At 44.3% G+C, this 144,179-nt stretch overlaps 1 protein-coding gene across 4 annotated transcripts; it reads right to left on the reverse strand.

Moving 5' to 3' along the window:
• Positions 1–35,856: 35,856 nt before the first annotated feature.
• Positions 35,857–116,292, reverse strand: SLC4A1 (solute carrier family 4 member 1 (Diego blood group)). 4 transcript variants are annotated; one of them, XM_077460050.1, is made up of 22 exons: positions 116,148–116,292; positions 106,043–106,122; positions 105,134–105,206; positions 100,529–100,580; positions 98,803–98,897; positions 81,360–81,439; positions 65,135–65,315; positions 63,931–64,066; positions 63,387–63,474; positions 59,721–59,787; positions 58,404–58,588; positions 57,685–57,883; positions 56,621–56,824; positions 53,761–53,909; positions 52,348–52,542; positions 51,476–51,643; positions 50,144–50,233; positions 49,203–49,378; positions 46,691–46,932; positions 42,239–42,408; positions 41,274–41,447; positions 35,857–39,223 (listed from the first exon to the last, which is right to left on the reverse strand). In XM_077460050.1, exons 2-22 carry the CDS (start codon positions 106,052–106,054, stop codon positions 39,143–39,145), a joined length of 2,817 nt encoding a protein of 938 aa, XP_077316176.1. In that variant the 5' UTR covers positions 106,055–106,122; positions 116,148–116,292; the 3' UTR covers positions 35,857–39,142. The 4 variants fall into 4 exon arrangements, with proteins under 4 accessions (XP_077316176.1, XP_077316177.1, XP_077316178.1 ...); XM_077460051.1 differs by lacking the exons at positions 98,803–98,897; positions 100,529–100,580; XM_077460052.1 differs by lacking the exons at positions 98,803–98,897; positions 106,043–106,122; positions 116,148–116,292.
• Positions 116,293–144,179: the final 27,887 nt, after the last annotated feature.

Raw genomic sequence — 144,179 nt, forward strand, 5'->3', positions numbered from 1 at the left:
CTGGTTAAAGCTTGTAGGAGGGGTTTATATTCTGCTCTGACTGTCCTATGATGCTGCAGGACCCCTGATCCTCTTTCTGGAGACTGGGGTTTGGTTCTGTGCTGATCACATGCATTCTCCCAAGAAAAAGAGAAAAAACTCTCTAGCAATACACACCAAACTGAGCATGTGCAGCTTGTCCCCTAATGCTCTGTTCTATCAGGAGATAGAGTGAGAACTGAGGAAGAAGGGCAGAATTAGAGAAGACATGATCAAAAAGTATTTTTACACATACAGAGGATTAACCCCTTAGGTTCCACAGTGAGCATAATAAGCATTCTTTGCTACATATACTAACTGATTTTACTGTTGTGGGTTTAGTAACACTTTAGTAGGGGAGGACCTAAATACCCTCTCAGCAGCCAGCATCAGATGGAAACTGATTACAGGTCTCTGCTGGCTAATGGGAGATGCCCGATGGCTCTTGCAATTACATTTCTCACCCCAGGGAACCACAGTGCCATCAACGGTGATCCAGGTTCTGACAATCCCAGATAGTCAGGGAGTGAAGAGTAAAGGGGTTAGTAGTTGCCTTGTGGTGTCGCAGGTGAAGCCACAGTGAATTGCTAACAGAATGTGGGTCATAGTTCACTGCCTCCAACACAGACACAGACAGGCATCTCTCAGGTACCATGATACTTAAAGCGATAGTAAAGCCTGCTTTGTGATATTTACCTACAGCAAAGCCTAAGGCTTACCTGTAGGTAAAATGAATATATCCTAAAAGTGCACCATTAAGGACATAATAACCCTGGGTGCAGCTGGTGACATTACCAGCACTTGCGCTCTGAAGGTCCGGCATACCATGCCAGACCTCCAGAGCTTTGTGCTGGAAGTGCTCCCACACGCATGGGAGTGATGTCATCACAGCACCGGCTACTCACACCACAGAAGCCCACAAACCTGGAAGAAAGACCGGGGGGAAGATGTTAGCCATCTCAGCGGTGACAGCGTGCTGTGGAGAACTTCTAAGGTAAGTCATTTCATAATGTGCTAGTATGAGATGTGCCCATTTGCAGCCTCACTGTGCCCCATTTGCAGCCTCATTGTGTCCATCTGCAGCCTCACTGTGCCCATTTGCAGCCTCATTGTGCCCATTTGCAGCCTCACTGTGCCCATCTGCAGCCTCACTATGCCCATTTGCAGCCTCACTGTGCCCATTTGCAGCCTCACTGTGCCCATTTGCATCCTCATTGTGCCCATCTGCAGCTGTACCTGTGATAACTAAAACAGTGGGTGTCTCCCGCTGTGTCATCCCCATCTGCATCTGTACCTGTGATAACTAAAACAGCTGGTGTCTCATGCAGTCTGTGCGGCCATTCATTGTAAAAAAAGCTCCTCCTTGTCAAAAAATGTGCTGAAAAATTTGCCTTATACTTGAGTATATATGGTACTTTTGTTGTGTCTTTACTCACTTTTTACATTTTTTTTGGTGAATGGGTAGGGGTACTATGTGCCCCATACTCATTCACATGGGGGGGGGGGGGCAAGACCTGGGTTCTGGCTTCCACATTCCGAATAAAGTCCCCCCTGCCCACAGACCCCCCACAACCGAGGGCCAGGGTTGTAGGAAAGAGGCCCCCCCTTGCCCCCAAAGCCCCCCCCATGTTGAGGGCATGTGGCTTGGTATGGTTTAGGAGGATGGGGGCACTCGCTCGTCCCCTCCCTTTCCTGACTTGCAGGGCTGCATGCTTAGAAAAGGGTCTGGTATGGATATTTTTTTTAAATCTGGGTATGGGGTTTCCCTCAAAATCCTTACAAGACCCAAAGGGTGCCTGTGTCCTCCATCTGCAGCTAAATGCTAGAGCCCCATGCACCACCCAATGTGCTAATTTCTATAAATGTTTAAAGGGCTTTTCGGTTTTATATGCAGCCTTTGAGAGCTCATCAACACTACACAGTACATTTAAATGTAAATGACCTGACCTGTGTTTGAAGACCTGGAACATAAAGCCTACATAATAAGGTGACCAGATTTTTCAAATTAAATCTGGGACATTTCTTTTTTTTTTTATTGTCAAATAGTTAACTATATTATAAGCATATTTTCCTCAAATGACATATGCAGTGCATGTGCTATGTGTTTATGTGTTTTTATTATACCAGCCCAACCACATAATGTCATTTTCTTGATCATACATCACGGGACACAGGAGCTCATTACATAGTGGGTTATATAGGCACCTCTGGTGATTGGACACTGGTTAACCCCAATTAAGGAGAATTCCTCCCCTATATAACCTATCCCATATGGGAGGCACCTCAGTTTTTTCACCAGTGTCTATGGTGGTTGGTCATGTAAAACATGTGCTATGAAGAAAGCTCTGTGCAGGTCCCTGCGGGGGCCTAAGGGCTACAACAAACCAGATCCATATCTCGGGCCGATATTTGACTCCCAAGATGGTATGGTACCCGGGCCTCGTCATCCGAAGAAACAAGGTTTGGCCTGTAAGTCCTCTCCTATTGGAAGACTGGGCTCTGGGAAAACCAGACTTGGTGTACTGTTTACATAGTGGCACAAAAGTTTCTGGCAGAGTCTTTTACAAGGTCCAGGTAGGAGGTTCTTCTGAGAAAGAACCCCAAATAAACCTGAAGGTTGGCACACTCTGCCCGCCGTGATGGGCGAAGGCTGGAATCTGTCTGTTTCAGCAATTCCTGCGGCGAGGACAGGTAAGGGAAGTTAATCCTATATATAATTATATTATGGATTTCTTCATTTGAGTAGTAGTATGTCTTACCTGGTTTCCACCACTAGAGGGAATAAGAGCAGCCTGATGCATACTTACATGCCTTTCAGTGCACACGCTCAGTGAAGCCTGGTTCTCCAGAGGTCTCACGTCTCCATTGCAGTCCCTGCCACAATAAGGTAATACAGGGGTCCCACGTAGTCTGGGGGTCCCACGCAGCTCGGATGGAGATTCCTTTCCCCCCTGGATTCCGGCGGTCCTCATGCACGCGCGCCGAGTGCGCTCCCGGGCTAATGGAGGAGGGGGGAGTGTGGTTGTGAGCCGTGCACGTTGGTGTGCACAGCGCTGTACTGCGCAGGCGCCAGGCGGCAGTTTTTAAAAGCCCAGAGCGTCAGGGGGCTGTAAGTGGAGACACAGGAGCTGTGGGCAGTAAGCATCCCAGGGGATTGGATCCAGGCAAACCTAAGACACCTACTCAGCATCAGGTTGTGCAGTTTAAGCATATATATTTATTGTGAGACTTTAAGCACAACAGTGATTTCACTTTATACTAGTACCTCTGCTTTGTAGCTTAGGACTATGTCTCCTTGTAAGAGGGTCTCAGGGGGAGGTAACAAGGGCACTGGTAAATCACCACCTAGGTCCAGGGGTTCTAAAAATGCCTGTAAGGTACCATCCCCCCCTGCAAGACTGGAGCCAGCCTCACAGGATGAGTCAGTGCCCCTGTCAGGTTTTGCAGCCTCTCCTAATGTCTCAGTCCCGGTATACATCACTGAAGACTCCCTTAGGGCTACATTGGAGGGTTTTGAAGGGAGAATCATGAATTTAATTTCTGCTTCCCTGAAAGATAGCAGGAAAAGGTGTAGATCCCCTCCCTCTGCTGAGATTCCTCTTTCAGATGATTCTTCTGACAATGAGGAGAGATCCCTATCTTGGGACAGGGATCTTGAGCAGTCGGAGGAATCAAAGGAAGAGGAGAGAGTCCCTCCTCCCAGGCACTCAGAAAACAGGTGCAGTATTATACTGAATTGGTGCGTACCACATTCAGAATGCCTGCTGCTGAAGTTGCTACGTCCTCTGTTTCTTCCCTGGGAGTCAGGAAAGTCCCACAGACTGCTTTTTCCTTTCCAATTCATCCCTTAATGGATAAATTGATGTATGAGGATTGGGGACATCCCGATAAAATGTTTGCTCCTCCTAAAAGGTTTTCTATGCATTATCCTCTGGAGGAAAGTTTCACCAAGAAATGGGGGGTCCCATCTGTCGATGCGGCTGTTTCTTGTGTGAATAAAAACCTGACCTGTCCGTTGGATAATGCTCAGGTATTTAAAGATCCAACTGATAAGAGGTTGGAAACATTATTAAAAGCCTCCTTTTCCATGACTGCCGCTGTAGTGCAACCTACAGTCGCAGCCGTGGGGTTGTGTCAGTTCCTCAAGGAACAGTTTAAGCAGATGCTTGGCCTCCTTCCCAGTGAGGAAGTGGTGAATTATGCAGAAATACCTCAAATTCTGTGTTTCATGATTGATGCCATTTTGGATTCTGTCCAAAAAGCATCTCGTTTGTCTCTCCTGTTGGTACACATGCGAAGGGCCCTATGGCTAAAGAATTGGGCAGCTGAGCTATCATGCAAGAAGCATTTGATTGGGTTCCCGTTCAAAGGGGAACGTCTGTTTGGAGAAGAATTAGACAAATTCGTCCAAAAAATTTCAGGGGGTAAATCTACTCTCCTTCCAGTCAAAAAGAGCAAGCGTCCTTCATTCAGGCGTGCTCTCTCTCCCGGAGCATCAAGCTCTAAGCAGTGGCGATGGCCTTCTCAACCCTCCTCTACAGGAAAGGCTCAGGGCCGGGCCCAGGGGCAGAAAAAGACTTGGGGGCGAAAGCCTGGCAAGCAGAGCCCAAAAGCTTCCTTGTGAAGGGGCGCCCCCGCTCGGCCGAGTGGGGGGAATGCTTCAGCAGTTTGCAGAAGCCTGGCGGGAAGAGATCCGGGACAAGTGGGTGATCTCTTCGGTATCTCTGGGCTACAAGCAAGAGTTTCAGGAGATTCCACTTTCTCGCTTTCTAAGGTCAAGGATCCCCAGGGATCCAGTAAAGCAAAAACCGCTATTTCTGGCCTTAGATCACTTACTATCCCAGGGGCTGATAGTAGAAGTGGACCCAAAGGAACAGGGTTCAGGGTTTTACTCGAATGTCTTCACCGTTCCGAAGCCAAATGGAAGTGTCAGACCTATCCTGAATCTGAAGGATCTGAACCCGTTTTTACGCATCCGGTCCTTCCGAATGCAGTCAATTCGCACTGTGGTCTCCTCCCTGCAAGGGAGAGAGTTTATGGCATCAATAGACATCAAGGATGCATATCTCCATGTGCCAATTTTTCCCGCAAACCGAAAGTATCTAAGGTTCGTGGTAGAGCAATTTGTGGCCTTGCCGTTCGGGCTCGCTACGGCCCCTCGAGTCTTCACAAAGATTCTGGACCCTCTCTTGGCAAACCTAAGAGCTCAGGGTATAACCGTCATGGCTTATCTAGACGACTTGCTTCTCATGGAGAAAACAGTAGCGTTCCTGAACCACAGTGATTCTGGGCAGGAGATCTTCCCCCATTCGGTTGTGCATGAGACTGTTATGGAAAATGGTCGCCTCCTTCAAGGCCATTCCATTCGCCCAGTTCCACTCATGGCCTCTGCAAAGATGCATCCTTGCGGCTTGGAACATGAATCCCCAATCCTTGGATCTTCCTATGCGTCTATCCCCAGGGACATGCAAGAGTCTCGTCTGGTGGTTACAAACCGAGAATTTGCTGAAAGGCAAAACCTTTCTTCCTCTTCCATGGAAGGTTATTATGACAGATGCCAGCCTGACAGGCTGGGGAGCAGTGTTAGAGGAGACGTGCTCGCAGGGGAAATGGTCTGCGATCGAGAAGCTATTGCCCATAAATGTCTTGGAGATCCGGGCAGTTTATATGGCTCTCATAAAGTGGTCTTCCAGACTACGGGGTCTCCCTGTTCTGGTTCAGTCCGACAATGCCACAGCAGTGGCCTATATCAATCACCAGGGCGGTACCAGGAGTCTGGTTGCGCAAAAAGAGGTGAATCGCATACTTGCCTGGGCAGAAAAGCATGTTCCATGCCTTTCTGCAGTCTTCATTCCAGGAGTGGAAAATTGGCAGGCGGATTTTCTGAGCCGCCAGCAGTTGTGCCCAGGAGAATGGGCTCTGCACCCCGACGTGTTTTTGGACATATGTCACAGGTGGGGTACTCCAGACGTAGATCTGTTTGCGTCCAGGTTCAACAGAAAAAATGGAATTACGTACCGGTAATGTCCTTTTCCAGGAGTCTTCCAGGACAGCCACCTTAGAGAGACACTGGCTCCTCCCCTCTTAGGAAACACCGCCTTCATTTTCAAGATTTAAGCCTCCTCCTCCCTTTATTCCTCAGTTCTTCCAGAGTACCTCCGGCCAACTGGGGAGACACAAGAACACATCAAACAAACAAACTTTTAGTCTTACTTGACGGTCTCATGTGATGAGTTCCCGATGGTCTGCAAAAAACTTGGGTGGGAACCGGTGCTGTCCTGAAAGACTCCTGGAAAAGGACATTACCGGTACGTAATTCCATTTTTCCCCAATCGTCTTTCAGGACAGCCACCTTAGAGAGGATAAGCGAGTACATTACCTTAGGGTGGGACCACTGCCTGCAGTACTTTACGGCCAAAGGCTTGGTCTTTGGCTGACAGAAGATCCAGTCTATAATGTTTCACAAACGTAGAAACACTGGACCACGTTGCAGCACTACAGATCTGTTCAGGAGATGCCCCAGCCCACTCTGCCTGAGAAGTTGCCACTGCCCCGGCTGAGTGTGCTCTAACCCCAACTGGGGGATCTAACCCCCCTGTCACGTAAGCCTGTCCAATGGCTAACCTTAACCATCTAGCTATCGTACGTTTAGAGGCTTTGGAACCCTTCCTAGTCCCAGAAAACAACACAAAAAGTGAATCAGATTTCCTGAATTGACTTTGTGCAATCCAAATAATGAAGAACACATCTTTTAACATCTAATCTGTGAAACATGTGTTCCTGTTCTCTTACTGGATTCGAACAGAAAGTAGGTAGCACAATCTCCTGTATTCTATGGAAACTAGAGGCTACCTTAGGTAAAAAAGGCCGGATCTATCTTAAAAACCAAATGATCCGGAAAAAACCTGAAAAAAAGGTGCCCTAATAGAAAGGGCTTCGAGTTCACTTACTCTCCTTGCTGTAGTGATTGCCACCAAAAATACCGTTTTGAGAGTGATCAATTTTAACGAGCAAGGTTCTAACGGCTCAAAAGGTTCCCCTGTGAGAACCTGTAAAACTAAAGCAAGATCCCGACTGGGAAGGGGGCGACCAAAGGCTTGGTCTTCGCCTACTTAAGGCTCTGAAGAACCTTACTATCCCAAGGTCTGACATTAGATGTCTATCCAGAAATACGCTTGAAACGGATACCTGACTCTCCAATGTTTCAGGGCTAACCCATTATCTGCCCCTGACTGCAGGACCTCTAGAACGGCCCCCGAGCTGCGCTCATTGAAGGAGTTCTCTGAGCCCCAGCTATTGAACCGCCTCTATACCTTCAGGAAAATGGTCTGAGCTTCCATTTACCTGCAATTCAAAAGAGTGGCTACTAAACAGTCTGAGACCCCTTTGCCCTTCGGTAATTCCTCATTAGCCAAGCTGCAAGGTTCCACCTGGGGACAGCAGATTGGACCCTGGGAAAGGAGACACTCCTAGACCGGGAAAAAACCCAGGGGAGTTCCACCGACAGGCCCTTCAGAATGGAGAACCACGGCCTCCTGGGCCAATGAGGTGCGATTAGAAAGAGATGGTAATTGTCATGGTTATGCATTAGAGTTGTTCTCCTTACCTGTCTGCATGTGTTCATTTCTAGAGACCAGCCGAGCTTCACCTGACTGCTTTTATTTCCTTCCTCTGGAATGGCTCCACCCTAGCCCCTATCAGACTACACTATATTAACCTTTGCACTGCTAGCCTATCCTGCTGATCAACCTTTGTGTATTAGCTTCCTGTTTCCTGTCGTGTGCTCTGCTTCTGATTTCCGTTATCGACCTTGGCGTGTTCTGACCATCCCTGCTTGCCTGTGACCTTGACCTATTGGCGTGTACCCGACTATTCTGTTCTGCTTGTGGCCCCGACCTTGGCTTTGTCCCTCACCATCCCTATCCTCCTGTTACCTACTGTGGGTGTGAGCTGGGGGACCCTGGGGGTCGCGACCTGGAGCCAGTTGCAGCCAAGACCATCTTCACCACTCGAAGCTCTGGTGAACACCAGCTGGCTCTTAGACTCCGCGCCCCGGGGAATCTTACGCTCTTACCCCAGTGGGATCTGTCCCCCGTCTGCAGCCGTCAGCCGTAGGGTCCACAGCCTTGCGGTGCATCCCCAACCCTACGGTGTGCACCTGTCACCTGGGCTCTAGGTGACCTGACAGTTTGATCAGCCATGGACCCGGCTGACGTGCCGCTCCCTGCAGTCGATCCATTGCAGGGCATAGTGCAGAGACTCGAGACCCAGGAATCTAATCAGACTCAGGTGATGCGATTCCTCCAGGATCTGGCTTCTCGCTTCGAGCAGCTACAGAATTCCTTGGGAACCCCGAACCCGCAGCCTCAAGTACAGTCTGCGACTGCACCTATCGCACCAGTCGCATCCACGCATTCATTAGTACTGCCTGCTCCGTTCCGTTTCTCTGGGGACTCCAAGGCCTGCAGGGGCTTCCTCAGCCAATGCACCATTCATTTTGAGCTCCAGCCTCAAAACTTTCTATCCGATCGGGCAAAGGTAGCCTATATCATTTCCCTCCTCTCCGGTGAAGCTTTAGCCTGGGCTGCCCCCCTGTGGGAGAAAAATGATCCAGTGGTTTCCAGCCTGTCCGACTTCTTGAAGCTCTTTCGTAACATCTTTGAGGAGCCAGCTCGGGTTTCTTCTGCGGCTAGTGCCCTTTTACGCCTTCGCCAAGAATCTGGTTCAGTGGGCCAATATGCACTTCAGTTCCGTATCCTTACAGCGGAATTGAGCTGGAACAATGAGGCCCTGGTCGCAACCTTTTTACATGGCCTCTCAGACCGAGTGAAGGACGAATTAGCAGGAAGAGCTATCCCCGCCGGTCTAGACGAAGTCATTTCCTTATGTAATCAAATTGACATTCGCTTCCAGGAGAGGTCCTTAGAAAAAAGATGCCAGCACCCCCCAGGTTCTAGTCAGCCTGAGCTTTTTCCCCGTCACCCTGTGGAGCATCCTCCGTCTGCTGAGGAGCCCATGCAGCTGGGCCGGACCAGACTAACCCCCGAAGAACGTGCTAGACGCAGAACTCTGGGCTTGTGTCTTTATTGTGGGGGAAAGGGTCATTTTCGTGACTCCTGCTCGCTCCGTCCGGGAAACGCTCGGGTCTAATACATTTGGAAGGTGGAGTATTGGACCCAGAAACATCACCTTCTCGTCTCCTTCTTCCGGTGTTCCTCCATGTAGGCACTTCTCCCCAATCAGTCCTAGCATATCTGGACTCCGGGGCTGCCGGCAATTTTATGGACTGGAGAACTGCCTCTTCTATGAAGCTTACCCTTTTTCCCCTCGCTACTCCACTAGTTGTCTCGGCAATTGATGGCACTGTGCTCCCAGGGGGTCCTATCCGTTTCCAGACGCTACCTATTAGGATGTCGGTAGGGATACTCCACCAGGAGTGGATCTCCTTCCTCATCCTACCCAAGGCCTCTACCCCCATTGTATTGGGTCTTCCTTGGCTGCAGCTCCACTCGCCACATGTGGACTGGGTATCTGGGCAGATCCTGGCCTGGGGTCCTTCGTGTTTCTCGTCTTGTCTTTCCAAGGTGACCCCCAAGAGGAAACTTCCCATTGCTACCACATCTGTCTCGTCCGATCTTCCTGCGGCTTATAGCGATTTCCGGGATGTGTTCTGTAAGAAGTCTGCTGAGGTACTTCCTCCTCACAGATCTTTTGACTGTGCTATTGACCTTGTCCCTGGAGCAACCCTGCCCAGGGGTCGTACCTACCCTTTATCCATTCCAGAGACCCAAGCCATGTCTGAGTATGTCGCTGAGAATTTGGAGAGAGGTTTCATCCGGAAATCCTCATCGCCTGCAGGAGCAGGGTTCTTTTTCGTTGCCAAAAAGGATGGCACCCTCAGGCCCTGCATTGACTATAGAGGTTTAAACGCTGTGACTATTAAAAACCGTTACCCCTTACCTCTAATATCTGAGCTATTTGACAGGTTGAAGGGGGCTTCCATTTTCACTAAATTGGATCTCAGAGGTGCATACAATCTCATTCGAATACGAGAAGGTGACGAATGGAAGACCGCATTTAACACTAGGGATGGGCATTACGAGTACTTGGTTATGCCTTTTGGTTTGTGTAATGCTCCAGCTGTGTTCCAGAACTTTGTCAACGAAATATTCAGGGATCTACTGTACCAGTTTGTTGTCATCTATCTGGATGACATTCTCATCTTTTCCCAAAATCTGCCTGCTCACAGAAACCATGTACGCACCGTACTTCAGCGCCTTAGAGAGAACAATCTCTATGCCAAGATGGAGAAATGTTCCTTTGAATGTTCCGAGGTCCTGTTTCTGGGATGTTTTGTTTCTAGTGAGGGTCTTCGCATGGATCCCGGAAAGGTCTCTGCCATTACCAACTGGCCCCTTCCTGCTAGCCTCAAGGCCACACAGCGCTTCCTTGGCTTCACAAATTATTATAGGCAGTTCATAAGGAATTACTCTTCCATTGCTGCGCCTATTATCGCTTTGACCAAGAAGGGTGCTAATGCCAAAGACTGGTCTTCCGAGGCTGTCTCTGCGTTTCACGATCTGAAACAGGCCTTTGTCTCTGGACCCCTCTTGAGGAGACCAAATCCTGAAGACCCATTTTTTATTGAAGTAGACGCTTCTTCGATGGGGGTGGGAGCTGTGCTTCTTCAGGACTTTGAGAAGAAACGTCAACCATGTGCGTTCTTCTCCAAAAAATTTTCTCAGGCAGAGAGAAATTATGCCATTGGTGATCGGGAACTTCTCGCAATTAAATTGGCGTTGGAGGAGTGGCGTCATCTCTTGGAAGGTTCCCCTCACTCCATAACGATCTTTACTGATCATAAGAATCTACAGTACCTACAGAATGCTAAACGTCTGAACCCCAGACAGGCCAGGTGGAGTCTCTTCTTTTCTCGTTTTAAATTCACGATTACGTACAAACCTGGTTCCTGCAACGGTCGAGCTGATGCGCTCTCTAGGTCATTTGACACCTTGGACGAGGAGTCCAACCCTGATCCTGAGCCGATCATTCCTACCTCTTGCATTGTTGCCTATTCTACCACCCTGGAATCAAAGATTCCTCCTGGTAAGACCTTTGTTCCCACGGAGCTAAGAACCAAGATCCTTCGTTGGGGACATGATTCCAAGATGGCAGGTCATGCTGGGTTCCTCCGATCCTTCCTGCTTATCAGTCGTCACTACTGGTGGCCTAATCTCCGCTCGGATGTTAAAGACTATGTTAAGGCTTGTCACGTCTGTGCTCAGTCTAAATCTTCCACTCAAGCCCCTGCTGGTCTTCTCATGCCCTTGCCCATTCCTAAGGAGCCCTGGTCTCATATCGCCATGGATTTTATTACTGATCTTCCACTATCGGAGAATAATACGGCCATTTGGGTAGTAATCGATCGGTTCTCCAAGATGGCTCATTTTGTTCCTCTTCCTGGTCTCCCTTCTGCCCCTGCCTTGGTTCCCATTTTTGTACGAGAGATTTTCCGCCTTCATGGTGTTCCTTCGCATGTCGTCTCGGACAGGGGTGTGCAATTTACTTCTCGTTTTTGGGGAGCCTTTTGCAAATCCCTCGACATTACCTTGGATTTTACCTCTTCTTATCATCCCCAATCCAATGGTCAGACTGAGAGAGTTAATCAGGAGTTAGAGGTCTTTCTCCGTACCTTGGTCTCTGCCCATCATGATGATTGGGCATCACTATTACCGTGGGCTGAGTTCTCCCACAATAATCATGTTAACGTCAGTTCTCAGAAAACACCCTTCCTCACTGTTTATGGAAGACATCCTCAGCTTCCCCTTCCTATGATTTGTTCTTCTGACATTCCAGCTTTGGCTACTGTTCAGGAATCATTCAATTCCATGTGGGCTGACGTTCATGATTCCCTCCAGAAAGCTGCCAACAAATTCAAGAGTTTTGCTGACCGTCGCAGGCGTAAGCCACCCTCTTTTCAGCCAGGAGACAAAGTCTGGCTCTCCACCAGGAACATCAAACTCCGGGTTCCTTCCCTCAAATTTGCCCCAAGATTCATTGGTCCATACACCATAATTTCTAAACTGAATCCGGTTTGTTTCAAGCTCCAGATTCCCAAAAGCCTTAAAATCTCTAACTCCTTCCATGTTGCCCTTCTAAAGCCGTTAGTCCTCAATAAGTTCTCTCGTCCTTCCCCTACCATAGCACCGGTCTCTGAGGATGATCAGGAGTACGAGGTTAGCCAAATTTTGGATTCCCGACTCTGTAGAGGCATTCTCCAGTACCTCGTGCACTGGAAAGGTTTTGGTCCTGAGGAGAGGTCGTGGATTTCGGCTTCCGAGGTCTTTGCACCTCGTCTGTTGAGGAAGTTTCATTTGAAGTTCCCCTCTAAACCTGGTCCCAGGCGGGGGAGGGGGAGGCCTCGTAAGAGGGGGGGTACTGTCATGGTTATGCATTAGAGTTGTTCTCCTTACCTGTCTGCATGTGTTCATTTCTAGAGACCAGCCGAGCTTCACCTGACTGCTTTTATTTCCTTCCTCTGGAATGGCTCCACCCTAGCCCCTATCAGACTACACTATATTAACCTTTGCACTGCTAGCCTATCCTGCTGATCAACCTTTGTGTATTAGCTTCCTGTTTCCTGTCGTGTGCTCTGCTTCTGATTTCCGTTATCGACCTTGGCGTGTTCTGACCATCCCTGCTTGCCTGTGACCTTGACCTATTGGCGTGTACCCGACTATTCTGTTCTGCTTGTGGCCCCGACCTTGGCTTTGTCCCTCACCATCCCTATCCTCCTGTTACCTACTGTGGGTGTGAGCTGGGGGACCCTGGGGGTCGCGACCTGGAGCCAGTTGCAGCCAAGACCATCTTCACCACTCGAAGCTCTGGTGAACACCAGCTGGCTCTTAGACTCCGCGCCCTGGGGAATCTTACGCTCTTACCCCAGTGGGATCTGTCCCCCGTCTGCAGCCGTCAGCCGTAGGGTCCACAGCCTTGCGGTGCATCCCCAACCCTACGGTGTGCACCTGTCACCTGGGCTCTAGGTGACCTGACAGTAATCTCCACCTGGAACTTCCTTAACCCTGCAGGAATCAGGACGGGAATCAGGACGGGAAGGGGGAAAGCATAGCACCTAGAGAAACCCTAAGTCTGTGCTTAGTGCGTCTGCTCCCGACATCCCATCTCCCCTGCTCATAGAACGGGAGATGGCTTCTTTCGCGTTTTCCCTTGGGGAAAAAGAAGTCTATCGAAGGAATCCCCCTCCTTTCCACCGGATCACTGGAAGGACAGGAATTTAACATTTGGCCCATCTGAGGGTGGCTTTCGCTAAGGCCCCTAAGGCTCTGCTCCAGAAGCCCCCGTCTTATTGACGTAAGCCACTGCCAAGGGATTGCCTCCATGACTCCTACCTAATGTCCCCAGAGCACTCTCTGAGGGGTCCTGAGAACCAGATCTACTGCTCTCAACTCCCTCCAATTTTGAGGGTCTCTTTGACTCCTTCCTCCTTGGATATTGGCCAAATCCCCTCTAGGCCTTGTGACAAACATGTTCCCCTTTCCCACCAAAGGGACTTTAAAATACGGGCTGTGTAGTATTATCTCAATGCTCTAAGTCGGCTATTCACTGCCACCTTGCCAGCACAGGACTGTCAGCTGTGACCTTTGCCATTCAGTGATCAGTCGTGAGCCACCGTGCTAAAGCTAGCAACGGACACCCTCGTGATTTGGCACAGGGTGGACTAGAACTCATAGACATACGCAACCCAACAGCAGCCTGCGCCTTTGGGAGACGGCGCGCATTGTCACACGCCACCGCTCCTGGCTTCTTTACCTGAGTTAGAACCGAAACCAAAGAGTCCTAAGACCCCCTACTGTGGTCCCAAGCCTTCAAGATGAATAGTTTGCAGAGGACGGTAACGTAACCCCGTCCACTGAACAGCTAGGAGCGTGGATGTCAGTAAGCTCAACCTGACCTTTCTCACTGAGTTCTGACGGTTGCTCTGGAGAAACCACAGTGCTTTGTTTACCTTCCGGATTTTCTCCAAGGAGGGAAGCCCCCCTTTTTTTTTTTTTTTTTGAGCCCAGCACCTACCCCAGGAAGGTGACCCCTTGGGAAGGAGTTTAAGTTGAGTTTCCCTAGGTTCAGAGGCCAACCCAAGCTCACTAATAGGTCCTTTGTAAGCTGTGGATCCCCGTTCAACTGCGCCAGAGAAAGGACAAACAGGAGAAGATCGTCAAGATACATGATCACAGAGACTACCCTGAGACGCAGGAAGGATAGAACCTCTACCATCGCCTTGGTGAAGATACGAGGGAGAAGGGGATAGCCCAAAGGGGAGTGCTTTGAACTGAAGGTGTAGCACCCCTACAGAGGTTATCACTGCCAGCCTGAGGAAACGCTGGTGGCTCTCTGCGATGGAAATATGCAGGTATGCATCCTTACTATCGATGCCCTGAAACAGTTTTGGTGGAAGAGGTGCCCTCACCCCGTGACTAAAACCAACCAAAAACTTCTGTAGGTGACCAAGACACCCAGACGATTCAGGATCAGGATGAGCCTGAACTTTTCCGAAGGCTTGCAAACCACAAATGAGAGAATAGAAGCCTTGCCTGTTTAACCTGCTGGGACCTTTATTACCACTTCCTATTCCTCTAACTCCTGAAGAGGAAAGAAGGGCACATTTTGTCAGCTCAGTGACAAGGAGTCTCAAAGGGGGAAGCTCTGAAAACTCCACACGGTAACCTCTTCCGATGATCCCCAACACAAACTGGTTGGAGGTGATCATCTCCCACTGGGGGAGGAAGGACCCTTTTTAACTGCTCCCCCTATTTTTTCTTAAGGGGAAAGGCCTCTTTCTTATAAGCCGTGCGATAGCACTGCTTCAAGACCTGGCCCAAACAGCAGGTCTCCTCTAAAGAAGAATTCCACAGAGCTTTGATCTGGACGCCCTGTCCCTCTGCCATGTCTACAGCCTTAAGGCCCTCCAGGCTGAGTTGGTCAGAGCCGAGGACCTTGCATACAATCGAATGGATTGAGCCGAAGCATCCGCAGTGTATGCCAACTCCTTGAGCAGCACGGGAAAAGGAGGATAGAAAAGACTCCTCTGCCGTCATTGCTTCATCTGGATAAGCCAATACTTTGTACTACGAGCCACCACTGTGGCTGCTATGGCAGGCTTAGAGATTTCCTTATGGTAACACCCAGGGCACTTTCAAACCATAGGGTCTGAAAGTACCCCCATGTCCCCAAGGACAGGTCAGTATGCCTGGACATCTGAGAAAAGGCCGCATCTAACCTGGGGGATTTTATTCCAGATGAGAGCCTCCTCTTCCGCCCAAGGAAACCTTTGCTTTAATGCACCAGAAAAGAAAGGTTTTCTTTCGGGATCCTGCCATCCCTGATGGCATTGATCAAGACGTCATGACCCGGGAACACCCGCTTCCCCTAGGCCCTAGTACATCTGATCATGGGGGGACAGTGCCTCCTAAGTGATTGAACAGCTCTCAAGAGCCTATCCACCTCATCCAGGGGAAGTTTATACCGTGAGGTTCTTTTGGGTTCCCCATCCAAGTCCTCACCTCAGTTTCCCCTTGGGAGACTGAGACGGCTCTGTCAACTTCTTCCTCAACTTCCCTCTGGAACCCTCTGGATTCTCCCTAAACTGTGGGAGGAACAACCATTGGGTTAGGTGGAACACTCTGCTGTGCTGGTGAAAAGAGCGCTCTGGAGCTGAGGCCATTGGAACACAGAAGCCGCCAGATCTGCACCCTGTTCAGCTGCCTGCTCTCTAATGGCACCCAAACAGAGCTACGGACTGAGCTATCCAGGCCTTTAATACACTCCTTACAAAGTGCCTTGAACCAGGAATTCCCCAAAGAGGCTCTACATGAAGGACACTTCCTCCAAGAACCAAGGGGGGACCTGCTTAAGTCTTTCTGAGATACCGAAGTAAAAGAGAGAGAGCAGCATAAACTTAAAAAAAAAAAAGAAAAGAAACACCAGCACTACTTAAGAGGACCACCGGGAGTGCCCCCTCCTAGGATCAATCTCCACCTGGATCCCAGACGCACTGCCCTTCCCCCCCGACCACCTAGGGGGAAAACACACCAGTGGAGCTACTGGTTATAAGGTAAGGGAACCCCTCTCCAGGGCTATTACCTTTGGGTGGCTGGTGCCGTTAATTCCAGGAGCACTTGAAGCCACTGCTTCGGACATTCTCCTGTTGAGGAAGAGTGGTACGAACGTGCCTCCGACAGCTACCTGTGCAACTGTAGAAAGAGAGGCCGCACCAGCCGAACGCTAGGTTCCCCTCCACGTGCCGCATCCGGAACCGGAAGACGCGGATCCAACGAAGAGGTCCGCCCCCACCGGAATTGACGTCGCCCGCCAACCGGTCCGGCCTCTAGCTCCCAGCCGACTGAATACACAGGGGGACCTTGGACGTCCTCGTTGCAGCGCCCCACTGGGCGAAACGAAGGGATGAACCTCCCCAAAAACCTCCTGCTTTCCCCAAGCGAAGATTGGAGTGCGTATAGAGAAAAAGGTCAGTCAAAAGTTCAGCTTCCCCAGCCGACCGGACTGCCTGTTCCGTTAAAACACCCGCGGGTGAACGAACGGACGACCCTGTAAAACTTCCTGCTTTCCCCAAGCGAAGTTTAGGGTGTATAGACAGTACGAACACTTCAGCTCCCCGCTGATCAGACTGTCAAAGGGCGACCGATAGACGGTCGGATAGCCGAGTGGGGCCGGAGCTCCGCTCGGATAGCTTCAGTCTCACCAACCGAATTCAGCTAAGGTTCCTTAGCAGTGTCTCCCCACCGGAGGAAACACCATAACTGAGGAATAAAGGGAGGAGGAGGCTTAAATCTTGAAAATGAAGGCGGTGTTTCCTAAGAGGGGAGGAGCCAGTGTCTCTCTAAGGTGGCTGTCCTGAAAGACGATTGGGGAAACTGGACAAATTCGTGTCAAGAACAAGAGATACACTTGCTCAGGGGTCAGATGCTCTGACAGTTCCCTGGGATCAGTACAATCTGATTTATGCCTTCCCCCCATGCCCGCTTCTGTCGCGGTTCCTGGGAAGAGTCAAGAGGGAGACAAAATCGGTGTTTTTGGTTGCCCCGGTGTAGTGTCATATTTTGCTCCCCATCATAGAATGCTCCGGAAGTGACGTTGCAGCCAGAAATTTTGCACTGCGCATGCGCGATGCGTTCCAAATGTTTGCACCATGCGTTCCAGGGGATTTCTGACAATGTAGTTCAGTGAAACCGTCAGATAATGTCACGGGAGTGAGGGGAGGTAAACGTGACATTAACTTTAGACAGAGCAGAGAGCGGCGGAGAGAGAGTGGGTAACTGTGGCTCAGGGAGGGGATTACCTCCCCTCACTTCTCTGACATTATCTGACGGTTTCACTGGTCTGCATTGTTGCAAATCATTTAGAACGCATGGCGCAAGTGTTTGGAACGCATCGCGCATGTGCAGTGCTAAATTTCTGGCCGCAACGTCACTTCCGGAGCATTCTATGATGGGGAGCAAAATATGACACTACACCGGCTTGGCCCAGGCGACCGTGGTACGCAGAGATCATGAAGTTGGCAGTAGGCAGGCCATGGATCCTCCCTCTCCGGCCAGATCTGCTCTCACAGGGTCCAATTTACCATCCTGCTTTACACAGTCTGAATTTGACGGTTTGGCTGCTGAGACCCACATTCTGAGAGACCGTGGGCTTTCGGGGGCCAGTCCTTTCTACTCTGGTTAATGCCAGAAAGCCGGCCTCCAGGCTTATTTACTGCAAAATCTGGAGCGCATATGTTTCCTGGTGTGAACTCAGAGAATGGCATCCTAGAAAGTATGTCATTAGCAGGATCTTGGCCTTCCTCCAGTCAGGCCTAGAAATTAATTTGGCCGTAAGCACTATCAAGGTGCAGATTTCGGCCTTGTCAGTGTTTTTTCAGAAGCCACTTGCATCGCATTCCCTGGTGCGGGCTTTCATCCAGGGGGCTATGCGGATAAGGCCGCCAGTCAAACCTCCGGTATGCCCATGGGATCTGAATTTGGTTCTCTCGGCTTTGCAGGGGCAACCTTTTGAACCTTTGCATCTGGCTTCATTAGTTCTTTTGACCAAAAAATTGGTTTTCTTGGTAGCCATTTCCATGGCTAGAAGAGTGTCAGAACTAGCAGCTCTCTCCAGCAAAGAGCCGTATCTAATTGTTCATAAGGACCAGGTAGTAAATGCGTCTCAACAGGTCCTTTCTACTTAAGGTGGTTTCGGGATTCCATTTGAATCAAGATGTAATCCTACCATCCTTTTTTCCGGACCCACAGTCCGCAGAAGAAGAATCTTTGCACACTTTGGATGTGGTTAGGGCAATCAGTATCTATCTTCAAGCAACTGCTCAGATAAGGAAAACTGACTGCTTATTTATTTTGCCGGAAGGCCCTAGGAAGGGCCAGGTGGCATCAAAATCCACTCTCTCAAGGTGGATTAGACAGACTATTTCTCAGGCCTATAGTGTTAAATGGAAAATCCCTCCTTTTCCAGTGAAAGCGCACTCTACTAGGGCTGTAAGTGCTTCTTGGGCAGTGCATCACCAGGCCTCCCTGGTTCAGATCTGTAAGGCTGCAACTTGGTCATCAGTCCACACATTCACCAGATTCTATCAGGTGGATGTCAGAGGGCAAGAGGATATCGCCTTTGGGCGCAGTGTACTGCAGGCTGCAGTTTAGGTCCTCCGGCCCATGGCGGTCTATAATTATGATCTGTGTCTCCCTCCCCTCAATCTGAGCATTGCTTTGGGACATCCCACTATGTAATGAGCTCCTGTGTCCCGTGATGTATGATCAAGAAAATAGGATTTTTATATACAGCTTACCTGTAAAATCCTTTTCTTGAGAGTACATCACGGGATACAGAGCTCCCGCCCCTCTTGGGTTTTACGTGGTTTCCTATTGCTTTGCTACAAAACTGAGGTGCCTCCCATATGGGAGAGGTTATATAGGGGAGGAATTCTCCTTAATTGGGGTTAACCAGTGTCCAATCACCAGAGGTGCCTATATAACCCACTATGTAATGAGCTTCGGTGTCCCGTGATGTACTCTTAAGAAAAGGATTTTACAGGTAAGCTGTATATAAAAATCCTATTATTTTCTTGTTCATAAAAGGGATAACCATGCATTTTAAAGCACATTTGAAGAGTATATTATACTCATCAGTGCCCATCAGCTCAGCTTCACCAGTGCCCATCAATGCAGCCTATTCAGTGCCCAGCAGCTCTGCCTATTCAATGCATAGCAGCTCTGTCTATTCAGTGCCCATCAGTTCTGCCTTTTCAGTATCCAGCAGCTCTGCCTATTCAGTGCCCAGCAGCTCTGCCTGTTCAGTGTCCAGCTTGTTCAGTGCCCAGCAGCTCTGCCTGTTCATGTTCAGCCTGTTTAGTGCCCAATGGCCCAGCCTGTTCAATGCCCAATAGCTCAGCCTGTTCAGTGCCCAATAGCCCAGCCTGTTAAGTTCCCAACAGCCCAGCCTGTTCAGTTCCCAACAGACCAGCCTATTCAGTGCCCAGCCGTCCAGCCTGTTCAGTGCCCAGCAGACCAGCCTGTTCAGTGCCCAGCCTGTTCAGTGCCCAGCAGCCCAGCCTGTTCAGTGCCCAGCCTATTCAGTACCCAGAAGCTCTGCCTATTTGGTGCCCAGCCTGTTCTGGGCCCAGCAGCTCTGCCTATTTGGTGCCCAGCCTGATGAGTGCCAGCTTGTTCAGTGCCCAGCCAGTTCAGTGCCCAGCAGCTCTGCCTTACCTGTGATCAGCGAGGAGAGGAGCCGGATTTAAACAGAGTGGCATTCTCCTGTTTACCCCACGCCACCGCTGTCCTCAGACAAAGTCCCCCCTCTTGTGATAGACGTCACCAGTGTGCTACCTATCATAGAAGCTGGTCCAAGAGGCAGGTCTTCATCTGACAGCTGGGTAAGTGGGAGATCCCCGCTCTGTATTATCCGGCGGCGCTCGCCCTCCCCCCGAGACAGTCCTATGGTAGTGCGGACCTGGGCACCAGCTCCAACTTGCGGTGTACTGGCCCAGGGTTGACCCTGCAATCCGGGGACAAAACTGGGGACAGACCTCCACCAGGGACAGTCTGCTCAAATTGGGGACTGTCCCTGGAAACTGGGGATGTCTGGTCACCCTACTACATAAGTCCTTAGAGACATAGGGCATAAGGAAAGTACACACTTTATTCAGTGCCTGGTGCCAAGATGAAACTTCCTTTGACAATTCAGAAGGAACCTGAAGCATGCAAGAATGTATTACATTTGCACGCTGGCCTTTGTCTGTACATTCATGGTTGTACTTGATTTTTGCATACTAGGGGCAGATAGAACAGGACAGAAATGGAAGTTACCAGTAGCAGTGATTTAGGCTTACTTAAGGTGTGAAAAAACCTAGGAATCTGATTGGTTGCTATGGGTAACTGTGCACTTTAAGGCCCCTTTAAGGCGGGCGCCTCCGTTTGGCTCTGCTGATCCGGCGGATGACAGGTCCATCTCCGCTCGCTGTGTAGAGCGGAGACGGACAGAGTCCCACTCTTCTCTATGGGGAAATCGTGTGGAAACGGACCGCCAGATAGATGGAAAATGGGACCACCAGCCATCTGGATCAGTAGAGAAGGATCGGATAGCAGCGGATGTCAGTGGTGTCCAGTCCATAAGGGAGAGTGCAAAGTCCGATCAGGTCCACCTGAAAAACTGACAGACGGACCTGATCAGACAGCCTGTGTGAGAAGGTCCTTATACACTCCAGTTTCACAATGCCGTGTAACATTGCAGTTGGCGTCTGACTGCAGGCTGCATCTGGCATTGTGTTTGTGCACTGCCATCTAGAGGACAAGCACAGAAATTCATTACTAGTTCATACAGAGCTATTAATCACTTCAGCTCCAGATGGTTTCACCTCCTTCCTGACCAGGCCGCTTTTTGCGATAAGGCACTGCGTTGTTTTAACTGACATATGCGTGGTCGTGTGATGCTGTACCCAAATAAAATTGTCCTTTTTTCCCCCCACAAATAGAGCTTTCTTTTGGTGGTATTTGATTATCTCTGTGGTTTTTATTCTTTGCGCTATAAATCAAAAAGACCAACAATTTTGAAAAAAAAACAATATTTTTTACTTTCTGCTATAAAACACATTGAATACATAAAAAAAAAAAAATCTAATTTCTTCATCAGTTTAGGCCAATTTGTATTCTGCTACATATTTTTGGTAAAAAAAAATCCCAAAAAGCGTATATTGATTGGTTTGCGCAAACGTTATAGCGTCTACAAACTATAGGATAGATTTAGGAACTTTTGATTTTAAAATAGTTTTTACTAGTAGTGGCGGCAATCAGTGATTTTTTAGCAGGACTGCAACATTGTCTATCACTGCACGGGGATCACAGGGAGGAATTAGACGGAAAGCCGGCCGAATCTCACAGAGAGAGGATCTCCTACTATGACACAGCTTGGATCTGAAACACTGGCTGCTGTCAAACAAAGTCCCGCCTTCTGGACCGACTCATGATAGATGTCACACTACTTCAATTTCCCGGCATTGGACCAGTGTGCTGCCTATCATAGGAGCCATTCCAGAAGGCAGGACTTTGACAGTGGCCAGTGTTCCAAGCTGTGTCACATAAGGAGTTCGCCTATCTGTGTGATTGTCAGGGCTGGACTCAGCCCTTCCTTTTCAAAGCTCTGTGCTCAGCCGACCGTTAATTGCCAAAGACTCTTACTTCCACAGTGACTCACCTGGTCTTCATTTCCTGCTCGTCAGCAAGAGCTGCTGGTTATATGTAGCGGTTGGTTACCACTAGTTACTATCATCTACCAAATCACCCTGCTGCCAGACGTCCATCAATCACCTCTGAGGCAATGAGCAGTCATTTGCGTAGTTTTCTTGCGTTTATTGGGGGGGTACAACTTGGGGTAAAGGAAGATATGAGACACCCATAACACTTATTGAATTGTCATCACATTTGTAGAACATTGATTAGCATCTTTAGCCCTGAAAATTATGCACTTCTAATGCCGCGTACAAACAGTCGGAATTTCGGCCAGCAAAAGACCGATGAGAGCTTTTCGTCGGAAAATGCAACTGTGTGTATGCTCCATCGGAATTTTGCTGGCTGAATTTCCGCCAGCAAAAGATTGAGAGCAGGTTCTCCATTTTTCTGACGGAAAAAGTTTCCATCAGAAATTCCGATCGTGTGTATGCAATTCCGACTCACATATTGCTCAGATTCAACTGCGAGATGGAAGCTATTGACTACTGGCTATTGAACTTCCTTTTCCTAGTGCCATCGTACGTGTTGTACGTCACCGCATTCTTGACGGTCGGAATTTGGTGTGACATTATGTATGCAAGACAGCTTGAGCGAAATTCCGCCGGGAAAACCATCAGAGCTTTTTCCGACCAAAATTCAGATCGTGTGTACAGGGCATAACATTCACAGTCTATTTCCCTGCATATCTCCAATGCAGACTATTGCTCTGTTCTCCTGCATGTCTTCACTGCAGACTATTATTCCTCTTCCTCCTCTGCACTGACTCCTGCAGAGTATCACTACCTCAAACTCCACTTGCACAAATCCTTTACTGCAAAACTGTAATGCTGCGTACACACGATCGGACATTCCGACATCAAAATCCTGGGATTTTTTTCAGACGGATGTTGGCTCAAGTTTGTCTTGCATACACACGGTTGTACAAATGTTGTCGGAAATTCCGATCATCAAGAACGCACAGACGTACAACCCGTACAACAGCATTATAAAGAGGAAGTTCACTAGCCAGTGCGCCACCCTTTGGGCTCCTTCTGCTAATCTCGTGTTATTAGAAGTTTGGTGAGAGATGATTTGCGATTTTCAGCCTTGTGCTTTTCAGTTCATTATTACTGCTCTTCAGTTTGTGCTTGTGGGTTTGTATCTGTTCTTCAGTGCGTGTAGTCATTTCGCAACTGGTTTTCAGTGCGTATTTTTATATTACTTATTTGATTTTCAGTGCGTTCTTGTCCACTCGTTTCTGATTTTCAGTGCGTTCTGTTAGTTCGTTCTGATCAGCCGACCGTTTTGAAGCCATGTTGCGGGTACGTACTCATCGTACAGTTTGTGCTGTGAAGGGGCTTGGTGTTGGGGTTCTTACTTTGACCCAAGTTCAGTCCATGAACAGAAAGAGGAGGAGGTCATGGACGAAGAATTGGTTGCTCCAGCGTGACCAGTTCTCTCATATCCCTTTGTTGCGGGAGATGATTTCAGGAATTATCTCTGGATGATGGACCCCATTTTTCACCGTCTGTTGGCTTTGCTGTCCCCTTATATTACTAAGCGGACACCTGTATACGGCAAGCCATCACTTCAGAGCAGAGGCTCGTTGAGACCTTGCAGTACTTGATGAGGAGAAGTCTGCAGGACATCAAGTTCTCAACCGGCATCTCCCCCCCCCAGGCTCTGTGAATCATTATTCCAGAGACCTGTTCTGCTATCATTCAGGTCCTGCAGAAGGACTATATTAGGGTAAGTTTTATCCTTTAACATCACATTATATGTATTTAAATAAATGTATTTTTAAAATACATTTTTATTTAAAAATTAAAAATATTTGCTTTGATTTACTGTTTGTGTTTCTTTTAGCTGTCTCCTAGGTTCTCCAATTGGCTTTTTTTTTTGCCATTTTCTTCAATGGTTCCAACGTAATTTCTTTGATACATGAGGTGACAATCTCTTCCTCAGCTAACTATTATTTATGTTGTGGTTCTGCTACACACACACCTTCTTTTTGTTATTAATGTATGTAATGCATTAATGATAATAATATTAATCTTTTTCAGCACCCTGAATTCATTTTTTGGAGTGACGATAACGGCCTGATTGATGCAAATTATAAAGCACTGTGGGTGTTATTTACTAAAGGAAATCCACTTTGCACTAAAAGTGCACATGACAGTGCACATGAAAGTGCACTTGTAGTGCAAAGTGGATTTTCCTTTAGTAAATAACCCCCATTGTCACTGTAAACACCAATGTAAGCAAAAAAACTGCTATTGAGCATTGAAAGAAGAAGCCACACATTGTTGAGTAGATTTTTTTTTTACTCTGTTTTACTCTGTACACATTCACATGTGCGTTCAGAAAGGGGTTTTTGAACAAACCAACATATTTTTTGGATTTTTTTTTTGGCACAGTAAAAATATCCTTTTTTTATGGTAAAAACAGACATGTTTTTCAAAACATAAAACAATACATAACTCAGGAAGTTCAACTTTGATAAATTGAAGGCAATATCAGACATTAGTATGTCCAAACTGTGTTGATATTGCCTTCATCAGATGGGGTGATGTCACCCCTGTGAAAGCCAAATTTTGAAGATGCACAAATTGGGAGTCAAAATGGGGATTTCCCTCCTGATCCCATGCCTAAGGTCAACATGTTCTAGCTCCCATCATGGGGGATCCATAGACATGTTTCGGGGTACAACCCCTTCCTCTCAGCTACTTTAGTTGCGAGGAAGGGGTTGCACCCACAAAACACGTACCTTGATATCCCTGGATGCCAGATAGCACATGTTGACACACTGTGTGCATCTTGAAAATTTAGCTTCCAACATTTTTTAGAAAAGTTATAATAAAAATCTAAAAATTATAAAATTTTGGTGTGTTTAATATTCTGACTAAAACATCAATTATGTTTTTGAGTCTTTTTCAACATCATTAATGTCTTCCTTGATCTTCTGTAAATCCCGATTGCACACCATGATCTCTCCGATGAGGACATGTGCACTTGCACTTGTGAAATGAGATTCTTATTCCACAACATCAACATCACCTAAAAGAAAAAAACACACCTATTCTTCTGTACTGATCCTGCTCCCTCAATTTGAGGTCTGACCATCGTTTCCTCAGTTGATCTTTTGTTCACTGTACCCCAAAATTCTTCTGCAGACTTTTCACAACTTTAGTCATGATCTTGGCCTTTTTGAAATTTGGGCTTGGGTAAGGTCCATGCTTCCTATCATAGTCGGCCCTTTTGAAGATGTCCACCATCCCCACCATCTCACCCAAGGACATATCAGAGGCCTTAAATCTCCTCCGGAATCGGGACGTTCGTGGCTCTGGGCTTTGGTCATTGCTGCTCTCTGCTGCATGCACCTGTTGTCTATCCCCCATGTGCTCTCCCACTGCGCCGAAAGACAAGCGGGGAATATACTATAAAGAAGGTCAGGGGCAGGTGGAGTTTCAAGCATGTGCACTGTATATAAAGCGTAACACGCGTGCATCATATGTACGATCTGTGAGCAGAGGACGGAGTAGCGGAAGCGCCGATCAGTCTAACGAAGGTACAATTTGAACTTGGGGCATCAGTGGCCTATACTACTTAGAGATTGGGGCCTATATTGGGACAAGATTATGCAAGTTTAGCCTTACATTAGGGCTTGTCTTGTGTTATGTCTTGCAGAGAAAATGGATTGATTCAACGATCATGATTTCCTCCCCCAATTCATTGATTTGTATAGAGAGCTACCCTGTCTCTGGCAGACAAAACATTCCTTTTATACAAATCAACTAAAGAGGAAGGCAGCGCTGGATAAATTGCTGGAATTTGTGAAGCCGCAGATCCCCACAGCAGACATCAACTATCTGAAGTGCAAAATTGGTGGCATGAGGAGCACATATAATAGGAAGCGCAAGAAGGTCCAGGATTCCCAGAGATCAGGAGCAGCAGCAGATGACATTTATGTCCCCAGGCTGTGGTACTATGATAGACTGCAATTTCTGTCAGACCAGACTGAAATCAGGCCATCACTTTTATCCCTTCCTTCCATTTTTCCTTCCACCCCAGCTGAGGCTTCGGACATTTAACCTGGACCTTCCACCCAGGCAGAAGATGTGGAGGAGCCCAGCTTGATTCAGGTATAGCATTGTTCAACATATTTCTCAAAATTGTGTGTGATTGATGAACAATAAACTAAAACTATGTCCCTTTTTCATACACAGGAAATCCTCAGGCAGGAGGAGGCTATGGAAAGTCGCAGCCAGGAGGTGGCAGGGGAAAGTGGCAGCCAGGAGGTGGCGGGAGTAAGTGGCAGCCAGGAGGTGGCGGGGGTAAGTGGTAGCCAGGAGGTGGCCAGGCCCAGTAGCCTGCCGAATCCCAGGTCCCTCCCCTCCACCTTCAACAAAAAAAGTCCAGGAAGGGGAGGAGCGTGGAGGAGTCAGCACTTGGGTTAATTTGGCAGGCTTCTGTGGCCCCCAGAACCCCCACCAGTCTTCTGGAGGTTCTCAGAACCCCCACCAGTCTTCTGGAGGCCTATGCCTGTATGGCTGCCAACAAAATGCAGGAAACGGAGGTGAGCCAACGCCTCTTTTGTGAGGAACTGATATATATGGCCCTAAATAAGGGGTTGAGGGGCAAAATCAGAAGCAAAACCCACCTGTATGAGTTGGACTATCCTCCTCCTCCTCCTACACACACCAGAGCCACAGCCTCCAAGCAAGCGTGGAAGGAAGACAAGAGAGTGATGGCCTGGGTTCGGTCTGGTCTGGCAAAAGACGCAGGCTGTTGACCACAGCCTGGGGACATATATGTCATCTGCTGCTGTTACTGATCTTTCGGAGTCCTGGACCGGATTGTGCTCCCTATTAAATGGACTCCTCAGGCTCCCAATTTTGCCTGTGTGCCCTGGGGTACAAAGGCTTCACTAATTTCACCAGTTCATCCAGCGTTGCCTTCCTATTTATTTTGTTAGAACCCCTAATAAATGTATATATATATTTTTTTTAAATCATTGGCTATGTGTTATAATTAAAAAAAGACAGTTTGTGTGTGAGTAGGCAGTGTGGCAGCAGGCAGGTAAAGTCACCTGGTTGTATCCAGGATGGGAAATATGTGTGCCCTAGATTCAGGCTTTATGCAGACTTGTACAACTAGAGGGGAAGAGTTAATGAGCCCAGCTGAAGTAAGTGGGCTCATTAAGACCTCTACAAAAAACCCCAGCATGCTTAGGGAGATGCTCCATCCTGGAACCAGTTTTGTGTTGTATAGACTGGGGAGTGTGACACCTGTTCTGTGCGGTGAGTTAACGCCTGTGTGGCAAACCTCTACAACAGAGACAGGGACTGGTGCAGCACAAGGCTGCACTCAGTTGTTAGACAGGGAATCTAAGTGTGTAATTAGAGGTCAAGCTGAGCAGGATTTATTTTCATGTTTTATTTTTGTTTGGCTGTTATATGTTTCACTGCATGTAGCATAAATAAACCGCATCTTTTGTTTTTTGCACCTACAACGCTGTCTGCTGTGCCTGATTTTGTGTTGTGAACCCATCCAGGGGGTCACACACACCCGCTGCCGAGCTAACCCCTCACAGCAGGTACATTTCAAAAATACAATGTGAAATTAACAAGAGACACCAAGACCAACCAATCTCTTTGAGGTTAAAAAATACAACATAATAATGGTGTTGTGGTAACTTGACACACTAAACGAAAAAAAAGATTATGGAGATCACTAGAAAAAAACAAAAAACAGGAGATCTTGATTTCCAAAAAAAGGAGATTACTATAAACAAAAATTGAAAACATTATTCTGGAGATCTGGCGAAAAAACAAAAATTTTTATTCATGAGATCACAAGAAATCAGTTTGTCAGAACTGTGTGAATATCAGCTGCAAAAAACTTCATTATTCTAGCATTATAAAGATGAAGAGAATGCGCTGCATTGAAAGATTAAAAAATGTGCAGCATGATGAATGTGCTATATCCACTAAGAATGCTAGTTTTACCAGGCCAAGCACTTCCGTCTCGTACTTGATTCAGAGCATGCGCGGAATTTTGTGCGTCGGAATTGTGTACACACGCTCGGAATTTACGACAACGGATTTTGTTGTCGGAGAAATTCTGACAAAAAATGTCAGATGGAGCCTACGATTGGAATTTCTGACAAGCTCACATCGAACATTTGTTGTCGGAAAATCTGATTGTGTGTACGCAGCATTAGACTCCTGTATCATCAATTCCAGTAGAACAAAAAGGGATCACTCTGAATAGCCCCAGTTTGCTGGCTGTACTTTGTTACTGTAATAAAGTCTCTTGGAAGGTATTGCCAGAGTGCTTTTCCAGGCCAGAGATACTCAGTACCTCTCCCGACGGTCTAGCACATGGGAATAAGCGGACTACTGTTCCCAGCCAGTCCATAAAGGCAAACGTTGCGTTCCCCGGCCACCGCATTCTGCACTATTCTCAACAATTATCCTTTTGCTTCTTTCACACTGACCTTCTCCAAAGGGCAAGTTCTGTGTTCCAAGGGCACAGAACTCTGTTCTATTCTGCTCTCCTTCTCCTTCACTGATCCTCTCCTGTGTGCAAGTCCTGTGTTCCCCGGTCACAGCAGCTTGACACCTACTCCATGATGAAGATCTTTATCCAGGAATACATCCTAGCAGCTCCTCTATCCCTCCTCCGCGCTCGGCGTGCTCCCCACATGGGGATGCCCTGCGGCAGCTACCTAATACTCCATTCTCCTTTTTCCTGCATCGTCAAAACCTCCTGGGCAGCATGTGACCCCAGCTTATATGGGAGGCCTGCCCCCTGCCAATACCGAATGATAATTGGTCGGAGCTCCTCACATGAGCTACATGCCACTCAAACCTCAGGTCCCACCTCTACACTAAACACTCCCAATCTCAAATCAAAACAAACAGGCCTAACCTAAAGCACAGGCCTGTCTAAATTTGCCCACACTTATATCTTAAACCCAAGCACCTAACTTCTAGTAGAGGGTGCTACATATATAAACTCCTTGGATCAGATCTTCTGTGCCTTTGCCTTGGTCAACATATCTGGGCTCTCTCTGCTGTGTTTTCCTGTGAAAGACCTTTGCTTGGCTGAGTTCCCTTCTGGTTCCTGATCCTGTTTGCTGCACCCGACTTCGCTGATCTGTTTCTCTGGGTTCTGACTACTCGTCCTGGTTCCTGAACTCTGGCTATGTTTTGACAATGTTTGCTCTGTTTATACCATTTTATTAAATAGTGTGATTTTTACTGCACTTCTGTCTCAGTCTGATTCATGGTTCCTGACAGTAGGCAAAGGCCATTAATTCAGAAGTTGAAGGCAATCAATCCACTTGTTGGTAATATTTTTTCGAGATTGGATGAGCAGGAGCACCGCATGGATCAGTTTGCCATAGCGTTACACACGCTCCTGAAGCACACTGCTCACCTGAAACATCCCACTGTGGCTGCTCCGGTACAACCTATGTTTCAGGCAGTCCCTGCTGCTGCTCTGGTCTCAGTGCTGGCACCCACCTTGAATATTACCTCCATAAGAGCTATGCCTGGTTCCACTCCACTTCCCCAGCGAATTCAGGGGTGATCCAGTTCAATGTAGAGGGTTTCTCAACCAGGTTGAGATTTACTTTGAGATGCTGCCCCAGGCGTTTCCCACGGACAGAAGCAAAGTAGACTTCATGATATGTTTGCTTTCTGAGAGAGCCTTGGCCTGGGCAAACCCTCTATGGGAGATGCAAAACACCCGGTGTCCAGAGTTACTCTGAGTTTGTGGCTTCCTTTAAGAGGGTATTTGGTGTTCCTGCACGCTCCACATCTGCTGCCAAAGGCCTAATGTCCGCCAAACAGGGTACGAGAACTGTTGCCGATTACGCCATTGAGTTCCTTACTCTAGCAGCAGTGGTTGCTTGGAGTAATGAGGCCCCCCTCATGGCTGCTTTTTCTCAGAGGTGATAGATGGGAGTCTGACAGCAGGGTGATTTGGTGGATGTTAGTAACTAGTAATTTTCAGGGCTAAAGCTGCTAATCAATGTTCTACAAATGTGATGACAATTCAATAAGTGCTATGGGCATCTCATATCTTCCTTTACCCCAACCAAGTTGTATCCCACAATAAACACAAAAAAACTATGCAAATTACTGCTCATTGTCTCAGAGGTGATAGATGGGGGTGGTCTCTCGGACCACATCAAAGATGAGATATATGAGATATACCCACTGAGCTGGAGAAGTTGATCACGTTTGCCATCCTCATTGACTCCAGACTCCAGTAGAGACCCTTTTTAAGAGGCTTTTGTGGAAGCCTCCTGTACACGTGGCTCCAAGCTTTGCAGTCCCACCTGTGCCAGCCTCACCTTCCATACTTCCTGGTACCGAGTCTGCCAGTGAGGTAGAACCCATGCAGTTGGGCTTCACACATCTCTCTATGGATGAGAGGGCCTTTAGGAGGAGAGATTGTGCCTTTATTGTGGCCAGGCAGGTCACTCTTTGAAGTCTTGTCCTACTCATCCGGGAAACGCCTGCACTTTGAGGTCCTGTAGGGACAGACCTTAAGTGGTGTTGTTTTGTCCCCAGTTATCCAGAAGGATAAGCCCCTGGTACGCGTTACCCTTTCTTTGGCATCCATTGAGATACTGGCTCTAATCGAATCTGGGGCTGCATGCCTGTTCATAGATGGTGCCTTTGTTTCCAAGCATTCGATTCTGCTGCAGCTTCACTCTACTTGCCATTGAGACTATTGATGGGAGATCTCTACAGCCTGTCTATGTGACTTATGAGACTGTTCTGTTGACCATGGCCGTAGGGGCTCTTCACCATGAGATAATCCAATTCCAGGTAATTCCACAACCCCTCTTTTGATTGACTCCGTGCTGAGCTTCTTTCCTGGTCGCCATGATGCAGGGAGACGTGTTTTCTGAAAGTGGCTAAGGTCTTGTGCACCCTTCATTTTGCAATGTCTTTGACAAAGGTCAAGCTGGTAGTTTTCCTCCGCAACGGTCGTATGATTGGGCATTTGACCTTCAACCTGGTGCCATACCCCCTGGTGGTCGGGCCTACCCTTTGTCTGTCTCGGAGGACAAAGCCATCGAAGATTCATCTGCAGATCCTCGTCTCCTGCTTGTGCTGGTTTCTTCTTTTTGAAAAAGAACAGTACTGAACTGAGACCTTGTATTGATTATAGGGGTCTCAATCGCTTCTTGATTAAGAGCGCATATCCAATTCAGTGGCATCACTAGGGTTGCTGTCATCCAGTGCAGAAAAAATTGGTGTCACCCCCAACCACCAACTATAGTCCCCCCTCACTACAGACCCCCTCCACTTACTACAGACCCCCTCTCTCAGTATAGACCCCCCACTAAATACTGACACCTCTCCCGCAGTATAGATCCCACTCCCTCAGTACAGATCCCCCTCACTAAGTACAGACCCCCTCCCTCAGTATAGACCCCCCTTCCTCAATATAGACTTCCCCCCTCAGTACAGACCCCCCTCACTAAGTACAGACTCACCCTTCCTCAGTATAGACCCCCCACTAAGTACACCCCCCTATCTCAGTATAGACCCCACTCAGTACAGACCCCCATCACTAAGACAGACCCCCTCTCCTCAGTATAGACCCCCCACTAAGTACAGACCCCTTTCCTAAGTATAAACCCCCCCACTAAGTACTGACCCCCTTCCTCAGTACAGACCCCCCTCCATCAGTATAGACCCCCCTTCCTCAATATAGACTTCCCCCCTCAGTACAGACCCCCCTCACTAAGTACAGACTCACCCTTCCTCAGTATAGACCCCCCACTAAGTACACCCCCCTATCTCAGTATAGACCCCACTCAGTACAGACCCCCATCACTAAGACAGACCCCCTCTCCTCAGTATAGACCCCCCACTAAGTACAGACCCCTTTCCTAAGTATAAACCCCCCCACTAAGTACTGACCCCCTTCCTCAGTACAGACCCCCCTCCATCAGTATAGACCCCCCCTCAGTACAGACCCCCCTCAGTACAGACCCACCTCCCTCAGTGCAGACTCCTCTCCATCAGTATAGACACCCCCCTCAGTGCAGACCCCCCATCAGTATAGACACCCCCCTCAGTATAGACCCCCCCTTGACCGCCTCAAGGGAGCAAAGTTTTTTTTACGAAGCTTGATTTGCAGAAGGGCATACAATCTCATGAGGATCAAGGAGGGTGACGAATGGAAAACTGCATTTAATACCATAACAGACCCCCTCCCTCAGTATAGACCCCCCCTTCCTCAATATAGACTTCCCCCCTCAGTACAGACCCCCCTCACTAAGTACAGACTCACCCTTCCTCAGTATAGACCCCCCACTAAGTACACCCCGATATCTCAGTATAGACACCACTCAGTACAGACCCCCATCACTAAGACAGACCCCCTTTCCTCAGTATAGACCCCCTACTAAGTACAGACCCCTTTCCTCAGTATAGACCCCCCCACTAAGTACTGACCCCCTTCCTCAGTACAGACCCCCCTCCATCAGTATAGACCCCCCCTCAGTACAGACCCACCTCCCTCAGTGCAGACTCCTCTCCATCAGTATAGACCCCCCCTTGACCGCCTCAAGGGAGCAAAGTTTTTTTTACGAAGCTTGATTTGCAGAAGGGCATACAATCTCATGAGGATCAAGGAGAGTGACGAATGGAAAACTGCATTTAATACCATAACAGGCCCTTATGAAGAACTATGCGTTTGGTCTTTGCAACACTCCGGCAGTTTTCCAGGAATTTATCAATGATGTCCTCCAAGATTTGTTGCAGCTATGTGTGATGGTTTATCTCAACGATATTCTTATATTTTTCAAGTCCCTAGAGAGCCATCATACAGATGTCTGCCGTGTGCCTCAGAAGTTGAGCACTAATAACCTGTATTGCATATTGGAGAAGTGCAAGTTTCATTGTGAACAGGTTAAATTCCTGGGTTGTGTCATTTCCACTGCTGTTTTTTTGATGGACCCAGAAAAACTTTCGGCAGTACTACAGTGGCCCCGACCCGTGGGTTTATGACCATTGCAGCGTTTTCTTGGCTTTGCCAATTATTATCGGAAGTTTATTCGTAACTTCTCGTCACTGGTCTCTGATCAAACCCCTGACTAATATGACCAGAAAGGACAGTAACCCACAATGAATGCCTTTGAGAGTCCCAAAGCTGCCTTTGCTTCTGCTCATGTGTTCATCCTGATCCTACACTACCTTTCATCGTTGAGGTTGATGCTTCTGAGACTGGAGTTGGTGCCCTGCTGTCCTACCTCTGAGAGTGCCATGCATCCTTGTGGCTACTTTTCCAGTAAATTATCTCCTGCGGAATGCTATTATGAGATTGGGGACAGAGAGTTGTTAGTGATAATTTTAGCCCTTAAAGAATGGAGGCATCTCCTCGAAGGTACTACTGTGCCGGTTCTTATTCTGACTGACCATAAGAATCTCACATTCTTGTATGAGGCTAAACCCCTCTTTTCCAGAAGGGCACGATGGGCTCTTTTCTTGTCAAGTTTCAATTACATAGTCTCATTCTTACCCGGTTATAAGAATGTAAGGGCTGATGGTGTCGGTTCCTGGGATTACTCCCGATCGTATTCTGGCTACAGTCTGCACCAGCCTCACTTCTCCTTTGGGTGAAAAAATTCTTGCCGTTCAGATCAATTAACCCCTCCTGAGAAACCTTGTGACCGCTGCTTTGTCGCTGAGAGTCTCCGTACTGCCGTGCTCCAGACTTACCATTCTCCCAAGGTTGCTGGCCACCCAGGGAAGAATCAACACTTTTGGGCCATTTCCCAACAATTTTGGTGGCCTAGTCTATATGCCGATGTAGCCACTTTCATAGCTGCTTGTTCCATGTGTGCTCAGAGTAAGACACCATGACACCTTCCAGTGGGCCTCCTACAGCCCATAACCAATGGAGAGAGGCCTTGGACCCACCTGTCAATGGATTTCATTGTGGAGTTACCCAACTCTCAGGGCAACACAGTTACCCAGTTATGGTTGGCCAGTTCTTCAAAATGACTCATCGTATTCCACTTAAGAAGTTGCAAGGTCCTAGGCCTCCTTCGATCTAATGAGTACCTCCAGGGCTAGAGATAGCTGACATCCATCTGTATATGGTGGATTGTATGGCATAGTGGGTGTAATGCAAGGTAGATTGATTGGGCGCCAGACACTTCTTGAATAGAAAAAAGATTTTATTTCTCTTAACATAACTTTGGGAGAGAGAGTTAGGGGCAGGACACCATTAGGTAGTTGCAAGATCAATTGGCAGACTCCGAGACTTCAACAAGAGAACAGCCAAGCAGGGAAAGGCATCCAGCAAGATGCCACATCTGCATGTGTAGGAATGCTGTATCCTATGGCAACAGTCTTTAACAGTTCCTAACACAAAGCATAACAATCACGTAAACGTACAATCACTTTGTGTAGTTCTTCAGTCTCCCAGTCTCTCACTAGACTAGATGATTCACTACCACTGAATCCCTAGAGCTCCTCCAATCTTCATGGTAGTATATTCCTCAAGTGTCACCCCTACCTCTCTGCTGGGTCCCTAGCTTGGCACTCAAGATACTTCTCAAGCTTCACCCCACTGGCCTGCTCAGTCCCTGGCTTGGCACAAAAGGCTGTTCTGCAAGCGTCATAGACATTTTCCCCTCAAACCTGGTGGACCTCCAAGGGGGAGGGGTTGTTGAGGAGGGGGTATTGTCAGGGTTGGGCTCAGCTCTTCCTTCTCAGAGCTCTGTGCTCAGCTGATGTTAATTGCCAAAGACTCTTCCTTCCACAGTGACTCATCTGGTCTTCATTTCCTGCTCGTCAGCTAGAGCTGCTGGATATATAAATTCCTTGGATTAAATCTGTGCCTTTGCCTCGGTCAGCATATCCGGACTCTCTCTACTGTGTTTTACTGTGAAAGACTTTTGCTTGGCTGACTTCCCTTCTGGTTCCTGATCCTGCACCCAACTTTGTTGATCTCTGGACCCCTGTTTCTCTGGCTTGTTCTGACTACCCTTCCTGGTTACCGAACTCTGGCTATGTTTTGACTATGTTTGCTCTGTTTATACTATTTTACCATTTTATTAAATAGTTTGAATTTTACTGCACTTCTGCCTCAGTCTGATTCATGGTTCCTGACAGTGATTCAGCCGGCTCTCCTCTCCCTTCCCCATAGTTTCTGGGATGATCGCTGGTAGGGGAATCGGCTCCCATTCAGACCTGTCTACCGGTGGGGTCCACTCCCCTTTCTATAAGGCTCCACACTCACCTCAGCTTATTTCCACTTGCCAAAATGCAAGCAGGCAAGTGGAAAATTTGAGGGCTGGCCTACACTACAATCTATTTAGTTAGGCAATAAATTGTATCACCTCAAGGGCCGGTTCACACTGCAGGCGATGCGAGGCGACACCGACTTGCCTCGCCGCGACCTGCCGCGACCTCAGCGGCAACTTGCAGATGACTTCTGTATAGAAGTCAATGCAAGTCGCCCCGAGGTCGCCCGAAAGTAGTACAGGAACCTTTTTTCTGAGTCGGAGCGACTCGAGTCGCTCCTCTCAGAACGGTTCCATTGTACAGAACGGGGGCGACTTGTAAGATAGCGGCGAGGCGAGTCGTGTCGCCTCGCATCGCCCGCAGTGTGAACCGGCCCTAAATCCAAACATCCACTTTTGTTGATGGGCAATGTGGTGTTAAGGTCATGTTCGGTATTTTAAAATCTGCAGCTTTCATTAAAATGATAACGAGTGTTTCTTCCTGTTATAGGGTGACAACGCTGAGTCCCTGTCCTTCAATTGTTCTCTTGCATTGTCACCCTGTCTCATACATTCCCCAAAGGAAACTACAGATGACTATGATTATGTCCATCGTCCTTGTGTATAGCCATTTTAATATAATTTTTGAAGTGCTTGTTGTAATGGATTCACTTCCCACACCATGCTAAAGTGCTTCCGTCATATACCACTTCCTCCAGTCTGAATATAGATATTAGATATTATAGCCACATATTACAACCAAGAACTAGGCAGGACTAATTTGGCTGCAAAGTTGGAACTCTTTATTTGAACAAAAATACAGGCTTTTATACACTTGAGAAGGAGGTTCCCCCCTGATCATATTACCCTAACAATACAATCTGTAACCAGAAACATAAATTTACATGAGCTAATTAACTGGTAATTTAACCAGCCTAGGTGACTCAGAGGTCTTGCCTTTCAGGTCAGACTTGCCGTCTTCTAGCTCAGAAGACACAATACACATTATCAGAAGTATAAACACTGAACTCCTTCAGACAATAGCAGACCAACTTACAATATATGCATTATGGCAGGGGGCCACAGATAGGTGGCTTGCTGATGACATCAGCATCTGCTATTAGTCCCACACTGGCAGAGACCCTCATGGCCTTTTTAATAATGTCCATTTGCATTACATAATAGAACATCTTCCTAAATGCTTGTAGCTCCCTAGCTCCCTCAAATTCCAGGGCCCATAGTCGATAGGCAAGAGGCTAGCATTCAGTCTCCTCCAAAAGCCTCTGCCCCGGGTGGGTCTATCACAGTTGTGAAGGCTGAAGCTCCCCCTCAGCCCCCCTAATACTAACCTGAGCACAATCCAAATCCAGCAATGTACACAAAAGCAGTGTCTCTACCGGGTCTCTCCCTCCTCATTGGCTGAGACACCACAGTGGGAGCCCCATTGGCACCCGCTTCTGTCAATCACAGCCAGTGAGGAGGGAGCTGGAGGTGGGGCTGAGACGCGCTCTGTGTATCTTATGGAGACACGTTCTTTTTGTCTTATGGACACACAGATGTGTCTCTGCGGCGAGCATGCACGAGTGCCCCCAGAGCAGCTTGCTCTGGGGACATTCAGCAGGTTGGAGAAGCCAGGAGCACTGGCGGGGGGGGGGGGGGGGCGCAAGAAGAGGAGGATCGGGGCTGCTCTGTGCAAAACCATTCCACAGAGCAGGTAAGTATGACATGTTTGTTATTTAAAGCTGAACCTTTATTATCACTTTAACTGATTTTCTTGGTCAAATTGAAAAAGAAGCGGTTGCATAGGTTGGGATTGTTTTAACATTTCAATGGGGTTCTAGAGTAGGCGGTATAATAATTAATAAATGCATAAAAATAATCAAGATCTTAATTTCACAGAATGCAAACCAAACAATTAACCAGGGTAGAATTTTTTGGAAACAACCATATTTTTGATCCAATGTCTAATTGTAAATTTTGTACTTGGCAAATCCAGAAAAAAATACTTTCAAATATGGTCAAAATTCAAACTGATTTGTGCGTGGTCGGTATCAGATGTTGACCCCCCCCCCCCCCCTCACAAAAAAAATACAATAATTGTGTTGTTTGACATTTTGTTCCATACAGAGAACATTAAACACATTTTTAAAAGGACTTTTATTCTTTGTATAAAATACTCAATAATTGTTTTTTTAAAACATTCAGATTAGCAAAGCATCACATTGCCTTAAACATTTTTCTTAAAAATAAAGTAAAATCAAATATTACAAAAAAATGTATTTATTTAAATATAACATTCTTTGAAGACTTTTAATATTTCATGATGTTAAAACGTCAAAAGAACTTGTCTATAGCACAGATTCACCTTATCAAATGCAATGCAATCTGATTGCACAATCTATTCAGTTTAGACTTTTTAATAAAGTCTAAAGGCGTGGGTGAAGATCTAATTTATTAAAAGTGAATGAGGACGTATGAAACAGTGATTAGTACAATTGGAAAAATCTGTATCTCAAAGCAGATTGCAAAGATGGACACATAATTTATGATCCCAAGTTTTAATGTAATTTTCTTTCACTTTTTACTTAAAGGGTAGGTTCACCAAGTCCACCCACCCGGACTCCCCCGCGCATAGTGGTCGTGATGCCTTATGCTGCAGATGTAGTGGTCCATGCACTCCAATATTCAGCTCCAGAAGGTATACTCTTCATAACTCTTATAAAGCCAGATGCCCACTGGTGAGCATGAGCACGTGACCATGCTGACCAATGAGAAGCACTTTTTTTTTTAAGGGACACCTTACCGGAAAAAGAAGCCTCAGGTCACCAATGAGCACTTCCATCACACACATTATGATGGATACTCACTCCGGATCTGTGAAGTGCAGTATAAGATGTACAGACCACTACACTGTTAGCATGGGCCATCATGGTCACCATGTGCACCAGGGTCTGGAGGGGTGGCCATGATATTTGGAGATAATTGCCCTTTAAATTTCAATTCAACTTTCAGTTTAAATATGCTGAATTCATTCCGGGTACATCAAAACAAAAGGGTGTGCTAGGTATTGCAGTTTAGTTTATTTTAGAAAGCAGCCACAGCTTAAGTAGAAAAGCCTATCTCCTGCCAGCACGCTGCAGAGAAGATGAGTTAATCTTTGTGTGGAAGCAGTGGTCTCTCTACAGAGGTCTGCCATGTCCCTTCAGCATGGAGTGTAAGCTTTGCAATAGGGGGCATGTCAGACCTCTGCAGAGAGACCACTGCTCCCACACTGAGGTTGAGGATTCTTCTGTGCGGCATTCTGTCGGGGGACAGGCTTTTCTACTTAGGATGTAGCTGCTTTCTAAATAAAACCAAGTGTATGACTTTGCATATCTTTTGTTCCAATGTACCTGGGAAATAGTTCAATTGGACTTTAGATATTTTAGTTTTTGACTATTTAAACATAAAAGTACTAGATTGTGCAATCAGACTATGACTTGATTGAGCAATTTAAGAAGAAAATGGCACTTTTTCCTATGAGACGTTTCTGATTAAAATGTTTAATTTATTAAATCAGATACAAATATATAAACATGTATTTCAAACTTGGACTGTAAAATATATTATTTATTTCTATCTAAATATATTATATTAAAGGAATATTTACAGTTTTTTTCTTTTTCATTTTTTTTTTCTTAAAGCAAAGCAGATAGTATAAAAAAAAGCTAGGGCTGAGCACAAGAAGAAATAAGCTTAAAATGTAAGACAAGATGGAGCGCTATTACCTTAATTAAAAGGATTCTCTATGTTAAAATACACAGAAAAAAATATGTTTTATAATGTAAAAATGCTTTTTTTTGTCTTTTTTTCTGAATAAAGTTGGAAAGATAGCACTGTGAGCACATAGCACATAATAAAAAATATATATTAAAAAACCTTCAGAAACTTACTAGTTTGCATTGATTCAAAATTCATAGCTTCATAATACTTTGTTGTTCACTGGCTTTGAATATTAACTTTTAGCAAAATACATTTTTTTTAAACTCTATTGGCAGTGTTACATATAGATTTTGAGATAGCTATAGAGAATTTAAACAGGCATTTGAACTTCGTGGTAAACATCATGACCATCGTCTTCATCCAAATTGACAGAGGCGTCGTCTGCGTCCAACTGAAAAAGAGCAAGATGAAAATTGTTAAACAAGAAGAACATCATGCTATTATGCATGATCCTGTGTCTCTTTGCATTACATGACTTCTGAGCTCTGAGGATCTCAGGATACATAAATATCTGCCTCTGTCTCATGTTTGGTGGATACTACAAGTCAGCACCATATCATTGAATGCAGTGACCTAAGTCCTACCCTCAACTAAACGCATAACTCTTTATTTGCTTCAGAGACCTCAGCCATGTCACACTAGCAATCCTGTGAGAACAGAGAGACCACTCCATAATTTCCTTGGTGGCAAGGCCAATGAGCTGCAAATCAGTGGATTCCCAACCCGCAACTGCACAAACATAAAGGAGTTGGGATGCTCAAGACATTGTCGGCCATATTAGGTCATTGTCATTGATCTAACACCATATGGCCATGTGGCTATATTAGACCAATGTTGTCATAAAAAAACACTGCCCCTTTGTGTTCCTGCAGCTATTTCCCAGTCACAGCTGATTGGCCCAGCAATGACAGCTTACTTCCGGGTTCAACTGAACTTAGGTACAGAGCAAACCCCAGCTCATCATAACTTGCCACCAGTGAAAAAACTGCCTATGTTTCATTGCCGCTAAAGCAGAACCCGTGCAAAGCAGCAGGTTCCTCTAATTCATTAGGGCTTAGCCCTTGTACACACGATCGGAGATTCCAACGGAATGTGTCCGATCGGAGCGTTTTGTCCGATATTCCAACTGTGTGTGGTATGCATCGGACTGTTTCCGTCGGAATATCCCTCGGACCAAATTTTACAACTTGTCGGAAATACTCCGGTCATGTGTAGAGAGTTCCGATCGGACAAAGTGCCACGCATGCTCAGATCAAATTCCTACATCAAAGCTATTGGCTACTAGCCTGAACGTAGTCCCGTCGTAACGAAATAACGTCATCACGTTCTGAACGTTTGGATTTTCCGACAACTTCGTCCGACCATGTGTATACAACAGTTTCGGACAAAATCCGACAGGCAAAATCTGACGGATTTGGTTGTCGGAATCTCCGATCGTGTGTACAAGGGCTTAGGCCCAAGTCACACATGAGATATTGTAGCTTAGTAGCCAGGTACTAATCACCAGAAAAAAAGAAAAAAAAGCACAGGGATTTGTAGCTTCTACAAAGTTGATAGTGTGCCATGTCCTCATGGGGTAGATGCGGGTACGAAACAGAGAACCCCCCCCCCCCCTACATATGCAGACACCTGAATATAACCTCTATGCTCCAGATAAAGAAGTCTCATAAGATATAAAAGATTATCTGATGATCTCTTGATTCATCTGTAAATAATATTCTCAGCTGAATAATTCTTTATAAGATCCCATCTGTTTATGTGTATCTATTTATTTACAGCCCCCTCCCCACCATCACACACACACCATTTGTGGTACATACCCCCTATCTGGTTATAGTGGTCCATGGTCCATTTGTCAACAGTCTACTAGAGAACCGTGGTAGAGGTATATTTTGTTTTGATACCATATGAATATGTTAGGAAATGCTGCTTATCTAGAACAGCGTTTTTCATCCACTGGGCTGCAGCCCCTGCCCCGTGGCCTTCTATCCCACTGACACCAATGATTTAAAGGAGTATTCATGCAGGGGCTCACTATCCCACTGACACCCATGATATGAAGGACTATTTATCCTTGTGGTCCACTGTACCACAGACACCAGTGATCTGAAAGTCTATTTATCCTTAGGTCCACTGTCCCACTGACAACAATATTTTGAAGGCCTATTCTTCCCTAATGATCACTATCCCACTTTTCATTCATTGTTGGGGCATGGAACAGTTGAGAAAAATTTACCAGGCCCTGGTTTTACTAAGGTTGAGAAGCACCGATTTAGAATATTTTATTACACAGTGAATCTAAGCCGAGCACTGTGCTGTGCTGGGCTTTGTAGCAATAGTTTGATAAGATTGTAGTCATTCTCTTGTATCCAGTACTATTTGTGTAAAACATTGGCTCCCAAACAACCAAAAGGCTTCTAGGACATATCTGTAATACTTACACACTTGAGTTCCAGGGCGGTAAAGATTGTGGGAAGAAGGAATTTGCGGAGTGGCACAGTGAGGATGAGGAGGAAGGGCAAAGCCAGAGAAGCAGGAGATAACATCACTGCAAACAGCCCCACCAGGCAGAACATCTGGATCAGAGTGAAGATGTGCATGCGCCATGTCTTTACCTAGAGGAAAGAGTGAAAAATATGCCAAATTCACTTTCAGGAATAGAACCCACAGCCAAGCATTAAACCAGACCTAGCATCAGAAATATTTTTTCACCATATGTGAATATACACTACATAAAGTGTAATTTAACATTTACATCTCAGAGATCACAGTAGGCATCATACAAGGAAAACAACCTGGACTGAGAAGCTGGCTCAGAGATGACACAATTTTTAAATCCCGTACAACTGTTGGCTGTGATCACAAATGTCTGCTATACATTAGGCTGCTCAGTGGGACAAGGTCATCCAGTGCCCAGACAAAGATGTCAAACTGTGCCATTCATGATGTGCAAGTTTAAAGGATATCACTGCTGTAACTGCTCATGTCATCTTTACAACAGGAGGAAGGTGCCCCCCCTGTAAACACTTGCACCCAGGAGACAGCTGCCTCTTCTGCCCACCCCTTGTCCTGGCCTTGCCTTTACTGTAGCCTCCCATCTTGTGAAGGTAATGTCATTGTATGGAAGCTAAAGGATGGCTTTCTCATGATGAAAGGTTGAACTTTTTTAAATTTTGCTGAATATATTTTGCAGGCATATTCAAATGTTTTGCAACTGTCCCTTATTTCTATATATTTTTTTAAATTTTACTGTTTTTACCTATCATTTTATTCTTTCTCATTACCATTTTGAATCTTCAACTTTTTTCGCTGTGTTTATCATCCTTTTTCATTAACCTTCGCTAATCCTCTTCCCATTAAAACTGCCCTATGTCCCCTTTCCCCATCAATCTCTGCCAGCGCTTACCCGAGTGACATAGGACTCCTTGGGGTGATATTTAGGAGGCTTTAGAGTAAGCAAGATCCGATCAAACAGCTGTATTCCATTCAGAGAGGTGACACCCATGTACAAAAAGATACCAAACAGAACGGGCAATGGGATGAGGGACAGAACTGGTTCCATTAGAATTGAGAGACCTGCGAAGAAATTTAAGTTTGCAGTTGAAAATATTCAATTGTAAAAACTAATATTAGGCAAGTATGTATGCAGATTACTTTACGACGCCATAGAATCTTGTTTCATTTGAGCTAAGGTACTTATCTAAAATCTATTGTTTCCACTAAAGATAAGCAAGTTGATTCTCTGGGTTTTAAGCAATACTGTGGCTTCAATTATATACATTTTAACATGCACCTAAACTCATCAACAGAAGTGTAATATACTGCAGCTTACCAGTCTTTAGTGGTGGCTTCCTATTCTAGGGTGACAACGCTTTCTCACCATATTGTGAGGAGCACCCTAAGACAGGACTACCGAGCGCCCTCTACTATGAGTAGTAGTAGCAGTCCTGAAAGAGTGCTTGGAATCTAGAAGAACTTGTGTCTCTGGGTGGACTTGTGTCCCTTTTTAACCTGATTTACTATGTATCTGATAAAAATGCAGCACAAGCAAAGAACTCAGTTGACAAGGATCTCTGGCAGTACTAGCATGTCATTTTTGCACTTATCAAACAGGTATAACAAGATGATTCAAATGGTAATTTGAGCAGATCAAAATGAAGCAAATAAAATTAATTCATTCTTTGAGTTTACATACACTTTCACAGTATACAAAATTTAAAATAAGCCCACTTTGACCTCTGTAGCTGCAGACACTGTGGAGCCATTCACCTTCAATGTTCACACCAGGATCACTGAAGTCATAGTTTTCTCAGCAGTTCAACTTCCCCTGCTCCCCCATAGGCTTGAAGAGGGGACCAGGGGAAGCTGATCTACTAAGTTTCTCCTGGGAGGGGCAGCTGCTTTGCTGAATCACTGCTGGGGGGTAGCACTGGCAGCTAAGCTGCTGAGGGAAGGACTTCAGTGCTCCTGCCGTTGACTTTGAGGATGCAGTGCTTCACAGTGGCTGCAGCTACAGAGGACAATGAGGGCTTGTTTTAAAGTTCAGTTACTGTACTCCTTGTTAAAAATGTGAAAAAATCCATAGCCTGGCCATAGCTTCATATTAACCGGTTTCTGCCTATGCTATAGCCAATAGACAGCTACATCGCAGCTCTCCAGTTCTGGGACGATGTCCATGGACATCCTGCCATGTGCGTACCTCCTGCGAACCCACTGGGGCACGCTCTGTGACATTTGGACAGGGTAAAGGGCCAATCACAGCGGCCTTTTACCATGTGATCAGCTATGTCCAGTCCCAGCTGGTCACATGTAAACAGACTTGCTGGTTATCGGCATTGCTTTCCTCACATGCTGTCTCTGTGTGAGGAAAGGAGAGCCGATAACCAACAAGTCTGACAGGGCAGAATGAGTACATTGTTTACACTGATAATCAGGGCATGGATCATCTGTGCCCTGATTATCAGTGCATATCAGTGCCGCCTCATCAGTGCTAATAAGTGCAGCCTCATCAGCGCACATCAGTGCAGCCTCTTCAGTGAAGGAGAAAAATTACTTATTTGCTAAATTTTATAGCAGAAAAACTAAGCTAAGAAAAACTTTTTTTTTTTTGCAAAAAATTATAAACCTGGGCAGCATGGGGGTGAAAGTGCCCAGTATTGAAGTGGTTAACGTGAACCTGTTATCCATTCTGAAAAAAACAACACTAAAAAATGATTAGGGTTATTTGCTTTGACCAGAAAAATTTCTTTGGTGCCCAATCTTAGATTGCTTATAATTTGCTATTGAGACCTTCATTTTTGACATAAGCCCCCATCATGATGCTAAGTCCTGCTCATGTGCTGGCTACAGACCAATCAAAATGCCATAATTGGTCAGCAAGGCACTTTCATTGTACGGGAGTTAGTAGGTGTGTGGGTTTTGATGCAAGGAAAGGGGTTTGTGCTCATAGTTATTGAAGTTTAAGGTTTCACTAGCAATATGAAAGCAATCTTAGACTGGTCCCCAAAGGGGCTTTGGAGTTTCTGGATTTGCATCTCTGGCTACTCTGGGGCGCAGTAGGGGGAATGACTTATTTTCCTGCTGCATTCTAAATAGTGTTATAAAAAAAAATACAGCAATGAAACTCTCCTGGTTCTTGGATTTTTTGGTCCTTTGCCTGCTGCGTTTAAATTATTTTTATTTCAGTCATTATGATTAGTTATATATAGTGATTCATGGTCCTCCAAGAATTGTGGGACTAGCGGCCAAAAAACTATTATAAAATGTTGGCACTTACTATTCTCCATGCTTCTCTGCAACTACAGTATGTTCCTGCCCGTTCACATCCCATTGTGTGTCCTTTACGTCTATTTCTGACCCAGTTTCTATTCTGTGTTTCCTATAAATCTGTACACCCTCAAGGGGAACTTCAGCCTGTCTTATTTGATAGTCTTTGTCAGAGACGATAGAGCGAGAGTTCACTCTGTAGCTTCAGGCAGAATATAGTTTATGACAGTCAGAGGAGGGCAATGCATGCATTATGATTAAATATACATATACCTCCACTTGTACGCACATAAAAAAAAAAAAAACAAGCCCAACAAACTCCTCGATGCAGATGCCATCTCTGGACATTACCCTGATAACGATATTTAAAGCATCACCTTGATAAATTATTTGATATTAAAAGCTCTGTATGAACGAAAGCAATAAAAGCTGGGCATGTGATAAAGATATGATAAATATATGTATATATATATTATATATATATATATATATGCTAAAAAAAATTGGATAAGCAGAGGTAACTTGCAAAATTAATTGTCAAAATGTAGATTCAGACATATAGGCAGCTGAAGTTATTTGCAACTCTTTATGCTTTCTTCCCACCCAAATGTTTCCCTATTATTCCTTTTAGTAATAGATGACAAATAGAAAGGTCCAGGGGGCTCTAGGGGATGAGGTCAAGCTCAGCCTTTACATGATATGCCAAGATCTGCAGTGGTGGTAGCAGATATGAGAGGGCTCTAAAAATTAAAATGGTGTGCCAGATGAGCAAATTTCCCCCCAAGGACAAGGGCTACTCATCCACAAATGAGTTTCTTAAGTGCTGGGACCACTGTGATTGTTGTCTGATGCTGATAGTTGTGTATATATACATTTTGGTCCCTTGCTCTGTTCTTGTAACCCAAACAGATCTTATATTTCCATAAGCCCAGATGAAGGGGGCAATGTGTGGCCCCTGAAACAAGCTGACTTTTGTACCCAATATATTTTTAGGAAAAAAACCTTACTTCGAAATCTGGTACTTTGGTGTGGCACTTCAATTCCTAATTTAAATACTACCTTTATAGCCTGAGGTTCTGGTGCTAGTTCCTTGGTGCACGGAAGCAGTTCATATATCACTCTGCCTAGATACCCCATAGGGACAGTATCAGCACAGCAGTGATTAAATATATTTCAAGTACTAAAGCATCACTTAAATAGTTTCTAAAGCTCAAACATTTTTTACCCTAATGCTTTCCCTACATTAAGGTAAAAAACATTTTGGCACTTGCGTAAACCCCCCTTCCCCTCCCTATACACTTACCCGACTTCTATATTGCTCCAGCGCTGCACCTGACTTCTATATTGATCCAGCGCTGTGCCTAACTTCTATATTGACCCAGCGCTGTGCCAGGCAGTCTGTCTTCTCTATGATCTCCATGCTCTCATAAGCTTGGCTGAGAGGAGCAGGAGCCATTTGTTCCTGCTGCTGTCAGTAAAATGATGTGAGGGGGAGCAGGGGTGAGGCTGTGCCACACTGTGTATATCTATAGATGCATACAGCCCAGCTCGGGTGTGAGCTCACATGTCTGCCCCACAGCCAACCACTTGCTAAGGGGGCAGACACAGAAGAGGAGGAACCAAGATCAATGGCAGAGAACAGTAGAAGAGGAGGTTCGGGGGCCACTCTGTGCAAAACTATTGTGAGTAGATGAGAATAACATGTTTATTATTTTAATAAAAAAGTTCCTTTAGAACTGCATTTACATTCTAGCATCATCAGTTTACTACTATGTAGCAGAAGATGGGATAGAACCTGATTGCAGGGAGACTTTTGCATATACCTACTAGAGTCCAAAGATACTTGAAATCTAGAGAATGTCATTATCGGGCTGTATAGGAACAACCCTTGCTGGCAACTTGCTGATAAAGTCCTCTGTTATTCTTCAGGAACCAGAGAAGGTGACATACTCATTGGTAGTTTCAAGCTCCAGTCTTTGTCAGCAGCACACCAACAACTTTTCTACATCTAGCCTACACTCACTAAAACTACACCACCCTGTTATCCACCTGCTAGCCAAGGCAATATTTGATACACATTAAATATACTTACCCACAAGAAGAGCCACCAGCAGTCCACTGACTCTTTGCTCGATAACTCGCTCTATCTGAGGCTTTTCTCCTTTGGACATGATGGTGAGAGCATTAGCATGACTGACTGTACGCACAGTTGTGGCGCTGAGCCAAGGTAATCCAAAGAGGGCACACACACCACCCATTCCTACAATCAGCAAGAGATCCAAGTGGAATCCAGAGCCCTTAATTGCTTTCCTTTCTGGTTTACTGACAATGAGCCTACAGGACAGACAGAAAGATCAGGCATAGACTTTAAAGGCGGAAATAAGCACATTATACTGTATATTATTGTTGTTGTAAGGCTGATCATATGCTGCTGAAAGTTCCATATCATGTGACACATTTAAAGAGAACTGGTCTGCCATTTTAAACATTCAAAATTAAAAGTCCTTTTTTTAAGCAGATAATTCTGGGTACCTGCTATTACCATTGTTGGCCAGAAAAGCCTCTTTGGTGCACCTCTCTGATCCTGGTTTCACTTTTCTAACTGTTAACTTCCTCAGGTATGGATCTAGTTTCTGCTCCCCAAGCTAAGCCTCACCAACTTGCCATCTTATTTATTTTATTTATTTAGTACAGGTACTTATATAGAGTCATCAATTTACACAGCACTTTACATATATGTTGTACAGTCACATCAGACCCTGCCCTCGAGAAGCTTACAATTTAAGCCATCTTCCTGTCTAACGAGAGTTTCTCAGTGGCCATAAAGAAGAGGAAAATGATGGTTGGGTGGATCTTACCTCTGGGGTGGGGCTTAGCCCAATATTAGGTAATGTAAGATGTTATTAACTAAGTAAAACAAGGGACAGGGGGGCACATCAAAGATATCATCTAGGTCTGTGGTCAGGCAGGAGATTTCACAGAAGGATGGCTTGGGCCAATTGTGCCATACAGAGGTTAATAGTCAAGAAAAAACAAGCATTTTCAATATCACTATAGCTTGTAATTGCATATTATTTTCCAGCATGATGGAGAATTTATATGCTAGTACTATTCATTATTTGTAATTGTCATTATACTGGTCTATCTATTGCATGGAGGCATGAAATGGAGCAGCACCCATTAGTTGCTACTCAGATATGTTTAACAGACCTTTCCCCCTATATCTATTCTGGCTGGCAAGATTTTGCAATGACCATCTAATATCTAAGGATACCTTAAAAACCACATGTGATTATGATTTGAGGAATCGGCTATACCCTGTTTTAAATGACTCACTACATCCAAGACAGTGACTCGATGACCTTTGCTACCCCAGGACTAGCTTGTGGCATATGAACTAGGGCATAGACGTAACTAGAACTTTCAGGGCCCCGATGCAAGAAAGAATGCAGGGCCCCCTGACCCCCGGGGCCCTTCTCTCCAAGCACGGTGGTGGACCACTAAGGCCCAGTCTTTTTAGCCCTGGTAGTTCCGCCACTTTTTTTTGTTTTTTTTTTACAATATTATTTTTTTATAATTTTTTCTACAATATTATTTTTTATTTATTTTTCAACAATTTTTTTAGGAGCTCTGTTGGGGGCTTTGGTGAGATATCTTGGGTCTAAACAGACCTCCCATGGTCCACCTTTGAGACAGAGAAAGGAAAATGAGGACACAGCTCTCAATCTCCATCTCTGTAGCCTCAGCAGCATAGAATGAATGGACAGGAATAGCTCTGTACAGAGCTTCCCCTTCATTCACAAACAGAAGCATAATAAACACAGTTTACTATGTTGCAGTTATGAATGGACAAAGTCAGTGATTGGTACGGATCACTGACTCTCCATTCAGAAAAGGAAGGGGCCGGTAAATGACACATTTAACGGCCCTTTCCCCCCTCTCTGCAGCAGCCCACATGAGAGGAGAGGGGGGAACCTGGCAGAGCTGTGGGGGATGATGGGGCTGGGGGAGAGAGCAGGGAGGCTGGAGAGAACAGGGGTTGGGGGGATGTAAAGAAGCTGTGTAGGAGGGTCAGCAGGGGTTGCTAAATATGAAGGAAACAATCCCTCCCTCCTGCAGCTGCTGAATGCCTGCGGGAGGGAGAGGAGGAGAAGCGGGCTTTTACCGGCTGCAGGAGGGAGGAGATTGGTTGCTCTATATGCCGCCGCCCTTCTTATCCAGATGTACAGGGGGCTGCATGGGCCCCCAGGAGCATGGGGACAGGTTACAATTGTGACCCCTGTAGGTACGCCCCTGAACTATGGTATAGCTACTTCACCACAGCCTATCCCCAATTCTGTATAAGTGAAAAAAGATGAATATTCATATGACTTGTTCCATGAACCGCCATCAACTGCCACACATCATGACAGATCATCAGTTGATAGATGAGGTGCACATGGACAAATTAATAATTTGATGATAATAGCTCTCAATCTGCATTTGCAAACTGATTCTACATCTTGTTAGTTTTGAGGAAGGATCTGACTGTTAGGCAGCAAAGCCACAACATGAGGTCCATTTCCATCTTTAGAACCTGGCTGCGAGATCTGCTAGTTTCTTACGTGGTAATCTGGGATTCCATGAAGATAAGGATGAAGACCAGTAAGGCAGGGACTACAGAGGCAAACATCATCCAGACAGGGAAAGGATCTCCAGTGCTGTTTAGTCCCATTGGTGAGATGAACCAATCTCGATTCTCGGGTCGGGAAACACTAAGACCCTTGGGAAGGGACAGTTTCTGAAAACACAAGGAATACAAACTATTATTTTTCTGGTTGGAACATGCATGTCAAAATGGGCATGAGCTCATTTTTTTTTCAAACAGTTTGGACTTAAATCCAGGCTTACCTTACATCTTAAACATTTTTTGCGTGCACATCTGAAATGGCTTACTTCGATTTCACTGCACACTGTGATCTTTTCACAATGCATTAGAAGCTTATTGGTTACCGTGCACAAATGTACCAGATTTTGCACTTTCCAGTTGGTTACCAGCTTCTCCAGATTCTGGCTGCTCCAATCTTAGTAGATTCCCTCATTGCTTCTATGTGTAATGTATGATTGTGTACAGTATATACACAAGGCAGCCATATTTGCTTGTAACATATTAATGCTCTGCCTTCTGCTTTGCAGTGTTAAGTGGTTATGTTTTACTGCTCCTTCTCACAATGCAGGTCTACGAGTCAGCCAATTTATTGAAAAAAACGCACTCCCTGTGTGGCTGATATCTCAATAGTTATAAAGAGAGATTGAAAAGTACTGCACTCAGTCACCAAGAACTCCCTCTAGTGGTACCGTAACATAAATAGGTAATATCAATCTTTTATCAATGTTGAAGTCATTATCAAATGTATTAATTCTCCTTTAGTATCTCAAAATATGTATTGCACAAACCATAATTTAGTTTCAATGTATGTACATGCATTAAGATCGCTTTATATACATTCCTACAATCTGAACAAATGTCATTATATTATATCCCATTACCTGGAAACAGGCTCACCTTTGTGTACGCATCTTTAATAAAGAAATCAATTGACACCATGATTAGAATGGCAATAGGGACACCAAAGTCTCCAATGATACGACGGAGCTGAAAGAGAAACATTTTGGTTACCTTACTGACAGATGCAAAAGCAATTACAAACCTAATGAGAAATAGCCTAGGTTCACACTGACAGCGGGATTGAAATCATGTGAGTTCAGCTGAACTCGCGTGATTTCATACCCGCATGTCAGTCCGGCTTCTGGGCGATTTCAGATACATCTGTGCGGGTTGATTCACAGATGTCTATGCAAATCGCACCCGAAGTTGCCAAAAGTAGTACAGGAATTATGTCTGGAAATCGGTGCGGCGCTGCAAAGTCGGCGTCACACTGATTTCGGACAGTGCTATTGCGGGCAATAGCAGCTGATTTGGCATACGATTTGACATGTCAAATTCCATGCCAAATGGCTGCAATGTGAGCCTAGGCATTATTGCAATTCCATGCAAATTTAAATGTCAACTGGCCGAAAGTAAACATTTGCGGGATTAGTAAAGTCTATTACACCCCTGATATAGTCGAAAGAAAGCATCTTAAGCCAGCTGTAGACTGGCCGGTGGTTGCAGGAAAAAAAAATTCCTTGATTCCCCCATCAACACAGTCAGTGGTGATTGGAGAATCCCTTGTGTGGAGCCATTGTGTTCTCTCGGCGGGGGGTCACAGGTTCATCGATTGATAAACTTGGATAAATTTAGCCTGCCCAATGCCCATACATGGCTCGAATCTCTGCTGGTCCTTGCTGAACTGGCCGAGATTCAAACCGCCTATGGCTGGTTTTAGGGGTTAAATTGTGATCTTGAATCGTTTGGGGAACTAAAAAGTCAAAGAATAGCCTGCTATCAAGTTGATGGCTGAGGCAGCTTGAACTTGAGGTTCATGAAAATGGGGGTCCTCAGATTGTCTAAACCAGTTCTAAATTTTGGAGCTCTTGGCTATCCAAAGAATTAAGTAGCAGGACGAACTTGATGGATTTGGTTCCCTACATGGACAGATTATTTAATTATTAGGTTGTTTTAATTGTTTTTGTTGGTATTTGGCATAAACACAACAACGGGATACCAGTGATGGATGGTCTTTTTGGGTAGTTTGGTGATTTTATTCCATAAATAGGTTTTATTGAAGATTTTCACACACAAGTCAATCAAACTGTAAGCCCAAACATAATCTTTAGTAGAGAAAATAAAGAAATGGACATTTACAAGCTTAAACAGCTACATGACATTCCCATGTTGTCCAATGAGGTTAGACCAGGGTAGTTTGGCGATTTAATATTTAAGGACCATCCTTACCTTGCCAGGGAAGAAGCTACTGTTCTTGAACTGACGCAGGAAGTAGGCGATAAAGAAGGCTCCAACCATGAGAACAAGAGAGAGCAGTGCTGTGTTTGGTTGTGGATGGTCTGGTAAAAGCGCTACAGATACATTATAAGACTCCCTGAGAGGATGTGCCAAGAAGATCTGTGTAAAAAAAAATTTAATCACCATGTCTTTATATTTTCTGTAGTTAATAAAACATGTATTATATTGTACAAAGTGCTTATACAAATTTGACCTGTTTCCTGTTAAGTAGGATTCAGCACACTATAAAAGCTGGTGCTACGTGTCCAGGAAGTTGTATGTCCTTGTGTTGAGGTAAGGAGGGACCCCAGCAATTGCTTTTTAGTAATAGGCCATTTGCAGTAGAATGCAGTCATTCTGGTAATTAATTAAACCCCTATTGCTAAGTCTATAATGCATGGTAGAGCACTTAAAGGACTGTTTAACATGGGTCCATCTTAGCTATCAAAGACAATAGCACATTAAGGGGTCCAGTATGCAGATACATTGATGATTTCCTTCAACCGTTTTGTCTACTGAGTTGGAGAACTGTGAAAATTCTCTCTAAGGCTCCTAGATGTGTACAGTTTGACCTGAAATTTCTCATGTTAAAACTGGATCAGCCCTGCAACTACATAAGAAAAGTATTATGTCTTAAGGTTAGTACTATTTTCCTGTAAGCTCTTGTAGACCCACAACATAGGAGGGAGATCAGGTAACAGAACTATGCGTAGGTACTAGCATTTGTTCGGTACAGTATTAAAGCAGCTACTTCAGCATTGTTTAGTTCAACTTTTAGAAATTGGTACTATGTCATTTTGCTGTCATTTGTACCCCAGTCTTACCTTGCCTACATTGGCAAACGTCTCATAGATGAAAATGAGTGAGATCAGGAAGGAAAAGATCTCCTGTGTGAATCGGGAGATGAAGCGAACCAAAAAGCTTCCTTCGCAGGCCACAACAATAATAACAATCAGGATTAGCCAGAATCCAATCCACACACGACCCACAATGTATTCAATGCCTTGGCTGTCACAGAACTAAGGGGGACAAAAAGTAAGGATTGTCAAACAATGACAATTAATATTTTTCCTTAAAATTTGCACATTGAACTTTGGGAAGTCAACATTTTGAAGGCTTATAGAAAAGCTGTAACATTTTCATACATTTTTTTGAGTAGCTGATAATAGCCTCAGAGTTTTTCTTTTTACCTTGTACAGTATATAAGTACTAGTATAGCCTGCAAACCAAAAGCACAATAAATTAAAATATCATTTAAAGTTTGACCATAATTTTAAAGAATATATAAACAGTCTAATGCCTTCAAATAAAATAGCTTGACATCCCTTTGGGGACGTAGGAACAGGTCAATGCGGGTCCCAGAGGTGGAAACCAGAGACACATGAGTCCTCAAAATGAGCTGAACACTATAGTAAGCCTGTAAGCCAATAAGCGGAAGCGCCACGTAGTGTTGGGCGTGCACATCTGGTGGAGGTGGTCTTGTTTTCCTCTATCCTTTCCTTTTGTCTCTTCTTCTGACTTTTCTACTCTGCTGTTCCCCGTTCTGTTTTTGTTTTAAACTCTAGATCTCCGCATGTTTACTCAGCCTAGGTAGCATACAGGGGTTAGGCTCTAGTTGTGGGCCTGTTATTTATAAACAGAAGTGGTCTCTTCCCCTTCTGGTTGGTGAGAAGGGATTCATAGAGGAGCTAGGTCCTTTACCTCCCCGCGCCTGTAGGCCTGATTTCGGGCAGAAGAGGGTTTGATGGAAGCTATTGTGGCCCCCCTCCCCATACGAGGCGCAAGGAGGCAGACCCTCCCTGAGAATTTTGACCTTTAACTCCGGGAAATTGTAGCAGATAGGAGTGAAAACTGGGTGGGCGAGTTTCCCCCCAGTGGAATTGTTGATCTACCTAGAAAGAAGTACCTTGATTCCATGTTATTAAGTTGTACCTTATGAACATGTTTATTTGCTCATTGTGGTCAATGCTTGACAAATATTTCCACTGCTTTTTTGTTGTTTGTTATGTTTGTTATTCTATACAAATAAATACAGATATATATATATATATATATATATATATATATATATATATATATATAAAAGCTTGAAATTGTCTTTTTTGTTTTTTTTAAATAAAATGTACAATTTTCAGTCCATATACTGTATGTTCTTACATGTAGGCCAACAATTCCATATGGCTCTGTGTGCTCAACTGATTTAGATATAAAAATCAAGAATGAAGGATGAGACTTACTTTAAAATAAGCTTCCTCAAACACCAAAAGAGGTCCAGAGAAACCTAATATAAGTAGAGGCTGGGCACCAAGGAAACAGAAGAGAATACCCTGAATAGCTGTGGACACCATCAGCTCTGGGACACCCATCCATTTCTGTGTTTTCTGAGCTGCAAAGAAGGAGAAACAGGTATATCTACATGATGTTTTTGAAATTGAATTCTCCTGAAATTTTCCATAAACTCCACAAAGATACAATATAAAACTAGAAGCCTATTTTTGCTAGATTTTAATCAGCGCTATGTAGAGAAGAGTTGAAACCATTGTTGGGTTTACATAACTATCTATGTCCCTGCTTGGGAGGTCTAATTTTACTATTTTCCATGCAGTACCAGATTAATAAGGGGGCAAAAGGGGCAATTGGCTGGGCCCTCCTGGCAGAGGAAGACCCCCTGCTGCCACTTCCTTTATAAAAAAAATGGAACTTATTTTTCCCTTCACTTCAGTAGTGTTCGTTGAGGAAATTGTCCGGTTTATAGCCTTTGCTGTCTCATTCCATCTCAACAGGCAGTTTTATTACATGATGAAGGGCTTGTCGATTCCTTTCTAGGTGGTCATGTAGCTATTAGAATATATCTGAGCATGATGTAGTTCGGGAGAATCATTCAACAAATTGGCACTGATAAAGAATTATCAGAGAACCACAATGACCCATGAAAGACTAAGTGCTATGTGCCTACTGGCTGTTGAAAGCAGTGTTCTCAAGATGACACAGTTTGATGAGTTAGAGTTAGTTAAAGATTTTGCAGATGCTAAGTGTAGGAAGAAAGACTTTTTGCAAATACTTTTTGCAAATATTGTAGTACAATGCATAACTGTGATGTATGACTTGCCAGTTCCAGTTACATGTGTAATGTGTGTTCTTACAGTCAATAAAATTGAGAAAAAAATCAGACAAGTGTCTTTTTCGGAACCTAACATATTTATTTAACCACTTGCTTACTGGGCACTTAAACCCCCCTCAGTCCCAGACCAATTTTCAGCTTTCAGCGCTGATGCACTTTGAATGACAATTGCGCGGGCATACAACACTGTACCCAAATGAAATTTTTATCATTTTTTTCCCACAAATAGAGCTTTCTTTTGGTGGTATTTAGTTACAGCTCGGAGTTTTATTTTTTGCTAAACAAACAAAAAAAGATGCAAAAAAATAAAAATAAATAAATCATGTTTTAATAGTTTGTTATAAAATTTTGCAAACGGGTCATTTTTCTCCTTCATTGAAGTGCGCTGATTAGGCGGCACTGATGGCTGCATTGGTGGGCACTGATGGGCTGCATTGGTGGGCACTGATGGGCTGCACTGGTGGGCACTGATAGGCATAGTTAAGGCGGCACTAATAGGCACAGATAAGGCGGCACTAATAGGCACAGATAAGGCGGCACCGATGGGCACAGATAAGGCGGCACTGATAGGCAAAGATGGGCACAGATAAGATGGCATGGATGGGTGGCACGGATAAGTGGCACGGATGGGTGGCACGGATGGGCACTGATAGGTACCACTGATAGATGGGACTGATGGGCACTGATAGGTGGCACTGATAGGTGGCTCTGATAGGTGGCACTGCTGGGCACTGATGGGCGGCACTGCTGGGCACTGATGGGCGGCACTGCTGGGCACTGATGGGCGGCACTGGGTCGCAGCACCTTTGAGGCAGATTGTGGGCACTGTGGGTGGCACTGTTGGTGGCACTGCTGGATGGCACTGTGGGTGGCATTGTGGGTGGCACTGTAGGTGGCACTGTGGGCACTATGGGCACTGATGGGGGGCACTGATGGGGGGCACTTTTATTCAGGATGGCACGGCGGTGGGCAGGTGGGCACTGGCAGGGGGCAGGTGGTCAGCTGTATTGCTGGCCGTGATCGGGACTGATGTCCCGATCACGGCCGCCGGTGATCGGCTTTTTTTTTCTCTCCTCGCGCTGTCAGCGCGAGGAGGAATAATAGCCGATTACCGGCTCCGTTCTATCACATGATCAGCTGTCATTGGCTGACAGCTGATCACGTGATAAGGGGTCGGGATCGACCCCTTGCACGGATCGGTGATCAGGCGAGTCTCACGGACTCGCCGATCACAGAGCGCGCCGCGCGCGCCCCTCAGGGGGCGCGCAGGCCGCTCGTATCCGGGACGACGTCAATAGACGTAGTCCCGGAAATGTAGGTCCGCGCTGATGCCGTCATTTGGCAATAGCGCGGATCTGTAGTGGTTAAACCAAATTAGGTTTTTCATTCATTTCAGTTCACTTTGTTATATAATTAAATTTTTTATGCACAGAAATCCAAAAGATTATGATTGTTTTCAGAATGAGTAAAGGAACTTTCTCTCAGTCCAGTGGGGACACTTGTTCTAATGACTAGTGAAAGGTGTGGTGGAAACAGTGGCTTAATTCTACGTGAGAGAGCAGAAAGAAGAAGTGACTAAAGCCCCATACACACTATCAGATTTTCTGCTGATTTTTGTCTTCAGATTTACCAAAACCATGTAGTGGAAGGGCCTGCCTGATTGCATACAAATTGAAACTCCTAAGGTTTGACCTCATATTATATGGTTTTGGTAAATCTGAAGGAAAAAATCAGCAGAAAATCTGATAGTGTGTATGGGGCTTAAATGTAGGGAAAAGAGCAAAGACAATGGAGAAGAGAGAAGGAATACTATGGAGGACAAGAAATAGCCTTCCCCTCACTTTGCTAACGGTATGCTACAAGTCTTACAGCATTTTCAGTGCACAGGCAGAGGGGCTTTTAGGAACCCAAGAATGGCGATGTGTATTACCCAATTATGCTGGCACAATGTCCAGCATCAGATATCACATGCTTACCCATTAATCCTCCAAAAGTGATGGCAGGGGAGAGGGCAGCAAAGTAAATGAAGATAACAGCAGCCAGACACTGCGGGCTCAGAGCATCGCGTATGTCACTGAGGTACTGGGGGTAACGTCGTTTGATGTCACGAATCAGACCACCAAAAGGTTTTCCTGTTCTCTGTAGGGGGTCTTCTTTGGGCTCCTCTTTAGCTTTTAGATCTGCGAAACACAAGGGAAGTAATGTTAAATATTAAAATTTTAAGCCATGCCAGAAATACATGCCTTACTCCTAAGAAGCAAAATGTACTGTTTCTTGCACTGATAAAGGCTAACAAGGTCCAACCAGCTCTTCTGTAAATCTGCAGTTACAGGTAAAATTTACCCACATGGCAGAAATATATAATTTGCATAGCCCTACATATGATCCTTAAGCAGATGTCAAGGCAGCACAAAAAAGACACATCATAGTGGAGAATCGCTTTCAATAGGCATTAAAACTGTGAAACTGCAATTCATAGCTTCTTAGCCCTTGTACACACGGTCAGAGATTCTGACAACCAAATCCGTCAGATTTTGTCCGACGGATTTTGTCCGATGGATTTTGTCCAACGGATCTTGTCCGAAACTGTTGCATACACACGGTCGGAAAAAGTTGTCAGAAAATCCGATCTTTCAGAACGTGATGACATAATTTCGTTACGATGGGACTACGTTCAGGCTAGTAGCCAATAGCTTTGATGTAGGAATTTGATCTGAGCATGCGTGGCACTTTGTCCGATCGGAATTCTCTACACATGATCGGAATATGTCCAATCGGAGCAGTTTGTCGGAAAATATTTCCAGCAAGTTGGAAAATTTGGTCCGACGGATATTCCGACAGAAACAGTCCGATGCATACCACACACAGTCGGAATATCCGACAAATCGCTCCGATCGGAGACATTCCGAGGGAATCTCCGACCGTGTGTACAAGGGCTTAGAAAATGCCCACCATGCTGCATTGATAATGTGCATTGAATAAATATTGCTATTAACCGTAAAAGTAGTTTGGACATGGATTTATGTTGAGTTCTCTGTACCTTTATGTCCACCTGGCACAATTTTCACCTCTTGGTACCTCTTCCTAAGCAGGTTCTGTTGAACTGGTACCAGATCCTTTAGTAGCTGTTCATTTGTTGAGTCCGTGGGAGGAAGAACTATGGAACAATCCAAAAAGGAATCTAGAGAGTGGAGAAGATCCTCGCGGCCACCAGCAAGGTACATCTCTGTTCGGAACACCTGCAGAGGAGAACATGTCAATAATTAAAAGGGCAATTTGGTTAACTGAAGAACGTTAATATAATAAAAAGGAAATCAGAAAGGATCGTTATAGGGTAATATCTCAGCACTATTGTATAATTTATCATTTTTAATAATGCTAAGCATTTTGCAGTGCTGTAAAGTATTGTTCTTTACCACATTAATGTGTATGTCTAGGCAAAAAAAAAAAAAAAAAACATTGCATGTACAGAAAAATACTTGATTCTGTAAAAGATGAGGAGAGGGGGAGGTGTTCTGTAATCCAGCAGTCGCTGACAACACTGCTTGAGAGTTTGGTGTTGTCAACTTACTGCAGCTGACTGGTTTTCTGGCAGATCAACAGGTATTTTTATGCTATTAATGTCAATATTCATTATTGAAAATAAAATAAAAAAATATCTTCTGAGTGGTAAATTTAGAGTTCACTCCACCTATGTATTAATAATAATTAGCGTTGCACAGATGTACAGATACAGGTTTTATCTGGCACACTACTCACTCTTTCAGCCATCATGCTAGATATAGCCCTCCCCACTTCATGGTAGCTGGTTGTGGCGTTCTTGGGGCCAAGAAGGATGAACATGAACCTGATAGGAAGGGGAGCCTCAATGACTGAGTCCAGATGGACAGCCTCCTTCAGACGTACGAAAGCCAGTGTTGGGGCCTCCAGGAAACTAGCACAGCCTGTGATGTGGGTAGATGATGGGGATAAGAATGGTATGATAAGAAGGACATGTCTGGAAGGTCCAGAGAAATAGTAAGGATGAGGAGAAGAGGGAAGCGTGAAGAATGAAGACTACCTGGAAAGTAGACGGTGATACAAGAGGAGAGAAAGAGCAGTTAAAAGACAAAGAGATACAGACAACACTCTTTCCTAGCCAATAATTTATTTTGGAGTTCATAATTCCCAACACATACAAATAAAAATAAGACTTATATATCAGCAAAAAAAAAAATACCCCAACCAAAATTCGTCCCTGATTGGCAGATTCACCCTATATGCGGTAGACGATAGTCTTTGCAAATTGAAGTTAAAACAGAACAATACACAAGCAGCTAAATACACAGCTGAATAAATATACTAGACTCAAACTTTTTCAGCTGCCAAAGATTTTTAATCCTGTGAAGGCCAGTTCTGACACTCACTCCTGTCAAAGTGCATAGTCAGGTACCTGCCTAAATGATTCTCTACCTCAGTTAAAGCCATAGAGATTCTGTGGCTTAATACAGAAACCTACTGATTAGATCATCACTCAACTCTCTTCTTCTATCAGCAAGCTTTCTATGGAGAACATAATGCAATGCAGTAGGTCCTGGCTGGCTGCTGTGTAGAAATTTACAGGAAGCTAATATAATCACTGATTTATGTATACTTTTTAAAACACATTTAGAACCTGTGTGGATTGGCCTTGGGCTTGTGTTGATGACGTCAGTTTGACATCAACTTCAGATGATTTGAGATCATTCAGAATTCATTGACAGGTGAATTTGCCAGCAATTGCCATCCTTCTAGACCTACAATTGACCTGCTTTAACTGGGTTTTGCATTCCTATAGACTTACATTATATGGGTAGGCAAAACTATTTAAAGTGAACAAAAGGCCGTCAATTCAGGCTCTTTATTCATTTTATTAAAACCTAACTGAATTAAATGGAACTCTTACATCTACCTACAGTTCTGATTTGACTGTTTGTTCTTCTATTAAAGAGAGAAGACTTAATAAAATAATTAGACTTCTAAATAGATGAAGTAATAGGTTTCAGTGAGGTGAAAGGTTAGACATGGTTCAAGTGGGCAATAAAGGAATATACTCACCAACCATGACCACTGAGGCTTCGGCATTCTCTGGTACCTTTTCGACCAGCTTCCCTTTGGCATGTGACTGTTGAATTGAAATAAATTATTTAGTCTAAATAAATGGTATACTGTAAATATTCATAAAACTATAATGCAGATGAGTGAATTAAAGGGCCAGAATTAGGTGGAGCCGGGTGGTTTGAGTCAGCCCCTGGCTTCTTTTATATCTGGGACACTACAACATAGAGCTTTCCTTCCATAATTCCAAGCTCTGTTCTTATCCGCCTCCCCAGTTTTGTTTGTTCCAGCTCCAATGTCCATAATATAAAATAAATAAAAACTCCAACAAGGTTAATGGGAACCCCTGATAATGGCCATAGCTGGTGTGCAGACCAAGGGCTTCAAAGGAAGAGAACTGACAAACAGAGTCATTGAGAGACATAAGAAACTGTCAGGTGGTTGAACTCTTCAGCATCTACCAAAACCTGAAATATCGGCTTTGAGTGGACTGTGCCTTTAAATGTTAACTCTAACAGAGCAATAGTTTTTGATTTTTAAATTCAAATACAGTGAAGGTGTCCTCCACTGCAACCAACAAACATCTACTTTTTTGGCAGGTTAGGAATTGAGAGCATATGCTGTTGGCTACACCATTATTTTCCTTTCACATCAACCTTGTGTTATGGGCAGATGGCCAATTCCAATGTACCATACAAATGGTGTTTTAATACCCTGCAATCAGATGACTAGACCACTTTGCCTACTGACCAATTAAGTCTCATTACTTGAGGGCTGATGATTGAGAATGTTCTTCTAAATCAGGGACACATAGGGGCATAGGAGACCTTTAAATAAAAGTCAAGACCCACATCATATAATATTTGGAATGTTGGTGCAGAGACCACCAGTCTTTTTTAGCTGTAAAATAAATGTAATATAAATGTAAATCAAACTAAGGAGGCTTTGTGCAATGCACTCCCTGATGCCAGAAGGAGAAGCAAAGAACTGATTTGTATTTCTCTACATTAGGGATGGGTTGAACGGACTCCTCTTTGGTTCGCACCAGAACTTTCGAACAACGCAAAAGTTTGGACCCGAATAACGGGACCCAAATGTCAAAAATCAAATGTGCCCATTTTGAAGGCTTATATGCAAGTAATTGGGCATACACTGGTTATATGGGTCCGGGTTCTGCCCAAGGGCACGTTTATTAATATAAAAAAAAGTCTGTGAAAAACGTCATTTTTAAATGAGCAGTGATTTTTTGATTTTTAAAGTGAACGCATAAAAATGAAAAATTCCTTCCAATACAGTGGGGGGTCCCCTTAGTTTACCTGTAGATGTCTAGAATCTGCTGCAGCAATAATTGCATTTATAAAGCCAAGAAAAATTTATTTTCCCTGCAAGCTGCCTTTATTTTGCTCAGCAACAGCTGGGGTGTCAGTGTGTATGATGAGGTCACAATGTAGTGCACTAGGAACAAGCTTAGAGATTTTTTGGATACATTCTGGTGTCACTTTGAGTTTGTATAGAAGTAACGGGTGCGTAAAAATTGCTCTTTGAGTGTCGGTGGCACCTTCCTACCGTAACCGTATAGAAGTACTCTTGATGAAAGCAAGAATTGGCCTTGCTGTAAAAAATTGCAATGAGATGCACTTGTCAAACAGGTGCAGAAAAATTACTCTTTGTGGACAAGGAGGCAGGCTTATCCACTCTGGCAACTGCAGGGGACTGCACACTTGTCTCTGCTTGCATGACATAGGATGAGGATGAGGAAGGTTTAGTAAGCCAGTCCCCCACCTACTCTGCATGCTGTGGCTGGATAGCATGGGCAAACTCACTAAACACAGGAAATGATGCCCTTTGCCTGTGGACATATTTGTTGCTGGTCCTCCCAGACATTATTGGGAGGGAGGGGGCGGTGCTTACAAGCAAATGTAAAGAAGAAGTGGAAACATGTACGTAGATGCACTTTAATATATGTAAAGTGGTGTTTGGTGCACTTTAATTTGAGTGCTCACACTACACAGACACACGGATACAATATAATATACTGCAATATAATGCACCAAATGTACAGTAACACACACAAAACTATATGGCGTTAAACTGGCAATAACGCACACAAAATGATATGGAATTAAACTGGCAGTAACGCACACAGAGCTATATGGCGGTAAACTGGAAGTAACACACAGAACTATATGGCGTTACACTGGAAGTAACACACAGAACAGTATGGTGTTAAACTGGCAGTAACGCACGCAAAACTTTATGAAGTTATACTGTCAGTAACGCACACAAAACTATATGACGTTAAACTGGCAGTAATGCACACAGAAGTAAATGATGTTAAACTGGCAGTAACGCACATAACTTTAAGGTGTTAAACTGACAGTAATGCACACAGAACTATATGGTGTTAAACTGGCAGTAACGCACGCAAAACTATATGACGTTATATTGTCAGTAACGCACACAAAACGATATGACGTTAAACTGGCAGTAATGCACACAGAAGTAAATGGCGTTAAACTGTCAGTAATGCACAAAACTATAAGGCGTTAAACTGGCACTAACGCACAAAACGATATGGCGTTAAACTGGCAGTAACACAATCAAATAGATGGTGTTCAACCGTCGCTATACTGACGCTATCTGAACTGTTCCTACTCTAGCTATACACTAATGTGAAGATTACTGACACGGTCTCACTACACTACACAGAGACTATATGAGCTGTCCCTACTCTACACTAACGTATGTATGAATGACACGGTCTCAATACACTACAGTGAAACTATCTGACCTGTCCCTACTCTAGCTGCACACTATGCAAAGCTGAATAATGGTCCTCCTCACTACATTCACACTATCCGTAGATTGACACTAAACTATATGCAAACTATAACTATACTGACAATTGAAGCAAAATAGCACAGTATAGCACACTAACTAATAGCACTGAACAGAGCCCTGTTCTATCTTTCTCCATGCTGAAATCACACTGAAAATGGCTGCCTTTGAAAAAATACTTTTATACCGGGGGGCGGGAATGGCCCATGATTGGATAAAGTCATGATGACAGTGCTCTGTGCTTTCACTGCTTCAGCCAATCAGGGCTTGCAATGCACTGTTCAGCGCCTCAATGCATTGTGGTCGAGGTTGTGGGGCCGAACAAACGGTCGAACGATCTGTTTGTTCAGCTGTTCATCGAATGTCCGATCAGCGAATGTTCGGTGAGAACTTATGCTCGGGCCGAACTGTTCGCCCATCACTACTCTAATACACAAATGCTCAGCAACAAACATGGCTACACTCAACAATAGCTTAATATTACTTATTTACCCTAAAGCTTCCCTTGAATGACCTTACTAGTCTAAGGACCACTATGCACCTAATTTTCTTTTTGTGCATGGCTTTCCTAAATAATTTTACCATGGAGTTAAATAGCATGTTCATCTGTTCTTAATAATAATCATTCAAACACTTTTCTAGGATGATATAAATTGGATAGCCTTAACTTGGCTTCAATCTCATCTCTTGCTAGGTCCTTTTACTTTTAAAAATTGTTATTGGATAATACATTTTGTAACTGAGAACCAGCTAATGGGCTGCCACCTGCAATATCTGCTGGGGGCCATTTGAGCCATTGGTGGAGGATTACTGGCTTTCCCTTCCTACCTTTTCTTCTATGGTCTTCATCTCAATCTGGTGAATCAATGACTGTCCACTCTCAGGGTCTCCTTTGGAAACATCTTCATCTGGCCGGCTGTCAATAGAAATTTTTGGTGTGATTGTTACATTTCTTAGAAAATACTAATGTTTTACTGTTATCTTTATAGCATTCCTTGTGATATTGGAGTGTAACCATTGTTATTACATCTGTCGTATTGTACACCAGTGCTGAGCTATTTCATTATGGCACGTAGTATTTTCACACAAAAAAGGTCTGAAAAACCAACAATAATGACTTATATTCATGGACTGATTATTCATACAGATAATAAATATTTGGTACCCAAAACATCAAAAAGAATTTGGAGTTTATCCAAAGGGGCCCTCCGTTCTAAACAATAATTATTTAAAGCAGAAGTTCAATCTGCTTATATTGTGCTTACAATTTATCATAGACTCCCTAATAAAGTTCATCAACCAATCACCAATCAAAGCTAAGTGATCAGTTTGGGGAGCAATTTTCCCTTAATTGGGTTGGCATGTGGCTTACTTGTGGCGCAGAAGTAGGGCTCTCAGTACTTCCTCCCGGTTATTGGGATTCAGACGACCTTCATAAATCAGTTGATCAATGACATGACTGGAGATTCCTGGAAGAGTCTTTTCCGCCAGGTCTAGAACCACTGTGCCTAGTGATAAAACATTACAGACTTGTCACTTTTCCATTCCCGTATGGGGATACGCAAAAAAAGTACATGTTAAATCCAGTTTTTACTAATTGCAAACCTAATGGAATTTTTTGCAATATTTTTTCAACATGTACAATATCACACAATCTGGAATACCGGCAAAGTGTCCAGTACTTCATACTATATATATGCAAACATTATTTTACCTGAAATACTGTAGTCTCATATCCCAGACTTAATGAAGACCATGTTGTAGGCTAGCACATCGCAACTAAAAAGGTCACAACAGAAGCTGCAAGAATTTATTAAAGCTGAAATCCTGCTTCATACACAGTTTTCTGTAGAACTGATTGGTAACTGATCTTTTCTCTGCTGCAGTTAAGCAATACAGCCTGGTCATCTTCTTGCCCTTAGATTTTGATTGGACAGTGAAGACTGCAGCCTGTGGGTCGGATGTAGCCCTGCTTGCCTTTACCCAGCCCTCGGGGCACCATGTCATACACTGACACCTGATGGGGTACCATTCCTCCCACAGACACCAATAATGGGACACCATTGCTTCCACATACACCAATTATGGGGCATCATTCTTCCCACAGAAACCAATGATGGGGCCCCATTCTTATGAATACCAAGATCGGGGCACCATTCCTCCCACTGATACCATCAATAGAGCACTATTCCTACCACTAAAACCACCAGTGATGGGGCACAGTTTACTCTTAATGACAGAAAGGATGAACCACCGCTCCAAAGTAATCCTCGAGGACTGAAGCTCTGTCTCCTATTGATGGGCCCCAGGTGCTGACCATTACGTCCTGCTTGTTTACTCTTAATGACACCAGGGTGTTTTCTAAACCCACTGGCCACAGTTTGGCCCCCTTAAAGCCTCAAAGACACTAAACCGACCCTTTGCTCAGAAAGTTTGGAGACCCCTGCTCTACTCACTGTACTCTCTCCTGTTACTGGCATGTTTGTTGTCATACATTTTAATGTAGCAAACCAAATTCAGTGTCCTTTTTATTTGCAATATTCCCCCACAATTTTATAGCAGTTGCCAAAATGTACCATTTTTCAGTGCCCGTCGTAGCTCCAAGAGGCTGCGGAATGTGAGGTAGGACAGCTGAGGTTTTCCCCACTGCTTCAGATCATCCTGGAAGCCTTCTTCATTCTTAAGCCATCGGGCAGCCTCCACCCAGTGCATATCATTATTGGGGTCCATAACTAGCTCCTGCAGCTCCACGTATGCCTGATAAAAGAGAAGACAAAAGGTGAGCAGGGCAGAGTAACCAGTAAAAAAAAAAAAAAATATTGAAGAACAGGAAATATGGGTATGATGAATTGTAGGAACCTGTTAAATGCCTCCTGTGCTTTGGCACAATGAGAATTTCGGTCCACTTGTATGGATTTGTTAAATTTCTCTGTGCCTAGCAAAGTGATAGGTTGTCTTCTCATGAATGTCCTACTACGACTGTTACTTATCTTAGCTTGGGTACCATGCTTGCTTCCCTTTCTGAAATCAATAAAGCAGGATGCCTAGCTAGATGGTAGCATTTAGGTGTGGCTTTGTAAAAGCTCTAGTAGTCTGATATCAATTTGGGAACAAAAGAGGAAATACCTTACTGATAAAGACCTGGAAGGGTATAAAAAGCCAAGGGCAATATAACTTTCTACCATCCACCAAACCAGAAATATCTGTTTTGGTTAGACTGATATTTCAACAATACACACCAGTCAAAACTGGAAACTGGCCCTGGCATAAAGTGCACAAAAAGCCCCTCCGCTAACATCTCAACAATGCTTGCAGCTACTTTCCCTGAAACACCATCTCTTGAGCCTTGTGCAGTGCATTTGCTTGCATTTGGATTATCTAAAGCTTCGTTTAAAGAGAGTTCTAAAGACTACGGAACAACTCCTTTTCTCTTCTTCCCCATTACATGGGTGGAGGTGTTCTGTAGTCCACACAAGCCAACTTCAGAAGAATACATATGGTGGATCCTAGAGAAGGATAGGTATTCAAATGTCTGAACTTTCTGGAGACAGCTCTCTATCAACACGAGTATCCTAAGGAGTCCCCAATTGGAATCTTCCTATTGCAGGAATAAGTGCGCCACAATGATTAGTTCAGTCTCGTAGGGGTATTTTGATTAAATACGATGTAAAGATAAAAATCCAGTGCAATTCAGGGGATCATAAATCCCTCTTTGTCAGGGCTTGTATTCTGTAGGACCCACTAATTATGGGGTACTTTGTCGGGTACTAGGTGTTTTTAAAAAGCCTTGCTGGAGGTAAATGTTAGTTTTGCATGTGTGTGCTGTAATATTTTTGTTCTGTTGTATGGTCACCATCTTTATGCATTTTTTTAGGGTGTGCCCCCTAAATATCTTGTTTGTCTATTGTATGGATTCTGACCAAATCCTGTTGGGTGGAGCACTCCACTCCCTCAGTAAGTACCTCTCATTAGTGACCACCTGTGTCATGGTGGAGAACCTCATGTTCTCCCATATAGAGGAGTATAGCTCCCATGGTTCAGAGAAGCAGGATCTCCTAGTCTATGGATAGTGTAGGACCCACTAATTATGGGGTACTTTGTCGCAGTAAGTGGGCTTAAGCACCGTATTGCAATATGGTGTGACCAAATCCCCATATTTTTCGATAATGTTTTTTTTAAAATGTCTAGGTGTTTTTAAAAAGCCTTGCTGGAGGTAAATGTTAGTTTTGCATGTGTGCGCTGTAATATTTTTGTTCTGTATTCTGTATGGGTCACATGGGCAATTGACCACTAATGTATCTGCTTCTTTGATACAGGTGCAGTACAGATTTGTTTTCATTTTCAGCATACAAACCCTGATAAAGGAGGATTTGTGAACCCCAAAACGCGACTGAAACTAAGGCTCCATTCACACTTGTATGGCTTCATAGTCGCCAACTTTGAAGTGCAACTTTGATGCAACTAACGCAACTTTGATGGGTGCACTTTGATGTGACTTGTTGTCCCTCTGCAAAGTTGGACCCACTGTTGTATGTAAAACATTCAGGAATGACTGTTGAGGGTCTTTATGTTGCACATACAGTGCCTTGCGAAAGTATTTGGCCCCCTTGAACTTTTCAACCTTTTGCCACATTTAAGGCTTCAAACATAAAGATATAAAATTTTAATTTTTTATGAAGAATCACCAACAAGTGGGACACAATTGTGAAGTGGAACGAAATCTATTGGATAATTTAAACTTTTTTAGCAAATAAAAAACTGAAACGTGGTGCGTGCAAAATTATTCGGCCCCTTTATTTCAGTGCAGCAAACTCCAGAAGTTCAGCGAGGATCTCTGAATGATCCAATGTTGTCCTAAATGACTGATGGTGATAAATAGAATCCACCTGTGTGTAATCAAGTCTCTGTATAAATGCACCTGCTCTGTGATAGTCTCAGGCCGCGTACACACGGGCGGATTGTCTGTCCAACTTAGTCCGCTGAACCGTGTTTCAGCGGACAATCCGCTCGTGTGTGGGCTTCAGCGGACTTTTTCAGCGGACTGTCTGACGAACAAAGTCTTACGGAATTTCCGAAATTTTGTCCGTTCAAACTTGGTTTTGTCCGTCCAAACTTGGTTTCAGAGGACAGTCCGCTCGTGTGTAGGCAAGTTGGACGAACTAAGTATGGCGCATGCTCAGAAAGGATTTACACGGCCGAAGGTTGCATTGCCCTGTATAGGACGTTTTTCTAGTCCCGTCGTACGTGCTGTACACGTCATCGCGCACGCTTTCAGCGGACTGTCTGCTCATCGTGTGTGGTCAAGTCCGTTCATGCAAATTTTGAACGGACTGTCTGTCGGATTATCTGACGAACTTAGTTGGCCAGACAATCCGCCCGTGTGTACGCGGCCTCAGGGTTCTGTTGAAAGCGCAGAGAGCATCATGAAGACCAAGGAACACACCAGGCAGGGCCGTAATACTGTTGTGGAGAAGTTTAAAGCCGGATTTGGATACAAAAAGATTTCCCAAGCTTTAAACATCCCAATGAGCACTGTGCAAGCGATCATTTTAAAATGGAAGGAGTATCAGATCATTGCAAATCTACCAAGACCTGGCCGTCCCTCTAAACTTTCAGCTCAGACAAGGAGAAGACTGATCAGAGATGCAGCCAAGAGGCCCATGATCACTCTGGATGAACTGCAGAGAACTACAGCTGAGGTGGGAGAGTCTGTCAATAGGACAACAATCAGTCGTACACTGCACAAATCTGGCCTTTATGGAAGAGTGGCAAGAAGAAAGCCATTTCTCAAAGATATCCATAAAAAGTCTTGTCTAAAGTTTGCCACAAGCCACCTGGGAGACACACCAAACATGTGGAAGAAGGTGCTCTGGTCAGATGAAACCAAAATCAAACTTTTTGCCAACAATGAAAAACGATATGTTTGGTGTAAAAGCAACAAAGCTCATCACCCTCAACACACCATCCCCACTGTCAAACATGATGGGGGCAGCATCATGGTTTGGGCCTGCTTTTCTTCAGCAGGGACAGGGAAGATGGTTAAAATTGAGGGGAAGATGGATGCAGCCAAATACAGGACCATTCTGGATGAAAACCTGTTGGAGTCTGCAAAAGACCTGAAACTGGGATGGAGATTTATCTTCCAACAAGACAATGATCCCAAACATACAGCAAAATCTACAAAGGAATGGTTCACAAATAAACGTATCCAGGTGTTAGAATGGCCAAGTCAAAATCCAGACCTGAATCCAATCGAGAATCTGTGGAAAGAGCTGAAAACTGCTGTTCACAAACGCTCTCCATCCAACCTCACTGAGCTCGAGCTGTTTTGCAAGGAAGAATGGGCAAGAATTTCAGTCTCTCGATGTGCAAAACTGATAGAGACATACCCCAAGCGACTTGCAGCTGTAATCGCAGAAAAAGGTGGCTCTACAAAGTATTAACGCAAGGGGGCCGAATAATTTTGCACGCCCCACTTTTAATTTTTTTATTAGTTAAAAAAAGTTTCAAAAATCCAATAGATTTCGTTCCACTTCACAATTGTGTCCCACTTGTTGGTGATTCTTCACAAAAAATAAAAATTTTATATCTTTATGTTTGAAGCCTGAAATGTGGAAAAAGGTTGAAAAGTTCAAGGGGGCCGAATACTTTCGCAAGGCACTGTATATCAATGGTTATCATTGGAAAACATGGGGCATGACTTGTCATGTGACTTTGATGTCCAAAGTTGCATGACAAGTTGCACAAGTGTGAATGGGGTGTAAGGCTGAAAACAATGTTTGAGATTTCAATTTGGTGCACATGAAGTTATAAGTACATTGAATTTCTGTCAGGATCAACGTGTATTTTCTATACTTGTTGAATTTGTGCTTAGCCTAAAAAAAAGAAAACAAATGCAGCCACCACATCTAAGAAGCTGCACTATATTACACATTCTTAAGCGCACGTATACCTTAAGATGGGTATTCTAACCGGAGCAAGATTTTGATTGGTTATTCTTAAACTTTCCAGTAGGATTTTTAGCATGCAATAGTTATAGTAACATTTCTAGTAACCAATAGTTGCCTAAATAAGTTCATTTCTGTACCTGGTATAGAAGAATTCAAACCAAACATTCCATAAGCAACTATTTAAAATAAACAGCTTAGTGTGGATTTACTATAAATACTTTGCGCACGCCAATTTCATATGTGTATACAGACAATATAGAAATAAACACGCCATAATTATCCTTTAAACACATATCAGTTGTGTATATAGAAACACAATTTAGCCGTTATCACTGCACACACTTTAACATTCCAATCTTTATGTCCCAGATCTCTTACCCCTAAAGCTCCGAGAGTCAGGAGGCAGAGGGTGGCCAGGTTCCCCTCCTGCAGGGTCTCCATTGAGTAAATGGGGGCATCATAAGAAAGAGCGTGCCCTTCATTTGCCTTTTATGTCTGATCCTCGTTTGGTAGGAGAAGGAGGAAAGGGGGAGGTAAGTGTGCAGAAAGATTCTGGACAAACCTGAAAATCAGTCTGTCCCTATACTAGCACAGAATGTAATCATGCGGGCACTGGGACAGGGACTAGATCATTCACTCGACTGATGAACTCAATTCTTTGGTGACCTTACAAGTCAACTTGGGGTTACTAGGGCTCGGGGCAAGGGCAGATATTACGGCACATATTATCCTCTAGATTAAGGGACAGTCCCCAAGCTTGGATGGTTTGTCCCAGGCTTGGATGCTGTCCTTGTTGGTTTTTGAAAATATAAAAGAGATTGAAAATGTAAAAGATTGTTAAAAATGTTACTTATTTTAAGGGTAATGCTGGTCCTGGATATACACATTTATAGGTAGTGCCAACCATTTTTTTTTCCAGCTTCTGATTTCTAATATAGTGGAAAGCACTGTGCTGTACTATAGTTTAAAAAAATCAATACCAAATTCAATTGCAAATGCTGATCAATTATTTTATGTATTGAATTGCTTTTGATCTTTTTTTTTATAACATCACAATAATTCAATACATAAAATAATTGATCAGAATTTGCAATTGAATTTGGTATTGATTGATTTTTTAAGCAATTTCACATCAAGCCATTCAAGTAATTCCGACGGATTAATTCCGGAAGAGGTCCGGAAGTGATGTTGCATACACACGGTCGGACTAAGTTGTCGGAAAATCCGATTGTACATAACATGATGATGTTATTTAGTTACGAAGGGACTACGTTCAGGCTAGTAGCCAATAGCTTTGGTCTAGGAATTTGATCTGAGCATGCGTGGCACTTTGTCCGTCAGAGTAGGCTACACATGATCGGAGTATGACCGATCTGAGCATTTTGACGGAAAATTTTACCGGTAAGTTGGAAAACTTGGTCCGTCGGATATTCTGATGGAAACAGTCCGATGCAGACCACACACAGTCGGATTATCCGACAAAACGGTCCGATAGGACACATTCTGTCGAAATCTCCGACCATGTGTACAAGGGCTTAGACTTGCCAGGCTTCAGAAGTTTGTTGCACAATTGCAGCAAGTCCACATTGCATGACTCCAGATCAACTTTCTTTGCAACCATTCTGCAGATATGCTGCAAGTTCTGGTTCAGTTATGTTGTGCAATAGTCATCCCACCAGAGGGGTCACTGTAGCTGAATTTACATGCTGTAGACTTGCAGAGCTCTTGATGTAGACTCACCACTGCTACTTTGCTCTTCTTAGCCCTTGTACACAAAATTTGGGGATTCCGACGGAATGTGTCCGATCGGAGCGTTTTGTCGGATATTCCGACTGTGTGTGGTCTGCATCGGACTGTTTCCGTTTGAATATCCGTCGGACCAAATTTTCCAACTTGCCGGAAATATTTTCCGACAAAATGCTCCGATCGGACATACTCCGATCATGTGTAGAGAATTCCAATCGGACAAAGTGCCACGCATGCTCAGATCAAATTCCTACATCAAAGCTATTGGCTACTAGCCTGAACGTAGTCCCATCGTAATTACGTCATCACGTTCTGAAAGATCGGATTTTCCGACAACTTTGTCCGAACGTGTGTATGCAACAGTTTCGGACAAGATCCGTCGGACAAAATCCGACGGATTTGGTTGTCGGAATCTCCGACCGTGTGTACAAGGGCTTAGAGACTTGAACTTGTGCTGCTCTGCAAACTTACAGCTTGCCAGTGAAAATGAGCAGCAAGTTAACAGACTTATGCCTTGTACACATGTTCGGACATTCCGACCACAAAATCCGTCTGATTTTTTTACGACGGATTTTAGCCGAAACTTGTGTTGCATACACAGGGTCGCACAAAGTTGTCGGAAAATCCGATCGTTCGGAACGAGGTGACGTACAAAACGTACGATGGGACTACGTAGAGGCCAGTAGCCAATAGCTTTTGTCTCCAAATTTTTTCTGAGCACGCATGGCACTTTGTACGTCGGAATTCTTTACACACGATTGGAAAAAGTCAGATCGGATTTTGCTGTCGGAAAATTTTAGATCCAGCTCTCAAACTTTTTCTGTCGGAAATTCAGACGGAAAAAGTCCGATAGAGCCCACGCATGATCAGATTTTCCAACAACTTAATCCGATCTGACTTTTTCCGTCGGAATTTCCGACCGCGTGTATGGGGCATTACAATTCAACACACAATTTTTGGCAAGTAAGCCACACATTTTTGTCAAGTTATCCTTGCTATCTGGGGTGTTTCTAAAAATTGAATGACCAACAATTGATCAGAAATAATGGATTTTTAGTGAGGAATCGACTTGATAATTGGATCATTTGAATTTCAACATGTAATGCAAACTTAAAGCGGTTCTTCACCCTAAAGGGGAAGTTCCGCTATTCTGATCCCTCCCCCCCTCCGGTGCCACAATCGGCACCTTTCAGGGGGGAGGGGGGTGCAGTTACCTGGATAATCCAGGTAACTGCACACACTTCCGGCCAGACCGCCGCAGAACCCCCACAGACGCCCCGCCCCCCCCGTTGTGTTCTGGGAAACACACAGTTCCCAGAGACACAGCGGGGGACCATAAGAGACGCGCAGCGCGACTCGCGCATGCGCAGTAGGGAACCGGGCAGTGAAGCCGTCATGCTTCACTTCCCGATCCCCTGACAGAGGATGGCGGCGGTGGCAGCAGCGAGACGAGCGATAGCTCGTCATCTGCCGCCGACATCGCTGGAACCTGGGACAGGTAAGTGTGATTTTATTAAAAGTCAGCAGCTGCAATATTAGTAGCTGCTGGCTTTTAATATTTTTTTTTTAGGTGCAGCTCCTCTTTAAAGCTGGTCATTGATTATACAATCTTTTTGTACAATTTTCCTTTAGATTAAAAAAATTGTATTGTATGGCCAGCTTAAGAGCTCCTGTCCAGTGAGCGCCGCCCCCTCTATCCATGACTGTCACCCATGGTTTATCTACAACCGCTATTTTTACAGGACACCGCCACCCCCTATTCATGCTTCCGGCCCTCTTCAGGACACCAGGTGCATGAATTACAGCGGCAGGGGTGTTTTTTTGAAGCACCTGATTAGAGCCAGAGGCTCTAATAGGCTTCAAAAGAGGGTGGGCTCGTGGTGCAAAGCATTGCGCCAGGAGCCCACCCAGGTGTTACAACAGTGAATGAACATTCACTATTGAAGCCCTGATCCTCAATCCGGCCAATTAGAAGAAGGTTTCGTTTCCCGATTGGCCAAAAAGAGAAGAGCCCCAATTGGCCGCCGAGGAGGAGGGAGGAAACATCCGTCGGAAAAAAAATGTCCGATCGTGTGTACACGGCATTAGAGTTACATTTATAGATTGGTAAGGGGTTAGAACCTCCCTCAGATATTTTTATTTAACTGTGTCCCCACAGGAGATATTCACCTTCTCTTATGGTCATAGTGACCATTATCTACGAGACAAAAAATTGAAGCGAAATTCAAGATTTTACAGTAAGGAGAAATCTTTCAGTGGGGACTGTTTCCCAGTGCCAACTTTTTAAGCCAGGGGTGCTCAACCTGTGGCCCTCGGAGCCCTCTGATGTGGCCCTTGACCTCAAATCAGGGAAGCGCTTGCCCAGGGTCAGCAACTCGTTAATTTTGATCTGGGCTTGCCAACCCATTATTCCAGAGCCTCAGAGTGCATCAAGCCTCCTCTGTAGCGCCAGCAACTGACCCAGGCGTAGTGATACCAAGTGCACTTCACCTGGGTCCTTTCTAGCAGTCTGGATCCCAGCAGAAGCTAGAAGAGGAAAAGAAGGTCAGTGTATTAAACAACACATACACTGTGCTTTTGTAATGCAAACTATTAAGCTGCTTTCACACTGATCTGCGGCTGCAGCGCAGTGCACCTTCGGGTTAGATGTGCTTTGCCATAGATTTGCATTATATCTTGTGGGTGTGATGCATTTTCTCCAGAAAGTGCTCCACACCTGGGTAAACCGCATCGCATCAGTGTGAAAGCAACCTTATAGGGGGCGCGGGACAGTAAAGGCTTGTTTACATTTGTGGTTTGGGTGTGGGGGGTGTAGCATCAGGGGTCATAATGACCCTTCCACATGCTTCAGGGTGCCAGTGCTGCCTCCCTGTCACATTCTGTTTTACAATTCGACAGGACAGGTGGCAGGGGCAGCATATACAGGAACCTATCCTCTCCATTTTCCTCTTAAATCCGGCTTCTCCTCCTCTCCCCCCACCAGCATTCAGCAGCTGCAAGAGAAAAATGTTTATTATGCTCTTCAAAATATATTTTTTTTAATTCTAAACCATTTAATTTCATTTTGGCTCCAGACCGGTCACCAAATCACTTAAGTGGCTCTTGCTCTTCAAAAGGTTGAGCATCCCTGGTCTAAGGCTAAATTCACAGAAGTCCATTCACTGAAATGCCATTCAAATTGGATTGCCCTTCAGAGATTGACTTCTCACAAATGGGAGTAGCTATAGATCGACTTGAACGGGAACTTGCTGAATTTCGATCCATCTATGGCCAGCTTAAGTTGCAATGGTGGCCAGACAGGGTTAAACACAAGCAGTAGCAAAATAATACCTCCCGTAGCATTCAGTGGTACTTTGACCCTCTCAAGTGAAGGCAGGCATGCCCAACCATGTGCCAAACGCTAAGTGTACAGGTGAGGTACCTTATTCCCATTCAAAACCTCATCCAGCTGTCAGAAAAAAAAACAGACATTGATGGAAATGGCAGTATTGCCTCTTAAATGCCTGGCAGCTGTTCCTGTACCGTTCTTTGGCAAATGTTCCACTAAGGATCACCCATTACCCATGTGAACGAGCCCTCAGGGCCTCTGGCCATTGGGCTTTTGTTCACCTCTTATACAAGGTGAACAATTTGTCCAAATGGGGTCCAAAGTGTCAATATTCGTGTGGCCACCATTATTTTCGAGCGCTGCCTTAACTCTCTTGGGCATGAAGTTTACCAGAAATTCACAGGTTGCCATTGGAGCCCTCTTCCACTCCTCCATGATGACATCATGGAGTTGGTGGATGTTAGAGTCCTTGCACTCCTCCACCTTCCATTTGAGGATGCCCCACAGATGCTCAATAGGACATGCTTGGCCAGTCCGTCACTTTTACCCTCAGCTTCTTTAGCAAGGCAGTGGTCATCTTGGAGGTGTGTTTGGGGTCGTTATCATGTTGGAATACTGCCCTGCGACCCAGTCTCCAAAGGGAGGGGATCATGCTCTGCTTCAGTATGTCACAGTACATGTTGGCATTCATGGTTCCCTCAATGAACTGTATCTCCCCAGTGCCAGCAGCACTCATGCAGCCACAGACCATGACACTCCTACCACCATGCTTGACTGTAGGCAAGACACACTTGTCTTTGTACTCCTCACCTGGTTGCCACCACACACTTGACACCATCTGAACCAAATAAGTTTATCTTGGTCTCATCAGACCACAGGACATGGTTCCAGTAATCCATGTCCTTAGTCTGCTTGTCTTCAGCAAACTGTTTGCAGGCTTTCTTTTGCATCGTCTTTATAAGAGGCTTCTTTCTGACATGACAGCCATGCAGATCAATTTGATGCATTGTGCAATGTATGGTCTGAGCACTGACAGGTTGAGCCCCCCCCCCCCTTCAACCTCTGCAGTAATGCTGGCAGCACTCATACATCTATTTCCCAGAGAAAACCTCTGGATATGACGCTGAGCATGTGCACTCAACTTCTTTAGTCGACCATGGCGAGGCCTGTTCTGAGTGGAACCTGTCCCGTTAAACCGCTGTATGGTCTTGGCCACCGTGCTGCAGCTCAGTTTCAGGGTCTTGGCAATCTTCATATAGCCTAGGCCATCTTTATGTAGAGCAACAATTCTTTTTTTCAGATCTTCAGATCTTCAAAGAGTGCGATGAGGTGCAATGTTGAACTTCCAGTGACCAGTATGAGAGCGCAAGAGCGATAACACCAAATTTAACACACCCGCTCCCTATTCACACCTGAGACCTTGTAACATTAACGGATCACATGACACCGGGGAGGGAAAATGGCTTATTGAGACCAATTTGGACATTTTCAATTAGAGGTGTACTCACTTTTGTTGCCAGCGGTTTAGACATTAATGGCTGTGTGTTGAGTTATTTTGAGGGGACAGCAAATTTACACTGTTATACAAGCTGTACACTCACTACTTTACATGGTAGAAAAGTGTAATCTCTTCAGTGTTGTCACATAAAAAGATATAATAAAATATTTACAAAAATTTGAGGGGTGTCCTCACTTTTGTGAGACACTGTATATGCACCTTTACAATGTGTAGCCGTCTTCATAAAGTTCCACTTTAAAGCTACGAGTGATCTAGCATGAAGGATAAGCATCCTTCCACTTCAGAAGGAGGAGTGAGATCCCACAATGTAGGGAAGGGTAGACCCAGATATCCCAGAGAGAACATCTCACATAATGTGAAACAATGAATGCCATGACCATGGTTATCCCTTTAAGTCCTGCCACTCCTGGATATTGGCATAAGTAAAGCAGTTATGTTTAGTTTACAACCATTGCGGTTAAGTGAAAATACAAGGAAATGTTTCATCTGTAAACACAGCCTTCCATTCCTGCACACACCCTGAGCTATGCTGGAGAGGAGGATGACATGGGAGAAGGTAGACGGTAACATCAAGTAATCGGTCAGAAGGTCACAGAAGATGAATAGTGACAGCAGATAAAATGAAATAACTCCAGGTATTGATATGCGCAGTCTATTATAACAACCAATCAAAAATGTTGCTTAACTGGTGCTAAATTCTGGTTGGCTGATGAGTTACCGCACTTTAATAGAGTTAACTCTATTAACTCCATTGCTGATCTGCTTCAAGTTCAGAATATTCTAGATGCCTGGGGGCAGGGCCAGGACAAGGGGTGGGCAGGAGGGACAGCTGCCCCTGGTGCAATGGTTTATTGCAAGGGTAGGGGGCACCCTGACCCAACCCCAAGGGAAAGGGGAGTGCAGCTTGGCATCTTTGCCATGGGCGCTGGATGACCTTGTCCCAGCATTGCCTGGGGGTCTCCATATGCAGCAAGTAAATTTAGATTGCAGGCAGATCTCTTGATGTCTTGATCTAGATCAATCACTCAGCAAATAGGTGAAGCCACAGGGTCAACATGACAGCCAAGCAACTGACATTTGAAGGAGGAGATCAGCAATAGTGTACCTCCATGTTTTTTCTCAGTGCAGGTACCCTTTAAGTGAAACACAAATGTACAGAGTACTTCCATTAATCAGAATTCAGCTTTCATTGCTATGCCAGCTCTAAACTGGGGAAAGATTAAATCACCAGTGTGAACTGAGCCCTATGGAGATTGTAAGAGGAGGAACTAAAACACACAAAGGTGGCTGAGAACATACAAAACTGGAGACCGACCAGCTAAAAACAGGCTCTGCAATAACTAAAGCATCAATTTTTGGTGGACTGGCCCTTAGAAGCCCTTCTGTTTAATGGAGATTGTGACGCCTCTCAGATATGTGAAAATATGAAGCTTTCTACTTAGAAAATACCATGATATATTTTTGTCACATGACTTAGCGTCATTATTCCATGGTGGAATTTTTAACAATCAATGACAGTAAAGGACACACTAATAGGAGGCTCACTTCAAACTTCCACTAAAAACTTTTACTAATGTTTCTGCTACAATATTTCATAGCGCTCCTGCTCCAATATTTTAATTTGCTCCTGCCCCAAGATCTTATAGGGCTCCTGCTCTAATATTTAGTAGGGCTCCTGCTCCAATATTTTATAGGGCTCCTGCTCTAATATTTAGTAGTGCTCCTGCTCTAATATTTAGTAGTGATCCTGCTCCAATATTTTATAGGGCTTCTGCTCCAATAGTTTATATCGCTCTTGCGCCAATATTTTATAGTGCTTATGCTCCAATAGTTTATAGCACTCCTGCTCCAATATTTTATAGGGCTCATGTTCCAATATTTTATAGTGCTCATATTCCAATAGTTTATAGTGCTCCTGGTCCAATATTTTATAGTGCCCCAGCTGCAATATTTTATAGTGCTCATATCCCAATAGTTTATAGTGCTTGTGCTACAATATTTCATAATGCTCTCCAACACCAACAATTTATAGTTCTTGTGCGCCAATGTGTAAAAAATGTTGGGAGTCGCACTCTACCTTGAACTCTCCATATTGTTTATTCCATGAAAAACAAAATGAATGCATAGATTCTGTTTCCACCCAATGTACCACACTCTCCAAATGCGTTTCACCCCTAAGGATTTGCTCACAGAGATTAGAATAGGTACTTAGTATACCTACTCTAATCCATGTGAGCAAGCCCCTGTGGTGAAACACATCTGGGGAGTGTGGTATGTTGGATGGAGATAAAATGTATGTGCTCATTTTGGTTTTCATGGAATAACCAATAGGAAGAGTTTAAGATGGAGTGCAACTTAGGCCGCGTACACACGGGCGGACTGTATGGCCTACTAAGTCCGTCATACAATCCGACGGACAGTCCGTCATACTTTCGAATGAACGGACTTGACCACACACGGATAGCCAAACAGTCCGACGAAAGCTTGCGCGATGACGTGTACAGCACGTACGACGGGACTAGAAATAGGAAGTCCAATACACAGCAATGCAACCTTCCGCTGTGTAAATCCTTTCTGAGCATGCGCCATTCTTAGTCCATCGAACTAGCCTACTCACGAGCGGATTGTCCGCTGAAACCAAAGTATGACGGACAGAATTTCGAAAAATCCGAAATACTTAGTACGCCAGACTGCACGCTGAAAAAGTCAGCTGAAGCCCACACACGAGCGGACTGTCCGCTGAAATGTGTTTCGACGGACTAAGTAGGCCATACAGTCCGCCCGTGTGTACGCGGCCTTAGAGGGCCCAGATCACCCTATGTCTTAACTACTTCTATGAGGTCAGTTTTATGTGCTTGGATAGTTGCCCATGGTGAAGAATTTGGGGGTCCCTTCCCACTCTCGTCTCATGCTCTTTTGTGGAGAAATCCTAATCTGCCCCAATTTCTTGCCTTTGAAGATCCAGTGGTCTGGACGAAATTTCGGATTAAAAAGATTGCCGAATTCACCACAAATGGGCAGCTGAAATCTTTCGATGAACTGAAATCTCTACATCAGTTGCAAAATACCCATTTTTTTTCGCTATATACAGCTAAGACATGCATACCAAATACAGTTTAAACACGTAAGGGTTTTGTTCTCAGTGTCTGCCCTTGAATTTAAGCTAACAGAGGATGATCTTCAAAAGCCCCTATCTACTATTTCTAAGTTCCTTTTCCCCCTCAGCTCATGAGTGTGTGTGTAGAGCTAAGTGGGAGTCAGTGGTCCCTGATTTGGACACGGAAGATTGGAAGGATGGCTGGGATGCACACTTTACCAGACTAATCTCGGCCCGTGACCAACTGATTCACTACAAATTTCTGCATTGTATATACATGAGCCCGGAGAAGATAGCTGGAATTTTTGGTTCAGTCACATCTTCTTGCTGCCATTGTTCTGTGGGGGGGGTGAACTGTATGCATATCTTCTGGGATTGTCCTGGTATACAGAAATACTGGAAGGGTATTTTGATGTGTATACAGTAGGTCACAACTAGTCCTTCTTCATAAGTCCTTCTATAAGGCACTGCCTGCTGTGGCTGGTGGATGATTTGGCCCTTACTTCTTTTCTACTCCCCCATCGGTAGAGCCCTGGAAGGTTTAAGCGAATAGGGCCCTACCCTTTTATAATGCTGCATATCTGACTTCTCAAATTTGATAAGGTCTTGAACGGATGGATGGCCTCACCTCTCACTGTAGCAGACTAGTTTTAACCTTTTGTTAATGTTATCCTTTCCGTTCCATGAGATTTACTGATATGCACCTCATCACCTCCGACAAGGCGGGTTGGTGGTCTTTCTGCAATATTGAATGGTGGGACACACAAATTGTATTCTCTGGAGAGTGTGGGTATTTTTTCACATGGATCCTTGTGATTTTGTTTGATTATAGGTAGGGGGTTTGTGTCTCTTCTGAGAAGGCGGTGTGGGTCAGGTTGGCAAGCGTCACAGGCATTTTTCATGTACATGTCCAAATGTTATGCACTTCTTTTTTGTGTACTATCTGTTTTGTTTTACATTTTGGGATGGCTCATCGTATTGTGTTGGGCGAGCCTTAAATGTTTTATTGAATACTATATGTGTTATTGAAAACAATAAAAATAATTTTTCAAAAAAAAAGATGGAGTGCAAAGCCCAAATTGTTTTACACATTTGTGCAAGCGGAGGCAAGCTATAGGAGCCGGCTTCCTAACAGTTCTTGAACAAACAGTGAGGGCGTTTTGGAGCTTCCACTCATGCTTCCACTCATGCTCCAATATTTCATAGTGCTCATGTTCCAATATTTTTTAGTGCTCGTGCTTCAGTATTTTATAGCGCTCATGCTCCAATAATTCATCATGCTTATGCTCCGAAATCAGTGTCCCTATTCGAAGATTTACACCTCTTGTTCTAGTAAAAACTGTAAAATGTATTCTCATTGGTTGGCCAACATTTATGCTTTTATATTTTAATTTTTTTTAAATATATTGAGGTAAAATGAATTGGAATTATTATTATTATATATCCAGTTACACAGGTATTTTTAGGAATATTTGACAAAAGAGAAGAAGCATGCATTATTTTTACTAAACTGCTGTCCCCTGGTGTCTACTTGCACCTTATTAACTGCCAATCTGAAGCAGCCGGATAATATAAAAAATAAATGAGTCATGTGATCTTTCATATAGTTTTTCCTATAAATATTAATGTGACTATGCATTTGCAATGAAATTCAACTGTGTGGCTAGCATTAACTCAAGCAATGCTGTCCATAGTAGCCATGCCCAACCAGAGTTTCTCCAGAAGTTGCTAGAGATTCCTGGAGCTTTGGTTGACTGACACACTATCTGATGGTGCCTGCAAAATGTTTTGCCCATTACCACTTGGCAGATCGTTTTTTTTAAGCTATCAGAGGCATTCTTTCAACTCCACCCCATGAAATAATTTTAGCATGGGTTTCCTGAGACCTGAAAGCTTTTTAGTGTTCCTCTGGGGTGAAAATTCACCATAGTTTATTACTTTGATAGGAACATTAGATTATTCCATCTGGGAAGGGACTAGTGTAAATGGTCTATGTAAAGAGCTGAGGAATTCGGTACAAAAAAATAAAATCAGTATGTTTATTCTAGTTGAACTAGTCTTCATATATAGAGTTTTATATTTATTTAATAAAAAGAAAAAAAAATGATAAAATAATATAATAATAATAATAATAAAAAAATAAAGCAGAGAAAGAACCTACCTCTTCCACACCACGTTTGGGTGGGATGAAGGATGGAGTTTCAGGAGGGAATGAAGGGGGAGGGGTCTCTTGGAAGGGATCTAAAACAAAAAGAGACAAGTATAAGCCATAACAAAGGCCAATAAAAAATATTATAAGTATGTACAGATCTAAGCTTTTATGCAATTAGAAAAACTGTCTTTATATAAAAACGTCAGAGTCCACCATGCATTATTATTTATGGAGAACAAGAAATAAAGGGTTATTACAATTACAATTTATATTCCCATTGGGGTTTGGCCCCACAGAGTTAAATCATCCATTAGATTCATTTATCTCAAATATTGGCAATACATATTGCTATTTTCAGGCAATTTTGACCAGGTTTCAACGAAAAAATTTACCATATGGTTTAGGGTAACATACAATCAAAAGCTTTTATAAAAAAAAAAAAAAAAACATGAGGACTGTTGGTGGTAGGTGATCCTGGTCCTTTTACTCATTTTGTGCTTTAAACATAGTTGAATGTGAGATCTCCCCAGTGGAGTTCCAAGCCCTGATTTATCTGCAACCCCAAGTCTGGAAGTCTTAATCTTCCAGCAGCATTCTTCACCATAAAAAGTGACCTAAACAAATCCAACAGGAAGTGTTATGTCCTGTACACACGGTCAGAAATTCCGATGGCAAAGGCCGATCAGATTATATTGTCAGAAAATCCACTCGTGTGTTGGCTCTATCGGATTTTTTCCATCGGAAATCCGACTGAAAAAATTTGAGAGCAGGATCTAAAATTTTCTGACAAAAAAATCAGATCTGACTTTTTCCGATCGTTTGTAGAGAATTCCGACGGACAAAGTCCCATGCATGCTCAGATCAAATTACGCGACCAAAGCTATTGGCTACTATCCTCTACATAGTCCTGTCGTATGCAGCGAATGTCACCACGTTCCGAATGATCAGATTTTCCGACACCTTTGTCTGACCGTGTGTACGCAACACAAGTTTTGGAAAAAATCTGACAGATTTTGTGGTAGCGCAACTTTATGTATAATTTTCTCTGCTCTCAGGTTTGCCCCAAGCGCGATATTTTTGTTTTTTTTGTTTTCATCGATTTTGTGGTCGGAATGTCCGACCATGTGTACAGGGCATAAGACTTTCATGTAATGGATGGAGCAGATTGGTATAATTATGAATAGATGAGGAATGATCTAGCTCCTGAAGACTTTAAGAAAGATGTACTAAAAAATTTAGTATCTACCCAAAAGGCACATAATTATTTTGGGTGTATTGGTTCCTTAAAGCAGCTTTTCTCAACCTTTTACCCCAGAGAAACCCCTTAAACCATTTTTAGGTTTCAGGTCAGTGGGAAGAATTACAACAGAGGTCACAATGCCTCTGTTACCAACAATGGACTGGCAATGGACTCTCTCCAGCCACCATCAGATGAAAGTTGAATCAGCTACAGCTCAAGGAACCCTAACAACCTCGGAAAGGGAACCTAGGGTTGCACCAAACCTTGGTCAAGAATGGCTGCTTTAAAGGGTAGGTCCATCCAAATGAACATTTCAGCGTTTGGTGGAAACTGGTGAGTTAAATTCCCTGGCATTTTTATAGATGTTTTAGGGAGTTCCTGGGCTTGAACAGCTGCTGTGACCATTATGTTGGGCCCTTTCTGTTATTGATTGAATGGAGAATGTACCAGGAGGAGTTGGCACACCCAAAAATGGGAGGGGATATACAAATGTATCAGGTCAACAGAGTCAAGTACATATCATACTATTTAGGAGGCAACAATCATCATCTTTCTTCAATGTCGCTATTGCATTTACCTAACATAATAATTAAAGGGTAACCACACAAAAGTAAGTATAAGTAAGTCATATGTTATTTTCTAAGATGTCTCTGAATATCAATAGTAATCCTTTTTTAAAACACACATCATTGTTTAAAATGCCATTTTTTTCTGGGTTTATAGGAAGAAGACCCAGAGGCTTGCTACGTGTCTCTAGCAGATGACCGTTTCAATATTAATGCTCAGGGGTGTGTCTAAAAGACTATAAGTATCTTCCTCCATGGAGGAGGGAGCATGACATCACTGTGGATGCTGATAAAAAATAGGAACAAAGTAAGAGCTGGCACTCAGAAACTCTTCAATTTTAAAGTATATCAAAAAAATTTATTTTTTTATTTTTTATTAAACAGAGTGGTGATGAGTTAGAACTGCTGTCAGGTTTTTTTGTTGCCTGTCTCCCCCCTTAACACTCTCTAATTTCCCTGATCACCAATATCACCAGGAATGAGTTGATTTGCCACCAGAACAGAAATGGGGGGGGGGGAGGGGGATCTTCTGACAGGGAAACTTGTACATCTACAAGATTTCCCTTACAGTGAAAACAAATCTTCTCGCTTCCTGTTGAGTCTAAACAACAGGAAGTGAATGGAAATCTGCTTAATGAGATAGATATAAGAAGGGAGTGCAAGTCAAACCGGGACTTTTGAGTTTATGTAATAAAAGAATAAATTTCAAGGAGGGGAAGCTGCATATATTTTTCAACATACTCCTCTGCTACATTTATCCCAGCATTTAACTAATGCCTGGAAAACTTCAGCATAACAAGATTTGTCAGTATGCCTGAACCAATCTTAGGAAAACCTGCTTCACTTTGTCATCAGTGCTGAAATACTAACATCAGAGGACTTCTTTAAGCGGTCCAAACAGGTGGAAATCACTCGGAGCTGTAAAGGTGATGTGGCAATACCTCCCAGCCAAGTGTAATGTGCACATACTGCGGTGAGCAGTATGAGCTTATGCTTTGTCCTGGAGAAACAGGACACCCTTATGCCGCGTACACACCACCGGACTTTCCAGCAGACTAAGTCCGACTGTCTTCCCGACGGACTTTCGGCGGAGTTACGACGGACCTTCTGAACGAAGTCTGTTCATTTTGAGCGTGATGATGTAAGACGGGACTAAAAAATGAAGTTCAATAGCCAGTAGCCAATAGCTTTCCTTGAGTCATATTTGGTTAGTCAGACCAGCATACAGACAAACGTTTTTCTCGATAGGAATTGAGTCCGTCGGACAGATTTGAAACATGTTCTATTCCTAGGTCCATCTGATTTTTCATGTGAAAAACAAACGGAATAGCCCACACACGATCAAATTGTCCGAAGGACTGATTCCGTCAGACCTAGTCTGCCGGAAAGTCCAGTCGTGTGTACGCGACATTAGTGATCAAATCAGGCCGCTGAATGTTCATGGCCGGGATTGTCACTGACGGATGTAAGCCCATCTTTGAAAGATTTACACCATTCAAATGTCTTACTGCGGCAGAGCGCGTCATCACTGTACTGTGCTTGAAGTCTTCTGTAGATATCTGCGGGTTTTAAAAACTATGCATCTGTATTGCAGGCAAAGCAACCCATACGCAGCTTTTTTTGCACGCTTTTGAGCAACACTGCAATTAACTACAAAAAAAAACCCCATGTACACAAGCCATAAGAGGCCATAAGGTGCCTTCCGGTAATGATACATGAATCTACATTGTAGAGGTCACCTCTAATAAACACGTCACTTTTGTAATAAACAATAACAGGTTACTTACATTTATTGGTTGAACTGGATGGTCTTTTTTCAACCAGACTAACTATGTAACATCTAATTCCATTGCAAAAGCCATCTTAGACATCCACATGATACTTACAAAATGTAATTTTTAATAAGACAATGTAAAAAATGCAGTGCCCCAAAACAACCAATCACAAATCAATTTGTGTTGCATTGTCTACCCTAAAAAAAAAAAACCTGCAACTTCATTGGCTGTTATGGCACACTAATTTTGATGAAAGTGCCTTAATAGACCTCAAAGTGCTGAATTATTGTTGTACCCAGCTTCTGGAAAATATTAAAAATATATGTCTCAGTCACTATTGGTTTCCTGCGTTATATGCCACTTACCACCCCGCTGTTAGCTTATCGCTGGCATTATTTTCTCTGCTTACATGGGATCTGTTTTTATAAAGGAGCACTTTGTCAAGTAGCAGTTCACTAATTAGATAAAATAGAATGTTCCTGTTGAGACCATGTTCATTTTATTACGTCATTCTGGGCATATTGAATAGCGGTGTCTAGGCAAAGAGAAGCGTTGAGCACTATACAGTCCATTAATGTGTACCCATGACTTCATTGCTGAACTTTGCAGTTAGAAAATATTGTCTGAATACAAAAGTTGTCTTTATTCTTATTTAAATCTTGGTGTGCTTTGTGTATTTCTCCAGATCTGTGCAATAATCTCTATGCAGGAGCTCCCTGTAATAAAGACCAGACACTGCTGGTCTCTCAACTTGTACAAGTTGGCTGGTCTTGTCTCCACCCCTTCCCATATTTTATGCATGCAGCCTGTAGTGGGCGGACCTTTAAGGTCCCTCCTATAGCTCTGCTCTCTGCAAAGGCCATGTACAGTGATGATGTCACTGCTATTTTCACAAGGTAATATCTTTGTTTGCATATTCATTTAGTGCATACAAAGTGGATTCAGACTCCTTGTGGCTATTGAGATATAATTTTAAATGAACATAATGGCACTGATAGATCAGTACCTAGGGCAGCAGGGTTAGAAGTGGTAGGCATATTAAAGTGTATCTCCAGCCAAAACCTTTTAGTTTTGAATAAAGTGCTGAAGTATTTTTTTCTGTTGTTTATATAAATGTTGGCAGGATTGAGCTCCTTAAATGCTCCTTGAACGCTGACACACTTTTGTAAAAGCATTGCCCCTCGTGTCATGCAATTAGTTAAAGTTTTTTCACTGTGTCGTTACATTAGGAAGATTTCTGTGAGAGAACATTTTCAAGAAATGAGGGGAAATCTTAGTTGCCTGTGGAACATATTGTTTATTTATTTTTTTGAAGATTTGTGGTGCAGTGAGCACACTCTAAACCAAACACTAGGTGCAAAAAAAAAGTGAGCACACAAAAAGTGCACAGGATGTAGACACGGTCCTCCTCCAAAGAGAAAGGACCATGGCCATAATCTCCCAGGGTGCAAGGCTCCTGACAGGGACTGGGGTTACTCATGATCCACCCAGCCAAAACCAGGCAGACCCCTTTCTTCTGGAGGCCTGCCAAAGCAAGGACTACCCAAGTACCAGTTGGGCCTTCCTCAAAGGAAGACCCCAAAAGGCCATGTGCCCTTCTCTCCCATGACTTTCAAGGCAAGCCCGAGGACCTACACCCTAATAGTCATGGTGGGAACAGCGCAGAAGAAATACACACAAATAAAAAAGGGAAAGGGGATAAGTGCTACAGTGCCAGTGCATGATACATTGGCAGGCCCTTGGTATAAAAATTCCTCTGGCCCAGGCATGTACTGGCCATCGGGACTACCGGGAGTTTCCCGGTGGGCCGATGGCTCAGTGGGCCACTCTGATGTAAGGGGGTGCTGATGGGACACTCTGATGTAAGGGGGTGCTGATGGGACACTCTGATGTAAGGGGGTGCTGATGGGACACTGATGTAACGGAGTACTGATGGGACACTCTGATGTAAGGGGGTGCTGATGGGACACTCTGATGTAAGGGGGCTGGTGATGGGACACTCTGATGTAAGGGGGCTGGTGATGGGACACTCTGATGTAAGGGGGCTGGTGATGGGACACTCTGATGTAAGGGGGTGCTGATGGGACACTCTGATGTAAGGGGGCTGCTGATGGGACAATCTGTTGTAAGGGGGCTGCTGATGGGACACTCTGATGTAAGGGGGCTGCTGATGGGACACTCTGATGTAAGGGGGTGCTGATGGGACACTCTGATGTAAGGGGGTGCTGATGGGACACTCTGATGTAAAGGGGTGCTGATGGGACACTGTTGTAAGGGGGCTGGTGATGGGACACTGTTGTAAGGGGGCTGGTGATGGGACACTCTGATGTAAGGGAGTGCTGATGGGACACTCAAACTGTAAGTGGGCCGGTCTGGATGAAGTCCAGGGCCAAATTTCTGTCCCAGTCCAGCCCTGCTCTGGCCCTAGACAAAAGGCATAGTTTCCCTGTTATTCCTGGTGATAACTCAATATTGTAGGTTTTATCTTACTTTCAGTCTTGGTGACATTGGCCATCAGGACAAATGGAGAGTGTGAATCGTGAGTGTGAACGGGGACATGGACAGCAATAAGAACTTGATAGGTGTTCTAACTCGGCTCTACTCTATCCAAAATTAAAACAGAAATCTTTTAGCTATACATACTGTACACTATAAGCCATTGGTGGAAACAGCTTTGTTGAACAGCTTGGGAGATGTCTATTAGTACTTTAAATACTGTATATGTATTTGACTTGTAATACAGTACACATCCTTAATACCTTTCCTTTATAAAATGTTTTATATTGTGTGTGTATAAAGTGTATTTATTCAGAAAGTGATAAAGTTCTTGAGCACAGTGTAGTAGCAAAGACCAACAAACTTATATTTTATTTTGTACTGGTTGTGATGTGACCTTGTAGACCAACAGTAAGTCATTTCCCGTTAGTGTAAGGACCCACCCATGGGTTTAGCTTCTCTGTGCTACCATGAAAAAATATCACAGAACCTTATGGCATCTTTTAATATTACATGTCATCTCCAGCTAGACAGCTAAGTGCTCAGTATATAGTAATGCCTTTACCTGCCAACAGACTGCAGAAGCAGTGTCCACCAATGACCAATATCCAATGACCACTTACCCATGATGTGCTATATAGAGGAATCTGTAGTTCTACACTACTCCATCTTCTGACTACAGTTGAGACACCTACCATCAGCTGTTGTCTGACAACTCAATGGGGGAGATTCAATAAAACTGGAGCACTCAGAATCCGGTGCAGGTATGCATGTTAGCCAATCAGCTTCTGACTTCAGCTTGTTCAAGTAAGCATTGACAATAAAACCTGGAAGCTGATTTCTATACAGAGCTGCACCAGATTTTGCCATCTCCAGTTCTTGTAAATTACCCCCACTGTGGTGACAAGATTTGCTTCCACCCACATATCCATTTGTCTGTCTATTTCTCTATCTATCTATCTATCTATCTATGAAAAGACTGGAAAAGCAGTGTACACCAATAACTAATGTTAAATAACCTCCTACTCATGATGTGCTGTATGGAAGTATCTGCAGTTATACACTATTCCTTCTTCTGATTCCACTTGGGACACCTACCATAAGCTGGTGTTTGACAACTCAATGTAATGACAAGATTTGCTTCCACCCTATCTATCTATCTATCTATCTATCTATCTATCTATCTATCTATCTATCTATCTACCTATTTACCATACATCTATCCATCTCTTCATCCATTCATCCATCTCTTTCTTAATCTGATGCCTTAAAATTTGAGAAATAAAAATTAGCACGAAATTGGATGTTTTTCTCAAAGCAGTCAACAGGTTTCTTTGTTCATTTTAATGGAATATGAAACAAGAATTCCAATTTGTTCTTGTAGACAAGAACACATTTTTTTGCTCTTTTTAATTTCTTTTGTTTTAAAGAAACAGACTGTTGATGTCTACCTGTTTCAGACAAATCTTCAATAAAGTGCTTTCATTTAAAGTGCAGGTAAATCACTTTAAGATCAAATATTTTATCAAAAACGTATTTCTAGTACTTCCTTTTTAATTAATTTCATTAATAAATATGTTGCGCTTATCAATAGGTGTATTCAAAAACTGATAAAATCAAAACAAGACAATCTTTACTCCAAAATTTGCCAAGAGATCCCTGGGCTGACATCCACTCAAACATTGACACAATGGGGGTTATTTACGAAAAGCAAAATCCACTTTGCCCTGCAAGTGTACTTGACAGTGCAATCGAGATCCGAGGGGATCATGCAAGGAAAATAAAAAACAGCATTTTTGCTTGAACATGATTACATGATTGGATGATAAAATCAGCAGAGCTTCCCCTCATTTCAGATCTTCTCCTCATATTTACACTTTCAGGTGCACTTGTAGTTCAAAGGGAATTTGCCTTTTGTAAATAACCCCCAATGGCACAAGAAGTGACAGAACCCTAAAAAGTGCAAGGAAAGAGAAAAAATAAAAATGCCTTCACCAATTCTGAAAAGGAGGAGGGTAGAAAATATAAGAATAACCAAAAAACGGATAGACGTCTCACCTACTCAATGCCCTCTGAAGAGATACGACCAAGAGGACAGGGTGACACTTCACACCTTTTATTGGAGGACACCCCATTTTCTCCCTGACGCTGGCCAATCACCTGCCGTTTCTGAGTTGTACCAATAATCACGATATGGTGTCATTCATCCAACCTGTGTTTACACTAAATCACTCAGCAATTCACCATTGCTGACTGTAAACAGCTTTGATAAAGTGAATCTGTTTGCATCAGTTAACTCTTCCACAGTCCACGTTATTCTTTATTCAGCTGAGAAGGAGTTAAGCCTACAGAATGAACAGTTTAATCTTTAGTATTAGTTCCTACATTAAATAGATTACCAAAGAACACTGGGACAAAGCTATACATCTCCTTTTTTAATGAAGGATTCATTCAAGGGTTACCAAAAAGAAATACTTCATCTAGAGCCTATGGCAACACATGTATAACGATTAGCCATTGGTTTAATTGGTGCTTTTAATAACATCTGTTGGATGTATTGATGCACATTGTCTATTTTTTTAATGCATCAATGCATGTTATAGGGCCTATTGATGATAACGTTTGTTAAAAATACATAAATGCCTGTATTCCTAGTGTTTGGAAAAGTAGCTCCAAATGTGAGATAATGGTTTGTCAGGGTGAATGGTATTCAGGAAATGGAAGATCTCACAGCAGCCCTTAGGGACAAGACCTCCAATGTGAAGGGAAATGGTTCCACTGGAAAGATTTTTGGTACTCTTCCAGATAGAATCAATGGCTATGAGCATGTGTTTCCCTTGACTAGACAGGATTTTTTCTACTCCCCGGATCCAGCGGGATGGTATCTTGAACCTTACTTACACCTGCCGGTAGATGGGACTGAGTTATGATTCCCATTCCCCCCACATGGTAGCTCCCCCCCTATTGGTCTCTCCTCTTGCACTCTTCCTCTATCGCCCCCCCCCCATGACTATACAAGGATGGGTCAACTACCCCCCGAGCAGCAGGCTGTGCTCTCCTTGTAGACCTATCCTTCTCCTTTACTCTATTACCTATTCTTCCTGTTCCTATGGGGAACCTTCCACAGCTCAGTTCCCTTTTGTTTCTTGTATAAAGTTGGGTGGCATCACAACACCTGGATCATGTCTTTATTTCCTTATTTGCAATTTACATTTTCTTGAGGTTGCAACCACCTTGTAACAATTTATTCCGCGTATAGAGGTTTTTGAATTAATGGATTTCATGTCTTGTAATAGCTATGTGATTTATGCCATGTTCTGTATTACATCTCTTTGTCCTGTGTATGTGATATAACCCTTTTAGAATAAAGAATGTAAAAAAAGCCTACATTAATATGCACATAAAAGGATGTCGAAATCCAGCCTTAGGGGTGAAGACTAACCTCCAGGCGGCATGTTTTATTTGGTATGGAGCACTGTGCAGACCCTACTATTTGTAGTTTCCGGTTAGACCTCCTGCTCTTGCTGTATTCTCAATATTGTCTACTAGATTAAATAAAAATATCCAACAGGTAGCATGGGCCGTTTTTTTAAATTATGGAAGTAGAGTCCTGAACCTTTACTTAGATTTCTTACCACTGGAATACCCAAGAGATGTAACAAAGCAGGATGCAGAAGCATCTAACCAGAAGTAAAATATAAATGTTATGGGGACTGATCCTTCAAGGAAGATAATTGACTAGCCTGGAGAGAGATTATGTACGGGACCCAAGGCAAGGAAGCAACTTTGCCCAATCCACCTTCCCATCCCTTTAATTGTCATTGGTAAGGTTTTCAATAGGCACAAAGAAACCACCCCATCTGTTCTGTCTTTACCTGGATAGTCCCCGGCCCCTGCCTAGGTGGTTGCCTTGTGGATGATCAAGCTCTAGACTAGTCAAAGTAATATTATAAATTTTTATCCTCATTGTATAAAAGAAGTGTGAAGTAAAAATGAGAACAGCAGATATACCACACATTTTTAGATTGGAATACTTTTGCCTACTGACTATTATTCTGTACTGAGATAAGCAGGAACAAATAATTGTAGCCTTAGGCGTATGGAAGCATGCTCTGCAAGGTGTTTATATAGTTCAAAAACAGCAATATCCTTGGAAATTGCAATAACAAATGTTAGGCCACTAAAGCAGAAACAGCAAGTGCATACTTGACAAGTAGCCCTGTCTTCAGGTATCCTCCCATTCTGCAGTCATGGGACAGCACACAAGTTGTCCTTGGGGGATGCGTACAATAGAGCACTGCCATTTTATCCTAGTGTGGTAAATTTCCATCTCATTTTTCCTGGCATGTGGGCATGGGTGTCAATGCCATGAGCTTAACACTCACAAATGCCCACCATTTGTGGCAGCCAATACCAGCTATTAGTCGCAAACATACCATTAGAAGTAGAGGCTGGTCACTAAGCAAAATGAATGCTGGTGAATAAAGAAGAGCTGTGTTTACCATAAACACTTAATCACGTGATAGAGAAAAATACTCCTTTTTAAAGTTCCTCAAACATAATAGTTTATTCAAAGTGAATACGATTTTATTTTATTCTATATCATTAATTTTCCAAAATTAATATTCACTTGGCTAGGTAAGCAGCCGTTACTCCTTTAGTAATTCCACCCCATTATGTGTCACACCAGCGTACACAAAACACAGGTGCCTTGCAGTTTGTGTTCTCAGCTATGCAGACCTGACAGTCAATGGGCTTCTTTCTACAATATGATTGGGGATTCCAAAATAATACAGCTTTACCTTATCTATTAATATTTACTCTGCAAGGTGAGCAGCCTATACTAAACTCAATGAGTTAAGAAGGTGCCTCCATTTATAAAATAAATTTAGGTCTATTTCACACAGGCAGTAAATGCTGTCTGAGCTGTGGTTTTATTGAACACCCCCCCTTTGCCCACCCAAAAACGAAATTACAGCCAGAGGATGGACATTTTAATGTGGCATTGTCAGTAAGGGCAAGCCAGCAACCAAGATGGCAGCCACAGAAAGATGCCTGTTCTCCACATTCCCATTAGGAAAGCCACATGGGACACGCGCAGTGCGCGTGCACGTTGTGATGGTTCTTGTTGCCAAATTGGCTATTTAAACAAGGAAAATGCCCAGGATCAATGCTGTCTGGTCTACAGTCTTTCCTGTGACGCCTGCCATCTGTTTTCTTGAAAATCTGTTCCAGTTATTGCTTGGCTTGTTGCTGACTACTCCTGCTATCTGCCTGCACCTGATCTCAGCTTGCCTTTGACTCTGCTTCTGTCTACTCCTCTGGTTACCTTGCTGCCCGCCTGCTACCGACCCGGCCTGTACCCCGACTTCGCTCTAGACCTTCCTGATTTGTTTATGACTCTGCCTGCCTGTACCTGCCTGTGTTCCTACCTACAGAACACCGTTTCGCTGACTGCTGTGTTCATCTTCCAGTCTGTGGCATTCTACTTCCAGCCTGCTCCAGTCTTCAGCCTTCAGCCATTCCTGGTCGTCTTCCTTGCTGGAGGTCTTCCACGGTGCCATAGAAAGTTCCTCCCATCCCCTTCACCAGCGATCCTGCCAGGCGCTTGTGCCACTCTGCACTCCCAAGCCTCCTGTCTGCTCTATCAGGGGTTCTCAAATCAGAGGTGTAAGAGAGGCCTTCCCCTGCATATCGAGCTCTACCATCAAGTATATGACAGGCATATTGAGTTAACAAGTATCAACGCCTGTCAAACTTGGCCATTCAAGTCAGTAGATTTAGAAACTTTTTCTCCATAGCCTCATTTTCAGGTTAACTCATATTGGAGGTTAAAAGGGGAGGTTCTACTTTAAGGCCTCCTTCCCCGCTTTTCTTTGACATTTGGCAATTTTTTTTGGGGGGGGGGGTTGGTACTTGGTTTTGACAGGTACCCGCTCGCGCTTCAGCTTGGAACACCTGGGCAATCTGGGAGGAAGTTCTCCTCTCCCCCCTCTATCCCTGCAGTCTTCTGGGACATGTCACAGGTCCCAGAAGACTGCTGGACCATTCATAATGCATAGCGCGGCACAGTGGACACCCTGCTGTGAAGCCGCATGCGCAGTGGACACCGCTTTTTTTTCCCGCAGTTTATATGCTGGAGCCGGGGACCGAAACTCCGGTGCCCCCTCGGGTGAGCACAGCGCTGGATCGCGGTACAGTTGAGTGTCTGATCATTAAAAAGTCAGCTGCTACAATTTTCAGAAAACTGACTGGAACTCCTCTTTAAAAACCATTTAAGGCTACAGGTGGCCAAGTTTGGCCATACATGGATCAGTTTTTTCAATCAGCCAGCGGACTGTTTATAAAAACTGAACAGATTACTCCATCCATACAAGTGAGGTGGATGGAGAAATCCTCCCTGCTGTGTTATTGTATTCTGACAGCAGTGACTTCTCCACTGACAGAATACATTGATCAGCACTGCAGCACTGATTAAACAACAATTTTCCAAAAAGCCTACTCAAGTTGATCATTAGATGGTTTTGCCCAGAGCAGCCTGGGTCCTTCCATGCCAGTCCCATACCGGCGCTCTTGGCTTTTCCCCCCTGCCAGGCTTTTCCACAGCAAGCAGCTTGCTGTGGTGGCACCCAAGGAGACACGTGCCCGACCTGCAGCTCTGTGTGTGCATTCGCACATGGAGCCGCGTCTCGGCCCTGCCTCCTCAGTCTCCTGATTGGCTCACTGGCTGTAATTGAAAGCAGAGGGAGCCAATGGCCAATCAGGAGTGCAAGTCCCCGGAGAGGTAAGGCTCTCGTGGACATCGCTGGATCGAGATGGGGCTTAAGTAAGCATTACAGACAGGTTTTTTACCTTCATGTATTGGAATGCATGAAGGTAAAAAACCTTGTGCCTTTACAACCACTTTAAAGCCGAACCTCAGGCGGATATAAAAGACAGTTTTAAGGCAGTTCCGTATCTAATCATCTGCAATTAAAAGTATTTTTTTTTAAATGCAGGCAGTGCAATTGCCTAAATTTGGCTTGATATTAGCCTTTTGCAGTCTACCATACCACAAAGCTCAGACTAGGAGATCTAGAAGCAGCACAAGAAGCCAATCATTTGAGCTGCTGTGCAAAGAGCAAGCTGATAGGTGGAGAGAGCAGAGTGACCAAGAGATAAACTCTTCAGCGTCCTGCTTCTTTTTTCACTACCCAATCACAGATTGGAGGAAGGACAAGACCTGTAAGTATTGCTTAACTGCAGTAGAAAAAAAATCAGGTCTCTTGCTCTGCCAAAAGAAACTGCGCTGTGTGGCAGAGATGTGTAAATATCAGGACTGGATTCCCCCAGCATGTAAAACAGCTCTCCCATATGATGTCATCTGCGTATTTAGACATTTTATTGGAGATCAGCTTTAAATATCCCCTGTAACTGCTACCTAATTATCCACATATCTTAGTAAAACCTTTTTTTCTTACATTAACCAGTTTGTAAGGTATGATGAGACAATTTAGAGCGACCATCTTTGGAAATAGGAAACAGTAGAGGGGATGCATACCTGTCTTCATGGTTATGGCTATATGGCTATATTATATTGATTTCCCAGGAGGAGATCCTGATGAGTGAATTCAGGAAAGCCTGCATAGCTGATGACTTCACCTGAGCTCTGACCTGGATATCCATTACACTTGACCTGCTAGCTTATGCTGACAACAGACCTTAAACGACTGGAGGTTTGTGTATGTATTCTCCTCTATAAACATGCTTTGTGTATAGGTATACAGCATATCACTTAGGATGTAGTGTATGTATAGTTTAAATATAGATGGCCCGATTCTGGGACAGGTCAGACTTTGTCTTATCTAATGGCAAGGTACAATAAAAAAATAAAATTATATGGGGAAATTTTTGCTTAGGGCTTGGCTCCCTGGGCTGCTAAATGCCATATTTTCATGATTCGTTGCTGTTTGTATAATGATGGAAATGCTTTGTCTAATTGGTAGCAAATGACCATGATGGATCAAATAAGTAAGAGAGGCTAGTAGAAGCCATGTGCTACTATGTAAGGTACCCCATGTATTGCTTCCGTTTGTCTGAGAGTAAATGATGATGGTGGTTAATCTGGGGTGATGGTGTAATTGGTAATCACTTGGTAGCATTAAGGCAGAAGTAAACTGTAACCAAATGATGTGTAGACTAGATGTTTCTTTTTCTAATAGAATTATTGTACCTACATTTTTTTTTTTTTTTTTTTTTTTTTTTTAAAGTATTCTTTGTTGCATCACAGTGCTGCAGATCACATGTAGCCTCTTTGCAGCCACTTTTTGCCTACATGCACTCCAGTGATGGCCACATGGCAATTTTCAAGGCTGGTTTCCTGATGGTGATAACAGAGGACTAGGGATGGGCTCAGGCGTGTTCGCATGGAACACGTGCAGAGCCCGCCAGGAAGTCGGCGCAGCGTTGCGCTAATCACAGGCAGTGAGACATTGCCTGATCTCTGCAGCCACGCATCGGGGCAATGTCTCACTGCCTGTGATTAACGCAACGCTGCGCCGACTTCCTGGCGGGCTCTGCACGTGTTCCATGCGAACACGCCTGAGCCCATCCCTACAGAGGACCATGGGTTTGCAATGAATGCTGAAATGGCCACTGTCAGTTTTAATTGCAAGTCCATGAAACAGGGTAACGATGCAAGAAATCAATAAGAAACAGGGACAAGCGTTCTCACCAGCGATGAGTGGATGTGGGAAAATCAGCATGGGGGTGATCCCAGCGATTTTCTGTTGGAGGCAGCCTTATTAAAAAAGCTGCGTGAGCGGACAGCCTCCCATTCTAACTGCAGCATGTGTCTGAACCGACAAGTAGCTGTCAAAGCCCACAGTCAATCATAGGCAGTGGAGGCATTCCCTGCCCCTGTAGATGCATGTATACATGCCCCTTGCATATGTGTATCAGGGAATGCCTCTGCCACCTTTGATTGGCTGTTAGCTTGGATAGACTGTCTGTGTCCAGGGTTGATCGCTTGCAGGTAATCGCCGCATAGCGATTACTTGTAAGTGGCCACAGTCAGCTGCGGGAGCCGGCAGCCCCCCATTTCTTTCAATAGGTCTGCCTACAACAGCAAATCGCTGGTAAGGATGAGCTCAGGCATGTTCGCATGGTCCACATGCTGAGCCCACTAAGGAGTCGGCGCTGCGCTAATCACAGGCAGTGAGACATTGCCCCAATGCGTGGCTGCAGTGATCGGGCAATGTCTCACTGCCTGTGATTAGTGCAGCGCTGCGCCGACTTCTCCTGGCGGGCTCAGCACGTGGACCATGCAAACACGCCTGAGTTCATCACTAATCGCTGGGATCCCCCCCATGTTGATTTTCTCATATCCACTTGCGTATGTGTGACTGCAGGGCAGGGAATGCCTCTACCATGTATGATTGGCTGTCAGCTTGCATAGACTGTCTGTGTCCAGGGCCGATCACTTGAAGGTAATCGCCACATAGCGATTACATGTAAGTGGCCGCAGTTAGCTGCAGGAGCCGAAAGCCGTCCATTGCTTTCAATAGGGCTGCCTCCCACAGCAAATTGCCAGGACCCCCGCCCCCCTCTGATTTTCTTGCATCTACTTGCTGTTGGCCAGAAAGCAGAAAGGTGTGACTGTAGCCTAAATGTAACTGATATATCTTATTTGCAACTAATCTTGCAACACTATTTCCACTAAAGTGCAGTCAATATGAGCCAATTAACCTACCAGGATGTCATTGTAGTGTGGGAAGAAACACATGTAAGGTCAGTGAAACTCCATGGAGACGGTGTCCTGGTTGTAATTTGCAACCAGGATTCCAGTGCTGCAAGGTAGATGTCCTAACCACTAAGCTACTGTGCTGTCCATTTCTATTAGAAGTGCTCACTGGTGCTGGACCAGAGAACCTGGACTAAATGGCTCTAAAAATGCACAAGAGGGCAATGCAAATTTTGCTGTTTTTTTTTTTTTTTTTTTTTTTCTTGGTTGCACTTGTTTGTAAAACAGAAAACTATTGGAAGTATTTCAAGAGCCATTACAGTGGAAACCCAAAAGATGAAAAAGGGGGCATGTTTTGTCTATAGTAACAAGCTGTTACCTTTTGTAATGTCCTTGTGCCAATGAAAATTTGGTTGCAATGGGTAGAAGCCTCTTTCTTCCCTTCTAGATTGTTCTAGAGAAGTGTTGGCAGAGTGCTGGACACTAGTGTAAAGAATGATCTGCAGGCACGTAGTGAGATCAGTTCTATGTAAAATCAGTAAACTCATCAGAGGTCAAAAAGTAAGAGCATCAACTAAGTTTTTAAAAGATCCAGTTGACCTTTATCAGAGTGGAAGCCACAGGAATGGCCAATTCTACCTGTCCTCCTTCATCTGGTCTTTTATTTGTAGCATAAAAGACTTACTGAATTCGGATGAAATAGTTAAAAAGAACAAGTCCTCCAACACATGTTATGAGATTCTTTGCAACCATTCCATCCCAGTCCAATATGCTCTTCTAGTCTTATTCTACAACGATGATGAAGGTAGACTGGTGAGCCCGTGAAACGTGTTGACTACTCTTGTGACTCTCCTTCTAGGAAAAAAACTAGACCTATTAAAGTTGCAATGCCGGGACAAGGTCATCCAGCACCCAGGTCAAAGATGCCAAACTGCACCCCTTCCCTTAGGGTTAGGAATAGCAGTGATGTTGCAGTCACTACTCCTGTCAGCCTTGTAACAGAAGCAACTGGCACAGGGTGCCCCCATCCCTGCAATAAACCATTGGCACAGGACAGCCGGCCCTTCTGCCCAGCCCACCCCTTGTCCCAGCCCTACTTAGTTGGCACCCTTACTTCTTAACCGTCCATCCTATTCTTGACATTTTCAATGAACTCGCAAATTGTTCTGAAATTCTATTAGTTATAAGACCTTCTGATACTATTCCGTTTTAATATACAAAGTCTGTCCTGTAATGAAATTTTACAAAAATTGCAGTGTTTGTTGTGCTTTATTCTGACATAGAGTCGCTGTTCTCTCCTCCCTTCTGTGGGTGGAGTTTTGCAGGGTTATATACCATGTTTTATGGAACATTGGCTTTGGAAATGGGCATTACTTTATTCATTAAACTACATTTTATGTATGATATTTAATTTATTTTTTAAACATAAGTTTTATTCATTTGTATAGCTGAAGTATGCAAATACCAATGTATGATGTCTTAACAGTTACTGTTGCAGGTTAGGCTGTTTTAGACCTGCTTATGTCAAAACTCGATCCCATAATACGTTGGTATTAAATGTCATACAGATTACCAAAATGTTTTGATTGGGCTTCTAATAAGCAGCTTTTTACATCTGACTGAGATTCTGCACTTTATTTTGGTAGCCACCTACTTAGGCTTTTACGAAATCTTCCTCCCCGCCCTTCGTCCTTCTGCCTCCTCCTTTCCAGATTATACGAGTCGCGGATCCCCCAATTTGTCACCCGTCTGAAAAATAGACTCGCAGGAGGAGAGTGGAAGTATTATAATACTGATAATCTTTGCTTTATCAATTAAATAATCTATGGCTGCTCTACTTCAGGCCAACAAAAATCGTTAAAAAAAATGAATTGTTTTTTACAATAAGCATTACTAAAGGCCAGTCTATTATTCGAAGAATATTGTTCATGTATAGCTGCTAATTTACAAAGCAACCAGTCAGCATTCATGCCTAATGGGTATTAGACAATAGAGGTGAACATCTAGTTGGTTGACATGGATGAATGCTGCGGTGCCCAAGAACGAGTGCCCACTACACTGTAAAACAAGTGTGTCTGAATTGTCCCTTATGTTAAGTGGTGGCATTGCCATTAAGATGCAACCTGGTGGGACATGAGTTCCATAGACCTGTTCACATCACCTTAATGATGCTGGTATGAGGTTTACAGTAATCCTGTTGTGAGATAAATATGGAAGTTGCCATTAAAGACAACCTTCTGTTTTTGTTGACTCCCTGCCTTCATTATTTTGAGTAATCGTAGAACCAAAAAAAAAAGGCTGACTTTACATTTGTCTGATATCAAAATGCAATCATTTATTCCTCATGGGTTCACGTGTTTCTAATTTTAAGCTTCCTCAGAACTCATGAAGGTGACTGCAGTTGTAATAGCTATACAACAGGAAATACAATCTTTATAATCATACATAGTAATTGGTTATCACATATGTTTTTGTACAGGTCTTGATTATTATCTGGTCGCCTTTAGTCGGTCCTTCCCGTTACCCCGTGCCCACCAAGGGAGTATCGCACGCAGGTTGTACGCTATTGCCAAGGTGTGGCAACATGTATGTTTGATGCAAATGTCATTGGTAACCAATAATTACTTTGTATGATTATAAATATAGTGTTTCCTGTTGTATAGCTATTACAAGTGCAGTCGTCTTCATGAGTCCGGAGGAAGCTTAAAATAGAAACACGTTGACCCATGAGGAATGATGATCACAATTTGATATCGGGTAAGCTAGCCTTTTCGACATATGTTATTGTATATGTAATGATATTCTGCAGTTGGTTACATTTGGATTTTAAAACGTGTGTACTCTCTCCTGCCAGTAAAGTCTGACATGTGCTTTTTCATTTTTGTTCTACAATATATTCTGATGTGGCATTGAGTGTTATATGATTTCTATTTTGAGTAATTGATTTGGATCAAATATAGAAGCCAACACCAAAGGAAAGCAAGAAGTCCTAGTCTCAGATCACTGACTTGGGTTTTGAAGACACTGTATCAGTATGGCAGACAGGCAACTAGCATTTTCAGAAGGAGTAGGTCTCCTATTTTGTTTAATTTTATCATGGCAGGTTTCCAGCAATGTAGTAAGTCTTGTCAGTGGATGGCCACCTTGGCATGGGTATGCCAACTCATCTAGTTTAATGCCTGTCAGGGCTGAGTGTCTCATATTTCCCAGTCTGATAATGCCCATGTTCATTTGTTTGCAGCAATTGGTCTGACTGGTGCTTAAGCAGCCCCGAAAAAGGTTCTAAGGAATATGGGGACAGGCAGATGTATTTAGACTACAGAAATTGCTTGCAGTCCGTACAGATATGACAGAAGGTTTAAGATGTCATGCAGACTCACCTAAGATATTTGTACAATTTGGACTTCCTCTTCTTCTCCTGGCTGGTGTCTCCTATTCAAAGTAGAAACTTTTGCCATATTATGCCCAACACGCAGAACCAGCAACCACAATATCTCTTATTTCCATTTCTTTTTAGAGATACTACAATACAAGGATGTTCAAGAGGGTCTCAAATGGGAAAAGTGAGCACTGTGCTCCCTGGATCATAATGTACACAAATATATCCGCAGTACCAGTTCCTACCAACTTGGCTCTTACAATCAGCGCTCTGGATCCCCTCCATATTGTCCTTCTATATTGGTTCCATTAGGAACAATATAAATTATGAATTGTATCGGGTGCAATGACGAATAATCAACTAAAACTTTTTTTGTTCAGCCCATCTCATGGGCTCATTCAATTACCAACCAAGTACCAACAATTTATTCACCATGTACTGTATGTAACGATAAATAGGTAGATGAAGAGTAGCCTAAAGCCTATTACACACAGGCTTAATGTCGGCTGGCTCAATAGAAACCGGCCAACATTCGGCCCATGTGTACAACAGCCAGTCCGACGGTCAAAGGCTCATGACCAAAGGTCTGCCGACCAGCTCCCGGTCGGCGCACTTAGCCAATGGCTGAGAGCGCTGACCAGAGTGTTCTGGCAGGTGGCCCTTCCCCCTGTCGGAACACAATAGCTCATAAGGGGAGATCACTGTATTAACATTGGATTGTTAGTACATCGTCCCCCCCCCCCCCCGACTTAACCTGTCCTCCCTTTTTTATTTTTTTCCTTTTTACCCGCTGGGTTTAACAGAAAAATAAATTTGCATGTACGAGGCTTTAGACTTTCCCTGATCCATAATATGCAAATGGGGTCAGACCGAAAACACCACCTTGATTTTCACCTGACCCTATACCTGGCTATACGTGGATCGAAATATGGCCAGAATTGACCCATGTATGGCCAGCTTAACTGAGTCAGGCAGCACATGTTGCTTGATACCACATTTCAGTGATGGCGAACCTTGGCACCCCAGATGTTTTGGAACTACATTTCCCATGATGCTCCACTACACTGCAGAGTGCTAGAGCATCATGGGAAATGTAGTTCCAAAACATCTGGGGTGCCAAGGTTCGCCATCACTGCACTAGGATATTACAAATGAGGTTTGGGGCACAATGAAAAAAAGTTCAAGCTTCTCACTTTCACCAAAGTGCGCCACATCCAGATCTACATAGCAAGGGCCTTGTAGAGCTGCACAGATGGTGAGTCAATCCCTTGCCCAGTTCTCATAACCTAAGTTTTGCAGCCATGGGCGTAGCATAAGGGGTTGCAGGGGTCACAATTGTCATTGAAGCCTCCTTGTCATATTATCATATCCTCCACAAAGTCCAGCTCCGATCTGCCCTAGGGCCCCACAGCCACGCTCCAGTACTGGGCTTCCACTTTGCATTCCACAGTCCAGACCCCTCTGTTCTCATTTGCTGGGTAGAAACTGTGAGCCATTTCCTGAATGGAGAGGAGCATGGGGTGAGAACAGCCCAGGATGGGGAAGTGTCTGTGCTGTGTGCTGGCAACATGGAATGGTAACCGAGTTAAGAGGAGGACAGTGCCGTCCTGTAGCCACGATGGGACCAATGTCACTGGTGAGGTAAGACACCGCTCAGTGTCTTCTAGTCACTAGCTGGGATTCTCTGTACCCCCCACCCAGGGATGTCTACTTACCCCAATTCCCTGACAACTGGGGGAAAGACACGCACCTCCGGGAGGTAACCTTCCCCAACACCTGTCAACACTGACAGAGAAACCTTCAGAAAGGGCTAAAACAAATCCCTTAACACCTGAGGGGCTGCAGGCTCCATATTTTTCGTTGCGCCCCCCCCCCCCCCCATGCCCCCTGACCACCCCCTCCACCCTGAATGCTATGCCCCACTGCTGAGCTTCTTTGCCAGTACAGCATTCTATACTGCTCCTCCTTCGCAGAGCTGAAATCACCTTCCTTTACAACACAGCCAGCCAGCCATGATCTGCATAGGGTGTATCTGCCTACTGCAACTACACTGTCGTTTTGATCAGGGGATTTCACAGGTTGAAACGGCAACATAAAAGCCATAAAGGAATGTGATTTCAGCATTGTGTATTGGGGGGGGGGGGGGGGGTAGGAGCTGTTTACAGTGCTGTAATGGGACAGGAGCTCTGCCAAATAACCTGCCAGGGGTCCCTGTCCTCTAATTCTCCAGGGGTGATCTCTTTCCTCTGATTCTCCAGGGGTGATCCCTGTCCTCTGATGTAAGGAGGAACTCAAAACTCCTAAGCCACTTTGAGTATCTTGGTGTGCGGTGGGTCTATTTGCACACGCGGTGGAAGTGGTGGGTGGTAGTGGGGGGGGGGCCAGGTCAACTTTTGCATCGGGGTCCACAAGCTTCAAGCTACGCCTCAGCGTTACACATCCTCAACAGTAGAATTAAATATGCTGATGAAAGTGAAATGATTAGAAATGGTAAGAGAGCCTAGATGTCAAACTAAAATGATGACAACAGCAAGAGGACCTATCCAAGTAGCCCTGAAAGTTTTTTATTTTTTGTTGTTTTTTTTTTTTTTTGGACCCAACAGTGTCTGCTGTCATTAGTACCATGCTATTGTTTCTTAGTTTAAAGTGAATTTTCATAACAGTACTTTTTACTGAGAACACATAGTAGCAGCCGTCTGAAAATGTTGTCCTGATTGCACGTTTAATTTTGCTTACCGCTTGACTCAAAGTATTCAAACCATAGACAGACAGGCCAACTATATTCCCCAGGAGGTCAGCAATGACAGCTTACATATTTCTCTGTACAGGTTCCCCTTAAAGATCGGTTAAGCAGAGATCTCTTCCCAAGGTGAGGGGGTCTGCCATGGTCATGTCCTGCCGGAACCCATCCCCTTGTGCTGTGCAGGACTACTGGAGAATCCAGCATGGGGCAACTTGCATGCCAAATCTGCACAGCATTTAAGGGAAAAATTAAAAATATAAAAACCCTGTGAGCTGCTATGACCATAATAATAGTACTTTTTCTGAATCGCCCCCACACCTTACATGCTCTTCTATATCTGTGTGCTATAGTAATTTATAACCAACTTTTGTCATGCTTTACAATATATTACCTTATGTAGTGCAATATATTAATATTCTAAAACGTAATGGTCCCAATGTCACATTATTGTGCAGTAAAATCACAGTCCACAGTGCTGTTAGTGCTATAAATTCTTCTTCATCAACTTCTTATGTCATTCCACCACTTCGTGCAAATACCTAAAGTGACATGGACTGCCTCCACCAGATGTGCTCTCACCTGGGATATATGACCGTACAGTTAACAATGTAGTCCAAAACACTAACACTAAACCCAAGGGGATTCCTTGATCCCGCTTCTTTCCATAATGCCCTTTAAGGGTGCAGCCCTCCACTGAACAGGAAGTCTTCCAAGTGAACTACAAAAACATACAGGAGGGGGAAACCACCTTGTGATTTATCAATGATAATGCATGAGGTGGTTGCTCCCTCCTGTATGTTTTGACTGTACAGTTAAGTATGGTCACTAAGCACTTGCGTACCCCATTGTGAACTCAATAAAACATTCCAAGATCGTTGGACTTCACAGATGCTTCTAAATTCCTCAGTATATACTTTGTACTCTGCTCAGCCACACATAGAGAAAGATAAACCACCAAACCTAGTGCTTTATCCTCTTAAGACCATTTATTACTCCTAAAAACCTCCAGACATACTCACTTTTAACAGGTGCTAAAGAGCACCAGACTTATACAGCATGTACAGTGTATGGAACACAAGTAACAATCAGCTTTCCCATATAGTTACCATACTTTCTTGTGTGCAACACGTTGTGACGTCACCCAGCCCCTCCCCTACACGTTACGCCATAGGTTCAAATGGCTTCCTCAGGGGTTCTACATTTTTTCTGATTGGGAGTAATTGTTATAAAAGGATAAAGCACTATGTTTGGTAGTTTCTCTTTATCTACGTGTGCCTGAGCAGGGTTATTGAGTCGAGTAAAAACTTATACACATTAAGAAGCATCTGGGAATGTTTTATTATGTTCACAATGGGGGGTACAAATGCTTAGTGACCATACTTACCTGCACGGTCATATATCCCAGGTGAAAACACAACTAGTGGAGGGAGTCCATGTCACTTTAGGTATCATTTCCACACAGTGGTGGAATGACATAAGAAGTGAATAAAGAGGAAATTATAGCAATAACAGCACTGTGGACTGGGATTTCAATGCATGTGGATTGTGATTTTATTGTACAATAATCTGACATTGGGACCATTTTGTTTTATAATATTGCTTAACATATTGCACTGCATAAGGTAGCATATTGTGAAGTGAGGCACAAGTTGGTTATAATTTCAGGGAAAGAGTTGGGGTAGGAGGTAGAGCATCTGCGAGTGTCAACCAATTTGTGGTTGATCAGCCTTGCATGATTCCACAATAAAATCCTATTCACTAATAATCTTGAGTGGACTGGTGCATTTTATCTAGGTGAAGAGGTCTTAATTACAGGGTATTTATATTACTAATACATTTATCACACATTTCCCTGTTACTTACGGTCATCGCTGGCTATGGTTTCCTCAGGGTCATCAAAACCAAGAGCTCCTTCCAAGTCTTTGTCATATTCAAACTTTTAGGGGAAACAGCAGAAATCAAGAAATGAGTGAAGCGATCATCTTGCATCACCTATCTACATTTCACACCCTCACTTTACAGATCTATTGACATTATTACAATGGAACAACTGCAATGGCATGCTCAGTAAAAATAAATGTGGTTCAAGTCTTATAGCAAGTTACTGTATATTTTATATTGATAGGGCCTTTATTTGAGGTTAAGCTACTTTTTATTTATTGCTGCAAGTGTTCTTTCTGATTTTATGTTGATGGGCCTTTTTCGAGTTTGAGGTGCTCAAACTTGTTACTGATTATAACTATACGGCTACTGGCCTGTTTCACACTGCTTTATCTACTACAATATTTTAATTCCTATAGTAAAACACTATCGTGTGCTCCTCCCCCCTTTTTTTTTTCTCTAGTTAATTTGGGACTAGCCTTGCTAAATAATATTGTCCAGTGGCTTGCCAGTTTTGCACTACTGTATCATCTGTAGTTCCTTCTTCTTGTAGTAAATCACTTACCTCTACTCTGTCTCTAGCACATTTTGGCCTGCTATCCTTATTAAAACTGTTCTACTACAAGACAGTTTTACACTGCTGTGTCCTCTGCAGTATTCTTGTAGTGAAGCCCCAGAAAATGTGTGTATTTTTAAAGTTACTCTCAAAGCCACATACAAAGTCCCTCCTCCTGCTCTACATTTATTTTTTATTTTACTTTTTTCACATTTTACTTTTCTTTGTATAGTTGCATATAGTAAAAGGGGCACTCCTATATTTCCAGTGAATAGTGATATTTTTTTCCTGGCTATGTACTGGTCAGGTTTTGTACTTCACCAGTTTTTACTCACTGGAGACGTCATGTCAGCTGGTTATTGCCCCGACTGTTCTAGTGCCCAACGAGGGATGAACATAACACAAGGGCTTAGTCCTGTATAAGGAGAAAAATGAAATCAATGGTCAGTAAGAAAGAAAGACATAGTAATACAAATATTAGCCAACATTACCAAAACAGTGTTATATTGCTTATATTACCCCTAATATGCAATTGGCTACCAGAGTTATCACCTTTAGATACAGAAAAATACAAACTCCAAGTCCAAGAATTTTTGCCATTGGGTGATGCTAACTCATCAGAAGATGGGTTGATTATCACCCATGGGCAAAAATCCTTGGACTTCACAGTTTTATCCCAGGTTTTTTAAAGAGTTTGTATTTTTCTGTATCTAAAGGAGCAGCTATAGTTCTCCCTAGAGATAAAACAATGTCCTCTTATTAAAGTAAAACTCCAGTCAAAACCTTTTCCTTATGTTGTGTAGAGCCAGTAATGCCAGATACTCAATTTTATTTTTGGAAAGGTGTGTGTTTGTGTGTTTGTGTGTGTGTGTGTGTGTGTGTGGGGGGGGGGGGGGGGGGGGGGGGGGTCCTAATGTTTTCTGATTGGGCAAAAACTAGAAAGAAAAGCCAGCTAGAATTTCTACTTTCACTGCATTAGGTCTTCCTTTTTGTTGAAAATAACAAATTGAACTACATAGAGTAACCATTCTCAACCACGTATTTGGGGAACCCTAGGGTTCCTCCAGGGGTGGCTAGAGATTTCTTGAGTTAGCCACTCATCTTATGGTGCCTGCACAGTTCCAGTTCCAATGTCACTTGGAAGGGGTGTTATTCTGGCCAACCCTGTAAGAGGGGCACTCTTCCCACTTACCACCACCACCAAAGTAAGGCCGACCATACACAGCATGAGCTGCTTTCATGCAACCATGGGTTGTAGGAAAGAAATTTGCTTGATTCCCCCATCAATGCAGACCGTGTTTAATGTGGAGATCCCTCCCGCCGGGCCATTGTCTTCTCCTTGCCGGGAGAAGACGTTGATTATTGCTAGCGGCTATACCCGCAAGCAAATCTGGCAGGCTGGTTGTGCCCAAGTTGATTGATCAATCAACTTGGTACATTTAGCCTGCCCAATGACCCCGAATAGAGTAATCTTACCAGGGGTTTCCTGAGACCTAAAAATTATTTCAAGAGGCTAAAAGGTTGAGAGAGTCTTTGTATAGCTAAAGAGAAAATATACTTGGCCTTGTATGTATGTATGTATGTATGTATGTATGTTCATTTTTAACAGGATCTGAGTGACAACATTAGTTGGCTGTAAAACTGAACTGGGTACTGAAAAACTATGTATTTAGTGATCCAGCTTAAATCATATAGTGGTCCTTTTTTAAGGTTTATCATGTGGAAAAATAATTTAAAAAAAACATTCAGTACATCTCTTCAAAATATGCACATTTCTCCATTTTGTCTCTTTAAAAACACTGCAAGTACAGAAGAATACCTGTTGATCTGCCACAAATCCAGTGAGCTCCTAACTTTCTGTAGAGAGTTGACAACACCACATCTGCTACACATAGATCCAAAGCAGTGTTGTCAGCTCTGCAGTCTTCTCTGTCTGGACTACAAAAATAAATAAAAAATTTTGACGGAGAGGGAAAGGTGTTCTGTAGCTCATCAGGGGTATATTCAAGCAGGGCTGATGGCAGAGACAGCATTGCTCACTAAAGGGAGTTGGGCGCCCACTTGATTTCTGGCAGGTCTTCTGTACTTGCATCGTTTTTAAACATAAAACATGACAAGTATGAATTGGTGAGATGTATTAAGTATGTTCTGGTTTTTGTGGGGGTTTTTTTCCAAACATATATGCTTTATGGTTTCTGTACTGAAATGTTCTGTGGATTATAAACATTTTTGCATTCCAAATGCAAAGATGCACTGCATGTTGTTGACTGGATCTCTAGTTCACAGACCTCTCTGTATGTTGTTTGATAAGACGATGTAGTGGCAGGGAACTCCCAACTACGTAAGAGCGAAGATAAGGCTAGAAGGGGAAACCCCACCACACCCAGCTTACAAAATACCCCAAACTGTCTGTCTTCACGTAAGCTTTGCTCTTTGTCATTGTATTTACAGCTGCGCATTGACCATTCACATTAACGCACTAAGGCTGACGTGTATATAAAAAGGAGGTTCGGTGTGGTTGTTACCCCTATCAAAGTGATTCTGTTTTGTTGCTATTGGCTGTAGCTCTACCTTTGCTCCAGTTTTGCCTAATCAAGTGTAGTGCAGTATAATATCATAAAAAAACATCTAATGTCAAAAATTTAACAGAAGGCAAAGCTATTTATAGTACTAGGATTCCATAGCTGGAAAGAAGTCATGGTCATTGAGGTAAATCTAATAAACTAGACCAGCCTTTCTAAACCTTTTTGCCCCAGAGAAACCTTTAAAATAATTTTCAGGTCTTGAGGAACCCCTGCTAATACCAATTCATTGGTGGCCAATGGCAAGAATATCCCACCTACGGCAGTGGTTACTGGTCAGAATTCCAATCTTACAAGCAGCTAAAAATATCATTGGTACCATGCAGCTGGCTCTACAGTGCCAAGTGGAATTGGCCCCAGAACTATGCAGGCCATCAAATAGGTGGTAAATCAGCCACAGCTCAAGGAACCCCCTGCAACCTCTGGAGAACCCCTAGGGTTCCATGGTACCCTGTTTGAGAATGGCTGAATGGTTGTTCGTATAAGTGGAACCAAAAGCACTGTCTGTCCGAATACTTTTATTCTGTCAATGCCATGGGCCTCAATGTGTAAAAAGTCCAACAGACATAGGGGGTTATTTACGAAAGGCAAATCCACTTTGCACTACAAGTGCAAAGTGCACTTGAAATTGCACTGAAAGTGCACTTGGAAGTGCAGTCGCTGTAGGTCTGAAATGAGAAAGCTCTGCTGATTTTATTATGTGCAAGCTAAAATGCTGTTTTTTTTTCCTTGCATATCCCCCTCGGATCTACTTCCAAGTGCACTTTCAGTGCAATTTTAAGTGCACTTTACACTACAAGTGCAAACTATAAGTGCAAAGTGGAGTTGCCTTTCGTAAATAACCCCCATAGACATCAATGCTTAGAACCTCTACCCTAAAATATAAAGTGAGCCACAGACATTGGTGAATCAAGGCCTATATACTAGCAATGATTAACTTAGATCAGCCAATCAAAGCCTATCTTTTAAGCCAAACAGCCACAGCAATTGGTTTATCAAGATCTATCACATTTCTGATCCTGACTGTCTTAGCCCCTGTACACACGGTCGGAGATTTCGACAACCAAATCCGTCGGATCTTGTCCGTAACTGTTGCATACACACGGTCGGACTAAGTTGTCGAAAAATCCGATCTTTCAGAACGTGATGACGTAATTTCGTTACGATGGGACTACGTTCAGGCTAGTAGCCAATAGCTTTGATGTAGGAATTTGATCTGAGCATGCGTGGCACTTGGTTCGATCAAAATTCTCTACACGTGATCAGAGTATGTCCGATCGAACCAGTTGGTCGGAAAATATTTCCAACAAGTTGGAAAATTGGGTCCGACGGAATCGGTCCGATGCATACCACACACAGTTGGATTATCCGACAACACGGTCCAATAGGACACATTCCAACGGATTCTCCGATCGTGTGTACAAGGGCTTAGAATGATTTAAGCTGAATTATTTTTGGTTGCTGTAAATGAATGCACGCCAGTGACTTGCGTTAGGGGTATACAATGGTAGAGATGTCAATATATCAAGAGTCTATCGGGAACCTCTATGCATAATATTGGTGGGAAATAGAGCTTTTTAATTCAGACAATTTACTCTATAAAAATACACGGGAAGCCAAAGCCTTTTTTTTGTTTCTAGACCTCCGGGACCATAAATATACAAAGAACTACAGGCCTTCTGGTATACATACATTTCTCCTCTTGGCCCTGCAACTTAAATTTCTTAAAATCCATTTCTATATTATTATATAGTGACAATGGATTTCAATTTTTTAAGGCTGGGTTCACACCCATCCAATTCGCATAGCAGGAGAATATGACCAGCTCTCTATGGAAACGGTTCACATGTCTCCGTGGCGGCTGTGGAGAGCACTGCACAGAAACGCTGTGCGTCTTTGCCTCCGTTTCAGGGCTGAATTCAGGAAAAGATTCTGCCCTGAGTCGTCCCTGAAACAGACAAAAGGGATGGACAGCGTTGCTGTGTGATCCGTGGCCAGTTTAGGTGTTAACCGAGCCTTAAGATCCATAAGTAGCCTAGATTTGAATGTATTAGGATCATATATGTATAAGTACCTTTTAAAAGATGGACTTGTTAAGAGTCTTTCTTCAAAAGACAGCATCTGGGCCATTGGCCATTGTGCCTCCCTTTTTTATGCAAGCATTTCTTGCTGTGTTTATTGTTGGAAGGCCATAGGGTACAAATCGTACAAGGGCACTGAGGAGGGTAATTACATTTCTGGACATCAGTATGCAAAGAGATACAGAGGAATCTATATATATTTTAGTTTAAGATTTTTTTCTCCAGGAACATATGAATTCCTAAACATGAAAGATTGGCTCTTGAATACCTAGACTCTGTAAGGTTGATTTACTAAAACTGGAGAGTACAAAATATGGTGAAGCTGTGCATGACAGCCAATCAGCTACTAGCCTCAGCTTGGTCAATTAAGCTATGCCGAAAAAAACAAACATGGAACCTGATTGGTTTCTATGCAAAGCTGCACCAGATTTTGCACTCTCCAGTTTTAGTAAATCAACTCCTATGTGTGCAATTTCATAAAATACTTTATATCTGAGTTTTAAACATTTGGTTTAAAATGGCTGAAGTAGGTACATATGGACAGGAAGCTCACCTTACCCTGGGTTGGATGAACTTGCAAAGTTACTTATAAAGTCCTACAAAGTTGCAATTCTCAGGCTGTATAAGCAATGGGTTCTGATAGAGGAAAACTGTTTATAGTGACCTAGTTTACGGGAAGAACCATGGGCACCTAAAAATCCAAATGCTTGTCTATGCCAAGGTCTGGACACTGCAAGAGCTCCACAAAGGAGTGTGGGCTTTCAGTGTTGATGGTTTTAGCCCTCTGTAAGGTACTTGTGGACTTGTTGCATGCATTTAGCATGTCGACACATGCTAAATGCACTCAAGTTGATGTGAGTTGACATCCAAGTTTTTTTTTTTTTTTTTTTTTTTTTTTTTTAAACGTAGATTTGGAAGGGGTTTTCTTTTTACAAAATGTTTAATTTTTTTTTTAAGTTTACAGCTACAGACAAATGCATTTTCTATCCTTAACACATATTCAGTACATTTAGAGCTCTGCCATCTTTCCTCCCAGGCCTCTCAAAGAAATATAGTCAGCCGCTAATCAACTGCTCATATTCGAAATTGGGGCAGGATGGCGGTATTCCAAAGCGGAGTTCCCACTTTCATAGGTTAAAATCTAGATTCACATACTCTGCTCCAGGGGATCTTAGAAGCATATAAAAATAGGTGGAATTAACATGAAACCTCATGTAGATATGATAACAATGTGGTAAAAGGAGGCATCTGGCCCTAGAGGATGCTCAAAAACCTTTTAATTGGTAAGCCTAAAAACATACAGGGAAACCTGTGTTTCAAACCACCAGGACCCCATCTATAGCTACGCCCAAGGCTCTGGAAGACTCAAACACAACAATGGGTTTCCCTGTATGTTTTTATGCTTATTGAATAAAAGATTATGAGCAAGCCTCTAATGCTGGATGCCTCTTTTTACCAAATTGCATTTAGGCAATGGCAGGAGACTGATACCTTCGATGCATAAGCAGGGGTGAGCTGTATACTTAAAAAAAAAACCAAAAAAACATTTTTATATATAAATCTAAAAATCACCAGTTGTGTTATTCTTTAAAAATTAATATATATTATTTCAAGTAACAAAAATAAATGCCCAAATCTGTTTTGATATCTGCCTCTTGTAATCCCTACACATCTATACTCGGATAGGAAAAGAGAGGGCAACACTAAGAGCCAATCAGGAGTGCTCGATGCACATGTGCTGGCTATATTAGGGGGCAGAGTTGATGTCCTATCAGTGTATTGCATTTCAATGTCCAGGCTATGAGCAGGGTAGGACTAACTGAGAAAGCGGTGCCCTCCTTCTGGCTGTGCATTGGCATATGAGTCGCAGAAATGGCTGAACTGAGCTACAACGCTATTGGAAGATGAGACTATTATTATGATGTGCTTTTAATTGTTTGCCTGGTGCAAGCACTTCTCATTCATTAATTCATCATGCCAGCATAGATTCATATTCACCTTTTAGAATGCTTCCCAATGTATATACTCCCTGTAGTATGATCACAGTTTTTAAAGCTTTCTATACTGCATGTCCATAAACCCTTTTTAGCTATTGCTGCTGATATTCAACTACAATGTGATACGCTTTAATATTTTACTGATGTAGTACGTCCTCCCTTTTAAGCTACATGCATTGCACTTGACAGTCAAATCAATGTATTTCATTGCACATCATGAGGTTAATACATTATTAAAGCTTTAGTTGCACAGTTAGTTATTTTCTCATAGCACTCTGTTTACTTCTGAGGTTCTGAATTGAGTTGATGTGTTGCATTAACACATAACACTTGCTGTTTTTAAAGTATAATTCAAGCCAAAACTTTTTTTTTTTTTTTTCCTTTTTAAGAGGATAAGGTAGGGAAGGGGTACCGTAGATCCTCTGTTGGATTTGGGGCATCTCTCCCCACTGTCCCCACTGGAAAGATTTAACCTTCTTTTCAGTTTTGGTGTTCACACAGGAAGTGAAGGGATCTCCCCAATGGGTACATGAATGAAGGTAAAATCATGAGGTTCTATCCCTTCTCCACTCTACAAAACATTTTTTATCCCAGTGTCCTCATTAGAGAGGCTCCCCTTTGCTTCCTGTCCCAATGACCACATAGGAAGTAACCACTTAAAAAAAAAAAAAAAAAAGACACATGCACCAATAAAGACCTGAAAAGGGATTTTAGATACAAGTCTTCTGTATTTTACTGTACATTTACAAATTTCCAAAGAAAACTGGATAAGGAATGTAAACCTAGAAAATAATCACAGTATTCCTTTTTTTTTTTTTTTTTTTTTTTTTTTAAGAGGTTTTAACTCTAACATAGGTCCTTTTAGTTAGGCCCATACATATTCCTTCTTTATTGGCTTCCATCCATTATAGCAGGGATTTGCAATTAGCAGACTTCCAGCTGTTGCAAAACTACAAGTCCCATCATGCCTCTGGGTATCATGCTTGCCTCATGGGACTTGTAGTTCTGCAACAGCTGGAGGTCCGCTAATTGCATATCCCTGCATTATAGCATCACAAGTGAATATGCATATGTTGGCTTTCATTCAATGCATTTCTTATAACCAGGGCTTTTTTCCTCAGAAAATAGGTACAGGAACTCTAACATGAACCCCTCAAAAGACTCCTCCTCCACACCCTCCAAACCGCTTTAAATAGTGGGTGTGGTCAAATGTCACTAACAGTGGGAGGACCTTAAAAGAGTGTTTTACAGAGTGCAGAGTTTGGGAAGGGGGGTTACAAACAGTGCAGTGTTCGGGGGTGCACTACATACAGAGAGACTTTTTTTTTTTCCACAGTTGATTACCTCTGCATCCCCCATCCACATCTAACTTTCACCTCTTTTTAGCTCTAATCTCTGCATGCACTTGTAAACACAGAAGCCGGACTTCTGTGTTTACAGGTGATAGTGGCGAGCAGGGAGCAGAGGGCTTGAGCCAGAGTTGGTATAACTGAGTTCCACCAAGTTCCAGCTGAAACAAAGCCTTGCTTGGAACAAAGTCCACTTATTCAAGGATGCATATGAAGTTCAAATAACGCGAGTGATCTCATATGGTGAAAAATAGGTTATTTTAAAAAAAAATATCATTACCCATTGATATAAGTTAAAAAATAAAAAAATCACCAATCAAAAGGCACTTGGAATAAGGAACCAGTTCAACATGTTTGATGGAGGTCCTCAGATTAAAGCTACCCCAAGAGGGACCATCTCATCTGGCTCCAAATGCTGCCTATCAAGAGCTGTTTGGTGGGTAGTACAATATTTATTTAGGGGATAATGTATAGGTATGCAAAATAGAACCCCTTCCCTCTTTCCTAAAAAAATTTCCCTACTTTATCCAAACCCAAAAGTTTTGTCTTGAGCTTTGACCTTTTCTCATTAATGCATTTTTCCACATTAAAAGCAGCCTGGTCCTCATTTTTTTATTTTTTTATGTTGGCACAAGTCTTATGGTGACCAAACCTGAAATGGCGAAAATTGATTGGATGACTGCACCCTGCTCTTTTTCCAACTAAACCTGACCTATGATTTAAAGATCCCCCCCCCCCCCCTTCAGTGAACTGATTTTATAACATCATCGTTGGCATCACCAATCCTATTAGGTACCAGTCTGACAGATGTTGTCAATAGCTTGGTTTACTCTTCTATAGGATCAGAGTTCATCTCACTTTGTAGTGCTCTCCTCTCATTTCCTGTTGCATCTTCGGGACAGGAAGTGAAAAGAAATCTCCCCACCGTGGCAGCAAAAACAATTAGCTGATGGATTTCTTACTCTATCCCAAAATTAAAAAAAAAAGTGTTGGCTATACATACACTTTAATGTCATAGTGAAGATTTTAAGAAGTGATAACTTATACCATTTACTTTGTGAATTAACTTTTCATGTATTTATGGCAATTTCAGCTTAATTTTACCATATGAAAAAAACTATTCATTTTAAAAATTACAAACGCACAGTAATAAGAATATTTCTTTAAGCTCTGGTGAATTGTTCCCAATCTTGAAAACCAGCAATCTTTGCGAATTCTCCTATTATGCTGATAATAACATAATGCAGCCTTTAGCACTCACAAAATAATCTTCTGTTTTACAGTATAAGCCTGCTGCATTTTCTGCAGAGCTTATGGGCTGATAGTGAGCAAACTGTGCAAAACAACCATATCAGCACATTTGGGTGGAGCAGAGCTGGATGGAGCAAAGCAACCAATGGGATTTCAGGGCATTATTTAAATTAGAGCGGCAAAATTTACATGCAGACTTTCTTGTGCTTAATAAGGCAAGACGGAGAGCAATGATATCCATATGCAGTAACCCAAAGAAACTAAATTCCACCTCCTCATGGTCAGGGCAGAGAGATTGCCTATGGTTCTTTGCCATATTAATTTTTTTTTGTTTTTTAATTTTGGACATAACCTAAGATGCATTGTTACAGTACAAAAGAGTGAATGCAATTCCCCCAACCTATATGCTTTTTGAATTCTTACAGAATACTTAATACTATAAGAAACAATTATGTGTGTCTTGACTGCGATGGGCTTATATAGTAGGGCACAGCAAATGAGAAAATTTGATAACCAAGAACAAAATGTAAAAAAGGACTGTGCACACAAATATTAAATAATAATATATTATAAAATATTCAATATATTACATTAAAAAAAAATGATTGTATTAAAAATATAATCAAATCTAGGAGCAAACCCACACAAATATTACAATAAAAATAATGAATGCGACTACATCCAAAGGCAGCACTTCCAGTAAATAACTAATTAGAAGTGGGAGCTGGGTGGTTTATAGTGGGTACTGCCCATTGGACATATTTGCAAAGCTTTATAAAATGAAACTGCTTATTAAAGGCAATTCAATTAATAGTTGATAGAAAAAAAATACTGCATTCCTAAAACCAACATTACAAAAAATGAAATAGTTTCTGGGGCAATCGGCAATAAAATATGCAACCTAAACCATATTAGCCTACATAGCAAAACTTCAATAAATTGGCTTTATGCACATTATTCACAGACATAAAGCTGTGTGCCAGGATGGGCTGTAACCTATGAAGACCAACCAAATTAAAATTTTGATTAGTTTAACAATACTAAGCAAATGCTTTGGTTGCCAAGCGTTACTACACATTATTGTTAATAATTAAAGATTGGTTAATTCATGCCTTTACTATAGCAGCTGCATATTAATTTCTATTGAATTTTTGGTAGCCCTTAACCCATTGCAACTTACCTTGGTGACCAGCGTCAGGGCTCCTATTCTGCGTTGGGTCTCCTTCTCCCGAGACCAACTGTTCCTTCCAAAAAAGCCCTGAGTCACCAAAGTCACCGGACCGCCTATCTCTGCCAGAATTTAAGCTTATCTTCACCTACACTCTGCTCCCTCAAACCTCCACCCTCCTTTAATGAAGAAGGCTGTTCCCCCAATGCTCAATTTGCTTAGTCTACCTCCCCAACCTTCAAATTCTGTTCTAGAGAGTTCATGCTTTTGGGGGCCTGAGTTTGACCATGGGGTGTTGCTGATAGATTGGCCAGTGTTGTGTTTTTTTGTTTTTTTTGTTTTGTTTTTTAAATGTATACTTAAGGGTATAACCAAATAGCTCTATCCAACATTATATAATGCCTTGCTTTGAAAATGTACTGTATATTTGTATGTGCATTTTATTTTCACATTTGTTTTTGTATTATTTTTAACTTTTCATTTTTATTTAACACCACTTTCTCTACATCTTTTCTCTTCTTTTTTTCTCTTTTACTTTCTTTTCTTTTTTTTTTTTTTCATCAATCTTGGTGTAAATTTACAAGGCTACTCGCCTTCATCTGCGGTTATCATTTTGGATGCACTGTTTTTCAAGGAAACATATTGTTTAATGACATCCTATTTTGGTCAGATTGCAACTATATGCTGGCTATTGCCCACAATCTAGCCAAGCCATGCCCAGCAGTGCCCCTATCTAGATTAACAACAAGTATACATTTATCCTCAATTGTAGGAAACCGGTTTGTGAAATCAAAGCGAAACTCCAGCCTTACATTCAGTCTTGCACAGTTGTATAGGCTCCTCTACAAATACTCAGATTTATTCCCTGGTTTAAGCATCATCTATATCTCCTTCCTCCACAGTTTGACTGTCTCTGGCCTGTCCCATTCATTGATTGAATTTCAGTTCTTTCAATCATGGAGACTCCGCATCACACGTGTGTGTTGCCTAGGGTGGTCTGCATTCAAATATGCATGCTTGGCAACACCCATCCATCAAGGCATTTTGATATTCACATAACTCCTCCTAAAAGCGAGCCCACTGCTTGTATCAGGGCTGAGGGCACTTAAGAGGAGTACTGAGGCACAGTACCTTTTATGGCTCCTCCCACCAGCCATGATCTTCCCAATGTGCATAGAAAAGCACAGAGACTCGGGCTACTTTCACACTGGGACTGCCAAGCGTTGGCGCTAAAGCTGTGATTTTCATCCACTAGTGGGATGCTTTTAATCCCTGCTAGCGGCTGAAGAAGGAAGTAAAAGCTCCCGTATTGCGGCGCTTCCAAAATGCTTTTCAGGCACTTTGGAAGTGCTGCCCATTTATTTTAATGGGCAGGGTGTTTTTGGAGCGCTGTATACAGCGCTCCCAAACTGCCCCAAAGATGCTGCTTGCAGGACTTTTCAGAATGTCCCGCAAGCGCACCGCCCCAGTGTGAAAAGTCACACTGCAATGAATGGGAGGCGGTTTTCAAGCATTATTTACAGGCTATTTCTAGCGCTAAAATGCCTGAAATCCTCCTCGGTGTGATACCAGACTCAGTGATGACAGCACTAGGTCTAAAATAAGGTATGTATTGATAATGGAAAGGTTTTGAAAAATGTCAGCATGTTGATGAAGAGTAAAGGGAGGAACCAGGAAAGGCAAAACAAAAAGCGGTTTAACATCTTGGCGCCATTGTCTCCCATCCCATGACACTGGGAGGCGGGGCATGGCTTAAGATCACGTGATTGGCCAATCACGGCAGTCACGTGGTTCGAAAACTCCCGATTGCAAGGGGCATTCGGGAGCTTTTGCTCAGTCCACGGTAACTGTGCGGGAGAGCGCATATTTGTGTATGATCAGCACCAAGGGGTTAAGCTTCAGCTTCTCTTTTAGTGGTACATTTGTGTTATGCCCTTTTTGACTGGAGTTCCCCTTTTAAGAAAGAGAAAGTTAGTTTAAACTAGCAATACAGCAACTCTTTCTTGCTACAGCTAGGTAGTGGATGGGTGACCAATTGTTAAAAATTAAGCATTATAAGTAAATTAAAGTTTCTCTCTAAGATTAACTGATATCGTGCAGCATGCTGAAAATCGGACATTTGCAGATAACACCGTTTTCAGGGGGGAAAAAAATATATAAAAAGAATAAAAAAGAATAAAAAGATTACCATACTATGCCCTGGTATACAAAAAAATTATAAAAGTAGTTATCAGGCTTTTCTTTGTAACAGACCAAATGCCGTCTATCCTATGTAAGATATTTGCAGTGCTTAATGAAAATGTGTGTGTGTGTATATATATAAATCCATTAATTTAATTTAAAATCTAATGTCAATCTTAACATGTTACAGTAATTTCAAAAGCTATTTTTAATATTTTTAAATCTGCAGCTTTTATTAGAAAAAAAATACCTGGTGCTCCTGCCATGAAGGTCCTTGTTTAGGCACTTCCTGTCATAGGGTGACAAAGCTCTGTCCAGTTGTGTTCCTGTGTTGTCACCCTGTCATACAGGCTTGCGATGGAGTCTACAAGTAGTCGTTTCAACACGCATTATGCAGACTTGGTCCTCTGTTGTCGCCATCAGGAAACCCGGCCTGAGAAATGCCTTGCCCCCATCACTGGAGTGCATGTAGGCTTAAAGGGGTTAAAAAAATGTTTTAAGATACACGATACTTAAGAAAAAAAAAATTGCCTTTCAGTTAAGGTAAATCTCTCATTTTAAAAGAACAAAAAAATTCATTGCTACAAAATGAAGCCGGAAAAAATACACTGGCTTTGCATCTTGGTCCTCAAGTTGCATCCTTTGTACTTCACGCTTTTGATCATCGTATTCCCTATGCTCTACACTTGTTCCATCTTCGCAGCCTGAAATGGAGCTGAACCTTCAACATTTAGGATCTGTCTCTTCTAAAACAGGCCATGAATTATAGATCTGGGTATTGTTTGAGATCACCTGCGCACACACTACATACACCCCACAGGCAGACCCTCCACAAGCCAGATCACTATCTGGATAATCTCCTTAACCATGGACCGTACACTGTAAAAACAATGTTTATCCACTTAAATGATAAATAAATCATCATGGGGGTGTAATTGATTTAATAAGGTGAACTTCATTTGCTGTAGTTGGTTTGGGGAAGAGAGGGGTGGTGAAGTTTTAATTCCAATAAAGGGTCAGTGCACCCCGATCTGATATTTCAGTTATTGGTAGATAATCCAACTGCTGTTGTTTTACAACGTTTACATCTCTTGGTTAATCTATTGGGGAAAGTAGCGTTAAGGTCAGGCGGGTTCAGATCCGAGCCTGAGCCCACCAGGAAACCACCACTGTACTGGGACAATCATAAGCATTCCCCGCCCCACAGCTGCACATATACAAGGGGTATGTACACATACGGGCACCTTGGCCGCTTATGATTGGCAGAGTACAGCGATGGCTTCCTGGTGGGATCACTCAGGTGGGTTCAGACTAGTATCCAAACATGTCTGAGCTCATCCCTATTGGAGACATCTCTGCACTGGAATCTGCACACCTGCTTTTCCCTGATGATAATTTTATATTTATATAGTATTGAGAATGCAATGGGATGGAGCTGGGACATACAAGGTGGGTGGGATTGGCTAAAATTCCTTTGTGGAAAGGAACAGATACAAAAGTTATGTCATAAAAATCTTGTTGCGGTATCAAAGACCTATAAGAAGCTAGGGGCTGGCTCAGCTCAGCAGGCTTCATAGCCAAATAATCACTTTGAGGTTGACTAACGCTTTAAGAACCACTGAAATGTAGCCAGGTGCTGGGCTACAGTAATAAGGAGATGAAGACTTTTCCTTTTATTCTTCTCTCCCTCTACAGAGATACTAATGTCATGTGGCCTTATTCTCCTCTGGCCAGCAGGGAGCAATCTAAAGCCAAGTAAGCCTGTCAGGGACGCGCTGCCCACATTAGAAGACATGTTAGAAGTGTGCCAACGCGCATGCGCGAAACAAGAAAGTTGCGCGCGTTAGACGGGCCTTGGCGCCTAGTGACCCTATAAAGATGTTCCAGGGGCACTAGGTCCCTGCGGTTTGATCTGAAGCTGTTCCCTGAAACCTGACTCTGTGCTTGTATCCTGTTCCAGTGTTTGACCCGGCTTCCTGACCATGTGTACTATCTCCAGTCCTGATCATTGACTTGTTTGACCCTGCTTTCTCCTGTACACCGGCCTGATTACTTGTTGTCAAAACCCAGCCTGGACTCTGACTACGTTTTGCCTGCTTTTTTGCTGATAGTTTTTTTCTGTATGACCTGACCTGTCTGACCCTGCTCCAGCCTGCTGTCCTGCATCTGCTGCTCTGCACTTGCAGCACACCTGCACCTGCTGACCTGCACCCGCTGCCCTGCATTCGCAAGCACTTCTGCACCAGCTGTTTTGGCATTTCATCTGGCACCACAGCTTCCAGCTAAAAAAAAACCTGCAGGCACTCTTACCCCACAGAGCTCTTGCCACCACTGTCTCAACTCCATTGGTCTCCTAGCTGGGGTTGTACGAGAGGTCTCCCTCTGCATGTCAGGCTCACACCTAAGGTACGTGACAAAGCCCAGGAATCCTGGGAGTTGTAGTTGGGGAAGGCAGCCATATAATGGGACCCATAGACTCTATAGACTACAGATCCCAATTGACACTGTGCAGCAGGAAGAGTGGAGAGAGAATTTTTGTTAAACTGCCCAGGGTAAGTTCTTCCTCTTGGCACCAAGATGAGAGGGAGGGTAGAACACCTCTATCCGAGTATTCCCCTGCCAGCGGAAATGCAAGCCTGAGAGTGGAACTGAGGACATGCGGGGGCAGCGCAGCACTGCCTACATAACAGATCCTGTACTGTTACTGCAGAGATGCTGGAGCGTCCACTTACCCCCTGCTTCCCACTGCTGATCAACAAAAACTTTTGGGGAGAGACTGAGGGGGCCCCCTTCTATAGCGGGCATCAACAGCAGTATCCTCAAGACTGGTGAGAGGGCCATTTTTGACACTGCTAGCAGCAACTGAGCTGCTGAGAGCAGGACATCAAGTGTACCCAAGCCATACCGGCCCCCTACTGCACTTTGTACCACACTTATTCCAAACCTAGACTGCACCTTTACCACATCTGAACCACATCTATATTGCACCTGTGCCGAAACTATACTGTACCTGTACTTTTTATTTGTACTGCATGTAGGTTAACTAGGACTGTCATTAAGGCACTCTTAACTGGCCCCAGCGGTAGCCGGCAGAAAAACATCTAAAAGGACTACCGTCCTGTAATTATTCTACAAGCCCCCTTTATTCCCCTACTCCTTCCACTACCAGCCTCGTTTTTTGTGGCATACCCAGTCAGTTTAGAGCAAGCATTGCCACCATAAATGTGTTTTGCCAGTATAGTTCTAGCACTCAGTAGATTAAACTTTACTACTGCTCACTGCTCCACTTGAGGTGGTTTTGCTACGGTTTATGCTGATCTGGATGCCAAATGTCATATACCTGGTTGTTCGAGTATTTGAGTTGTATGAATTTGTGGAGGGCTTCCCCACCAGGTGATAGGAACAAATGATCAAACCTTGTAGGACACTTACCGTGTCTCTGGTATACATATCTATTTACGTGGCACAACCTAATTTTTTACCAAAAATTGGGAAATGTATTTTTTCAAAATTATTTATTTTTTTCTGTATTTTTTCTACTTGTGCTAATATTGTATTGTCATAAAAATTGGAATCAAAGTAATCAATATAGCTGCGCGCTGCCACCTAATGGTGAAAACAACTTAGATAGAAAAATGCTGCTGCTATCACCTATGTGTTTCCACAGAAAAACAGAATAAAATAATAAAATGTGATAGCGTTGCTGATAGATCAAATATAATGAACTAAAGCAACGTATAAGTTAAATAGATAGTACCAATAACTTTATTGGTACTATCTATTTAACTTTTATACTTTTTTTAGTTCATTATATTTGGTCTAAGTGAAATAGATAGTACCAATAACTTTATTGATACTATCTATTTCACTTATACGTTGCTTTAGTTCATTATATTTGGTCTATCAGCAGTAGGGATGGCCGAACGGTTCGCCCGGCGGTCGTTTCGCGGCGAATTTCGGCTGTTCGCCGTCCGCCCGATCGGCGGACTATTGCCGCCGTTCGCCCGGCGGACTTACGTGTTTACTGTGTAAAAGAACTTTGACCTATGATGACACATCCATCATGGGGTACAGGACAGCCAATTGAGACGTTGCAGCACATGGACACTTGGACATTCCCCCTAACTTCTAAATAGACCCGATCCGGCGGCCATTTTACATTCTTTCTTCTGTCACTGTAGGGAGAGGTTGCTGTGTGGAGCAGGGAGAGATTACAGTGACCCAAATCGCTAGCTATTTGGTCCACAAAAGTTCTTTTCAGGACTGGTATAGGTGTTAGGTGTAGTTCAGGATATAGGTTTGAGGCAGTGCTGTGCTAGTGATTGTTGCAGCAGCCTGAGTGTCTTTTGTCAGTGTAGAGAAAGGGACAGGACGCTGTGTGCTGCAGGGACAGTCAGTTTAATCATAAGCTGTTACCATTGGGTCCACAAAAGAGCTATTCAAGTTATTGTTCCAGCAGCCTCTGTTTTGTCAGTTTAAATAGGGACAGGCAGGAAGCTGTGTGTGAGGCAGTGAGGGACAGTCAGTTTAATCAGTAGCTGTTACTATTAGGTCCACAAAGGTTCTTTTCAGGACTGGTATGGTAATAGGCTTGTACACGTATAATTTTCTTTCTTCCAAATATAGAAAGAATATTATACTTGACTGCTGCCCTTCTGCTGCAGTAGTCCTTTATCAGTATAGGGACTGAGGTACAGTCTGCTAATCATTCACAACCTACTTGTTCCACAAAGGTCCTTATAAGGACTGGTAAGGTCTAGGGTGCTACAGTACATAGGATTGAGTGAGGTACAGTCTGGTATTCCTTAAGGACTGGTATAGGTCCACAACACATAGGGTTGAGGTGCACTACTGCTGAGTCTGACTGCTGCCCTATACTGCAGCAGTCCTTTATCAGTATAGGGACTGAGAGTTTTGTCACAGGGTCATTTAAAAAATGACAGGCAGAGGAAGAGGCAGGCCCTTCCGCAGGGGTGGTAGGGGTAGGGCAGGAGCAACAGGCTTGAGCCAAAGTGGGAAGTTGCAGAAGGTGTGTTCAATTACTTTAAAGGACGCACCAGACTTGGTTGAGTGGCTCACTCCTCATCCTCTTGATCTGCACCCACTTCTTCACTCTCTGCTATGTGCACCCCCAAAGACACTACCACCACCACCACCACATACCTTCCGCTTGAGTCACAGGAATTATTTTCCGATCCATATCAAGACATTTCTGATGCGCAGCCACTCTTAGTATTGGATCAGGAAGAGGAGGTAGCAACAACTGCTCAGCAGTCTGACGACAGTACCCAGATCAGCCCAAGGAGGAGGTTGGTCCCCGGTGTTGCTGCCTACTCCGAGATTTCTACTTATAGCGGTGGGGAAGGTGACGTCGATTATGACGTGTCTAGTGATGTCACGTGGGTGCCCACAAGAGAGGAAGAGGAGGGGAGTTCAGAGGGAGATGTGGACCAGCAGATAGGGAGGAGAAGCAGGAATAACTTACATTGCACAGGAGGGACAAAGCAGACTGCAAATGTATCAGGTGGGAGTCATCGACCATGTACAGTCACATCTGGCGCTCCCAGGACACCGGCACATGGCTCCGCAGTGTGGGCTTTTTTTAACGTGTCCGCTGCTGACAATAGCGTTGCCATCTGCAATCTTTGCAGTCAACGCATTAGTCGCGGTAAGCCCAACACTCGCCTAGGGCTCATGTGCCTTAAGAAGGCACATGAGCAGCCATCACCGAGCCCAGTGGGAGCAATGGAACACACAAACCAACACTCCAGGCTCTCACCGTCCAGCCTCGTCTTCTACTTCTACTTCTCCTTCTCCTCTCTCCTCACAATTGTCCTCCAATCCACCTTCCATCACGCCAAGCTCATGTTTTTCTGCAAAAAGGCAGGCTTCCGTGGGCCTAATGTTCGAGCGTAAAAAAATGATGACACCGGATAACCCTCTTGCCCAACGGTTGACGGCTGGCTTGTCAGAACAGATAGCCCACCAATTACTGCCATATAAACTGGTGGACTCGGAGGCCTTTTGAAAATTTGTGGCCATTGGAACACCACAATGGAAGGTCCCAGGAAGGAAGTATTTCTCAGAGAAGGGCATCCCAGAGCTATATGGCCATGTTCAGCGGCAAGTGAATGTATTTCTGGCACAGTGTCGGTGCCAAGATACATCTGACCACAGACACGTGGTCTAGCAAACACGGGCAGGGAAGGTATATCACTTTTACTGCCCACTGGGTGAACCTTCTGACGGCCGTCAAGCATGTAACCCGTGGCACCCGTGTAGATTTGGTTTTACCGCCACGGATTGCATGCAGGCCTGGCTGCTCTTCTCCTCCTACTCCATCCTCCTCCCTCTCCTCCTCAGCTGACTCCTCCTTTTCCACTGCTAGCGTCTCTTCCGCTGCGCCGCCCAAGCTCCCCAGAACCTATTCGACATGCCAGGTGAGATGTTGCCATGCCGCGCTGCGTCTGTTGTGCCTGGAAGCCAAGAGCCACACCGGCCCGGCACTCCTTTCTGCTTTGCGTTCACAGGTAGATCCGTGGCCAACACCGCTCAATGTGACAGTTGGTAAAGTGGTGTGTGACAACGGTGCCAATCTGCTTAGCGCATCGAAACAGGGCAAAATCACGCACGTGCCATGCATGGCACACGTCTTAAACTTGGTCGCGCAGCGATTCATGGTGAAATACCCTGGGGTCCAGGACATCTTGCGGCAGGCAAGGAAAATCTCGGCCCATTTCAGAAGATCTTACACGCCCATGGCTTGCCTTGCTGACATTCAGCGGCGACACAATCTGCCGGTCAGACGTCTTATTTGCGATTGCCCGACACGATGGAACTCAACCTTCTACATGCTTGATAGGCTGCTCCAGCAGAAACGTGCAGTTAACGTCTACCTGTATGAACTGTGCGGCAGAACAGGTTCTGGGGAGCTGGGTTTTTTTTCACCGCGCCAGTGGCTGCTCATGCGCGACGCATGCAGACTTCTGCGGCCATTTGAGGAGATCACCAAACTGGTCAGTCGCAGCCATGGCGCCATCAGTGACATGGTACCTTATGCCTTCTTTATGGAGCTTGCATTGCGTCGTGCCATTGATCAAGCTGTGGAGGAGCAGGAGCGGGAAGATGAGGAAGTCGCAATGCTGGATGAATTCCCAGGGGGGGCTACTCTGAGACAAGTCAACAACAGGATTCTGAAGAGGAGTCAGAGGAGGATGGTGCCGGGGCGGATGAGGAGGAGCAAGAAGAGCATGCTTTAAACCTTTCTGGGACCCCTGTTGTTGTGCGTGGATGGGGAGAGGAGAATGAAGAGGACGACATTATCCTGGATGATGAGCAGGAGCCAGGCCACCACACCGCTTCCAGTTTAGTGCAAATGGGGGCCTTCATGCTCCAGTGTTTTAATAGGGACCCCGTATAAAAAGCATAAGGGTCAAGGACCAGTACTGGGTGGCAACGTACTTGGACCCCCGGTACAAACACAAAATGGCGGAAATGCTACCGCCGTCACAGAGGGCTGTCAGAATGCAGCACTTCCAGGCCTTGCTTCGAGAAATGCTGCATTCTGCTTTTGCGTGCGCTGGCAGAGGAGCAATTCCCACTCCCAGAGAAGGAGTTGCGGGTACCAATCCAACAGTGCCTGCAAGAAGAGGCCGGTTTGAAGATGTGTTGGTGACTTCGGATATGAGGTCATTCTTTCAGCCGACCCATCGACAGGTGTCATTCGGATCCAGCATCGGGGAACGCCTAGACCGTCGGGTGTCCGACTACATCGGGTTAACGGCCGATGTGGACGCTCTGAGGAGTGATGAACCCCTGGACTACTGGGTGGGCAGGCTTGACCTCTGGCCAGAGCTTGCCCAATTTGCAATGGAACTGTTGGCTTGCCCCTCGTCCAGTGTCCTGTCCGAAAGGACGTTCAGCGCAGCAGGGGGGATCGTGACCGATAAGCGTACTCGCCTAGCTCACGACAGTGTTAACTACCTCACATTTCTAAAAATGAATGAGGCATGGATCTCGGAGGAATTCAACACATGTGACCAGTAGACCATGTATACGTCTATAAATGATTTTTGTAATTGAGCACACAGACCTTCTTTCTTCATTTGGCTCACTTCCTTGTCCAAAAAAAGCACACCGTACTATATGCCCGTACCCTCCTGTTTGAAGAGGTTAAGCGGTGTCCTATTTCTACTGGGGCTGCTTATTATGAGGGGCTCCCACCATCCCTGTGCTGTGCTGACTTCCTCCTGAGGCTGTACCTCTGCTGTGCATATTATGAGAGGCTCCCACCATCCCTGTGCTATGCTCATTATGAGGGGCTCCCACCATCCCTGTGCTGTGCTGACTTCCTCCTGGGGCTGCTTATTATGAGGGGCTCCCACCATCCCTGTGCTGTGCTGACTTCCTCCTGGGGCTGCTTATTATGAGGGGCTCCCACCATCCCTGGGCTATGCTGACATCCTCCTGGGGCTGCTTATTATGAGGGGCTCCCACCATCCCTGTGCTGTGCTGACTTCCTCCTGGGGCTGTACCTCTGCTGTGCATATTATGAGGGGCTCCCACCATCCCTGTACTATGCTCATTATGAGGGGCTCCCACCATCCCTGTGCTATGCTCATTATGAGGGGCTCCCACCATCCCTGTGCTATGCTCATTATGAGTGGCTCCCACCATCCCTGTGCTATGCTGACTTCCTCCTGGGGCTGCTTACGGTGCAGGTGTCAGTGCTCTCTATCACAGTGCTGGAGTCAGATCACTCTATCACGGTGCAGGTGTCATTGCTGTATGTCACGCTGCTGCTGTCAGTGCTCTCTATCACGGTGCTGCTGTCAGTGCTGTATATCACGGTGCTGGTGTTAGTGCTTTATGTCACACTGCTGATGTCAGTGCTCTCTATCACGGTGCTGTTGTCAGTGCTGTATATCACGGTACAGGTGTCATTGCTGTATGTCACGGTGCTGGTGTCAGTGCTGTATATCACGGTGCTGGTGTCAGTGCTGTATATCACGGTGCTGGTGTCAGTGCTGTATATCACGGTGCTGGTGTCATTGCTGTATGTCGCGCTGCTGGTGATCATCTCCTGCACCCTATTCTTTGCCTACCCTGACCTTCCCTCTCCTCCATTGCTTTTATGCGCTCCACAGTCCTGAATTGTCACAACAATTTCCCATATAAAAAAAGAATGCTTGTAGTTGTCGATCCCAGATTCACCTCAAACATGTGTTATGTCATTGGCCATGTGGTGGGACTATGTTTGCACAGCTAGTAATTATTTTGTGGCTGCAAATTTGACCAGTAGGTTTGCAAAGTTCGCCTCCCATTGAAGTCAATGGGGCCCGCCGCAAACGTTACGGTTCGCGAACTATCGGCCGCATTCGCGAAACGTCCCGTCGGAAGTTCGTCCATCACTAATCAGCAGCGCTATCACATTTTATTACTTAAAAAAATTGGAAACTACCACCATTTTTTTGTGCTGGGGCTCTGCTTTCAGAAAATATTTAACGTTTTGGGGGTTTTAAGTGATCTTCAGGCATTCAATTTATTTTTTAAATGTGTGTGTAAAAAAAAAAAAAAAAAAAAGGGGGGGGAAAGTGTTTAGAAACCTCCTCATATATTTTAAGTGCCCAATTCCAAGAATAAAATAAATCACAGTGCCATACCCAACAACCTATTGCTAGCTAGCTTGGGGGTTTTTATCCTTTTTTTTTTTTTTTTTATGTATTTCCACTTGTTTTTATTACTGGCTGGAGACTTGAGGTTTGAATTGTTAGCCCACCAAGCCACGTAGCCCATGGTCTAGAGTAAGAGGGTGGGTGCAACAATAACTTAATACATGCACTCACCAGTATCCGAACATTTGCCCAGGTCCACAACTGTAGTAAGTTCTCCACGACAGTACATCGTCATCATTGTTACGTCCACGGTTCTCGTTCACCATGTTGACATCTGTTAACATATTCAAACATATTTACTAGTTACTAGTATGATATAGTCTTTGATGCAGAAAGTCCATGAATGGACGCTCCTCTCTGATCTCATATAGGGCTGTCCTAGTGACAGTTGCCTGTATGACTTGCCCCATAGGACACCAGTGACCTGTTACGAGGAATTCATCATGGAAACAAAGGCATAGGGTTTCACGGTGTAAAAGAGCCAATTAGACTCGACTCCGACTTACAATTCCTGGCATTGTGTTAAAGATAATTGTGCTAATTAGCCCCAGTGGTCTCATTTAATCCATCACACTTTTTCCATTACAGTGTGTGTGTGTGTGTACACACACACACACACACACACACATATATATATATACACATTCTTTTTATTTGGATAATTAGCCAAAACTGAAAATGTATGTGAGAAAATGAAATGGTAGCGTCATAAAATCTAAGGCTGACCATACACTGTACAATCTTCTTTAGATCTACCTTCAAATATGCAGTGCAAGGACCAAACTTATTGGATAAAAATGTAATCCATTGTTTAGGTTTTTCGGTTTTAGGTTAGTTTTGGGTAATGTGATATTGGACACACTTTTTTTAAAGCACTCTAATGCCAATCAAAGCACCTGTTACTAAATAAAAGGGTTAGCTTACAATCCTGTTTACATGTTGTGTTTTGATTCGAAACTTAAAACCCCATGTCGCTTTCTTGGTGCTGCAAAGCCTCCATAGAAGTCTATGACAAGAGAAGCTTTTATTCAGCTTCAGCTTAGCTTTTTTTTTTAGAGGTATTGCAGGTATGATAGATCCCAGGATGCACTGGGAAACCAACAAGTGAACCAGAAAGACGCCATCAGCAGTAACTTCCAGTTCATGTGTATATATTCTGAGAGTGCCTGGTGCAGACGTCACTTCCGGTGTGCAGCGAGGAGCAGCAGGAAGGGGAGCAGGGTCCAGACCAGAACAGATTGGGAATACAATAGCAGAAAGTGAGCAGGAACTGGAGAGATAGGACTGAGCGGCAGAGGATCAGCAGAGCTGGGGAATCGGAGCAGGAGAAATTAGCAATGTTACACGTGGTGTGCAGCATGGGAGCAATATAGCGGGAGGTGAACAGGGACCAGAGAGAGGAGGATCAGCAAACTAGAGACTCAGCAGAGATGGGGGTTACTACTGAGCAGTGGATCAGCAGAGCTGGGGTTTGCTGCTGAGTGGGGGATTAGCGGAGCTGGGGGTTACTGCTGAGCGGGGGATTAGCGGAGCTGGGGGTTACTGCTGAGCGGGGGATTAGCGGAGCTGGGGGTTACTGCTGAGCGGGGGATTAGCAGAGCTGGGGGTTACTGCTGAGCGGGGGATTAGCAGAGCTGGGGGTTACTGCTGAGCGGGGGATTAGCAGAGCTGGGGGTTACTGCTGAGCGGGGGATTAGCAGAGCTGTGGGTTACCTGCTGAGCGGGGGATCAGCAGAGCTGTGGGTTACCTGCTGAGCGGGGGATCAGCAGAGCTGTGGGTTACCTGCTGAGCAGGGGATCAGCAGAGCTGTGGGTTACCTGCTGAGTGGGGGATCAGCAGAGCTGGGGGTTACCTGCTGAGCGGGGGATCAGCAGAGCTGGAGATTAGTGCTGAGTGGGGGATCAGCAAAGTGGGGGGGTTTACTACTGATCTATTGAACAAGTGTACCAATGACCCAAGGATCTGCTGAACAGGAGAACAAATGAGCTGTGGACCTTCTGAGTGGGGGTACTACTGAGATGGGGTTCTCCTGGGTGCCTTCAAAATAAATAAAAAAACACACACTCAGGGCATTTGCCATTCCTCATTAAGGCTTCAAAAAAGCATGTTGAAGTGGTAGACACTTGAATGTGTGCTAAAGTTGAAGCAAGTGTAAATGAGACCAAACCAGACTGTACAATTTCTGTGAATTGTATTGATTGTATAGTGTGTGGCCAGCTTCAGATTAGCCATACACATTCAAATTAAATTTGGGCCAAAATGGTAACGCTTACGAACCCGCAGGCTATTTATAGCAGCAGAAACATGCAATCTCTCTTCTGGATTACAAAAAAGTGCAGTCTTCCGTGGCATGTACACTGAGCTGCGCATGCACAGTTGAGTTGACATCGCTAGCACGACCCCTGTGTGCCGTGAGGACTGATGCCTCTCCTTGACCGCAGGTGTCGCTGTCACAGCCAGCAGTTCTAGAAACTCAGTCTATGTGGGTGCATTGAATGCCACTATTCTCTCGGAACTAGCCCAGTGGGAGTGTTCTCCTGCTGTGCATTCTGGTGGGTGGTATTTAAGGTACCAGCGCCATGCTGTCGGGGGAGTTTTTTCTGTCTTTTTGGTTCGGGTGGTCCTCCTGACCTAGCCCCCATGGCCCTCCTGGCCTGGGACACAGAACTATGCATCCTGTGTCTCGGGGCTAGCTGGCCACAACTGAAGGGATGGGCCCGAGCAAATTTTTCGGGGCCTACTGATCCAAGGGTGGTCCGGTGCCATCTCATCTGAAGGGAGAGGCCCAGCAACTGAAGAACCCCAGGGGAGGACCCTTTCAGGAGAAGACCATGCGCAAGGCTGGTTTCTCTGAAGGAGCCTGGAGGCTTAGTTGAAGGATGCAACCTGGATCATCACTCATATGGTATCGCCGGCTGAGAGAAACTGGTACCATATGTCAGTTCTTTAAATTTATTCACCTCCCTCAGTAACGTTCAAGTGTATCTCACAAGTCTGTGGCAGAGACTTTGTCGAGCACCGCACTGGCTGCTAGGCCTAGTGAGAGGTCTATCCGGGGGTTGTTAAATCCAGTTGTGAAACAGTTTTTATTCTCTGGATTTTCTCTAAAGACTTCCATCTTGCAATCTTAGTGCCTGAACTCACTCCTAACCCTCTACCCTTTATTGAGAGACTTTGTTTTGTTCTAAATAAATAACCCAAAAGAGGATTCAGTGTCAGTTTCCTCGTTCTTTGGGCCATCTACCACGGGAACCCCAAAACGGAGAAGCAAACAAGTGAGGTAACGGTTAGTGATGGACGAACTTCCGACGGGACGCTTCGCGAACAGCGAACCCCATTGACTTTAATGGCAGGCGAACCTTAAAAACCTACAGGTCATATTTTCAGCCACAAAATACTTACTAGCTGTGCGCACACAGTCCCACAACATGGACACTGACATAACAAAAGTATTAAGTGAATCTGGGATCGACAACGACAAGCATTTTATTTTTATCTGTGAAATTTTGACAATTCAGGAACGCATGAAGGCCATGGAGGAGAGGCAAGGTCAGGGCAGGCTATGAAGGGGGTGCAGGAGATCAGTGCCACAGTCAGGGCAGCGCAGTCCTGTGCCAGTGTCCCAGTGTGCCATCCTGTGCTTGAGCCCCTCCCTCTGCCTGGCCCTTACCCCCACCTATGCAGTGCTCCACTGCGGTGGTCCGGAGGTGCCAGTCCAGTGCTGATTCTCAGCCATGGTGCTGGCACTGCCTGCTGATTGGCTTCTCCGCTGCTATCTCCCTCACTGTCTGAAACCAGCACCGTGATCGGGACTGAGCACTGACACCAGCACCGTGGTAGAGAGCACTGACACCAGCACCGTGGTAGAGAGCACTGACACCAGCACCGTGGTAGAGAGCACTGACGCCAGAACCGAGATCTTGTGGGCACCCACGTGACATCACTAGACACGTCATCATCGACGTCACCTTCCCCACTGCTATAATTAGAGATCTCGGAGTAGGCAGCGGGGGCCAACCTCCTCCTTGGGCTGATCTGGGTACTGTCATCAGACTGCTGAGTGGTGGTTGTTACTACCTCCTCTTACTGATCCAATGCCAAGAGTGGCTGCGCATCGGCAATGTTTTGTGATGGATCGGAAAATAATTCATGTGTCAAGCGGAGGGTATATGGTGGTGGTGTTGGTGGTAGTGTCTTTGGGAGTGCACACAGCAGAGAGTGAAGAAGAGGGTGCAGATCGAGAGGATGAGGAGGGTGCAGAAGAGTAAGGCTGAGTGAGCCACTCAACCAAGTCTGGTACGTCCTTTGACGTAATTGAACGCACCTTCTGCAATTTCCCACTTTGGCTCAAGCCTGTTGCTCCTGCCCCACCCCTACCACCCCTGCGGAAGGGCCTGCCTCTTCCTCTGCCTGTCATTTTTAAATGACTCTGTTACAAAAGTCTCTAGAGAAGTGCAGTATGTATGTGGAAGAAGGTATATAACACCCCGCTTCAATCTGTCGTTTTGGGGGGGCCACTGGTCTATCACACCAGTTATAATACTTTTTTAAATTGCGATTGTCACTCTTTGTTTTATCGCTGCAGAACCGCTCAGCAGTCACAATGCTGCACAGTGGAAATGCACTATACTATGCTTTCTATATTTGCAAGTATTTTATACGTGTATTACACCCCTATATACTGCACACCAAATAGTACACCTATACCAGTCCTTAAAAGGACCTTTGTGGGCCTAATAGTAGCTAGCTAGTAGCTAGTGAATTGCAGACTGTCCCTGCTCCAAACACCAAACTGTCCCTCCCTACACTGAGAAACAACAGCTGCAGAATCGGTCAGCAGCACTGCAGGCAGTGCACTATAATATGCTTTTTATATTTGAAAGAAAGTATATTATACGTGTACAACCCTATATACTGTACACCTATACCAGTCCTTAAAAGGACCTTTGTGGACCTAGTAGCTAGTGATTTGCAGACTGTCCCTCAGTCCCTACACTGATAAGACAGCTGCAGAATCGGTCAGCACTCAGCTCAGCAGTCAAGTATAATAGGCTTTCTATATTTGAAAGAAAGTATATTATACATGTACAACCCTATATACCGTACACCTATACCAGTCCTTAAAAGGACCTTTGTGGACCTAATAGTAATAGCTAGTGATTAAACTGACTGTTCCTGCTCCACACAGCGCCCTGTCCCTACACTGACAAAAGACAGCTGCAGAATCGGTCAGCAGTGCACTCAGCAATCAGCAGCACAGCAGTCAGCAGCAGTGCACCAGAACCCTATATACTGTACACCTATACCAGTCCTTAAAAGGACTTTTGTGGACCTAATAGCTAGTAATTTGTGTCACTACAGTCTGTCCCTGCTCCACACAGCAACCTCTCCCTACACTGACAAAAGACAGAATGTAAAATGGCCGCCAGATCAGGTCTATTTATAAGGTAGGGGGAATGTCCAATTGTCCATGTGCTGAAATGTCTCAATTGGCTGTCCTGTACCCCATGATGGATGTGTCATCATGAGTCAAAGTTCTTTCACAATGTAAACGCATATGTCCGCCGCGCGAACATCGCCAGAAGTCCGCCGGTTTGGCGAATCGCGAACACGCAAAATTTTCCGCGAACCACAAGGCCATCCCTAGTAACGGTAAGCCCAAATAAAACCAGCAGCTCCTTCGGGGGTCAGTGCTACATATCTTTGGCCCTTGAAGGCTCTCATTAGGCTGGAAGAGGTCAGATATTCTGCTACACAAATTTTCTGCATGTAGAGAAAAATAGCCATTAATCTTAGCGAAAAAAAATATAGTTTTGTATGCAACTTTCTGTCCACTGAACTTGAAATCTCAAACACTTATAGAAAACGTTCTCGGCTCCCTTTTTGTGTACTTCAAATCCACTCCCCTCTATGTAATGGAGATGAGGAGAGGTGGAGGTGTTTGTAGTCCAAACCAGGAGAGCCGCCTAGGGAAGTGTCACTAGCACGATCACCAGCAGAAGTAAAGCGAGATAAGGTAAAGAAAACCTATGCAAGCCATCCCATCTACGGACTGGTGCGCTGCAATATTACATTTTTATTTTGGGGTTTTTATACGCTTTAGGTCCATGGCGAGGGGAGGACGGTTTAGATACGCTTTAGGTGTATGGAGAGGGAACAACAGTCCCTGTCACTGACTTATCTTGGGGACAGCAGGGTAGTAGAGATTAGTTGTGTCATTCTCTGGTCATATCGATCTTCCTGTTTTATCACAGGAAGGCGATCAATTGTGATCAATATTATCATAGCCTTCCTAATTGAATTTCTTCCCCATTGTCCCTTGCATTGCACAGCACTGTGCTGACTGTAGAGGCCTACGAAGAATCGCCTCCTCCTCTCTGTGACGCTATTTCAGCTGGCTGGGAGTGTCTGTCGGCTGCTGATATATTGGCAGCTGGGGATCCAGAGCTCTGAGAAGTGACTAAGCTCTTTCTGCCGCCTCAGTCTTGTGCTCCTCCTCACAGGCCTGTCATCACTCAGCCAGCTAAAAGTTGGACCCAGGCACCATTAATGATTCTATCAAATGAGGGCACTGGCCCAAAACAACCAATCAGAGATTGTTTTACGTGACTGCCAACTCTAAATTGCTTAAACTGACTCCTTATTGGTTGCTGTGGACTACTGCAAACGGTGCCCTGTAGTATACAGTCCTGTGTTCAGGCCTCTCTTTGTGGTAAAGTCACATAGGCCGGGGCTAGGGATGTCCATTTTCACAGATCTACTATTGTGTTTTGGGAAATATTTTATCCCTTTTTATTTTTCCTGGTGTACACATATGCCAATAAAAATGAGCACAGCTCCCAGCCTAGCAGCTGCGTGTGTGCCAGTTATACGGCCTAGCTTCTTCAGTGATAAGAGGCCTGTTAAGGCCTCCTTCATACAGGCGTACTTAAGCGTACACTCGTGTGAGGGGTGTTTTTTTCTGTACAGGCGGCACAGGTGTTCCGTGCAGTCTCGTTTGTCTATTGGGACATGGTGGCTGCACAGACCCAGCCGCTGCTCATAATTAGGATCCTTGCAGTAGGGTTGCCATCTGTCCAGGATTCACCATGGTTTTGAATCACGTGTCTGGGTTTCAGTCCACCCGAAACCCGGACACCTTATTCAGACCAGGCTGTGGCTCCCCAAGTAACTGAGATAGTCGTAAACAAATCTGTTGTCGTCCTGCAGCTGTTTGGGGGCAGGTTTGACTGAAGGGTGGGGTGATAATGTCAGCAAGAGCACTTTGGCCACACCCACTGTTTGTCAAGGTGTGCTCTGTGCGCTACATTACTACTCTCCTTGGGGCACCCAAATGTATCCAAGGTCTTTTATAATCCTATAGTGTTTACTGCAAAAAAAATAAATCCCTGTGCTGCAAAAGTGTTCAGGTTTGGCTTACCGTGCATGACCAGTGTAGCCTAAATGTTCCCTTGTAACCCCATACCTAATAATTCCCCACCCTTTTACCTACCCGTTACCTTTAATCCATTAACAGATGAGACCACACCTTTTTCTTTGGAGTAAAATGGCCACAACAGCCTTTATTAACAACTTATCAACACTCCAGCAAAATAGAATATATATATATATATATATATATATATATATATATATAATCAATAAATATATATATACAACATTAACACAACAACCATAACCTGCCCATCCTGGTGATCTCTGACGGTGACCCATAATTCCACCAAACACCAAAAAGTCACTGCGGTACCCATTTAACTTTACCAGGCCTCCACCTGTAGCTGGTCGGAGACAACCTCCCGCAGTGACACATACCAGTATTCCATCCACCGTTCTGGAATACACCGGAGGGGCCGATACTATTGATGAGCCCCCCACCCCATCAGATCACCTCTGATTTACCGTCAACCGTCAAAGACCACCAAGAACACCGCCACTTCAAAACTGCATCTTGCTGTCATGACGTCCCTCAAACGACACCTGAAAGAAACAAACAGAGCGAAAACACCATACCAAAGACCAAGAAAACCTTAAATAAACATATATAGGGAGGGAGGGTGGGAAAAGCTGCCTCCTCTTCCAGATTCTCTCCACGGACTGATATTTTACTCCGCCCACTTCCTTTATAAGGCTCCTCCCCTTCCTCCACAAAGTTAAGCTGATGTCCAGTCACCTGACTTCCCCTCTTCCTTGCCCAGATTATTAACCCTCAGTGTCCCTTAGTCACACTGTCATGCCCGGCCCTCCATTATCACTTGCAGTGTCATTCCGTGCCTTTCTGGTGTGTGTCCCTGAACTACCATCGGCGGACGCGTATCCGCATGGATGTCATATTTTGGGGCAGCAGCCCGTCTGTGCAGCTGCTGTGTCCCAACTGACATGAATGCCTAAGCTGACTCCTTGTTGGTTGCTATGGGCTACTGCACACAGCATAGTTGCCAACATTGTAAAAAAAAATGTATAGGGACACTTTCTTGTCTGTAGGCTTCAGTGTACAAGAGAATTGTCCACTTGTACACTAGAGAGAGAAGCCAATTGGCTGCATGGATTGGAGGCGCCTCCCCTCTCCACTGAAAGAGGCCAGCTAGCTGGAAAGAGATCTTGCGGTGGCGGCCATATTTTCGTAGCTGAAACTGCCAAAAGCAGTCACGATTTCTGTGACAAAAGCAAAAGCCCAGGATTTTGATCTGGAAGGGCTCAGATCGGGACAAGGATCCAGTTATGGGGTTTGTCCCGGGAAAATCGCGACTGTTGGCAAGTATGACACAGTGTCCTGTAAGCAATCCTGTGTCCAGGCATTTCTTTGTGGTAGTCACAGGCTAGTTAGGCAGGTCCAATTTCACATCTGTCTATTGTGTTTTTTGGTTATTATTTTATCACTTTTATTTTTCTTATGTACACATATACAAATGAAAATGAGAAATACATATTTGGATACTATAGAGTACACTTTATTTTATATCAGGTGACACAAAGCCTGTATCTCGTCATTTAGTCTCCAGCGACTAAATGCATTGATATTTGACTGTGTAGACATGGGATACTTATGACATGGGTTTTTCTGCCTGGTTGAGGCGGCCATACTCCATAGAAACATGGTGGGGAGAGGCACTGGGGCCAAACTTTCCATAGTGGACGCTCTGTTCTCAATTCAGCTCCGTAACGCTGAGCCTGGTAAACCCACAGGCTCTGCATGACTGAGCTCCCAGTATGGTTGCCACGTCATTCCTTTAAAACTGAATACATATTAAATACACAGGTTCTGTGGTCGATTTAACCACTGGGCACTTAAACCCCCTTCCTAACCAGACCAATTTTCAGCTTTCGGTGCTCTCACACTTTGAATGACAATTACTCAGACATGCAACACTGTACCCATATTAAATGTTTGTCCTTTTTTCACACAAATAGAGCTTTCATTTGGTGGTATTTAATCACTGCCGAGTTTTTTTATTTTTTTAAAATCTTTGTTTCTGTTAACATTTATTGACAGCGTATTGACAGAGTATTGACTAGGGATGAGCCAAACGGACCCCAAATTCGTACGAACGTTAGAACCCCATTGAAGTCTATGGGACTCGAACGTTCGAAATTAAAAGTGCTAATTTTAACGGCTAATATGCAAGATACTGTCCTAAAAAGGGTTTGGGGACCTGGCTCCTGCCCCAGGGGACATGGGTCAATGCCTAAAATGTTTTTAAAAATGGCCGTTTTGGTGGGAACACTGATTTTTAATGACGATTAAAGTGGAAAAAAAAAGTGAAATATTCCTTTAAATATGGTGTATGGGGGGTGTCTGTAGTATGCCTGTGAAGTGCCACGTGTTTCCCATGTTTAGAAGAGTCCCTGCACAAAATGACATTAAACGGAAATAACATCATTTAAAACTGCTTGCGGTTTTAATGTTATATCTGGTTCCTGCAATATGGTTGAAAATCATTGAGAAAAATGGCATGGGTAGCCCTCCCTGCCCATTACCAGCCCCTTTGGGTCTTGTACGCATATTAAGGGGAACCCCGTACCCATATTAAAACAAGGAAATGCGTGTGGCCCCCAGGCCCTATATACTCAGAACAGCAGTATACAGGCGGTGCAAACAAGACAGGGAATGTGTAGGTTTGTTGTGTTAAGTTAAATCTGTTTGTAATTTTCAACTGGTACATTTTTAAAGTGTAGCTCCAGTCAAAAAAACTATTTTTAAGCTTTTTGGAAAACATGGGGAAGGGTTATCACCCCTGTATAATTTGTTTTGTCGTCCATCTTTTTTCAACTCACTTGCTGTTGTCTCCTTCCATTTGCAAGTTGGATGTTTGAAAGTAGGGGCCTGCCCTATATGCTCTGCAGAAATGGCGGAACAAGGTGTTGGTTTTGCCACAACATTGTAAGCCCTCAAAGTGACTCTTGGTGGGCGCTGGAGCGCCCTGCTGTGAACGATTATATCAAGAATTGTAATTACATGCCATTGTTGAACAGTGGTAGAAAAATTGACCTTTGGTGGTTGTGGTGCTGGTGCCACAACACTATAAGTCCTCACCGTTACTCTGGGTGGGCACAGGAACGGGCCCTCCTGTGAAATATTATATCAAGAATTGTAATTACATGTCCCTGTTAAACAGGGGTAGAAAAATTGGGCCTTAGGCACTGGTGCTGGTGCCACCAAACTGCAACCTCTCCCATATACTCTAGTTTTATTGCAGGAATTAGCCCTGCTGCAAAGCATTGCATCAAAAATTGTAATTAAACGCCCCTGTTAAACAGGGGCAGAGAAATTGGGCTGATGGCATCACCCAGAACCAGAAATGTAATTCCAACATATTAGCGGAGGAGGAAGAGGATAGACAATCAACATAACAGGACAGTCACTCAGCATCAGCATAGGCAGTCTTGAAGGGATGTGATATTTCAAAAAAAATTATTTGGTTACATCAGCTTCAGGTGCTTGGTAGCTGTGGGTGATCCAAGACTGATTCATCTTGATGAAGGTCAGTCGATCAACTGATTCGGTGGACAGGCGCACCCTGTGATCGGTAACAAAGCCACCAGCAGCACTGAAGGTGCGTTCCGAAAGAACGCTGGATGCAGGACAGGCCAGTAGCTCAATTGCATACTGTGCAAGCTCTGGCCAGTGATCCATCCTCAAGACCCAGTAAGCCAGAGGATTTTTGTGGGAAAGGTGTCCAAGTCTGACCTTGCCCCTAGGTATTACTGCACCATGTAAATCAGACGCTGGCGTTGGTTGCTGGAACCAATCATACCTTGGGGCTGTGGACTAAAAAATTGTCTGAAAGCATCAGTCAGACGGCCACCTTCTCCACCGCTCCTTCTGACCGATGCCTCAGCAACACGTTGTCCAGGACCAGGAGTTTGTAACCTCCCAGTCTCTGGGAACGCGTTGCACAGACCTTTCTGCAAGGCCTCCCGGAGATGTCTCATCCTCTGCTCCCTCTGCGATGGCAAGATAAGGTCGGCAACCTTACCCTTGTACCGTGGATCAAGGAGAGTGGCCAGCCAGTAATGGTCCCTCTCCTTGATCCGAAGAATACGAGGATCCTTCCGCAGGCTTTGCAGGATCAGGGAGGCCATGCAGCGTAGGTTAGCTGAGGCATTCGGTCTGGAGTCCTCTGGGTCACTAAGGACAACATGATCCGCAGCTACCTCCTCCCAGCCACGTACAAGTCCAGGGGTTTCTTGGGACTGTAAATCATCCCTACAAGACTGCTGCTGCTGATGCTGAGTGCCAGCCTCCACCTCCATGCTGACACAATTATTCTCCTCCTCCTCTTCCTCCTCCTCATCCTCTTCCTGTGTGATGGGTGGCACAGCAGGAACACTGTCTGGATAAAGGGGGCCTTGAGAGGCAAGGAAGTCCTCCTCTTCCTGCCTCTGTTCTGCCTTAAGTGCCCTGTCCATTATTCCACGCAGCGTATGCTCCAAGAGGTGGACAAGAGGTACAGTGTCACTGATGCATGCACGGTCACTGCTCACCATCCTTGTGGCCTCCTCAAACGGTGACAGGACAGTGCATGCATCCCTGATCATGCCCCACTGGCGTGGTGAGAAAAAATCGAGCTCCCCTGACCCTGTCCTGGTGCCGTAGTCGCACAGGTACTCATTGATGGCCCTCTGCTGCATGTGCAGCCGCTGCAGCATGGCCAATGTTAAGTTCCATCTGGTGGGCATGTCACATATAAGGCGGTTCTTGGGCAGGTTCAACTCCTTTTGGAGCTCAGCCAGCCGAGCACAGGCATTAAATGATCGGCGGAAATGCACACAGACTTTCCTGGCCTGCTTCAGGACATCCTGTAAGCCCGGGTACCTGCCCAAGAACCGCTGCACCACCAGGTTAAGGACGTGAGCTACACAGGGCACATGGGTTAGTTGTCCCTGTCGGAGGGCGGAGAGGAGGTTGGTGCCATTGTCGCAAACCACCATTCCTGGCTTAAGCTGGCGTGGCGTCAACCACCTCTCGGCCTGCCCCTGCAGAGCTGACAAAACATCTGCCCCAGTGTGGCTCCTGTCCCCCAAACATACCAGCGCAAGCACGGCATGGCATAGTTTTGCCTGCGTACTTGCGTAGCCCCTGGAACGCCTACGGAGCACCGCTGGTTCTGAGGACAGAGCACTGGAAGAGGCCATGAAGGAAGAAGAGGAGGAGGGGGTGGAGGAGAGAGGTGTGTCACAACCAATAGTAGCATTTTGGAGGCGTGGTGGCGGAACAACCTCCAACACTACTGCACCTTGTCCTGCATCCTTCCCAGCAGCCAGGTGAGTGACCCAATGGGCCGTGAAAGACAGGTAACGTCCCTGTCCATGCCTGCTGGACCACGAGTCAGCGGTAATATGCACCTTACCGCTGACCGCCCTGTCCAGCGAGGCAAGGACATTGCCTTCCACATGCCGGTAGAGAGCAGGAATCGCCTTCCGTGAGAAAAAGTGGCGTTTGGGGACCTGCCACTGAGGAACCGCACATTGTACAAACTCGCGGAAGGGGGCAGAGTCTACCAACTGAAAAGGCAGCAGTTGAAGTGCTAGCAATTTAGCCAAGCTAGCATTCAACTGCTGGGCATGTGGATGGCTGGGAGTGAACTTCTTTCGCCGGTCCAGCAGCTGGGGCAGGGACATTTGCCTGCTATAATCGGACGTGGGTGTACTGCTAGCAGAGTGCCCGGAAGCACTTGGCTGTGACACACCTAATTCTACACCTTCATTCCTCTCAGAGCAGGTTTCAGAGAGGACTGAAGGTCTAGTGGGGTTGGAGATGCCAGCTGATGAGGAGCAAGGAGAGGTCCGCTTTGTTCTTTGGTGTGGGTCTTTGAGGTACGCTTGCCAACGAGCTGTATGGCAGGTCAACATATGTCTGGTCAAGCATGTGGTGCCCAAGCGGCTGATGTTTTGGCCACGCGAGATACGCTTGAGACATATGTTGCAAATAGCAGCCGTGCGATCTGATGCACTCGTCTCAAAAAAGACCCACACCAAAGAACTTTTAGAATAACGCGCAGAGTCAGCGCTCTGCACAGGCGGAGCTCTGCGGTGTGATTCAGTCGGTGTGCTGCCCCTAAGCTGGCCCCCGGAGGGCATTCTGCCTCGTTGGACATGTGCCTCCTCCTCCTCCTCCTCCTCTCTCCTACCAGGCACCCACGTGGAGTCAGTGCCCTCATCATCCCCTCCCTCTTCATCGCTGTAGCAAACCTGGCAGTATGCTGCAGCTTGTGGAACATGACTGCCAGATTGCTGTCCTTCTCGAGCATCCCCTCTCTCTGCATTCACGCTACTGCCTTCCTCTAGCTGAGTGTCATCATCAGAGCCTACAAAACACTGGGCATCCTCCTGGAGCATGTACCCAACACTGTGCTCAAAGAGTTCAGGAGACTCCTCAGGAGGATGTGGTGGGTCTAGGGAAGGAGTCACTGATGATGACATTGAGACGAGGGAAGACGATGCGTTGGCAGCTGCTTTGCTAGTACCCTGAGACTGGGTGAGAGAGGATGAGGAGGATGAAGAGGGCTTGGTCATCCACTCTACCAAGTCGTTGGCATGTTGTGGCTCAATATGTCCAGCTGCCGAAAAGGACAAGCGTGTCCCATGGCCACGTGCTGATGACAATGCACCGCGTCCACGACCAGCACTATTGTCTCTAGACACAGAGCCTGCTTGCCCTCTTTTATCGGCTCGCGCCTGTCTGCCTCTCCTTACTGGCCTTCCAGACATGGTAATGGCCTGAAGGGAGTTGGGTAAAACAGCAGTTGGGTAGTGTAGAGATAAAGGGGTATACTGTACTGGAGGCACACAACACCCACTAAGCCCTGCAGATGCCTCTATTAGAGAACAGCAATAAAGGGTAGATACAGGTGTATATTGTGCTGGAGGCACAAAACACCCACTAACTCCTGCAGATGCCTTTATTATAGAACACCAGAGATAAAGGGGTATATGCAGATGTATACTGTGCTGTGCTGGAGGCACACACCACTTCCAATAACTCCTGCAGATGGCTCAAATAGAGAAGAGCTATGTAGGTGGATATAGCGGTGTGTACTGGGTACAGAACACGCAGACAGCACGCACAAGCTCCTAACACTACTGACTGCAAGCTCTATTATAAAAGATAGATCACTAGCTATATAGGTGAGGTGAATATAGCGGTGTATACTGCGGTCAGGGCACGCAGACAACAACCACTACAGAAGAGCAAGATCGAAAATCGGCCGATAACGATCGGTGTGTACTGTGAAGGTACACAGAACACCCACTAACTGCTTCAGACGCCAACACACTACACAAGGCCGCCGCGCTGCCGGCCTTATATAGTGTGGGGCGTGTACTACACAGCCTGAGCTATGATCGGCCACAGGCATCCTGCCTGTGGCCAATCATGGCTCTCCTCGCTGCCGGCGCTGTGATTGGCCAAGCATGCGGGGTCACAGTGCATGCTTGGCCAATCATGAGCCAACAATGCACTGCGCCATCGCAGTGCATTGTGGGCCGTGAGCGCCACACGAATTTGGCGCGAACGACCCATAACGTTCGGAATTCGCCGAACGGGCGAACAGCCGATGTTCGAGTCGAACGTATGTTCGACTCGAACACGAAGCTCACCCCTAGTATTGACAGAGTATTGGCACTAAGCAGCGCTGTGGGCTGGATCTGTAGTACCCACAGCGCTGCAAACCATCTCTCCCTCTCTCCTCTCACACTCCACCAATAGGTACAGAGAGGGGAGGGAGGAATCGTCATGACGCCGGTTTGTTTACAAGTGATGCGCCGAACATGCGTTTAAAGGCGGCTGAGGTTTCTGTGCCAAGAGCGTGTTCCCAGCTGTCATAGAAATCGGTCTCTAGTAATGATCAGGAGTTGGGAGACAGGCTCCCAATCATGCGACCACTGTAACCGCCAATCGCTGGTCACAGGATTGGGTAGTTCTTCCTGACCCCAGAGTATAAAAACCCAGTTAAAGGTCATCAGAGCTGGGTGGGAAGGGTATAAAGTGAATGCTCAGCCCAAACTTTTTTTTTTCATTTTAGATGGAGCGAGCAAGGGTTAGCACCTCTGCTGGCTTTTTTACAGCCATCTTTTACAAAGATTTTGCAGCGCTTTTGGGGACGACTGTTCTTACTAGAAATGAAGCAAGGGAAAATTTACAACAAAGACCCTTGCAAGTTCTAACCTTTCTCTAGAACAAAAAAAAATGATTTTACGTTGCACTGCTGTCAGAGATTTACCATCACTTCCTGTCTGGTGAAACTGTTGTCACTGGGACAGGAAGTGATGTGAAATCTCTCTGCGGAGTCCCGTACAGCGGAAAACCTGCCAGAGGCTCTAATCCTTCTACCACTCTGTCCAAAAAAATATATATTTTTTCAATGACTGGGGTTGGCCCTCCTAGCAAAACTATCAGAGGTGTAATGCAATGTATTTACAAAGTGATGCCAGCTATAGTCGTGCCAGAAGTGGAGAATATCATACACTCTGCTATGCAGATCTTTCTATTTCTTTATCGTTTACCCAGATATACCAAGTGACTGACTAATTTGAATTCCCTACAGAAATTCTGATTGGATGCTGGAAACCTTGTGCCTCCGATATTATCAGTGTAAAACAGCTTGTTCATGCTGGGTGTTCCCTCTCTAAATTCATCACTGCAGAAGTATTATCAGAAGAAATTTTTACTTCTTGACCTTTTTTGGTTGG

The sequence above is a fragment of the Lithobates pipiens genome, unplaced genomic scaffold (genome assembly GCF_037356315.1).
Source record: "Lithobates pipiens isolate NorthernLeopardFrog02 unplaced genomic scaffold, aLitPip1_a1.2 Scaffold_28, whole genome shotgun sequence".
In the NCBI taxonomy this organism is placed as follows: domain Eukaryota; kingdom Metazoa; phylum Chordata; class Amphibia; order Anura; family Ranidae; genus Lithobates; species Lithobates pipiens.

Excerpts from the sequence above, each read along its gene's own strand:
- SLC4A1 (XM_077460050.1), bottom strand. Across the intron at positions 59,788-63,386 it reads TGAAGACCATAGAAGAAAAG|TCACATGCCAAAGGGAAGCT; the intron begins GTAGGAAGGGAA and ends TCAATTCAACAG. Across the intron at positions 56,825-57,684 it reads TGTGCCAGGTGGACATAAAG|ATCTAAAAGCTAAAGAGGAG; the intron begins GTACAGAGAACT and ends TGTGTTTCGCAG.